The sequence below is a fragment of the Crotalus tigris genome, unplaced genomic scaffold (genome assembly GCF_016545835.1).
Source record: "Crotalus tigris isolate CLP2741 ecotype Arizona unplaced genomic scaffold, ASM1654583v1 scf7180000017628.32516253702:7417878, whole genome shotgun sequence".
Taxonomy (NCBI): Eukaryota; Metazoa; Chordata; class Lepidosauria; order Squamata; family Viperidae; genus Crotalus; species Crotalus tigris.
This window is the reverse complement of record NW_024096523.1, coordinates 663,751-807,929: the sequence shown is the minus strand read 5'-3', so window position 1 is coordinate 807,929 and position 144,179 is coordinate 663,751. Positions and strand designations below refer to the sequence as shown.

Genomic DNA, 144,179 nt, shown 5'->3' with positions numbered 1-144,179 from the left:
AAAAGAATGTTGTCTAAAAGCTCACAGAAAAGGAGAGCAGACAAGAATGATATTATCCAAACAGATTTGTTTGTTTATATGTTTGCTTGGATTTGGGGGCTGTCTGACTTCAAAATAATTCTGTATAATTTTCAGGGCTTAGCGCACATGCTGCAAAACTGGAAGCTAAACTTTAAATGGGTTAACAAAATGTCACTGGAGATTAAACTAGAGAAAACCACAGTCTTTCTGCACAAATTTTATCACTAAAGCTTTTTTGTCACTTTTCATTTCTGTCATCATATTTACTCTGTGAATTTCAGTGTAATTATTCAGCAATCTGAAATATGCATATTTCCTTTATCAACAAAATATTTGGACTAATTAATCTCTCGCTTTCTTTCTTTCCATGTGTGCATGTGTGTGTGTATATATATCTTTGTCACAAGATTTTGCAGTTCATGTTACATGGAGCTGACAAGACAAATACCATTAAAAATTGTGCAGAAGAAAACTATGCTAATGAGCAGAGAATGGCAACTCATTACAGGCAGCTCTGTCAGATGATGAATGGAATAAGCTGAGCCTAACTTTTATTAAAAAAATAACAGAACAATTACAATATGTAACATACTATGGAAAAATAATAATTTACTGGAAAAGTTGAATGAACAGCACAGGCTGGCAAATACAAAGTGAAACAACTTGCAGAAAATATAATTCCTTGTATTAAAACCTATTATGAATAGATGACACATTTAAATGTGCAAAAACAAAGCAGAATAAACAGAATCCATTAATTGCAAAGTAACATAATGGAGAATGGCTAGATAGATGCTAGATCAGGGGTGTTAAACTGCCAGCTGGTTGCATCATGCAGAAGCCACGCCTACCCCAGCTCCGGCAATGCAAAAAAAGTAGCGATACTTCGCAACACATCACATGACGGGGCGAGTTTAACACCCATGTGCTAGATGGTTGAAACATATACATTCCTGTCAACCTGTGACAACTTATTTCTGTGATAATTAATTTTGAGGCCAAGGCCATGTTCTGTTAGCAACTGCAACTTTTCAAGGACAGCATAAGCCATATGACGGAAATTTCAAGCCATTGAGTAAAGAATGATTGTGTAAAGTGGGAAAAACAAGAGTGTGGATTTTTAGAAAGATGGTGACTACTGACATTTACAATAAAGTTGAGCTGGCATTTTTGTGAAGCTACTGGCGGAAAGCCAATACAAGGTTTTGAAGGTGAATGGCTTCTATCAATGAAATTGGAAAGAGCTGCTACCTTTTATTTCCTTCCAATCTATTCAACATTTGTGTCAAATGGTGAGAGGATTCCAGAACAGATTCGGGTTGTGGAAGGCTGGATTGGGGGGGGGGGGGAAGTAAGTCATACCATAAGAATGTAACTCCCATTTGGGGATGATGGATTTTACCAATTTTATCAGGAAATCCCTCAGCTTTAGTTTCTACATTCTACATGACCTTAGCAGGAAGAAAAAGCAAAACACAATTTAAAATATATTGTAAATAGTTGGAATATGTCATAGAATTGTATATGATATCTGAAAATGGAAGTGACCTCTGCTCTTCAAGAATTCTATTTCATTACTATTCCCTTTTTTGTTCTTTTTTTGATAAGAAAACATCTGGCTTCTAAAAGTCTAAAATTCCATCATTATAAAAATAACCATTGTTTACCAAGCTATCTTAGAGTTGGCTAATTATCCAATTTTTTTTTAAGTCTTTCATTTTTGGGATTACTTTTCCAATTACTAGAAAAACAACCCATTTCCAATGCATTAACTATAAAATAGAGCTGATAAATAAGGCTTATTGCAAAACACTGATGTAAAGAAATATATTGTTAATAAACTTTTGATCAGGTGTTGTGAAGGACTCTTGGGAAAGACAGGAAACCAGAAAAATTTGTCACATTGAAAAGGCTCATAATCAAGGAGGATATTTTGCATGTATAAGACTGATTCTGATTCCATATATTTTGGATTATATTGAAGAATAATTGATATGTGCTACATAATTTATGGCCCTGCAAGATGTTGCTGAACACTGCTTCCAGCCACCAGGGGAAAAATACAGAAGAGTTTGTCCTTAAAGAAGAAGGATAATTGGATCCAGGGCTTTGTACATGTAACCTTTATAGTCCAAAAATAGAACAAATACAGACAGTAAATTTCCAAGAGTACATAAATAGTTTTATAAAACAACAGACATATTAACTTTTCACTGAAGAGCAACCAAATGCATCAGAAAATGTCATGTTAGCTAGAAATTATGTAAAAGCAGATAGCCAGGAATTGTAACATTTGTTGGGCAGGAGAGTGATTTCAGAAATAAATTTTATTCCCCTCTGCACACATTAGCCTGCATGTGATATATTACACACCATAGCATTTGTCAATTCCTTAGGATCATTTCCTAATGGAAAATAAATGATGGTGCCCACTCTTTTTTAGAAACTCATAAAATTGATAGTATTTTATTTCAGTACTTGTGACACAAAAGTATCCTCCTTTTCTAAGTGAAAGACCCAACTCTTTCTGTTTCTTCTTCTATCTCTGAATAACACTTTATGTATCTTTGGGTGATGTTAAAGTACAGTCCCATTTTTGCTAGTCATACTGAGTAATTGTCCCTCCCTGATTTGGCCAATTATAACTCTTTTAAATGTGCTATCAGACTTCTGGGTATTAACAAAATAACCAGATGTCCAAATAAGTTTACATTTACTATTAAACCATGCAAAAAAACTTTAACCAATAAGTTTTTTTATGAGTCTAATTATTTATTTTATGCTATAAAATCTGTACCCTGCTATATAGGTAAATGTCATCTCACCCCAAATTATAAATATTTTAAAATAATTGCAAAAATAATTAGAAATAAAATAAAAAACAATAAAATAATAATAGATATAGGCTACTTTAAAGTTTCTAATTAGAGATGATGCTAATTAAATAAAAAAAACAAGAGGACAGATAGACTTCTCTAAGGTAGGATGCATCATAATTTGGGCTTTGGAATTGAAAGACTCTTTCATCCTATACTAGTTGGGCTAGCTTCAGGGGAATTCTACAACAAAAGTAAGCAAAGTTCATCGTCTCATATGAAAACCAGTAATTCTTCAGAGAAACTGATACCAGGATAAAGTATATAGCTTTCAAAGTTGAAATCCAGCATTTTGAACTGAATCTATAAATGAACTCATAATCCATCAGTTTGACATAAAATTGGTAGACGATTATCATCCTGCTAGCCATCAATGGCATTCTGACCTCTTGATGCCTCCAGACTAGTTTCAAAGACCAGCCTTCCATTTTATTTATATAATCTACCCAGCAGCTTCCTAAAATGTGAAGAGCTGGGGTCTAGGCTGATTTAGCCATGAAAGAAACTAGAAACTTGCTGAAATGGAGAATATTTAATATTTACTAATCTGAACCAAAAATACATCCAGAAGTACCTCCTAGAATAGATGGTCTAAGGAAAGAATATGATTGAAGATTTATAGGATCAGGTACTGATGACTTAGCACAATTTCTTGATTTCCAATCTCATGTATTGTACACCAATCTAATGCATACATCTGACTTTCCCACACAAAGGTATTCATAGAAATGTTCATTGTTGTTTGGCTTGCACCATGAGTTGTTCTATTGAATAATTTACCCCTGGCTGCTATAGTGTGATGGAGGCATTCAAGAAATTCTCCATCCCCAACCCCGGTTTACAGATCAATAGTTCAATTTGTGTTATAACTGAAAATATTTGTTGCAGGGATATTTATAAGCAACAGGAAAAAATATTCTTCTATGCTCCGGATTGTGTAGTGCAATACTTTTCAATATGTTAAGAAATTGACATAGCTCCTGGATATACTGAGAAGATCTAATTCAAAGCTGCTTAGTTGCACACAAGTTAACCCTGCATTCCCTAGCTTCCCATTAACTTATGCACTAAGTTTCATAAATGAACAGATTTTCTGCAAAAAAAAAGGCTTTAAACCAGTTCCTGAACAATTCAGTCCTCTATAGTTATTGTAATATTTTTAATATTTGAAAATGATATTAGTATACATATAAAAATCCTGCAAATTTAAAGATCCCAAATTCTTGCCTAATAGCCATGTGAAATTTATGATCAATGGTAAAGAAATTAAGGCAAAATGTAGTCAGAATCTAGGCAGATACTTTTGATCTACTGCAGCTGCATTTTTTTTCTACCTCTTGAAAAAAGAAAGCTTTGTAGCTGTCAACTTTACAGGCCAATTTTTCTTACTGATGGAATATAAAGTAGTATATTTATTTATGGAGCTAAGAGGAATGGTTTTAATTAAAATAAAACATTTCATCTATCTTAGATCCAAATAGACTTTTTTGATGACAACATCACTTTGAATTTGATTTGGCTTGCTGGAGCAAAACCATAAGAATGAATTACTGTTATGTTCCTGGCTAGCATACCAAAATAATGATTTAAGATGCCTAACTTTCTTTGAGTAGCTTTTGCCCAATTTTAAAAAAAATGAGATTCCATATTAAAGACAAACAAAGTACTTTTCAAACCATGACACCTGTCTGCCCTCTTTATAATTTACCGTCTGACATTATGCATGTTTACTCATATATACCGTAGGTTCCACAACATTCAGAAAAACCTAATTCAAATGAAAGTGCACAGGATTGCACTAACACTGAGCAAGCTTGGGGATATTCTCAAACTCTTCATTAGGCTAGACATTATGCAGAAAATTGGCTGGATGACCAAATCTGTTCGGTCTTAGTTTTAACAATGAATGTTAAGGAAATAGCAAATTTAATTAATGAGACCATAAAACATAGGCCTCAGATTTCACAATCTACCTAAGACTCCAGACAAAGAAATGCAGAATGAGACAAATCAGGATTAGTGGCGGGTTTTCAAAAATGAGCTCATCGATAGTTTCCCCAGTTCTAGACACATCTAGGCAAGCTTTTCACATTCCATTTTAAGACTGTGCTTTGGCTGAATTATCAAGGTGTCATCCCAAGCCCACTTTAACAACCTCCATCTGGATTTCAGAGTTTAGAGCTGAGAAAATATCCTGTAGATCAAACGACATATGTTTACATTTACTGTCATTATACTCCAAATAAACATTTCAAAAGCACCCACAACTGAAACTATAATGCGCGAGTGGAATGTAGTTTTATAGTTTCAATAAAAGTTGCTAGCTTTGATTTTCTCACAAATGTGCTCTTCCATCAGCATCAACTGAAGCATCTTTCCTAGGGCAAATGGCAATATCAATTTTCATGAAAACTACAACAGGAAGAGAATGATCGTACCTGCAGTTGCAATCACAATTCCTATTACTTTTGCACTTTTAATTAGAAAATGTCAGACAAAGTAGATATTAATCACAGTACTACTTTATCCTAAGTTTCTTATATTCTGTATCTACATATAATGATTGGATTTTGGATTCAGCCTAAGTTCAATAGTTACAGTTTAGGTCATAGTTCCACTCTTGCATACAGTCACATGCACCTTACCTAGACAGTCTTAGAAACCTCAACAAGCTGCACTATTTTGATGACCCTACTCTATATCCAAAAATGCAAAAGATCTATAAGCTCTAGTAATAAAAGCTAAAGGATCATTTTTATTAAGTAAAAAAGGGATTCAGTTTTAATCCAAACTCGGCACAACATATACAACAACCAGCCTTAGAACTGACGATGAAGATATTAGAATACCTGAAGGACAAGGTTTGGGCCAGATTGTCATGAAGAAAAGAGTTGACACCAAGTTGATGACACATAATTAATCAAAGGCAACTTTATGGAAGATTAAATTACCACTGGCTTGATGGGTGTTTACCTACTGATTCACAGGAAGGTTACCTTAAATATCAACCAGTGGAACAGTCTGCCTCCAGAAATCATGGGCACTCCATCATTGGAAATTTTTAAGAAGAGACTAGACTATCATCTGTCTGAGATGGTATAAGTTCTCCTGCTTGAGCTGGACTTGAAGACCTCCAAGGTCCTTCCAGCTCTATTCTATTCTATTCTATTCTATTCTATTCTATTCTATTCTATTCTATTCTATTCTATTCTATTCTTTCTCATGTCTACAGAACTATATCTGGTTTGACCCAGCAAAACTTTTCTGATGTTCTTACTGAGGTTTCAGTGAATTAATAAATAAAATAAATATATAAAGATCATATATTGGTACAAAAATATATTACTGTTTAAATCAATTGTTCTTATTTTTGATCATTGTGGATTTATTTACAAGGAAAAAAATTATATCTCCCTAATATACTTTTTTCTCTCTTTTTTGTTCCTTTGAGTCAGTATTGACTTCTGGTAACTGCCTGGATTAGTCCATACATTGTTCTTGGCAAGGATTTTGAAGTGATTTGCTATTGTCTTCTTCACAGGGCTAAGAAAGAGGGACTAGAGTAAAATCACCGGGGTAGCTTTGTGCCTAAGGCGGAACTAGAATCCACAGTCTTCCAGTTTCTAACCTGATACATTAATTGTACACCAAGTGTGTGTATATAGTTCTAATATACTATGTACTTATAGAAAGAGATCTTTATAGATATATATCAAAACAGATATGGATGTAGATGTAGGTGTGTGGGGAGAGAGAGAGAGAGATTCAGTAAACTATATTATTTCTGTTCATAGCGCATTCAATGTGACAACTCTGTAACTATTTCTTCAGCTCATCTAAAAGAATAATTCCCCTGTTCACAGGAGGAAAAAAAAACCCAGAATATTTCACGTAAGATTACATTTCTCTTTCCATGTCAGCAGCGATAAGCAAAGCCAAATACACTGAACAGAGAAATGATCCCTCAAAGTGGAAAGAAAAGATTCTTGACATTTTAACAATAACAAGTTGTTAATACAATTCACTCTGCTTGAGCACAGTTACAGTGCACTCAATGGAAGTGCAGCATATATTTTGTGTTTTGCTTTGCATTAAATATATATCTGTCATATCAAATCCAAGGCTAGTGATAGCACACTCTGTAAATCTATATCTCTAGCAAGGAAGAATTAATTCAAAACATCCTTTTCAAAATGACAAGCTTCAGATAAAATAAATGAATGTTACATGCAAGAACATTAAAGTATGAATGTAACTATCTGGGAATATGTTATAAAATTACCAGAAAAAACCACTGCATCCAGGTTGGTCACAAAAGTCAAGATAGTGTCTATGCTCACACAACTGAAGTCCTGCCCCCTTTTACCTGTATTATAACAGTGACCTAAAAAGGGCAGGACTTTGTGGATCCTTCCCCTACAAACACCCCTGGCAACAATAAGGGCTTATAACGATTATTTAATTGCTCAAAAGAGTGTTTTCACCTGTGTTTGAAATATGAAATTTTACCAGGTTTCTTATAAAGGATAGCAACTTTACTAGAATCTCTCCGGATGCAAAGGATATCTCTGTTTTACTACCGAAGTCTTGCAGGGAAATCCATGAAAAAGAAAAAAGTATGTTGCCTTTAGGCATATGGCTGGCAATTGTAAGGTATGGCTGTTTGAAATGAGCAAATCTTGTGTGTGGGATCTTTCATTTTCCTAAACTTTATTAGCAACAGGTATTTTCCTATCATCCATGAAGTCTTATCAAATTGTCCTATTGCTAAGAGCTCCGCATTGCTTCAGTTTCATACTGAGGAAACAGATTTCAGGAACACAAGAACAAAATTATGGCACAGGAAAATAGAGAAGCTGCTTTAGTGCTTCATTATCACTTTATAAAACTTTTACCATTTTAAAGCAATCATCTGATTCAAAATTCCTAGTTGAGCAAACATCTCAAACTTCAAATTCTATAGCAAAAAAATGACCCATGTAGAAATGTTTTTCAGACTGAGTGGAGGGAAAAAATGTATCTTCACTGTAGCCTCTATGTGTGCCATTTTTTTCTACCTCCAAAGACAGAATTTAACAAATTAGAGTTTAGCAAATACAAATTCTTTGTGCTATTAAAATAATCTAAAGTTTTAAGATTCATTAGTAACTTGAATGTAAGGTCTATAGTAATTGTGAATGAAGACGAATATATGTGTTCCGGGATAATGTTGCAGGATCTAATCTGGGTCAGCCACTAGGTCAGTCACAGTCTGAAGGCTAGAGAGAAGTTCCCTGAAGTTGGGCTCCAGTCCTAATCTGAAAGCTCAGAAGACAAAACTTTTGTTCCCAGTGACCGACCCAGATTGGATCCTGCAATACATAATTGTCGCTATAGACCAGGGTGTCCAATCTTGGTAATGTTAAAACTTGTTGACTTCAACTCCCAGAATGCCCCAGCCAGCTGGTGGGGGTATTCTGGGAGTTGAAGTCCACAGGTCTTAGTGTTGCGAAGATTGGACGCCCCTGCTATCGACAATAGACATTATGCTACACTGTGCTGGGCTGGTGTGAACGGACTGCAGGGATCTCACTTATTCAGCTTTCCACAATTTCTTCATTCCATGGCATGATGTATCCCCATGAGAAGTTCAAACTCTAAATACGTTTGGTGTCTGTAAAAGCCTAGTTAGCAACTCTAGGCTGGCTCAGAAAGTCTGAGGAAAAAACACTTAGCTCCAGTAATACAAGACAGAGTGCACCATCTCAGGTATTAATTTTTATTGCATAAAGGAAATTAATACTAATTTCTCGCACACCATTTTGAAGCAACAAAGGGCAGCTTGCATTATGCCCTTTATTGCTTCACTTTTACTTATTCTTACTTCATTCATTCTTATTAATGAAACAGGCAGCTTTCTGGCAGAAGATTCCTTGCTTATCAACAAGTCTAGCTACATGTTCTGCTGTCAAAACCAAGAGAAAATGTGTCTCAATGTACTGAAAAAAGGTTTTTGGGTTTCTTTAAAAAAAAAAATCAATGCATTAGAAAGCTTTTCCTCCTTCTTGATTTTTAGGGGAAACATTCTCTCCACTTTTCTTGCTGAAGTAATAGAAAGGCTACTATTAAAAGCTGGAACGCAGAGAAATATTAACACAAAAAGTGTCTTTATTTTTCTCCTGTAGCAATATTGCTTGTGATTGGGAAATGCACTTGGAGGACATTTCAGCATCATGGGACTTGCAGAAAATGCATATAGGTAATCCTTGACTTATAGCAGTTCATTTAGTGACCATTCAAAATTACAATGGCATTGAAAAAAGTGACTTATGTCCATTTTTTACACTTACAACCATTGCAGCATCCCTGTGGTCATGTGATCAAAATTCATTTGCTTGGCAACTGGCATATATTTATGATGACTGCAGTGTCCCGGGATCACGTAATCACCTTTTGTGATCTTCTAATAAGCAAAGTCAATGGGAAAACCAGATTCAATTAACAACCATATTACTAACTTAACAACTGCAGTGATTCACTTAACAACTGTGGCAAAAAAGGTCATAAAATGGGGCAAAATTCACTTAACAAATGTCTCACTAAGCAACAAAAAATTTGGGCTCAATTGTGGTCATAAGTCAAGGACTACTTGTTCTATTTTGCTATCTTTTTTTTAGTTTATTATATAATCCAAACACTCTATTGGTACTGCTTAAGTGTGCATGAGTGAGTGTTTGTAATCTTAAGATAATACATTTTAAACCTCTCTATCCAAACCTTCTGTCTAGAAAAGCATTCTTTTAGAAGGAATTTAAAATTATTGTGATAATATAATTAAAAATAACAGATGCCAAGTGTGAGTAAAGTAATCCTTAATTAAATGATTTTCCAAAAGACTTTGCTGTGAGCGTGCCCTGTCTGGAATATGTAGGGAATGCCATTTATCACTTCACCTCAGGGAGCAAAATGTGTCGATTCAACAAGGTTTCAACAGCATTTGTAATTAAAATTCTCTGGTGTCTTTGTTCATTTGAATTAGTGCAATGTTACTGTAACTGGGCTAAGCCTTTGTCTTCCATTGGAAAAGATCCCATGCTATAATTCTCTGAAATCCAAGTTCTGTAAACAGGCTGCAAGCAGGGCACGTATGTATGTGCATTTGGGGACATCTGTGTTACATTTATTGCCAGGAAATCACTTTTTCTCTTAGAATAGCATCCAGTGACCCAGGAAATGGAAGAGAATGTGCTAGGAGACAGATGCATTTTGCAGCCTTCCAATCTACACATATATATATAAGGCTGTAATATAGCCGACATTTGTAAGGTCTTAAAAAGTCATAGTCTGCCCTTACTCAGAAAACATCTGCAAAGCCAGCTGCATGTGGACAATGCCAAAGAGAAAAACAAGGTCGTAAATTCTGTTTTTAAAACCAGGATGACAAGCACAAAAGCTGCTGAGTGGTTCTTTTCTGCCTGTGAGATAAACACAAAGCTCTCTTGGATGAATGGATAATAGACTTTTAATGAAAATATTGCTGGAAACAACAAAAGAGACATATTTCATTCTACTGTGCTTACAAATGAAGAGGTAACCCTGTCTCAAGATGAGCAAGTTTGTGTTAAGGCAGACAGATTATTGCTAGATATTTTCTAAGAATTCTCAAAGGCTTTGATGAAAACAGAAAGCACACATTGTCTATTAAATGTATATAATAAATGTTTGGGGTTTTTTTTTAATTTGACTTTTCTCCTGCCCTAAGCTTTTTTTTTCCATATGTCTGTTCAGAAGAGATCTATTAGTTCTTGAATAAATAAATGTATCTTTGCGAACTGCCTCAGTCTGCAACATACATCAAATGTTAACTCTTGCTATATATTAGAAACAAAGAGGACTTGGGACATTTAAACACTTCCACAACTGCTCCTAAGTAAGAATCTGAGTGCATAACTGCACAGAATGTTAGTAGGAACTGAGGGCTCATGAAGAAAAGTTAATTCCTCTCTTTTGTTCTAGAGTAGTGAGCTTGATCTTTGAAACAGGTGAATTGTTATGCATTGAGGTTGAAAGTCAATACAAGTAGTTCTTGACTTATGGGTTGCTGGAATTGGGTATGTCTAGTTTAATTAGCATTAGCACTTAAACTTATATACCACTTCACAGTGCTCTCTAAGTGGTTTACAGAGACAGCCTATTGCCTCCAACAATTTGGGTCCTCATTTTATCCACCTTGGAAGGATGAAAGGCTGAGTCAATCTTGAGCTGGTGAGACTCGAACTGCTGGCAGCTGGCAGTCAGCAGAAGTAGCCTACAGAACTGCATTCTAACCACTGTGCCACCACAGCTCTTAATGAAGAGAAGGACTAGGTATGACATGATAGAGAGAAGGACTAGGTATGACATGATAGCAGTGTTCCAATATCTCAAGGGTTGCCACAAAGAAGAGGAACTTAAATTATTCTCCAAAGCACCTGAGGGCAGCATAAGAAGCAATGGATGGAAAGTAATCAAGGAGAAAAGCAACCTAGAACTAAGGAAAAAATTTCTGACAGTTAGACAATTAATCAGTGGAACGACTTGCCTCCAGAAGTTGTGAATGCTCCAACACTGCTCCAAGTTTTAAAGAAGAGATTGGACAACCATTTGTCTGAAAAGGTATAGGGTTTCCTGCCTGAGTAAGGGATTGTACTAGAAGACTTCCAAAGTCCTTCCAACTGATTCTGTTCTGTTCTTATGACCACACTTGGAATCAGAATTTCCATTGCTAAGCAAGATGGTTGTTGAGTTGCACCAAATTTTACAAACTTGCCAGAATTGTTAAGTGAATTAAATGAATTGTATAGTTGTTAAGCAAATCTGGCTCCCCCCCCCCCACACACACTGATTTTACTTGTAGAAACAGCTGGAATGTTCACAAATGGTGATGACATGATACCAGGACATTGCAAATGTCATAAATGCATGCCAGGTGCCAAGTGTCTAAATTTTGTCATATGGCCATGGGGATGCTGAGATAGTCATAAGTGTGAGGACTGGTTGTAAGTCACTGTATTCAGTGCTGTTGTAACTTCAAACAGTTGCTAAGCAAATAGTTGTAAATTGAGGACTACCTGTATAGGAATTTGGAATTCTAAAGTCCAGCAAAAGTCACTAGGCCTGGGTGAAGCAGCTAGGATTCATCTTCCACAGTGCTTTGTATCACAGAGGCAATGTGATTCTCCCATTTTAGGGGTCAAATTGATACAAATTGCCTGTGTAAAATACTTTATATCCTAGTGGATCAGCTCATTTCAAACAAACCTGGCTTTTCCCTGTATGCTGGATTAGAATGCCAGATAATAGTAGTAGTAGTAGTAGTAACAACAACAATAACAACAACAACAATAATTTTATTGACACTTTGCATGTACACCAATCGGCATACATCAAAATGAAATTTCATTGCATACAGCTCTCAAAGGGTCACCACCTCCGATATACACTCCTCGTTTGTAGCCAGCTCAAGTTTCAGATTGTCCATTTTAGTCTCTAGGGAGCAAACAATGGCAAACAGGACAGATGGAAATGGAGCTCCATTTGGATTAGCCCTCAAATTAGCTTGTATTCCTGCACAGCCTCACCTCCTTTCCTTTTTCTGACCCTGACTCTTCCACCTTTTCCTTAAAGAGGGCTTGCTTCTTTTTGCCCCTGGAGCATGCTGCCACCAGCTCCAACTCCTCCAAAAGCCTCTCTATCTTCTTCTTGGCCTGCCGACAACTTCATCCAGTTCCTTTGCTCTATAAGCCCCATGACCTCTCCTCCTCTACCTTCTTTGGAAACAGCCCTGATTTGCAATAGAATCTGTCACTGGGCCAGCAGTCAGATCTTGCTGCTGACAGAACAATTTCAAACAGCCCCAATCACTTTTAACAGTCTCACCAACAGTTCCAAAACAGCTACAGTAGAAACTCGCCATGCCAGTAAAGATTTTCGGTCATATGTTGCCTTAATTCCACTACGTTGCTCAAACACATTTCCTGATCATATGGCCTATATCCCTTAATATCCCTCCCAAAACTTTTCACCTTCGAAAGCCAATGCAGCCGCAACCGATTGAGGCAGATGAGATCATCCTGTGATCAGATGGTATGTTTTTGTGCTATTTTCAAATATGGTGCATTATATGCTGTTTTTATTTATTTTGGTTTTATACAATATTTATTTTGTACATTGTGAAGCAATCTTATTCCAAAACAGTACATATTATGGAATGGGAACTTTACAAATGTCTTCAATAATCAAAAAATCCCCCTGCTGCCACACCCCATCTGATCCTCAATTGCTTTGGTGCAAATGTACAATATATGTCATCATATAGAAATGCCACCTTCCTTCCACCCCTGATCTTATGAGATTAGCCTTGCTTCCATGTCCAATTGCTGAGTATATCCACCACCCAGGGGAGAACAGTGTGCCGTAGCAACTGAAACATAGGCAAAGCTGCCAAAAGCCACCCTTCACTCCCCATTTTTAAGACATAAGTGGAAGGCTAAAGGTTTGAGATAGAGAAACAGTCTTGGTATAATGTAGATAACAATCTGGGTTTGTTCATTTATTTGATTTCTAAGCTACCCATCCCAGTTTTGCATGACTCTAGGCCACTTACAATAAAACAAATACATAAAATGCAAAACAAATAAAAAAAACATATAGCAGCCAGGCATAATCTAACCTATCATCCACACAACCAGAAGACAGATGCTAATACTAATGCCCCAAGCATGAGTACAAAACCAAATTTTCAAGGTCATTATGACAGATCAAGATGGATGGGGCTAATCTAATTTTGTTGGGACAATGTTCCAAAGATGGATGCCACAGCAGAAAAGGCTCTGTTTCTGGATCCTGCCAGCCAACACTTCCTATCCAATGGTACCCAAAATATGTCCTTCCTAGCAGATCAAATAGGATAAGTTAAAAACAATTGGAGAGACATGGTCCTATAAAAAAATCCAATTGTAGGCCATGCATGGCTTTAAAAGTGACAACCAGCACCTTAAATTTCATCCAGAAGCATGCAAGAAGCCAATATAATTTACAGAACAGTAGGATGGTGTGTGCTGTGTAACTGGCACCAGTAACTGCCCAACCCCACCACATTTTGCGACAAAGCTTCCAAATATTCTTCAAGGGCAGCCCGGTATGAAGTACATCACAGTAGACCAATCTGGGGACCACAGAGGCATGAATAACTATGAATGAGGCCTTAGTTGATAATCCAATTATTTGAAGAGGTTTCTGTACAAACAAAATGTTTTTTGCAACTGCTGGAGGATGTCCCAGAAACAGACAAAGCAAAACAATGTGGCTCATTCAATGTAAGATATATGGAGTATGGAGCCAAGCTGCTTTGAAAATCAGTTTTGTTGAAATCAAGTGCCCTGTGACTTTCTGTGCAGTCCTATAAACATGAATAGTAACCTGAAAGATAGGAACCCAAACTAACAATGAATAAACATGTCATCTTTCTAATATTATTAGGGAATTAAATCTTGGCAGCTTACCCAAAAACTGTTAGCAGGAAATTCCTAGCTGAAAACAGATCCAATCACACCATAATGTGATATTGTGCATTGATTTTGAAGAACTGAAAATGCATTAAGGGGCAAAGACATGGAATAATATTTACAACACATAGAATAAATCCATAAAATTACTGCCTTGCTAAGGGTGATCACCGGCTACAACTTTGCTCGCTAATGGAAAAAACGTCAGTTAACTGCAGTAATGGAAATGTTTGTACAATAGTCAAGCTTTTCAGTGTGAGTTCTTAATGCTAATAGCTTTGACTATGCTCTTTTACATGACCTTGAAATAAGATGTGTTTGAATAGTGATAACAGCCTATATGCAGAATCTGACTGCTGTTTGTGAGTCTGTGAAATGAATGTTGAAAGAGAGAGGTGTTATCAGTTCTTTCACAAATAGTGCAACATGCAAGCCCCTACACTGGCTTTAATTCTCTAAATTATACAAGAATTGTTGCCTTTTGCTTTTTCCTGCTTCTGAGCAATATGTAAAGGCCTTAATTAAAAACAAACTGATTAAAAATATCATAATTTTTTTAAAAAATGTCCTTTTTTGTCTGTGGAGATTCTTAGTCATCCAGGTCATAGTTGTCCCAAAAGTGCTCTTTCAAGAGGCAACTGGACTTTCTTGTTTTTCTTTGAAGACGTTTCACTTCTCATTCAAGAAGTTTCTTCAGTTCTAAGGATTTATATTCCTTGCAGACAGCTGGTCATTTGCATTCAAAAGTCCAGTTGCTTCTTGAAAAAGCACTTTTGGGACATTGTCTTTTTTATTTCCTGGTGCTCAAAAATACAATCTTTGGAATCCAATGTAAGTCTCTTATGTTAGGGCTTTTTTGTTCAGTCACTAAGTCATGTCTGACTTTTTGTGATCCCATGGATCATAGCACACCACGCCCCCCCCCGTCTTCCACTATCTCCAAGAGTGTGCCCAAATTCATGTTCATTGCCTCAATGATACTATCTAACCATCTCTGCCCTCCTTTTGCTTTCAATCTTTCCCAGCATCGGAGTCTTTTCCAATGATGTTAGGGCATTTAAAAGTAAATCAGTCCTTCAGTCCAAGTTTCTTAAAAGAAAAGCTGTGTTTTCTGCTAATGTCCTCAGGGCAGAACTGTTTTTCATAAACTCCTAAACAAGTCTGTGTTTTGTTACAAATTACTCATTCTATTTTCTTGCTGCCCTACCCAACAGCCCATTGGCTTTTGGCTCCTTCTGATGGAATCACAGACCTTGAGTGGTGGAAGATACATTAGGGATCACTTAGTGAAACCAGTGCAGAAATTCACTACAGTATTACAGCATCTCCAGATTCTAACCAATGGCCATCCAGCTTCTGTTTAAACACCTGGAGTGGAGAATACACCAATTCCCATGCTGTTACTGTTACAAATTTTGCCTTGTAATTCTACTGCCTTGTAATTTAAACCCATTGTTTCTTGTCCTGTCTTCTGGAGCATCACTGAATAATTTTGCCCCATCTTCTATATGACAGCATTTCAGATGCTTGAGGACAACTATTATACCTCCCTGCAGTCTTCTTTTCTCCAAGATAAACATCTCCTAAATCTCTAATTATTCCTGCTGTGTTTTTCCTTCAAGTCCTCATATCATTTTGATACTTGTTTATCTGTAAGTATTCTTATTTGTCAATCTTCTTCATAACATGTGATACCCAGAACTGGATGTTCTAGATGATGCTTCACCCAGCAGACTAGAAAGCAATGCTGACTTCTCTTATCTTCATACAATACTTTTGTTAATACAACCTAGAATTTCACTGACAGTGGAGGAATGCTTTTGCTTTTTGGTTGAATGCCCTCCTTTTTCACAACTGTCCCTTTTATTCCCCTGACACCTTGTACTCTGCCACCCCAGCTGACTCTTTACTATCTTCTCGCTCTACTGCTGACAAGCTTCTCCTACTGCCAGCATAACCTACATGGGCTTGGAGAGTCACTTAACCAGCAACTCTTCAGATTAGTTTCTTCCATGCAGAATAAGCAATTTACATGGAAAAATGCTGTGTTCAGAAAAATGCTGGGTTCTGGATATATACTGATTTCAAAAACTGCACTAGTACTGGTGCAGTTTTTGAAATCAGTATATAAGTATAATCAGTTTTAATATAAGCTCTACCCCAAAAATAAGCCCTAGTTTTGGGGCACAGCACACACCTAAAAAAGTGGGGGTGGGGGGTAGAGCTCCCTCACGCACCCTATACCCACTTACCTTGCAGCCAGGCCTCTCCTCGCCAGCCTACTTCTTCTGAAGCATCTTCTGCAGCCAGGCCTGCATTTCTCAGTCATAGGCCTTTCCAGAAGGCCTCTGCAGCCAAGAACCAAGCTATGGATTGAATCCATAGTTCAGTTCTCAGCTGCAATGGCTTTCTGGAAAGGCCTGACTGCGAAGTGCAGGCCAAAATGCAGCTCCTTTGGCCGCAGAAGAAGTGGACCAGCTGTCAGGGCTGTCAGTGCTGGAGGTAAGTATAAAAGACACCCCCCCAAAAAAAATACTGTAAGATCTGGTGCCTCTTTTGGAGGCAAAAAAAAAAAAAAATAAGACCCGGTTTTATTTTTGGGGAAACACGGTATATAAACTAACAACTATAGCAATCAGAAGGTTTTGTGCACACACAATGTGAACACTGTATATGCCTTAAAAATAATACTTCCTTTGATTCTGCAGGAAAAAACCCCCCACTCCAGGGCTAATATGAAGCCCTTACCTAATGAAGCAAGGCGGAGAAAAATAAATCTACAGTATCCATCTGGTTAAAGCTGCCAGCTTCCACTTCTACTAAACACTCTCCCTCATGCTTTAGCATTTTATTGAGAGATATGCATAGAGTAGCAAGGAATGCGCAGTGGCAATACATGTCCATGATCAGGTTAGACTCAAGGGACTCTTTATGTTTAATAGGACATTGAATTAAATGTAATCTGTTTCCTTTTTGTTATTGATTGATAGCAGTTACATATTGTAATTTCACTGAAACCTGATCGCCAAGAACCTGTCTCTCCACACATGACAGCAACATGAAAAACAGAAAAATCATTCAAATCTTCATTGATACTCATTAGATGAGGTATTTTTTACAAAGTCGTTAGCATTATGTCTCACATGGGTGCATTGATAATAAAATAGTATAGGAGAAAAACTACTGCAATATCATTGTTAAAAATATTTTTTTAAAAAAAACTGACCTGCATAAATAGTTACCTTTTCAGCCTATAAAATATGAGCTCAGTTAAATCGGACCAAGGCTTAGCTAGTAAACATGTTCAAAGCTTCAAAGGAATCATTCAGTTGGAACAAGATACAGTATATTTTTTTGTGTGTGAACTTAATCTTTGTAAACATTTGAGGCACTGAACTGAATCACTTCAGGTTACTTTGGAAAGAATCGAAGAGAATTTAGATATATGATCATTTGCAGACTTGCAGAGTCTCAAATGCGATTGCATGAGTGAATGAGAAAAGATGAAAGGATGAGCTGAGGGATGTAATGGAGTCTCTGATCATAGGACAAATATCTGGCTGATATGTTTTACCATTTATATAACCTATCCTATTAGATCAGCTGGTAAATATTAGTCTGTCTGGAAAAAAAATCCAATTACACAGGCTTGCCTGAGAGAGAGAGAGAGAGAGAGAGAGAGAGAGAGAGAGAGAGAGAGAGAGAGAGAGAGAGTACTATTCTTTTTAAATCTAATTGTTTTTTTGTGTATGAGCCTCCATTTTTTCCAATCTATATTTTATATCCTTCCTTAATTTTGAAAATTATTTGACCTACTCTATAGTCTTATTAGTGTCTGTATTCAGCTTGTTGGCAGTTCTTTCCCCATTTCATTCTTTCCACTCCTTCCAAAACATTTTTCAAAAAAACCAAATTACATCTCAGTTTTGTTTCAGCTACTTGTTTATCTCAGTTTTGTTTTGTACTGAGTCTTCTTCACTGTTTGATGAAGATAATATGTTTGCCCTTGTTTATTAAATATAATACAAACTAATGTAAGGTGTTTTTGTTGGCAGTGTTAGATCTGATTCTATTTTATTATGAAGGAAGGGAGCTTGGAAATCAATGTACAAATAAAAATACATTAAATATTTTAATATAATGTTAATACCATGGTAATAACATACCCACTTCTCAGAATTATTTTTAAAATTATGCTTCATGAGCAGCACATATTTTGTCATTCTTAGAAAAGGTTAACCTTGCTAATATGTCTGCTAATGAAAAGAGAGAAGTGAACTTAATTGTCTTTTGCAAGTTTTCTACAAGGAGTGGCTGGGAGAATGTTAGAGATGGTTGTAAGGTTGAAAAGCACTTGGGTTAGAAACGGGTCTGGATTATGTTTAGTATGCTTTTATTATGCTTGTTTGCCCTGTTTATGGCTGACCTTTAGTTGTTTTATCTGTTCAGTGTATTGCAGCTTTGTTTTTCATTTGTAATGTTACCCAGAGTCACTGCAGTTTGGGTGGCCTTCTAAATTGTAAATAAATACATTATGCATTATTATAACTTGTTCATGATGATGTCTTCTAAAAGACCAACTACCTTATTTTTATCCTATTGTGCTAAGAAAAAAATGGAAACAGCTATTTATGTTTTTAATGTTCTTTGTAGCTCAGGATTCAAATTTTTTTGGGAATGAAATTGTAGATTCGGGCAAATCTAATCTTGTTTACCTTCAAATCTCAAATCTGCAACTGAAATCCAATCATGCCACTTTCAAGTCTCAAACTGGATTTGGATTTTGACTGGCAGACCTCTATTAACTAAACAGGAAATGAGTTAAATAGCATTTCCCAGTTGTCTTCCTGGAAACTGCTGTTACAAAATCCACATCAATCAAACGTATTTGCACAGATCTTCAATGTTATTCAGGATAGGGAGCCTACTTTAATTTTGTTCATTTTGGCATTAGAAGAAAAGAGAGAGGACATGGAATAGACCAATCAAAGAACAATAACACATTGGTGATACAATAACATTTTTCTTCAGTGGAATCTTTTTTTTAAGACTGAGAGTTTTAGGGAGTCCTTTATAAAGCAATGGAAGAGAAGATATCTATGGTGCTTGTTGAATGTAGTATTCCTCACCATGTATGATGAATGGAAAAAATGTATGAGTGATGCAAAATATGTTGTTCTGTTTTTAAGATATGGAGATCCTAATCTGGATGATTGGTAAAGCATTTGTGGTACTCCAAAAGGGGATTTCATGGGACCTCCTATATTTTTTATTTGTGCAAGACTCTCAAAAGTCAACTAATGTGTATGTTATGAACTGGGCAGAAATCAAGTATTTACACTATCAGCAGATGGCATCAAGGTTTTGTCCTTCATATAAGAGAAAGATGGTCTATAGAGCAATCAATTTCTATCTCAGCCTTGCATATATTTGTTCAATAATCTGCCTGATCCTTTTTTTTAGTAATGTATAATGTTTTAAATAGAAGTAGAAGAAACATTTGTATTTCCATAGAATTGTATTTTACATATTTTCCCACAAGTACACTTGCTGGAAAATAATCCGGTGTTATAAAATACACATGCATTTCATCAGTATTTTGGAGTTATTAATTCCATCACTAAATTTGTTCTTCTTTTTAGCAGCCCAAATCCTCATGTAAACTGAGTAAAGAGATCTGCTTCTACTACTGCCCTAAACACTAGATACAGTGGGGCAAAAAAGTATTTAGTCAGCAACCAATTGTGCAAGTTCTCCCACTTAAAAAGATGAGAGAGGCCTGTAATTGTCATCATAGGTAGACCTCAACTATGAGAGACAAACTGAGAAAACAAATCCAGACAATCACATTGTCTGATTTGGAAAGAATTTATTTGCAAATTATGGTGGAAAATAAGTATGTGGTCACCTACAAACAAGCAAGATTTCTGGCTCTCACAGACCTGTAACTTCTTCTTTAAGAGGCTCCTCTGTCCTCCACTCATTACCTGTATTAATGGCACCTGTTTGAACTTGTTATCAGTATAAAAGACACCTGTCCACAACCTCAAACAGTCACACTCCAAACTCCACTATGGTGAAGACCAAAGAGCTGTCGAAGGACACCAGAAACAAAATTGTAGATCTGCACCAGGCTGGGAAGACTGAATCTGCAATAGGCAAGCAGCTTGGTGTGAAGAAATCAACTGTGGGAGCAATAATTAGAAAATGGAAGACATACAAGACTACTGATAATCTCCCTCGATCTGGGGCTCCACGCAAGATCTTACCCCGTGGGGTCAACATGATCACAAGAACGGTGAGCAAAAATCCCAGAACCACATGGGGGGAACCTAGTGAATGACCTGCAGAGAGCTGGGACCAACGTAACAAAGGCAACCATCAGTAACACACTACGCTGCCAGGGACTCAGATCCTGCAGTGCCAGACGTGTCCCCCTGCTTAAGCCAGTACATGTCCGGGCCCATCTGAAGTTTGCTAGAGAGCATTTGGATGATCCAGAAGAGGATTGGGAGAATGTCATATGGTCAGATGAAACCAAAGTAGAACTGTTTGGTAGAAACACAACTCATCATGTTTGGAGGACAGAGAATGCTGAGTTGCATCCAAAGAACACCATACCTAGTGCGAAGCATGGGGGTGGCAACATCATGCTTTGGGGATGTTTCTCTGCAAAGGGACCAGGACGACTGATCCATGTACAGGAAAGAATGAATGGGGCCATGTATCATGAGATTTTGAGTGCAAACCTCCTTCCATCAGCAAGGGCATTGAAGATGAAACATGGCTGGGTCTTTCAGCATGGCAATGATCCCAAACACACCACCCGGGCAACATAAGAAGCATTTCAAGGTCCTGGAGTGGCCTAGCCAGTCTCCAGATCTCAACCCCATAGAAAACCTTTGGAGGGAGTTGAAAGTCCGTGTTGCCCAGCAACAGCCCCAAAACATCACTGCTCTAGAGGAGATCTGCATGGAGGAATGGGCCAACATACCAGCAATAGTGTGTGCTAACCTTGTGAAGACTTACAGAAAACGTTTGACCTCTGTCATTGCCAACAAGTATTGAGATGAACTTTTGATATTGACCACATACTTATTTTCCACCATAATTTGCAAATAAATTCTTTCCAAATCAGACAATGTGATTGTCTGGATTTGTTTGCTCATTTTGTCTCTTATAGTTGAGGTCTACCTATGATGGCACCTGTTTGAACTTGTTAACAATATAAAATTGTATGATGACAATTACAGGCCTCTCTCATCTTTTTAAGTGGGAGAACTTGCACAATTGGCGGCTGACTAAATACTTTTTTGCCCCACTGTATAATCTGTGCTTCACAGATGTGATTGATAAGATAGGTGGACACTGAGCAATCAGCCCCATTGCACCCCAGGCATAACCAGTCTGGAGAATATCAGGGTGGGGCTCTAATATGAACTGAATCCCAGTGTGGCTTGGGACAAGAGTTGTTAGGAAGAGTGGGCTGGAAATAACAGCAGATATTTCCAAAAGTGCTAGCTACCAGATCCCAGAAAGAACAGTACTGTACAGTCTAGGATTTGGCTGGTGATTGCAAACACTGTAGGTAAGAAACATTGTGGGCTTTTCTCTAGAACACAGTATTTTCTTTTCAAAATCTCCTTAAGTGCTGAAGGCAATGGATGTTCTTATTCAGAACAGAGATTTATTTTCAAAAACTGCTTAAGCACCAAAGGCAAGGGCTTTTCTCACACAGAACAAAGTATTACTTTCAAGCCCTGCTTAAGTGCTGAGAGCAAGAATTGTTCTTATAAGGAACAGTTTTTATTTTCAAAATCTACTTATTGAGCCAGCCCAGGCTTTCCTTAGACAGAGTTGTGCTTTCAAAATCTGTGTCACAGAAAAAAGCAGTTTGAAGCAGGGATCCTAGTTTCATCCTAATGTTTTTGACCTCAGCTCCCATCACTCTCAGTGACCAAGGCCAGTGATAAGGAGATGGAGGAAATGAAGCCTAAAACTGTTGGAACAAATCATGTTGTTTATCCGTATTTTAGATATTGAGCCTTTAATACGTATTACATCCTGACCTGAATAGGAGTTCCAATAGAAAATAATATGAATTCTAGTTCAGTTTCTAACACTGGCTACTTATTCTTGCAGCTATCCTGAAACACAGTCTATAAATCTGTTCTTTGGGATAGAAAATGTTTTACATTAATCCAAAAATGAATTACAAAATGTATCCTTGACATTATCAAAGGTATGTCTTTTTTTATCTGCTCACAGGAATGCCTGTTATCCTATTTATTTTAACACACATAGTATAGTTAAATCTTGTCACTTTTGTTGACTGCTAGGCACCCAAAAAATAATCTTTGTTTTTTAATCTTTTTGTTTCAAGTAAGTCTAGAAAGAAAAATCACTTATTTTTATTGCTTAACATCCCAGGGGTCATTAGTTCTTATTATGCTCTTCCTAAGTCCTTCTTCATCCTTTATAAAATGACATTCTTGAGCTCAAAAATGTTATAAGCTCCAGATGGTTTGTTTTTAGCTTGAGCCTGGGAGAAGAAGATAATCGGACAAAAATATAATCTGAAATAACTGGTTTTATTGACTTGCCATTTTACCTTCTCTACCTGTGTGTATATATAATGTGTGTGTATATAATGTGTATGTGTGTGTGTATGTATGTATATATATATATGTTTTCTGAGGTTTTCGCGGGTGTTTGTATGTAGGTCTTTGGTTGTTCGGGTTTTCTCCCGCGTAAAATTGGAAGTGTCTTGGCGACGTTTCGACGAAGTCCCATTCGTCATCTTCAGGCTGGTGTTTTCAGCTTCGTGCTTCGAGCAGCAAATATATATATATATATATGTTTTCTGAGGTTTTCACGGGTGTTTGTATGTAGGTGTTTGGTTGTTCGGGTTTTCTCCCGCGTAAAATTGGAAGTGTCTTGGCGACGTTTCGACGAAGTCCCATTCGTCATCTTCAGGCTGGTGTTTTCAGCTTCGTGCTTTGAGCAGCAATGTGTTGTCTTAGCTGTTTCTTCCTTTTAACTGCCAGTGGGGGTATGAACTGATTGGGTGGGAGCTTGGCTATGTTCTGATTGGGTGGAGGTGTGTTCTGAATGGTTAGGGGCTTGGCTGTGCTCTGATTGGCTGGGGGAGTGTTCTGTTTGGTTGTGCTCAAGTTAGTCTGAGTTGCAGAGGGGTTTGAGATTTTGGGCTGCCTTGCCCAAAATCAGTAAGATCAGTAAGATCCTCCATAAACACAACATCAAAACAGCATTCTGCACAAACAGAAAAATATCCACCATCCTTAGAAACCCCAAAGATAAAATTGAATTAGAAAATCAAGGAGTATACGAAATCCCATGCACCACTTGTCCCACCACATACATCGGACAAACCAACAGAAGAATAAGTGCACGCATTGAAGAACATAAGAACTCAGTCAAAAAAGAGGAACCAACATCTTCCCTGGTCCAACACCTTAAAGCCACAGGACATGAAATTGACTTTAAAAATACCAGAACCATTGCCAAAAGTGAACATTTTAATAACAGAATAATCAGAGAAGCCATCGAGATAGAAAAACGCCCACACAGCATGAACAAGCGAGATGATACCTCCTGCCTACCAGCCATTTGGAAACCCGCCCTTATTGACAAACGACTCCCTAACACAAAAAATGATACCAGACCCACACTCACAAAAACCACACAGGAGGTCACCACCACACATCCACGCAAAAAACAAACCCAAAGCCACACCGATGACGAGGCACGACCACAAACAGAAGCCAGACCACAGCTGCATCATTAGCCACTTTAAACCCCTCCAATCCATACATGAAGCAAACTGACACCCTGCATGAAGAGGAAGCACGACCACGAACGTGAAGCCAAAAAATAGCAAGGCAGCCCAAAATCTCAAACCCCTCTGCAACTCAGACTAAACTGAGCACAACCAAACAGAACACTCCCCCAGCCAATCAGAGCACAGCCAAGCCCTTAACCATTCAGAACACACCTCCACCCAATCAGAACACAGCCAAGCTCCCACCCAATCAGTTCATACCCCCACTGGCAGTTAAAAGGAAGAAACAGCTAAGACCACACATTGCTGCTCGAAGCACGAAGCTGAAAACACCAGCCTGAAGATGACGAATGGGACTTCGTCGAAACGTCGCCAAGACACTTCCAATTTTACGCGGGAGAAAACCCGAACAACCAAAGACCTACATACAAATACCCGCGAAAACCTCAGAAAATATATATATATATATATATATATATATATATATATATATATATATATATATATATAATTAGTTGATGGGATTAACCCATTTGTATGTTTATCTGTGTGTGTGTGTGTACACACACACACACACACACACACACACACATATATATGCAGGTCTTTGGTTATTAATTGCTCCTAGAAACACGAAGCCGAAAGCACCAGCCTGAAGATGACGAATGAGACTTCGTCGAAACGTCGCCAAGACACTTCCAATTTGATGCGGGAGAAAACCCGAATAACCGAAGACCTGCATACAAACACCCGTGAAAACCTCAGAATATATACATACACACACATATATGTTTTAATGTGATTAAAGACACACACACACATACACACACACACACATATATATATATATACACATACGCACACACACACACATATATATATACACATATGCACACACACACACATATATATATACATACACATACATATATATGGGTTAATCCCAGTGCTTTTTTGTCATAGAACTCAGTGGAACAGAGTTCTGGCACCTTTTTTTGATGGATTTTCCAAGTTTTAAAAGTAACTTTTGAAAAATTGATGTTTGGTCCATGTGGACTTGATTTGGCCTGTCGAGTGTAGCAGGTCGGTGGCAAAATCATTAAAATGGTGCATGCGGGCTGCTTGTGTGTCGAGTTCAATGCATTCGTACTTCATCCGGCTGCTCGGCTTGTGGCACTGCTCGGCTTGTGATTGTCCATGTGGTCACGCACTGAGTGCTTACTGTGGGCGGCGACCGTTGTGTTTCATTACACAACTGATGTGTGTAGGTGTGTGTACAGTGAGTGACTACATGTGAAATGTAAATAAAAGATTAACAAAATGCGAGTTCCGGCACCTTTTTTCTTACAAAAAAGCACTGGTTAATCCCATCAACTAACAATCACAAAGGAATAAACAGTAAACATATTTTTCATATTCTAATGAAAAAAAATCTATAAATTCGAGAACATATTATTGTTAAAAACAGAATCTTTCTTCATGTACAATACTAGTTTATTTTAGCAACAAAGAACCTTTATGTCCATGTGTTTTATGGGTTCTTGTTTAAAAGTAAAAGTTTTAATGCTGCTTGAAGAGTTTGCATAAGACTTCAAAATTTCAGTAACAGGATCAAATACCTATACAAAATTAGAAGATTAAGATTAAATAAGAAAAGATCATGTCAGAACTTCAAAATAAAATAAAAATGACTTGTTTACAAAATCACAAAATCATATACAGCCTGAACTTTCTATATATGATAACAGGGTCCAGTTTTAATAAAATGTTTCCTAGTGTTCTTAGCTGTCTAGATCAGAGGTCTCCAACTTTTCCGGCAAGGAGAACAGCTTCAAAATTGGTGTGTTCATGATCGTGTATGGGCCACACACACTGGCATGGTACTAGAGGCCCCATTTGCACATACAGCATGTGGGTGAATGGCCACACACATCCAACAGTGGCTAATGGCCTTGTTCACACATGCGCAAACAGGCCACGGACACTCATCCCACGCTAGTGTCCCTGTTCACACCCACACACATGTACACAGGCGCTAGCATGCATAAGGGGAATGCGCACCCATGCGTGCACACACTGGATAGCCATTTCCATCCCAGGCCATGGCCCATAAGTTGGGGACCCCTAATCTAGATAATAGATGACAGTAGGCACACATTAACAAATATTTTAATTCTGAAATAGTAGTGACAAAATAAAAACTGGTTCTAAAAATGGCAGTACTATACAACATAAATAATGCAGACAATTCTCCCTAAGTCATAAACCTATATTTATTTGTTTGCTTGTTTGTTTGTATCCCGCTTTTATATAGACAATACCTGAGAAACATATATACTATTTTGATACAGTGAGAGGAAACAATCATAATTATGTTCAACTTTACGATACTAAAGAGAGAGTAGTGAGGTCTACTACATGTGGGGAAATATCCCATATTTGTTCTGGGATAAACCTCAGGACATCCCACAACAGTAGTAACCATCAAGGAGCAATACTCATATACAACTCTAATCTGATTGTTGAAGAGTACAGAGTACACAGATAATTTTGAACAAGAAATGGAACAGCATTCTATCTCAGCCCTGAGAAAGAGAAAGGAAAGGAAACTCAAGACTACCCTGTCTTGATTCTATTTGGTATAAAAGAGGGCAGAGGTGGAAACTGTCAATCTTTCAAGATTCTGTTAGGATACCCTATAACTAGAGAGTTTATAATATTCCATATTCATGGACTAGCCTTTAATTGTGGAGATGGTATTAAATCTTCCAGGTACCCAACTATCTGCAGAATAACTTGCTGAAGCATTACAATATCACAAGCAAGTGGATATGTAAACAATAAGCTTGCATAATGCCGTGGTACAGCTAACACAATAATTGGGAGATTCTAAGCTAAGAGCCTGTATTTCTTTGCTCTCATAGAAGTTTGCTGGATACATTTTTTTGAAGCTGTGATCATTTTTTTTTTACTTTTATGACTGTGAATTAGTCAGCAGAATTATCTATAGGTCACTCCAGGCAACAATTATTTTTTTACAACAGCTTACCATGTGTGCAAACACAGTATCTGGCAGGAGTGGCTTGTTCACCTAAACTCCCTAAGACCAGATAGAATCAGGTATGATATTCCACTAAACTTCCCCCATGTTGAATGAAGCTAAACTCACCTTTGGTCCTTCAGCATTTTTTTCTGGCAGAAGGAACATCGGATCTCCCATCAACAAGAATTGTGGCTTTTTGATAAGAGTTCTTAGAAGTCTCTTGATCATTTTCTGCCTATTCTTACTCTTTTCAGCATGTAAAAACCACGGTGAAAAGCTGGATTCCTGATAATCATCCAATATTTTTCTTTGTCTAAAAGAGTAGCTTAATAAGACTCTGAAGACTTTATAAATAGGAATTAGTTTACAATAATAGTGTTTAGCTCTCTCGCTCTCACTGTGTGTGTGTGTGTGTGTGTGTGTAAAGCACAGGCTACATTCTATAGCATTTGAAATCAAATATAGCTTATTTATGACCAGATTAATATTTTGCTATTATACAGCACACCCAACAAAGCACAGCTAGTTTTGTCCAATGTACATGTTATTTTATGTACCTTGCCCATTTTTGACAGTAAAATTACCCTTCGCTTTACATAACATTGATACAAATTGGTTAGGTGTGGGGGGAGGTTGTAGTTTTGGCAATGACTTTGGGGCAAATAATCTCTTAGGTTCAGATATGACCTGGTATATTGGTATTAGGCTTGGACATTATAATATTTTGGATTTTAATTGGTGAAAGGCTTTGAATATTGAATTTTGCAATAGAAATGGGTGAATAAGTAATGAATAAATGACATGCTTCAGTTAATATTAAAAGTGGAATGCCTCTTGGAATGTCAAAAGATGCAAAAAGTCATGGTAACTTAAATCACGTCTAATTAAAAGACATTTGTTAGGACACAGATTTTTTCATTAGTAGTAAATTCAGTAATTTCCTGACAATGAGAATGATTAAGAGAGTAAAAGAATTTATTCTTCATTCAAGCAAAGAAAATGTACTGGTCCAACGATTGCCACTTGAAAGAAAGATGGAATTAAACTGGCATCCATAAGACAGCTTTTTAATTAATGCAAAAACACATGTGAGAGATACACAAAATAATGTTCAGGTAATTTGGCCTAATAATAGGAGTTTGGGTCACTGTTTCTGAGCTATGTATAAAAACAACTAGTATTTTTTTTTAAAAAAACTACTTTTTCTCAATCTTTTAAAGAATTTTCCAAGGTATCTTAAAATCAGGTTCTATTTATAATAAAAAAATATTTGCCCATGGCATTTTTTAGCACACCTGGAATATGTGTCCAGTCATTTCTCTTTTTCTCTTTCCCAAAATCTAGGTTAGCTAAAAGGGTAACGTTATTACACCTTTAAAGGAAACTCTTCAAAAGCTCCACATTTGCTAGTGACTTCAATTATGTCATTTGCATTACTCATTTCACTACTTCATGTCAGAATGGGAGCAAAGTAGGGATTTAAAACACCTACTATAAATTATAATTCATAGATATTGCATATTGCAGTTCAGAAAAAAAAAACCTAAAGGATTCTGGAAAGCACTAGTAAATGAAGGAATTATTTACTGAGCCTAAGGAGAAAATAGCAAGATAAGAAATGAGTCAGGCTTTTTTTTTTTTTTTTACAATCCTGTGGGCTGTAAAGGGTTCACTTGCTTTTTTTTTTTTCATTCTAAGTATTCTGCAGATTTATCAGAAACTGCTATGTAAGATTTCCATAAGAAATGATATTGGAATAATAAAGTTTGAATTTACTTCTGCGTTTATTAAATATTTGACTCAAACGTATCCAGGTAATCAACCAAACTACAAAATACAACTAAAGGCCATTAGCTGCTTTTTTAACATTGATGTCCGCATAGTACAATTCTAGATAAAGTGTCATTTTATTATTTTGATATTCATTAAAATGATCTAATACACAGAATTTCTTATTTTTATTTATTTATGAATTTATGAACTACTGCAGTCAAACAATTTTAAGTAGTGTTTTGGAGAAAAGCCAGAGCCAAATACAACAATAAAATAATAGAACATATACATTAAGATAACACAATATATAATTACAGTTATAGTTCAATTAACTTTAATTGAAATCATTGCATTCCAATTGTCAAGTATTCCACAGTTCTTAAATCCTAAAGGCCTTCTGAAGTAGTCAAGTTTTAAGAATTTCTAAAACCCCTAAAAATGGTAAGCTCTTCCAGATGAAGAGAGCCTCCCAGGAGGATGCTAACTTTCACACATCCCTCGTATCAAATGCATCAAGAGAAGGGAACCTTCATCAGGAATACTCTCTGCTCTGGATTGAAGAAGCTGAGGACACCCTAGTCCAGTAGTGGCACACCTATGGCACGGGTGCCAGAGGCGGCACTCAGAGCCCTCTCTGTGGGCAGGCGCACCATCGCACGAGTCCTAGGCCTTCAGCTGGGTTTTATAAAACCTTTTCGCTTTAGGCCTCTGCTGCCTTGTACAAAAAAAAGGTTCAATCAATCAGTCAATTTCAACTTCTCGTGGGAAAAAAAAGATCTTGCAAAGTTGGAATTGATTGATTAAACTTTTTAATCCCACCCAGTCTGCTGTTACCACCACAGCCACGCCCACCCAATGGGCCACGCTCACTCAATGGGCCACACCCACCTGGCACCCAACGATGCGTAAGTGGGTTTTGGGTTGCAGTTTGGGCATTCGGTCTCTAAAAGGTTCGCCATCACTGCCCTAGTCTTTAGCCATATGGGCTATTTCAGTGGTAACTGGAATGTTGAGTTGCATTTAGGAAAATATTGGTAATCACTGCAGATCCTACAGTGATGATAATAACAGAATAACAGAGCTGGAAAGGAACTTGGAGCTTTTCTAGTCCAACCCCCACTTCAGGCAGGAAACCCTGTACATTTCAGACAAATGGTGGTCCAATGCCTTCTTAAAAACCTCCAGAGTTGGAGCACTCACAACTTCTGGGACAAATCATTCCACTGATTAATTATTCTCCTTAGGCCCTTAGGATTTAAGAACTGTGGAATATTTGACAATTGGAATGCAATGATTTCAGGAAATTTCTCCTTAGTTCTAGGTTGGATGTGTCCTGCCTTCAGATGCTTTGGAGAATAGGTTTACCTCCTCTTTGTGGCAGCCCCTCAGATATTGGAACAATGATATCATATCACCCCTAGTCCTTCTTTTCATTAAAATAAATTTCATTCTTTTCATGATGTAACATGGCAGTAGAAAGACTATTCAGTGAGTGTATGGCCTTTGTAATTTACATTGTAATTGTTGAGTCCGTGGCGGGAAGCAGACACGAGAAGCAGTTGAAGTTCTCAGTTTTCTTTATTCTGCGTTCAGCTTACAAGTAGATGGCTTCAGCAGCTCCCAAAACCTCCCAACTTCTTATATAGACATTTCCCGGGTAAATGCGATACTTTTCCCGCGCCAGCACCCGCGCATGCGCACGGCGCTGGCGACAGCCTGTCTGGTCCCGGGCAGCTTTGCACCTGCCCGGGACTGCCTGCAAACGCCCGAGCCGTTTGCAAGGCTCGGGACATAACACCCCTTTCCCCCGGGCTAAAACTACTACCAACATATAATCATTTATTTTATGCAGTGTTCTGCTTCTCAGTGCTCCTATCGTTACCTGGCTTTTGTTTAGCCAGCAATGTTATGTAATCCTCTAAGTATTTAGGAGACTTCTTTGCTCTCTGTGATCCTTCTCAGCTCTGGGTTACTAGCATGAGTTCCCTGACTGGAGGGAGATGTGAGCCTGTTCTCCTTATTTTGCCTTGGTGCCTTCCAAGGACTGTGCCCCGCTGCCTGGCCTGCTTGCTCGCCCACCGGGCTCGTCAGGCCAGGGCTTCTGTCACTTTGTGACCTGGTTGACCTGCCTAGCTGTAGACCCTCGGGCCCCTTGAAGTGATAGCCACTGCTGGGCGTCTCTGTTGAACCTCCTAGGTCCATCCAAGACCTGTCAGGAGGCTGTCCATTCCCTGAACCCCGTTCTGTGTCCGGGCTTGTGTGGGTTTCTGTACTTTCCCAAAACTCAGTTACTCCCTGATTTGGGCTAGAGGTGTTGTAGTCGGGACTTGGTTCCTCGACCACCTCCCTGTATGTTTGACCCCCTGTAGGATTTGGGGTAAGGTCAGGCCAACCTTGGGAATTGTGTGCCAGCTCTCTTGATTTGTTGGGATGCCCCCGGGTATCCTCCGTGACTGGAGTGCTGTGTGATGTGTGTGGGAAGTGAGTATGCCCCCGGGGTGACTCTCTGGCTGGAGTAGGCGTGGATGCCTGGTAATTAGGTAGACTCATAGAATTCTTGTTCGGAGCTCTCACGGAACCCTGGGATGGGCCATTTGTAGCTCCATCAGTGGAGATGGGCAGCAGCTCGTGCCCTTCTCTTTGCTCCAAAGGGTCCCCCTCCCCCCCTGGAAAAGACCCAGGAGTCTCATCTGAAAAGTCCCGCCGAGGGCGGAGTTGGTCGATGTGCCGACGCAGGACACGACCGTTGTCCAGGGCTACCTCGTAGGAGAGAGGACCTGTGACCCTGGAAATAGAAGCGGGGACCCATGTATGACCAGGCCCGTAATTGCGAGCCCAAACCGGGGCACCCACAAGTAGTTGTCTAGGTGCCCTAGGATGTGAGGTAGATGAAGGCAGTCTGTCCGGATGCAACCGGTCAAGTTTAGTAGTAAGTTGGCGCCCCCAACGAAGTTCAGCTGGGCTTCTCCCTGTAGAAGTGGACGGTGTGGTGCGATAAGAAAGGAGAAAGTCAGCCAACCTGTGATGCCAGTCCCCGTAGGTGAGTCTTTTCAATGCGTCCTTTGTGATGCGCACCATACGTTCAGCCATACCGTTGGTGGACGGGTGGAAGGGTGCAGACGTGGCATGACGAATCATGTTTGCCTGTAAGAAAGCTTGGAATTCGGAGGAAGTGAATTGAGGGCCGTTGTCGGACACAATGACATCTGGCAGCCCGTGTGCAGCAAAAATCCCCCTCAGTACCTGAATAGTCTTTGCAGTGGTGGTGGATGAGACAGGTACAACCTCAAGCCATTTCGAATGGCTGTCAACAAGGACCAAGAAGAACTGGCCCTGAAAGGGTCCAGCGTAGTCAATGTGCACCCTAGACCATGGGGACTGTGTTTCCTCCCATCTATGCACGGGAGCTTGGGGCATCTCTGGGCGAGATCGTTGGCACAGGTGGCATGCATGCACCTTAGCCTCAATATCTTTATCTAAACCAGGCCACCACAAGTGGCTGCGCGCAAGAGCCTTCATACGAACAATGCCAGGATGACCCTCGTGGAGGGATTCTAAGACCCTAGTCCTCATTGAGGTGGGAATGACAACTCTGTTTCCCCAAAGCAGACAACCCTGAGAAAGGGACAGCTCGTTCCTTTTGGACCAGAAACTCTGAAACTCAGGACTAGGGCAGTGCTCAGGCCAACCAGACAAAACCCAGGAACGGACACGTGAAAGTGTGTGATCTGTACCTGATTCAGCGACAACATCCCTGACACTAAGAGGGAGCTCGGGCAAGGCTTGGATTGATAGAATTTTGACAGCTGGCGCAGGGTCAGCTTCTACTATTGGCAGAGGCAATCTACTGAGGCCATCAGCATGGCCCATTTCTTTTCCAGGCTTGTGGAGTAAGGAAAAATCATATGCAGACAAAAAAATAGACCACCTAAGCATTCTAGGGGAAATGATTTGGGGAGTCTGCTTACGTGTGGTAAACAGTCCCAGCAGAGGCTTATGGTCAGTGAAGACCGTGAAGTGCCTGCCATATAGAAAGTCATGGAATTTTTTAATTCCAGCAACAACAGCCAGAGCCTCCCTGTCTATCTGAGCGTAGTTGCGCTCAGCAGAAGACAATGTTCTGGAGTAATATGCAACAGGAACCTGAGTTCCATCAGACCTGAGGTGGCTCAGGACAGCTCCAACCCCGTAAGGGGACGCATCACAAGCGATGCACACAGGAAGAGACTCGTTGAAATGTGCAAGTACACTGTTAGAAGTGAGCAAAGCCTTGACTTTGTTAAAACAACCCTCATGCGTTTGTGACCACTGCCACACTGCTTGCTTGTCTAGTAGCCTGTGAAGAGGCTCAGCTACACTAGCTTTTTGTGGAAGAAAAGAATTGTAGAAATTCAGGAGGCCCAGGAAGGCCTGAAGTTCGGCCTTGGACTTTGGCCTAGGTGCTTCTAAAATAGCAGTCAGTTTGGATTCAGCAGGGTGAATCCCAGCAGCATCAATTTTGAACCCCAGAAATTCAGTAGAAGGCACCCCAATCATGCATTTGTCTTTTTTGAGCTTGAGGCCTGATTTCCTGAATCTTAACAGAACAGCTCTTAGCCTTTCAGCTAGAATGTGTGTGGAGTCTCCTGCAATTAAGACATCATCAAAGTAGGGGCAAACCCCCGGTATGCCCCGCAGTGTGTTTTCCATTACGCTTTGGAAAATCCCAGGAGCGACATTCACTCCAAACTGCAGGCTTTTTACCTTAAAGGCTCCCCTGTGGGTCACAATAGTCTGAGCTATAGCAGCAGCATCATCAACAGGCAGCTGTTGATACGCTTGAGCTAGGTCAAGCTTTGCAAAAACGCGCCCCCCCTTGAGGGAGGCCAGAATATGACTGACCACAGGAACAGGATAGGCATGTTGCTGCAATGCCTTATTCAGAGTGCATTTGTAGTCAGCACAAATGCGAATGTCCCCATTTGCCTTTAGAGGCGTGACAATGGGGGTCTCCCAAGGACTGGAATCAACAGGTTCTAGGATTCCCTGTTGGATCAGTTTGTCTAACTCAGTGTCAATTTTACTTTTTAAAGCAAAAGGGACCCTTCTTGCTTTAATTCTAATGGGAGTGACAGTGGGGTCTAGCTTTAAGGACACAGGGGGTCCTTTGAATGTGCCCAGCTGGGGGCTGAAAACATCTGCAAATTCTTTGCAGACTTCCTGTAGGTCGAGTGTTTGTAAACTGTTGAGTCCTGTGACGTGTATCCCCAGGGCCTCAAACCAATCGAGTCCTATGAGACTCGTTCGTTCACCCCCTACTACTAATAAGTCTAGTGGACCTTCAAAACTCTTGTATTGCACGTTAAGGGTGGCCTCCCCCTTAACACACACTCTTGAATTTTGAAAATCTGTTAACACAATGTCAGAAGGCCTTAACTTGGCCTGAGTTCCACTACCGGAACAAATCTTCCTAAATGTATGCAAGGAGATAATTGAAAAGGCAGACCCTGTGTCTAGTTCCATAGATAATGGAACCCCTTGTAGCTTCACCTTGAGTGACAGCTTTTTCTTAATGGGCTTGTGTGTGCCTGTCCTAAGGATGCTTCTTCGCGAAGCACAAAACCCTACCCTATTCTGGCTGGGGAATCTGGTACCTTTCAGGCGCAGTTCTTCCTGAGGTTGTACCTTTCGTCGGCCCAGACACACAGCTGCAATGTGTCCTTGTTTGCCGCATGCCCGGCAGGTAGCGGAGCGGAACTTGCAGTCGGTTCTCCTGTGGCGACCTCCACAGCCGATGCACTTGAGCGGAGCTGAAGAGCTTCCCTTCTGTTTTTCTTCCTTCGTGGGGTGGAGATGGTCGACTTCCTCGTCCGGATCCTCCTCGGAGTTTCTTTGGACGTCTTCCTGGTGCACGGATGCAACCTCTGGACTGTTTCTGATCGGCCGCATGTTCTTGACAGCGCCGCCTGCTGCTTCTTCTGCGGTGACTTCCCTTAAGGCATCTTGGTAGGACAATTCTTCTTTAGCGAAAAGTCTCTGTTGTAGATCTCGATGCCTTAACCCGCACACGAATCGGTCCCTCAGTCGTTCTTCGAGGTCTTTGAACTCGCAGTGCTTGGCGGCCTTCCGTAATGCGGCGATGAATTCTTTGGCCGACTCACCGGGCCGTTGATCCCTCTGCTCGAAGGTGTGGCGCCATGCGATGACGGACATCTTGGGGTGGAAGTGCTCCTTCAGTAGCTTCTTCAGATCTGCGTAGCTGACAGACTCTACTGGAACAGGTGCTGCAAGGTTTTCTGCGATGTCGAAGGCGTCTTGACCGCAAACACAAAGCAGGGTGGCAGCCTTCAAGCTCTCTTCCCTCACTTGGTTTGCCTTGAAGTAGTTCTCCACCCTGGCTACGTATGACTCCCACCGCTCTGGATGTGAGACGTCGAATTCCGAAAGCCTTCCGATTTTTGCCATCTTCAGGAGACGGGTCTATCAGCCAGCCTACCCCCGAATGCACACTGGATTGGCGGGTAGCTGCCGAGTCGACGCCGTTCCGCCGCTCAGGACTCACTTGGGTAAGCTTACACTTCTTCCTTTCCAGGCGGTGTAAGGCAATCCCACCTTCGTCGCCAGTGTTGAGTCCGTGGCGGGAAGCAGACACGAGAAGCAGTTGAAGTTCTCAGTTTTCTTTATTCTGCGTTCAGCTTACAAGTAGATGGCTTCAGCAGCTCCCAAAACCTCCCAGCTTCTTATATAGACATTTCCCGGGTAAATGCGATACTTTTCCCGCGCCAGCACCCGCGCATGCGCACGGCGCTGGCGACAGCCTGTCTGGTCCCGGGCAGCTTTGCACCTGCCCGGGACTGCCTGCAAACGCCCGAGCCGTTTGCAAGGCTCGGGACATAACAGTAATGTTTCCAGGTGAAATGTTCAAGAGCATCTTAAATGTGAATTAGAGTAATTCATTCAGGATCACTCCATGTTCAATATCCCCTGGGCTATCAAGGCTGCAGTTGGCATACCATACCACCTGAGGCTGAGCAATGGCCTTCCTGGACATAGCTTTTACCTATTATTCAAGCAGAGTGGTGAGTTCAAGAAGACCCCAACTCTTTTTTACCCCCATCAAAGAGCACTATCCCAACAAAAACCAAATATAGTATGATGCTAGAATTTCATTTGAATCTATTCCTTCACATCCAGAATCTGACAACCTCCAAAACACTTACTTATATAAGCATTCTTCTCCAACATTATATGCATTACAAATTGGATCTGCAGTTTTAATTTAAAATGTCATGCCCTATTTTTTCTAGCTATTATCTGAAGACATTATTCTAGGTGTTGTCTGAGGACATTATTCTACTGCCAGAAGGCTTTAAAGATATTTCTGAGCTATGAACTGCTCAGCCAGTAACCATTATATTCTTCTCATCTTAGCAGATGCCTAGGTTTTTAACAGGCAGATTGATTTTCTTCTGCTTCTTCAATACGTTGTGTGTGAATAATAGGAATGGACAACCTGTGTCCTGCAGATGTTGTTCAACTCAGTTCCTTAGCTTTCATAACCGTGAAAGATCAGAATTACAATTCAAATAAACCGGAAGAACCTATTGCTGCAATATAACACTGCATGTATGAAAATCAAAAATACTAAAACTGTTTTAGAACCATCTTTTGAAAGCTGCAGTATGTTGAAGAGCAAAGTAGAATATGACACAAAACACTTTGAAAGAAAGTATGAAATAGTCCTCCAAGTAATTCATACAAAAATGTTTCCAGTTCCCATGTATCCATAGAGAATTCCACATCCAAAAAAGACAATTTTTCCCTATCCAAATTTTAAAGCCAGAATAGCCTTAGTAGAAAACTCTTGCCCTGCTTTAACCTCAAAAAGAATGTAATATATCTCCCTTAAGCCAACATCAAACACCTGTAGAAAAGCCTTCCTCAGAAACATCACCGCAAATCTAGAAGATCTGCAGAGTAATTTGCAATATTCTTTCCATTTCTCCCCCTTCTTACTGAATCACCAAATCCCAGTAACCTAGAAATAGGAATAAAGTAATATTGTAAGTTAAGGATCTTTTCCCCTTAGAATAAAGCATTACATGGTTCCAAGGAAAATACTGTACATATTTTTCTATAAGTAAAACACACTTTTGAAGAAGATTTAGGTGTGGGATAATTTTATTACATTGTGGTATTTTCAGCGATTGACTTTTTTTGTGAATCAATGGGCATATTTGTCATGAATATGCTAGTTAGTTAATTATTAGTTGATTGATTAGTTGACAACAAGGCACAATATAATGTCAGCTTATAAAAGTAAAATCGGTGCAGAGCTACCAAACAAAGGATAAAATATATTCAGATGACATATATATATTAGGGCTCTGAAAAAAGTAGGAGTTATTGGAGCCCCAATAATGTAAGTAATGGTTTTCAGTATCTCATTCTTATTGGAACATATAACTGGCAATCAAATAAAATGTCAGATGTGTTCTGTACTTGAAGCACCATATATAATATGGCACTTGGTAGAATCATAGAATCATCCATATTTTACCATGGAAACCAATCACTCAAATCTTGCTGTAGCAAAGCTCTCTGAGTTTGCTTGTTTTCTTCATTACCCAAACTAGGTAACATTATCAGTGCTACTGATGATGTTGCCTAGTTTGGGTAATGAAACGTCTTCAAGAAAACAAGCAAGCTTAGAGAGAACCAAGGACCCCTCATGTCAACCCTGAGCTACAAATATTCTCCTTTACTAGTAAGTTGAGGATTATATGTATATGAATAGAATGCTTGTAGTAGGAAGTAGGATTTCCTCTCTTATATGATTCCTAAATAGGAAAGCTTCCAGCCTATGATCTTCTCATTTGCTCCTTCATATTTTCCTTCTCAGTTGCTAATTACTACTCTTTCTCTTACAAATTTATCTTACAAATTAAGCTTGGTGCAATCCAGGCCCAGTTCTATTTAGAGTCAATTATGAAATTATTGAGGTCTAAGCAACATTCATAAAAGTACTGCTGTAAATGGGAAGGTCTGAGATCAATAGGGAGGCTTGAAGATTGCTTTAACAATCTTCCCAAGCTCATGTTTTGTTAAAATAATTTCAGATGAATAAAATGTAGCAGTTTGAAAGTAAGAGCCATCTAGTAAATGATGTAAATTTCTTTTCCAACATGATCAAACATTACTTCAATTCTAAATGGCATAATTTAAGTTTATATGTGTTATGAAAAAATACAAAATGAAAAAGGAAGGAAGGAAGGAAATAAAATAGGATGGTGGTTATAATGACTTTTAATAAGATAGAAAAGGATTGTGATAGTACCGTACCACAAATAATGTTTCCTTGTGATTGCAAGGGTAGTATTTGAAAACATTTTGGCCAGCATGTCACAAATGGAACTGAAGGATCTCTACCATGTCACAGATGGAACTGAAGGATCTCTATCCAAACTATCTTGTATATTGTTACTTACATTACTATTTACTGCAATCTACCACCTTTGAGATATATGTGGTGCACTGGCTCAGACAAAAAGCATCATATGAAATGATGTATAGACACAATGGATGAATTCCAAAGATGGAAAGCTGTCGGGTGTTCTAGCTTTTCTATAAAATTTGTTGAAGCTATGTTTTCTTTCTTAGGCATTTCATTTTAACCAGCAAAATAGTTCTTTACAGCAAATTCATGATGTGAGATGGCAACATGCGTCTAAAGAGTAAAGGTGAAAAAGTGCATCACATGGTTTTACTGTCTGGCAGGGATTCTTTGCTGATTAATGGGCAACATCCTTGTCAGGGCCCATGGGCTTTGCCTCTTCTTTGTGGAGGATCCTCTTTATGTCAAAATATCTCCTGCTTGAGCAGGGATTGAATTAAAAGATCTCCAAGGTCCCTTCTGTTAGTCTGTTATTCTGGTATTATCATTGCTGTAGGACAGGGGTGTCAAATTGCTGGCCCATGGGCCGGTTGCATCATACGGATGCCACACCCATCCCAGCTCCGGCAATGCAAAAAAAGGCATGATACGTCACAACACGTCATGTGATATGGCAAATTTGACACCTGTGCTGTAGGATCTGTAATGAAGTGTCTCAGTAAGGCATATCCCAAGTGATCTATATAGTTCTAGTTCCATTCTATAATAATAATAATAATAATAGTAGTAGTAGTAGTAGTAGTAGTAGTAGTAGTAATAGTAATAATAATAATAAAAAAGTTGGAAGGGACCTTGGAGGTCATCAAGTCCAACCCCCTGCTCAGGCAGGAAACCCTACACCATTTCAGACAGATGGCTGTCCAGTTTCTTCTTAAAAACTTCCAGTATTGGAGGCAGGCTGTTCCATTGGTTAATTGTTCTAACTGTCAGGAAGTTTCTCCTTAGTTCTAGGTTGCTTCTCTCCTTGACTAGTTTCCACCCATTGCTTCTTGTCCTGCCCTCAGGTGCTTTGGAGAATAGCTTGACTCCCTCTTCTTTGTGGCAGCCCCTGAGATATTGGAACACTGCTATCATGTCCCCCTCGTCCTTCTCTTCGTTAAATTAAACATACCCAATTCCAGCAACTGTTCATCATATGTTTTAGCCTCCAGTCCCCTAATCATCTTTGTTGCTCTTCTCTGTACTCTTTCTAGAGTCTCAGCATCTTTTTTACATCGTGGTGACCAAAACTGGATGCAGTATTCTAAGTGTGGCCTTACCAAGGCATTCTAAAGTGGTATTAATACTTCATGTGATCTGCAAGCTCTTATGGTAATATATCAAAAACAAACGGCACAACTTATCGTTAATGGAGGTTTGTCAGAGGTTGTTACAATAGAGAAAGGTACTAGACAGGGCTGCCCATTATCACCGTTGCTGTTTGTCTTAACACTGGAAATACTGTTGATCAAAATTCGAGAGTCGCAGGAAATTAAAGGAATAGAAGTTAATAAAAAAGAGTATAAGTTAAGAGCTTTTGCGGATGACTTGGTCATCACTTTGTCGCAACCTACTTATTCTGTAGTAAAATTATTACAGCTGATTCATAATTATGGTTTGGTTTCGGGTTTTAAGATTAATGTTAATAAGACAAAAATTTTACCTAAAAATATGACTAGTCGGGAGAAGCAGACTTTGGTTAACTTGACGGGTTTTGAAATTGTTAATAAGGTAAAATATTTGGGGGTGATGCTATCTGTTTCTAATGCAAAATTATTTAAAAATAATTATGAAAGGTTGTGGGTTAGGGTACAGAGAGACTTGAAGAATTGGGAAAAGTTGCAATTATCCCTCATGGGAAGAATTGCAGTGATAAAAATGAATATTCTACCCAAGTTTCTCTTTTTGTTCCAAATGATACCGATTTTGAAGAATGAGATCAATTTAACTGAGTGGCAGAAAGGCCTTAATAAATTTATTTGGGCAGGGAAAAAGCCAAGGGTTAAATTTAAAATTATGCAAGATTTCCGTGAGAGGGGAGGACTCAAGGTGCCGAATTTGAAATTATATTATGATGCGGTGGTTTTAACATTAGTTAATGACTGGGTAAATTTGACAAATTCTGATATACTTCACTTAGAGGGATGGAATTTACTTTTTGGGTGGCATGCCTATTTAATATTTAATAAAAAAATGGATTGGGCTTTTAAATCTCATATCTTAAGAATTTCTTTACTTAGGGTTTGGAGAAAATATTACAAAAGTGATTTTAAAGTACCATTATGGGCCGTACCTTGGCATGCAATAGAAGGAATAAAAAGAGGGGTTAAAATGGATATGGTGTCCTATAGACAGTTACTTAAATGGGATGGACAAAACTGGCAGTTAAAATTACGGGAAGAGTTAGCACAAGAAAATATTATTTATTCTTGGTTCCAATATAGGCAATTATTAGATAGATGGAAGATGGACTGTAAGGTGGGTTTTTACAGAGAAGATGAAAATCTTATTAAGCAAGTGAAGGATCAAAGACAAACCCACATTAAGAGGATCTATGGGGTTTTAGTTGAATTGGATTCAGAAACGGAACTAATTAAAGATTGTATGATTAGATGGGCGCAGAATTTTGGTGAGCCAGTTCCATTGGACACCTGGGAAATTATTTGGGTGAGAAATGTCAAATTTACACAAGCACAGAACTTAAGGGAGAATTTTTATAAAATGTTTTATAGATGGCACCTTGATCCACAAAAAATGTCTTTTATGTACCCTGACTTACAACCTAAATGTTGGAGATGTGGTTGTATGGACGCTACTTATTATCATATTTGGTGGTCGTGCAGAGAGATAAAAGCATTCTGGATTAAGATATGGTGGAATATCCAGAGAATTTTTAAAAGGAGGGTAAAATTTACTCCACAATTATTTTTGTTAGGTATAGTTACTGATTGTGACACAAAGGAGGTTATATTGATGTTAAACTTGATAACAGCTGCGAGGCTGTTAGTAGGACAATATTGGAAGAAGGAATCTTTGCCTACATTGCAGGAATGGTTTCTTAAAGTGTCTCATTTGGCGGAAATGGCAAAGATTTCGGCTTTCTTAAAGGGACAAACGCAAGAGAAATTTCTTGCTGTTTGGGATAAATGGATAAAATTCATACAATTTAAATTTGATATAAAAAATATTATATAGTTTTTTCATAATTTTTAACTTTATATATATATATATATTCTATTTTATATTCTTTTTTTATAATTTTTTTTAACTTTTTCTTTAATTAAGCCTATATTCTGCTCTGGGAGGTCCTGGGGGGGGGAAGGGGGGGTTTGGGTAGGGGTGGGGGAAGGGGGGTTTTGTTGGGTAATGTTTGTTTTTTATTTGTTTATGTTGTTTTTTGTTTTTGTATTGTTTCTTATTTTTTGTAAAATTTATAAAACTCTTTAATAAAAAAAAAAAATACTTCATGTGATCTTGATTCTATCCCTCTGTTAATGCAGCCCAGCACTGAGTTGGCTTTTTTGCCAGCTGCAGCACACTGCTGGCTCATATTTAAATGATTGTCCACTAGGACTCCGAGATCCCTCTCACAGTTACTACTATTGAGCAAGGTACCCCCTATACTATACCTGCACATTTGGTTTTTCTTGCCTAAATGTAGAATCTTACTTTTTTCACCATTGAATTTCATTTTGTTAGATAGCGCCCAGTGTTCAAGTCTGTCCAGGTCCTCCTGTATCTTAAGCCTGTCTTCTGGAGTGTTGGCTATTCCTGCCAGCTTAGTGTCATCCGCAAATTTGATGAGTTTCCCATCTATCCCCTCATCCAAATCGTTGATGAAGATGTTGAAAAGCACTCATTATGCTAAGGCATAATAAGCAGGTTTGTGGCTGAGTATAATGTATGAACCCATTCATGATAAAAGTAAAACATTGTTTATATTATAAGAGTAAGGCTAGCTTTCTTTTTACCTACTGATCCCTACAGCCTTTTACTCCATGGAGGCTACTAAAAATCAAGTAGTTTCCAAACTGTTTTTGACTTCCTGCAGTTTATCGTATAATCTGAACCCAGAGAAACTCTAATTCAGTTTACCTACCATCAGTGAGAGTCAAATCAATCTCCATCAACCATTTATGCAACTGCTTCTTTTCAGCTACTTCTATTACAATATAAGACACAAGTGCTGTGTTAAAATAAGGCTTCATTTAAAATTCAAAATATCCAGGAAAAGCAGGAAGGGAAAAGGAAGGAAGATACAAGACAGGAATTGGGCTAATTCTAATTATTTCGGCCATTGAATTAAGAAGTCTTTGTGGCCATTTTGAGTATGCCCTGCCCAAAAAACCCAAGCCTTTTGTTATATAAATATTTTTCTGTCAAAGGACAGCTTTTGTAAATAATATTACAACAGATCCAATCATTTGACACCTTAAAATTAAAAATGCCTTCTCTTTTAGAATTTAAGACTATAGTTTAAGATGTTTCCAATCACAGAAATAGCAAATGTTCTTGTAAAAATGTTTTATGGAAACTGCAATTAAGATGTTGAAAACATATGTGGGAGTCAATTTTCCTGCAGAACTTTCTTAAGGCACAAGTCCAGGGCCATTAAAAAAAAAAAAGCACCTAAACTTTGTTTTTGTGCTGAATATCTCATGGATTTTTTTTTCTAATTGCACAAGAAAAAGTTCTTTACCTTGATTTATATTGCCACAGCTTAAAATAGCAAAACAGGTTTTTAATGTGGCTTCTTCCTGGCAGGAAAGAAGCCAATGTTATTGATGTATCACCCTTTTGCCAATATATTTATTACATCTAATTGTCATGATGGCCCATGAATTGAAAGGGAATTGTTGAGCCCCAGATTGTTGCTTTTTTTCAGTCTCTCTGCTGAAAACAATGAGTCACAAGAGTCTTAATTTCAACTAATTGTGCTCAACATGAGTATCTATTACAAAGTAATCACTCATTCTATAGATCTGATCATTTAGTTTCTGACTGCTGCTATTAAGAATGGAAGGGAAGGGAGATTCATTTAAATGACAAGTTATACAAACTTATTTCAAGTTAATTATTCTTTGAAATCCACACTTCCATGAATTCTGCAATGCAGTTCACTAATCAATATTATTAAAAAGTTACAAAAAACTGGCACATTAGAAAAAATCCTTCACAGCTTCTCCTCCCACTCCTGCCTTCCATTTATTAGTGGTTTCTTGGGTACTCTGCTGTAAGCTCCTTGTACTAAGATTAGATGTATATGTATTTCTTCAGAAACCCAGAAGCAATTATTTGTTGTAATTGTAATGCCCCTGCATACTGATCCTTTTTGTTGAGCTAAATAGGTGGAAATGCAGAAACTTATTCACACCACATATTCACTAAGCCTTCGTTGTGTCTAAAAGCACTGGCCATCCCAGAATCATAGCACAATAGGTTTATAGCCTGCATTGTAGCTGTTTTTGAAACAGGGTGAAGATAGCAGAGTAGGAAGAAGACAAAAAGCCAAACAAAGAGCTGAAATTGCCTGCCAACACTGGTAGAATCAAAGCTATTCACACTGAAATAACAATATTTGCTTGGTGAGTGGATCAAAGTTTCAAAGATGTACATTTTACACAGGCAGATAGAACAGTAATGCTGAAAGGAATTCAAGCTGCAAGAAACTTTATGAATAGGTTAAGGAAAACCACTAGTGTGTCTCTGATAAGGTAAATGTTGGCTCTGTCTGTAATAGGATTGGAGACTCTGTTTTGACTATGCTTCGCTGTAGTGGAGCCAATAGATTAGTGCAAAGTGTGGCACATCCCCTATGACTTTATTGTTGATGAAAAACAATGAGGTTCCTGACAATGTGCCCTATAGGGTACTGGTTTCAACAACTAACAGGGGGGGGAGTTCAAGCATTTGGCTGAATCCACAGCAGTATATGTCTTCTGAACTCTATCTTCTGCAAAACCTATCTTACGTTGATCTATACATATTGCTGAAGCAATCCATAATGAAATTATAAGTGCTCTTGTCCTATATTCAGTGTACAAAATATCCTTATGTTATGGAGAAATGTTATTCAGTAGGCTATACACCAAACACAATATAACATATTCCTCTGCAACATGGTCCAACTTTAGAAAAGATTTAGTGTTTAGTGCTAGCTAGTTGGCTAGCTGGATCAAATAGTCTTTTGAAAGGTGATGCCTTTCAAAGCAAACAAAATAAAGAACTACTAATGTCCACAAGGAAGGCTTCCTTGCTACACTGCCTCCCCACCCCACTCGTGTTTACCCTCTAGTTCGCCCCAAACCAGCTTCTGTGTTTTTCTAAATGTGACATTTGAGTATTCAGAGTTGAACAAAACCTTTTTGCTTTTGAATGATGAATTTAGTCCCAGTTGTGGTTGCCTTTTAAAATGTAAATACCCTGACAAAGGTGACTACTAAAATATTCTTATGATAAAATGATTAGCATTATCTGTCTTCCAGAAGATGAAATAAATGCTCTTCCCCTGCAGTCTGTGACAGAGGCAAAGCGTATTCCTCTGAGGAAGCAGCTAGTTAGAGGAAGGTGATATGGAATGACTCCTGGCAGATGACACTCTGCCTGCTTTCACTCTTTTCCCCTCATTTGAAATTCATGAAGATGAAGAGTGACTTTTGTTTCCATCTCCCAGACGAGCCCCACTACTCTTGCCAAAAGCAAGCTAACACAAAGTAATTGTTTTTCATCTAAATTGCATGTCCAACCTGCTTAGTCTTCAAAGAACATTGATGATACAGCTTTGATACCCAACAGCGGACCGATAGTGTACAGGGCACACACGCAGATGGTCATGATCAGCATTTTTAATCATCACTTTATCTTTCTGGATATCTGCAAAACAATGGAAGAAGAAGAGAGGGAAACCAAGTGGAAGAGGAGAAGGAGGAGGGGAGTAGGAAATATAGTGGAAAGAAAGAATACTTTGTGTTCTCACCAAAAAAAGCTTTTCAAAATAAACAAGAAAACCAGCAGGTTGCAATAAAGGTTCCTGGAGATATTTTTGTAATCCATTATATTCCTGCAAAATATAAAAAAGTATTAAGAATGAACAAAAATATAAGCAGAAAAGACAAAAAAAATACTACCCTTTCACCTCGGAGAATCATTGTTTCTTTAAGTGAAAACAATAAATTTAGGATAGCTTTGCATAATAATGCATTTCCATATTATATGGTGTGATTCCCAACCCTAAAATCCAGTCAGCTGTTCAGATGACCCCAGTTGGACTTTTCCATTAGTTAACTGTGCAAAGGATGAATGAGTTTTAAAATTTACAATTTGAGCCAACATTTACATCTACATAAAAATTGTTTTATTCCTCTACTATTGGCCTCCATGTGTCTATTAGTAGAAGCAATCCAATTTCATATCATGTACCCAGCATGTCATATAAGCCCTAAAGAAGGTTGCATGAAGTGAATAAAATAAGTAAAAGCTTGTTATCTGAATTCAGTCTCAGAAGGGGAAAAACACCTCAGGAAAAACATGTGGCTTTCATTATTGATCAATGTACTGCATCGTGTAATCTGGAGCTAAAACAAAAAACAGGTTCCAGTTTACTATTTTTGTTCCAGTTAATTTAATTCTTTTTACCCAGTTTAAGTTATTGTTTTCTGATCCCATTTAAAAAAAGCTATGTAAAGGACGGAAGGAAAAGATGAGAGTGGACTGGATGTTTTTGCCTGGCAGAGACATCAAATACAAAGATGGAATGCTTGTGTTATCCCTGCTGTTTACTGTAATCGCTTAACAGCATTAGTGAAGCACTGCAGGATCTAATTCAATACAGAGCAGATATCCTTCAGCCTTTCCATAAATGCAAAAAGAGAACAGGTCTCCTAGCTGTGGATCTTGGCCCTTTCTAAAAATAAAGCAGTTATGCGCTATTCTCTGAACTGTGACATAATTAAAATATTCATTACACAAATATGCACACATGCTTGGACACATACAAGCATAATCGTTCCTTATGGGTAAGTTCTTCTTCCATATCCATGAGTACAAATGCAGATGTTCAATCACAGAAGGAAAATTGTCCCATTTCTCCCAAATTTTGCTCAGGAGAGGCACAGAGAAATTGTAGGTAATATATACATACGTTGAGCAATACTCAGAAATAACTTTAATGAGAACTCTTGAAATTGATGACAAGGATAAGCAACTGTTTTTCTTTCTCAGATAGAAAAGGCCATAGAGTTACCCTTTTTAATATAATCAGGAGATAATCTGGCCAATGCAAAGAAAAGCATATAATGTCTCATCTAGGAAAAGATTAATGCATCCTCTCCAAGTTAATGTCCATTTCATTTCCATTCAGTCACACATCCATTCATCTCGTTTTCATGTTGGCTGGCCAGTAGAAAAGGGGGAAGCAGGATGGAGACTTAAATGAATTTTATACATTAAAGCAACAATTTTATACATTGAGCAACAAGAAACCTCTCCCTTCAGGATATGACAAAGTAAGCATCCCTCTGTACAGAACAGATATTTGTAGGTAGGCCTTTTTACATCAGTTTGGCTTGTACATGAGCTTCAGTGAAATTTTCTCCTAGTTCTCTTTACTTGAAAAAGAAAGTCTGAATATCAGAATATTCTACCAGTATATTTTTTTTGCTTTTTGTTATCACCAAGAGCTTTCTTTGGAAAGATTAGAATCACAGTTAACTGAAGAGAATTCTGAATATAAGAGCACAGAGCAGCATGCACCGCAGTGCCCCAGGGATATTTTAAATTTTCAAGAAAACGCAGCAATACTCAACATCTGTCAGACACTGTGCTAACTACTAGCTTAGTACTGCTATGTTTCAAAAATTTAAACTATCCCATGGCACCCCTGTGAGTTCACCATATCTGTTTTGTGATTCCCAAACTGTATGCCATAGAATGCTGTGAAACATTACTGAGACGCTAAGGTTGCTGGGAACTGAGAAAGTTTGGGAACCTCTGACATAAAGTATTACTCATGGTTCATTTCAAACACTACAGAGATAAACTCAAAAAGTGTGCATCAGACTCTGAGAACTAGATCTATTGGAAGTTTCAAAAATGTCTCATCTAGTATGCATGGTACTTTGATGATGGCACATGATTATACTACACATATAAAAATATTGGGTTCTACTCTGTTCTGAGAGTAGAAAGTCCTAAGCCTCAACAGAAAGAGCAGGGTAGCTTCAATAAAATGTAATCTTAGCACATTTTGAAATAAAACACACACTGCATCTAAAAAAAAATCACCTGTCTACCCAGCCATTAAGTTATAAATTACTTGCCATTGCTTGAGAAAGTTTGATTCAACTTTTCTGACTTAAGCTTGTTAAGTTAAATATGCATGTTACCTAATTAAATCACCCAAATCCTGCAGAATCTGAATGGTTGAAATTTCACCTTCTCTTAGAGAAGTTGCTCTTTTGCTCTAACCATAAACATCATTGGGAGCCGAGATCATTTTCTGATCCCAAACAAGATGAATATTTTCAGTGCAATTAATCCATAAAAAGATTATAAACATGTTTGTCTTTTATATATCTCTTTGTAAGGCTTCTATTGAAAGGACCAGTTGATTTTGAAGATACGGGAGAAATCTAGCCTAATTTCTTGTTTTCCAAAGTGTTTCTGGGTTCAGTTTGCTCTCCGCTCCTATTTACATCGGACCATTGGGTGAGATCATCCATTAGTTTGGGTTTAAATGTCTACAATATGCTGATGATGCTCAGTTGTACATCTAATCCTCTCCCCTTCAAGTTGTACCTTCAAGGTTCTGTCTCTGTGTCTGTAGATACCTGGATGAAGGAGAAGAGGCTCAGACTATACCCTCATAAGATCAAGTGGTTGTAGAAGTGGGCTCCATCTGGATCCAGAGATTTTCCATCTTTAGTTCTAGATAGGTTTGCACTGCCCAAGTGTGTTATTTGGGGATCCTCCTAGACTAAAGTTCATGATCAAAGAGCAGGTGGCAGCTATAGCTCCAAGGCCCTTTGTACAGCTATAACGTGTGCATTACTTGCGACTGCTTTGGTATCAAGATTCATGGTCACTCATGCCATAGTCAGCTCACAATTGGATTGCTGCAATGTAGTCTACATTGGGCTGCTCTTGATGTCTACTCAAAAGCTGCAGTTAGGAGAAAAAACAATCTCATAGGTAAATATAGGTATATATTTTAATGCCCATAGAGTACTCCTATTCCATGAGCAATATTGCTTACCACTGAACTTCTGGTTGTAATTCAAGATGCTGATTCTGGTCTATAAAGCTGTTCATAGTTTAGGGTCAAGTTACAAGTTGCAAGATTGTTTCTCTATTATTGTTTCTGCTAGTCTGAGGGGATTAGCATGCTTCAGGTCCCATCACTTAGGCAATGTTATATGGTGGACACCAGGAGATGCCTTCTATCTCTTTGCTATTGTCCTTTGTAACAGTAAGCTCTCAAGGCCTGGTTCTTTTCCCAATGTCAGATCTCTTTGATTTGATGTATGCTACCCTGAGTCATGTATCGAGTGGGCAGCTGTATAAATTAAATAAATAAACAAATGTAAAATCTAGGCAGCACACAGATAGATTTATTGTGTAACATTTATACATAAATTCTGGAACACATTTGATTCAGATGTTCAAATTTACCCAGTGATCATATCTTCATAGAGTCTGAGCCTTATTCCTTCATGTACAAAAATGTACAAAAATATCTACTACTTAGCACATTTTCTATAAGCCCCAACACTAATGTTCCTGAAAACCTTTTCTTGAGGTCTGCCAGATGTCCTGATTGCAGTTGACCTTATTTTTTGTTTTTTTATTTTATGTCATTTTAAAACATGTTTCTGTATCCTACAACAAGATACAATATTTCATCATTTTGAGAGGAAATATATACTTGTATTCTCTGAATATAGTATTTCTATTCTTTATAAATACTAAAGGAAACACCTATCCATTCTGATTGCATGACTGGTAAGCAAAGGCTTATTTCTTTGAGAAAGGAACTGATCAATCGAAACAAGTCAGAAAGGTACAAAGTCAAAATAAAGTGTGAAAGCTTTTGAGAATCAGCACTGATACAATTATTCATAAAAGATGGAAATGTAGCATTAGAAAAGCTGAGATTATCCCATAAAGGCTCTTTCAAATCTCCCATTCTCCCCTTATAGACTTTGTGTATAAGAAATAAAATGGTTTTGACTTACAGTTTTCATAATTAGAAAGAAGAGAATTGTGTTTAAATCATAGAGAAGTTTGATTAGAATTATAACTGCTGAGACAAAGATCATAAGCCATACATAACACACACAACCAAATGCACACATTCATACATATTTATGTTTCTATTATTTTTTTTCTATCTTATTTTCTGTTCCTTGTTTTTTTCTTTTTTCACATTTAGTTTACAACACTTTTCTTTCTCTGAATATATTTGTTACATATATAAAATCTTTTAATAAAAATTATTTTTTAAAAAAAGAAATTTCCCATTTTCTTTAGTCCATCTGACCAGAGGAAAAGGATGTTCTCTTTTTATCTCTTTATATTTACTATACATTCTTTTATAGTGAATGAATATGTGTCTGTGCTTATAGAATATGTTCTGCTAAAGTACCTAGAAGTCAACTAATCGTGTTCTTGATTTGTTTTGTGGAACCTTTGCTGTCTGTGTTCTGACACTGCATATAAGACTTCATACATTTTCTAATAATATTGGAAGGTTACTCAGATGTCTATTCACCAGAGGAGAGAAAAGAAAGGAAAGGGTAAGCTGAAATATTAAAGAGCATGAAAGTGACATAGCAATAGCAATAGCACTTAGACTTATATACCGCTTCACAGTGCTTTACAGCCCTCTCCAAGCGGTTTACAGAGTCAGCCTATTGCCCCCAACAATCTGGGTCCTCATAGATGAGTATTACTAGATTGACTTCTGGAACATAGGAGTTTCGTGCCTTGTGCAGTATATTTTGCAAAAATGATTTAATAGCACATGGGAATGATCTTGGGCAATCGGAGGAAGAGCTACAAACTAGGCAACCAGTGTGTAAAAGATAGCTTGCAGAAGGTGGGAGGGTGTGTGAAATGTTTCAGAAGGGACCCATCCTTAGTTTTCCAGAGCATAAATGGAAAGGTGGGGAGAAATAATTTCAGACTTGCAGGATTCTAGTAATGAAACTTTACAATAAAGACAGAGTTAGTACCCCTGGTTGTGGTTCTTGTTGGATTACTTTGCAGCACTAACAATACTTGCTGTCAACATTCTGTTTCCAAAGACATTCTTAAGGCATAAATTGTTGTTCTGTGCATCTTGTATAAGGAAAGAAGGATTAGACCTAAACAAAGACCTAATTGTAATCAACGTTACACAGGCAATTTATCCTGCCTTTACTCTGAGAAATCAAGCAGCACTTTGCTAATTTTATCTCAACAACAGCAGCCTGTGGGATATTGTAAGTGCAGCTGAACAACAATGACTTGCCTAAAGTCACACAGTGAGTTCACTGGTACACTTAATATTTGAACCTGCGCCTCCCCAGGTCTGAACCATCAGACTACACTGCCATGGCTCCCAGCTTGTTCTGTCCAACGACTGTTATGAGACCCGATAAAAATAATCCGTTGAGAATTTTCTATAGCTAACCACGCTAAAATAAGCTGATTTAGTACTTAGGCTGACAAGCAAGAAAAAAAATCAGAACCTATTTATGCCTTTAATGATTCAGAAAGTCAACTATGGATGAATTGCACCAGAATCAACAAGTTTGCTTGAGCACATTATACCAGGATCATTGAGTTATATATTTTTAGAAATCACATGATTGAAAATAGATCATAGGCTTTTAATCAGCAAGGGGAAAATATGAAACAATCTTCACAGATCTAGGATTTTGAGATTTTAATGAAGGTAGAGTTTCACTCCTAAATACATGGCTCTGGCATGTTAGTTAATGATAGAGGGAATGTACTCATATATTTGCATGACTCTTAAATCTTTGAAAGCATCCACTGTGGCCTAATTATTTTTATTTAAAATGCTTGTATCAACCCTTTTTTTTTCATGATTCTTATCAGTCTGTTTCAGAAAGATTTTACAGCTCCTTTGAAGATTTGTTAGGAATCATGCAAATAAAGGAAGTGTCATGTTTTCATAACGTTTGGGTCCTGGAGGCTCTTGAAAGACACAATAATTGTGAATCAATGAATAATATGCTTCTGTGAAATGAGTTTTTAATTACTGCAGTGCACTGAAATGGTTCACTGGGGCCATAAATGTCATAGCAGAATATATTGTCTAACAATCCTAACATTTTCTCTTTAATGCAGACTGAATTCCCCTCCTCAGTGGAGTTTGTGAAGTAGCAAAAATATGTTGATTTCACAGGGCTTATTTCACATTTATAATGAGATATATAGAACTCTAGTTATATGTTCTATTTTTTGTTATTATATTGTTACAAGTTCTCTGGCACTTTCCTTACAGGATGCTGAAGATGCAGGCCTCTATGAAGCTTCCAAAGGTGCTTTATTTTGATGAACAGGTTGATGAAGCAATGCAACTCTGCTTCTAAAAAGTAGAAAGAAGCTGCCCCGTTGTGTTCTACTTCTTTTAAAAACCAGACTAGAGCTCTGTCCATGGGCTATACTTCTACACAGAAGAGTTTTCAAGTGTTTCCAGTGCAAGGGCTAGAGGAATATTTCCAACAAAGCAACATAAAAATCATCATACCACCTTCTAAATAGCAGTCGTCTCTATGGTACAAGGCATCTTGTCCAGGAGAGCACAGCCATCTCACACAAATCTACAAAGAGAATGCATTATGGACATTAAGTATAATGGTAAAAAGTTAAATACACTTCCTAATTATTATGTATAATAAGATCTAATAATAATAATAATAGAGTTGGAACCTTGGAGATCTTCTAGTCCAACCCCCTGCTCAGGCAGGAAACCCTATACCATTTCAGACAAGTGGTCTGTCGAGTCAAGCAAAAGGAATACAATGTCAATAGCCCCATGAAATAATGACACTGCATCTGAGGCTAGATATACACTGTGGTTTTTAAAAACCTGGAAAATTAGCTGATAGGTATTGTTTCCAAGATGTACATTCTCATTTTCTTGATCCTTCAGTCACTTTGTTCAAAGAGATTTTTGAAGCGCTATAAAAACCACTGCAGCCACAACCTTTGAACACTTTTATATTTCTTTTGTACTTCAGATATCCAAATGCTGCAACATAACCAGACAGAATTGTATTAGCAAGTTTAGAAATGTAGCAAAGGATATCAATCAATATTTTCCTCTGAAAACATTGGAGTCTCCTTCCAACTATTTGTTATGAACAAAAATAAAACTACTTGCTATGGCATCCCTTCCACATGGATCTAAACATTGTAAAAAAGTACAGGAAAATGTTTTGGACACACTACTTCCATTGTCATAGTGATATAGCAGCAGAATTGGAGAGGGAGACTCTGACATCTTTATTCGTGATATTTAGTGGCAGTAAAGCAAGATCAGATCTAAATAATCCTTGTCCAAATACCAATATATCAGAAGCAATGGTCTTTTTGTCCTGATTAAATATGAATTGGTTAAGCTAAATACAGAAGCCAGGTTTTGGGAGGGGGAAATTATCAGTATTACATCCAAAGGCTGTCCCCACACACTGCAAAAAATCTGCATGTAAATAGGAATGCTAGCAACAAAATATTAACTTTTTTTTTAAAGGCTTTTTCTCTTGAGAGGAATGGGGAGGACATATACATTGCATTACAGATAAAACAGAATAATAGAGATGGAAGGGACCTTGGAGGTCTTCTAGTCCAACCTCCTTCTCCAGTAGAAAACACTATATAATTTCAGACAAATGGTTGTCCAATCTCTTCTTAAAAACCTCCAGTGTTGGAGCATCCACAACCTCTGGAGGCAAGTCATACCATTGATTAATTATACTGTCAGGAAATTTGTCCTTTGTTCTAGGTTGCTTTTCTCCTTGGTTAGTTTCCATTCTTTGCTTCTTATTCTGCCTTCAAGTGGTTTGAAGAATAAGTTGACTCACTACTCTAGAAAGACTACTGGTAGACAGGGCATTTTAATTGGCAATTGGTTGTCTGGAACTGACCACAGCAAAATTATCTAATCTGCATTCTTGGTGCCTTGGAAATAAATTCTTGAACTTTTCTAGAGAAATACAGACCACCAAGCAGTCTACTTGAACTTAGATTTTGGCTTCAATCATAGATCATGATTGAATTTATTACTAAATGGCATTTATACTTATTAAATGTTTGTGGAAATGTTGGTCCAATAGCACAGATTGGAAGCATGGCTTTAATTAACTCTTTAGGTATGACCGTGGATGTATCTAGGTTAGCATACATTATATTATTATGCATTAGCAATGTAGTTGTTCAGCATTCTCAAATAAATTTATTTATTATTGCCTTATTTTGTAAGTTGGAGGTTTCTTCCCTAATGAATTACCAAAAAATCCATAGAACGTTTCTATAATGAGCTGAAGTTTCCTACTCTATCCTCTTTTCATGACAACATAGTTTAAGCATTAAAACAAACCATTACGTTATCTTGTGTTTTAATTAATTGTAGGGCAAAAACCAAGTGATGTCTTAGTAAGCAACATGACTCATGAGTCAGTGATTCTCACTAAAAGCTTTTCTTTTGCCTAGTGCAAATGCCAGGGTTATTTGACAAGAGTATTGCTGGTTATTTTTGGTTGCCTTTAAAATGATTCACCAGAGATTTGATTTACATAAAACTCGATTAATCATCTATCTCTGTTAGATTAGAGTCACTTCATCAACACCTAAATTTCACTTTGTACAGACAGTTTTTGCATGTTTGAGTACATTTTCATGTATGCAGAACTTTATTTTATTTAATATGTTTCCAGTCCTCATGATCACATAAAAATAGAAGATTTAAAAAAAAGAAAGGTGAGTTATTTAAAATAGTCTTATGGAGTTCAGCAGTCTCCTAAATTACATAAATAAACATCTGAATGTAAGATATTTTTAGTCCTGCTAAAAGTAGTAGTAATAGTAGTAGTAATAGTATAGTATTTTATTATTTAATTTAATTTGGGGTGTATGTGGTGTTCAGGGAGGGGTAGTACCTCTGCACACAGGTGGCTCAGGTCTAATGGTCACTTCTTGCTGATGAAGCAACAGCTGGATTCAGCATCTATCTGAGCGACTGAGCAGCCCTCTTTAGGATCACACTGCTCACCTCCATAGTATGAGGAAGGGGCTAGAAAATGTGCCCTAAACATTGTTGCTTCATTCAAACCCTGTCCAGCCTACCTCAGTTGGAGGGGATCCCATCTCATGTGGTCAAAATACAAAATTTAAGATGAAACACAAGGTGTTACCACTTATTATTGGTACATGGAATGTACGTACGCTTCAAGACAATCCATTAGCAGATCGCCCAGAAAGAAGAACAGCTCTGGTAGCCAGAGAGCTTGCAAGATTTAACATTGACATTGCAGCCCTGTGTGAAACTTGTCTAGCCAATGAAGGTCAGCTCACAGAAACAGGAGGCGGCTACACATTCTTTTGGTGTGGAGGTAGTAGTAACCAACGTTGTGAGTCTGGAGTTGGCTTAGCGGTTAAGAACCATCTTGTTTGCCAACTTGCCAATCTTCCTAAGGGTGTGAATGATCGACTCATGACACTGCATCTCCCATTACTAAGTGGAAAACAAGCCACACTGATAAGTGCCTACGCACCCACAATGACAAATCCAGATGAAGTAAAGGACAAGTTTTATGAAGATCTTGATGCCCTACTTTCATCTGTGAAGCGCACCAATCAGCTGATTTTACTCAGCGATTTCAATGTGAGAGTGGGGTCCGATCACTCTACCTGGGATGGCGTTATTGGTAAAAATGGAATTGGCACGTGTAATAGCAATGGCCTGTTGCTATTGAAGACATGTGCTGCTCATGATCTGGTCATTACTAATACCATCTTTCGCTTACCTACTCATAAAAAGATGTCCTGGATGCATCCACGCTCCAGGCACTGGCATCTCATTGATTATGTCATTGTGCTGAGGAAAGACATGCAAGATGTAAGAGTAACTAAGGCTATGCAGAGTGCTGACTGCTGGACTGACCATAGACTCATCATTTCCAAGTTAAATATTCACATCAAGCCAAAGAATCGTCCACAGGGAAACAGAGTTGTGATGAAAAAGATCAACATCAGTACACTGGAAAACCCCGACGTAGTAGCTTCATTAGTAAAAGATCTTGACAATCAATTCCTAGAGCTGCAAATACAGGAAAATGCTGAGAAGGACTGGGAATGTTTCTGGGACATCTTGCACTCTTCTGCACTTAAGGTTCTTGGACCCTCATATAGGAAGCAGCAGGACTGGTTTGATGAAAACGATGAAGAGATTAAGGCCTTGCTTGCCGAAAAACACCATCTCTATCGCGCTCATCAGAACGACCCATCGTCAACTGCAAAGAAAAATGCTTTTATAAACACTTGCAGGATTATACAAAGCATGCTCTGCAGGACTCCTGGCTGAGTGCCAAAGCAGATGAAATCCAGAAATTTGCTGATGGAAATGATGCCAAACAATTCTATGAAGCCCTTAGATCCCTGTATGGACCTCAGCCCTTAGGAAGCTCTCCTTTACTGGATTCAAGTGGTGCAACTCTTATCACTGAGAAGACCCTGATTTTACAGTGTTGGACCGAGCATTTCCACTCTGTCAATTGCCCATCCACCATCAATAATGAGGCAATTGACAGGATACCCCAGGTAGATATCAACTATAACCTGGATGCCCTACCATCAGAGGCTGAAACCTCACAGGCCATCAATCAATGTTCCAGTGGTAAGGCGCCAGGATCTGATGCAATTCCAGCGGAAGTCTATAAGGCTGGTGGTGCTGTGCTTGTTGAAAAACTTACCCAGTTGTTTCGATCTTTCTGGAAACAAGGTTCCATTCCTCAGGAACTGAAAGACGCATCCATCGTGCACCTCTACAAGAGGAAAGGAAATCGACAAGTCTGCGATAATTATAGAGGAATATCACTTCTCTTCATTGCAGGCAAGATCTTTGCACGAGTGTTGCTAAATTGCCTGATTGACCATCTGGAACAGGGTATACTACCTGAGACACAGTGTGGTTTCCACAAAGAGTGTGGCACAGTGGACATGATATTTGCAGCTTGACAGCTCCAGGAGAAATGTCAGGAGCAAAATCGTGAACTATACACCACCTTCGTGGATCTCACCAAGGCTTTTGACACAGTTAGTCGTGAAGGATTATGGTGCATTATGTTGAAGTTTGAGTGCCCTGTTTATTCTGATGGTACGTTCCATGATGGCATGGCGGCTCATGTTCTGAGCAATGGTGGAGCCTCAGAGACCTTCCCTGTTACTAATGGCATTAAACAAGGCTGCGTGCTGGCACCAACCCTATTCAGCATGATGTTCTCAGCCATGCCGTCAGACGCCTTTCAGAACAGCTCAGTGGGAGTTAATCTGAGGTACAGAACCGATGGGAAACTGTTCAACCTGCGAAGACTTCAGGCTGTCACCAAGGTAAAGGAGACTGTGCTACGAGATCTCCTCTTTGCTGATGACTGTGCCCTTAACGCAGGATCGGAGCAGGAAATGCAAGCCAGCAGGGACAAATTTGCAGCTGCTTGTGACAACTTTGGCCTCTCCATCAACATGAAAAAAACTGAAGTGATATACTAGCCAGTTCCAAAAGCCCAATATCAAGAGCCTACCATCACAGTAAAGAGACAAAAGCTGCAAGCAGTGGATCAATTTACGTATCTTGGTACGTACCCTCTTCCGTGCAGTAACAATTGACATCGAGGTCAACTGTAGAATTGCCAAGGCAAGTTCTGCATTTGTGTGGGACCCCTGTGGAATAAGTTTTGCTACCAAGCTTAAAGTTTACCAGGCAGCAGTGCTAACTACCCTGTTGTGTGCTAGTGAGACCTGGACAGTGTACAGGAGGCATGTTAGGCAACTGAACTACTTCCACATGACTTGCCTTCATAGAATTCTGAGGATCCAGTGGCAGGATAAGATACCAGACACAGATGTCCTCTCCAGAGCAGGCCTATCATCAGTTTACGCTCTGTTGATGAAAGCCCAGATGCGATGGGCAGGCCACGTTGTAAGGATGCCGGATCATCGCATCCCTAAACAGCTCTTCTATGGTGAGCTGTCTCAAGGAAAGTGATCGCATGGGGGACAAAAGAAGCTATACAAAGATACGTTGAAAGCCTCTCTTAAGTCCCTGGATATTAACACCATCTCTTGGGAACTTCTGGTGCATGATCTACCGACATGGCGCACCTTGGTGTACCAGGGTTGCCAGACATATGAACAAGAAGGACAATCTTGGCACAAGAGAAGCGAGCACTCCGCAAAGCAAGAGCTGTAAATGCTGAAGTAACAGTGTCTACATTTCTTTGTTCAGTATGTGGTGGAACATTCCGTGCTAACATCGGTCTTATTAGCCACCTACAGACACATCGTTGATGGCCCATAATCCACAAGATGTCAAGGTCTTCATTGAAATCGATGGACGAACAACATTATTTAATTTATTATATCCCACACACACACCAAAATACTCCTTGAGTCTTACAATATCTAAATATGTTATTAAAATAATTAAATATAAATCACAGTTTAAAAATAAATATCTAATTAAGTTTCTCTCTGTCAAAAATTCATCAAGTGAGCTTGGTTTAGTCATCAGATTCTCTGGTTAGTGAAGAGAATAAAATGGGGAAGCAAACCAAATCCAAATAATAATAATAACAATCCAATATTAAGCAAAAAGATATGATCAATAGAAAACTTTTTTAAAAATAATGGTTAGACCATCTAGATTTCAGAACCATTGTCTAGTTATCTATTTAGCCAGAAATATCACTATTAGATTTTTATTTAAGCAAAAATTATTGATAAATGAAAGGGCATTCTTAGACATATTTCTTTAGAAAAAGAGTATCATAAGAAAGAATGGCTTCCTTATAAATTATATATTATGCAACAAGATGAATATAAACAGAGTATGGATTCTAAAGTCTATGATATAGTTACTGCAGATCGATTGCACTATAAAGAAGAAAAAAGTCATACATTAAGTTACTCAGTAAATAAGATGGTCGGTCTTTAACTTTGACATATAAATAGAAATCAATATTTACTTGCATTACTTATTGGGGTTATCTTTTATAATTTATAAATAATAATCATACAGTAGGTTTTTTGGCATTAATCTCAAAAACTTATACTTTTTAAAAAACATGAAAACAACTCAATATGCTCTAGTCTCTTTTATTGATATTATGTTGAGCATTAATGGTATAACTTCAGTAATGATCTATTAAAGAGATGTCAAACACAAGGCCCGGGGGCCGGATGCAGCCCGCGAAGTGGTTTCATGTGGCCCGTGAAGCCATCCTGGAAACAGTGAGGGAACGGCCCCTGCTGCCTTGGCCCTGGCTCAGGCTGGCCGGGAGCCAATGTACAATTTTGTGGTGGTTGGATCCAGGAGGAAGAAAACAGCAACTTCAGAGAGCATTAACACAATAAAGGACATGGGCCCTTTAAGAAACCAGATGGAGAGAATGGATGGACCGGTAACCAGGTCAAGGAGCCAAGCGCAAAGCCGCCCGGCAGCATAAGAAGGACTCCCAGCAATCTTGCATCATGCTCTGATGATGTCGGTAGTGTTGACCGATGAAAGGCTCAGCTTTTAATTAAAGAGTTTTGTTTTTAGTATTATCCTGGTGTTTGGATTATTTTATAAGATAGATAGATAGATAGATAGATAGATAGATAGATAGATAGATAGATAGATAGATAGATAGATAGATAGATAGATAGATAGATATAGATATATTCATAAAATTTCTGTAAGAGTATGAGTTTGTTTGTTTAAGACTCAAAATTAGCAAAATTAATGAACAATCCAAGAATTTGTAGATATGTTATATCTTAAGAGGATAAAAAAATAGGCAAGCAATATAATTCTCAAGTTATAATATTGCTAGTATATTGGTCTAATTGCAAAGGTAATTTGCAGCAAAGTGGAGTCAATCAAGAGTATGTTGCAAAGGAGGCCTTTCCACAGAAAAAGCATATAAACTGAATGACCCTAGGATGAACAATCTTGCCCCATGCTCTTCATTCTCTATTAATCAAGGATTTTACTAACACTGTTAGGCATCCAAGAGAAAAACTTTAACTGAGGATGATACTTTCAATTAACTGGAAGTGTGATCATGCATAACTGATCAGCTGCAAGATAGAGCCACATTATACCAAGGAAGACCTCCTGCTGCCAAAATCAGCACCTGGTGCTTAGACTGCAAATGAATCGCATAGCCTTGGTCTGAATGTGCAGGAGAAATGAGTTCGTTAACCAACAATGAGCCATAGATCCAGAAAAGTTCACCTGGCTTCTCAATGGATTTTATCTGGTTTTGATATAATTTGACAGCGATTAATGTAGACTTGTAAAAGGGTATGAAAGATGTTCACACCAACTTATTTAGCTCAGGGCATGTCAATTCGATAGCACACAAACACACACACACACACACACACACACACACACACTTGGAACAATCCAACAATGGAATCTCCAAAGTTTCTAAAGCCATTTCTTTCTCCTGATAGAGTGAAACAAAGAAAAGATAGGAGAGAATGTATTTACACCAACTCTTCATCTTGCAGAGCAAAATAATGTTTTGGATGAAGTGAAAACATGCCCCCTAAAACATTATTATACTTAATGGCCAGCATGCACTTCTGAGACTCTCTTAATATTGGACTTTTCATGCCAGAAAGAATCAATTTCAGACATTGAGCAAACAGAAAGCTTCTTCCAATATATTTCCCCCTCCAAGACTGGAACATAGTTTCTGATCTTGGAGTGATTAAAAAAAAATTCAAAATGTTATGGAATAAACTATCAGAGATCATAACATGACAGCTTTAGTTGTGATTCTACTGAAACGTCTCCTTATAACTTTAAATCATTCTAAATATTTATTTACTTATTTTTAATCCCAGGTTAAATACTGCAAAGCAAAAATACATTTTATAGATCCCATTCCCTATTAAGACGACCCATTGGAATGACATTATCTTGTTGAGCAAGTGGCTCAAACATTTAATTGTCTGTAAACATTAGCCAATTAAAAGAAAGAAAGAAAGAAAGAAAGAAAGAAAGAAAGAAAGAAAGAAAGAAAGAAAGAAAGAAAGAAAGAAAGAAAAGGACCTAATTTCAAGGCCCTGAACATAAACTGAGTGGCACAGATTGTGTTTACACTTTAACTCCCAGGATGCTTGTTTCTAAGTGTAGCAGAGCGTAGTGGAAAATGTGTACCATACTATCAATACATGCAAACAATCTGTCAAGAGTTGATGATGTGCCTGTTCAAATTTATTTTTTTGTACATGCAGCATTCAACACAAAATGTATTTATAGGTAATGCAAAGGAGTTCAGAGTAATGTTTCATTATTAGCATAATTCACCCCAGAAAGGACTATTATATGTAGAAAGTGATATTTCCAGAAGTACATAATAATACCAGACCACTTTCTTCTTTGATCCCAGTGCGCACATTAGCCCTCCAGACAAATTCTCAAAAGTAGTAATCATTCATAAAAGAGAAAAACAAACTCAAACTGGTAACAGAATGTTAATGGGAAAGCAAATCTACAAGTCCAAAAAAATAAAGATTTGATTTACACTCCAAATTTAGTGCTAGACAAATCATTATTAGGAGAAGGACCAAAGTTGAGGTGCAATCACCAAGAAGACCCTACCATTGGTCAGTACCTTTGTTGCTTCAAAATCCTCTGAAGGATTTATTAATATCTGAGGAGAAAGTATCTGAGATTTAATCCAGTTCATTGGCTGCTGCTTGCTGGGCCATAGGGATTTTAGCCAAAAAAACTCATCACATCTTTTATTTCATTATATGGAAAAAGCAACAGACGTGTTTCTTCACCTTTAGTGCCATCTTTGTCTTACACTGTCTTATGTTTGCTGACTATATTTCTAAAATACTGTTCTGATCTCAAACATAGCTTCGCATTTGATATATAACACTTTGAACCATAAATTCTCATTAAAAACAATGACAAACAGTCAACCTACTCATTTGCTTGCCCACAACAGTACATTAGTTGATCCTATTTATTGATCTCTGAAGCAATATTGTGAAAAAGTAAAGAAGCATTTACAGTATTTTGCCAAGTTCATGTATCTGGCTGTTGAACAGTTAAATGAATGAGACTCTGCTCAAAGGCAGGGACTTTCTTTCCTCAATGTGACATTCCCCTTAGTCTCAGGCAAAACTAACTCAGAACACATCCAGTATAAAATTAAACCTCATTTTAATTATCTAGCTGCCTGTTTCCTCAGCTTAATTAACTTTTCTGAGTGCTTTTCTCCATCACATAGCAGACTGGATCTATTTTACCTTATTCAGCATTTCATCCTTTTCTCCTTTCTCTTGGTTCCTAGGACAACGAAATCTTTTTAAAGCCCTAATTATTATGCCAAAGAAAGAGATATGAGATTTGAAAGACAAGCTAGAACAAAAATTGGGGAAATGCAGCCATGCATGCTGATGAAAGAACTCTCCTGTTCTGAACAATAATCCCTTCCAGATTGTAAATGAACTAGCTTGAAATGTTTAATTATCTTGTTAAATAAATTCAGATTACAGAATCCCAATAATTACAGGTCATCAGACAGTTTTTGATAGTCTACAAATTGACAGCTAATAATAGTAGTGATCAAATAAATGTAGACTAAAATTGCACCAGGTTTACACACTCATGCTTTTTATTCCTATTATCCCTACAGATTTACATGTGATTTTGAAAGTCATGAATTACATCTTGGAATATCAAGTAGGTTAAAAATGCATATAAGTCGTATATACTGTACGTAAGAAAAAGGATGCGCAATTAACCCTGAATTTCAATGAATTTTAGATATCTGATGGCTTGTCAGCAAGTCTTTAAAAATAGAGCTGAATAAATGTTATGTCAAATCATCATTATGACAACAAGATGTTTTACCATAAAAACAGAGTGATATGTATTTAATACATTTTCTAAACTGTCTTTTAAGTGATAAGTGATCCTGAAGTTCAGTTTAGATATCACACTGAATTAAGGGTTTTATTTACCAAATTTTTTCTGGTATCTCTATTTGCATTACTAATGTGACAAAAGTCTATGGATCTAAGTGATGGGGGTCTCAGTATCTAGAAAATGAAGCAACAGTAACAAAATGTGTCTCAGTAGTGAGTAGTAATACATATGGAAAAGATTCTGTATATGTGTGAGAGAATATATATTTGAAAGTGTGTGTCTGGTCTTGATTGCATGTTTGTATGTTTTAATTTAATAATCAACCTAAATAATTAAATAGTACAAATAAATAAGATTCTATTTTATGGCAAACATTGATTAAAGTTTTCATTATAGTAAAAGACTAATATTGCATTTACTCTATCACCCAAAAGGCTAGGTTTTTCCAAAATAATTTACTTTTAAAATGTGTCAGCTTAGCTGAGACTAAAATAAGAAAGGCAGATAGGTAAGTTGATGATGTGGTTGGTCACACTCAGTCAAAAATTTAGATTGGATTTGGCATTTTTATCCACCACTGTTTTGGTTGGATGGACACAACTCTATTTGAAAGAAGAAAAGGGCTGTTTTTTTTTTCCAAACAGTTGTCACATTTCTCTTCTAAGCAATCACCTTTTTTGCTTCTTAAACCTTGCAAATATCTTGAAAACGCCCCACATTTTATTCCACCTTGTATTAGTGCTATACAGTACTCCATTTCCAAGTCAATTATTGGTACTTTCCTGCCTACCCATTCCCCCACCCCCAGCCCCATTGAAGATTGCAAGTCAACGCCCTTGCAGAAAAGCAATCCATTTCTCTCACACAAAGTGGCAATAGTTGCCTGGCCTGCTGCTTTGTTTGATTACTAGACAATATTAAATTAGCGTCTTGGTATTGTGCATCAATTAGAACGAGGTATTGACATCACCCGGCAAGAAGTGCCGCTACAGAGTGAAAAGGCAAGCACTTTTGTGTTTTCCTACAGTGACCTCTGTCTGAAATTCCACTAACATCTGGTTATTTACAATTCAATCTGCTCAGAATCATTCTGTTGGCTGCCGAAGCGTTCTCTCAGCATCCCAGAATCAATTAAGGATCCCATAAATAAGAACATCACAGAACAGAGGGGAGGAACATTGAATTATTTGTGAGACTTGTCCAGCAGCATTCGATTTGTCCAAAGTAAACATTAACAGCACCAGTACCTAATTGTCTCCAGCTGCCTGAAACAATTCTCTACCCCTGCCAAAAATCACTATTTGAAAGTAGGCTTTGGAATAAAAATCAAATGGGAGGGTTGTATTAAAATGCAAAAGAAGGGACTTTTGATCTTTTTCTCCTTCCCTTTGGTGCTTCTGTAACACCAAGTGGACCATCGCTGCTATGTCCTTAATCGGCAGAGGAGCAAACATTATTGACTGGAGTAAATCAGCAAGGATGAACTCCAGCAAAAGCAGCTGTCATGGTGTGTGCTTCAGTGCACAGGGCTGCAGACTCACTGGGAAAAGCTCTGATTATCAGTTAACTGAAAGTTATAAGTAATAACTCTCATCAAACTAAGAGATAGTAGAGGGAGGTGGTGGGGGGAAGCACACTTTTTTTTAAGCCAAGTTGATTATAATTATTTTGAGAGGGGGGTCCATTTTGTTCTGATTAATGCAATTAAATATCTTAAGGTTTAAGAACTTCCCAAGTAAATTATGATTTTTTGTGTGTGTTTCAGCTGATGTTCAGTGACTGATTTTCGGGGGGGGGGGCTGTTTTCCACATTGACCAGAGCCACCTAATAGAAAAATCCATTGAGTTTCCTTCGTCTAAACTCAACAGAATCATCTGCTGATGCTATTAAGAGCTTATTGAATAGGTTCAGTCGAGTCTGCTTTACATCCATTCTGTCCATAATAGCAGTGAAAATACAATAAAACCTCAGAGTTTGAGAAAATAAGAAAAAAGCAAAAGAGGCTGAGAAAAATAAATCAGTCCTCAAAAACACCTAAATTTGTTTTTTTTTTTTACTGCTATTATACAGCTGTGTTCTATTTAGTGAACAATTTTATAGCCAATTCATTTACATTTATATGGTGACATCATGTTCAGTGGGGCATCTGAACTTCTTTAATGTGGAAGCCTTGGTGCTGAATGAATTGAGTTGTTTTCCTGCAGACATTTTTTTTACCGACTATAAAAAAAGTGCTAGAAGGAAGTGGGTTTTGCCCTCTGTTTCTATACAGTAGCTTATCCAGTCAGTATTGGTTTTCTTTAATGTGGTTTTGTGTGTGTGTGTGTGTGTGTGTGTGTGTGTTTGTAACACATTGTTACACTTGGGGTCTGTACGCAAAAGCAAAGATAGGCAGATAGAACTGAATGTTAGAGTGTCCAGTCAATTATAAATCTCTAGTGATCTTCTAAAATTAAATGATAAAGTTATATATACATTCCTCAATGTCAGTAATAAGACCTGCAGTTTTTTTTTCAGAATAAGTATAATTTCTTTTTTCTTTTCTTTTCTTTTCTTTCTTTTTCTTTTTTTTTTGTGCTGGCAAGTACATGTCAATGTTGTTGTTTTTTTAAGGGCAACATGTTTCTTCAAAAAAACAACCACCACAGGATGCATAAATACCAAATGGCTGTCATTGTAGGTGCAGCCAACCACAGGTCAGTCATTTCATAGAAATCAAAGTGACAAGACAAATGATTTGCCCCAGAACCCAACTACAAGGCAGAGATGTATAGAAGTCATAGCAAAACATGATCACTTTTTGATAATAACTCACATTTTTCCTAACACTCTTTTCTCTGTCTTTCAGGATCATCTGCCCCCACAATTCACATCTGAAGCCCTTATCCAAGTTTCATTCTCCCAATTTTCTATTCTGTTGGATTACCTTTAGATACTTCCTACTACATTTCTTTCTTTTTTTACAAGGCAGGCAAACGGGAATGTTTAAAAGTGAAACATTGGTCTCTAGTTGCTAACTTTCTGGCATCAGAAGTACTTGTTTTTAATGCTGGTGTTTTTCCCAACAAACTGAGATGCAATACTTTTTGCCAAAGGACTATGCAATTTAGAGATCTCAGACAGTTTTATAAAGATTAATATGCAGGTGAATTACATGTCTATATCAAGAAGCTTGATATGGACAGCAGAGAGGTTATCCAAGAGGCTGAATCACTAACTAAGCCATTTTACCTGCCTACTTTTATTGTTAATATTATTATTAGTTTTTTGGCTATTCTCTGCAGACACGGAAACTTCTATTCAGTCAATAATTCACTTGGCCCGGACCCTCTGGGTCTTCAGCAAGGCTCTGAAAACTTGCCTTTTCCCTTTGGCACATAGCCAGGATGACAAATGGGTTGGTGTGCTGAAACTGTCATTTTGATTTTGTTCCTGCCAATGTTGTTGGTTTTAATTGTAATGTTGTTTTTCTTAGATTTTATTGATGTATGCTGCACAGGGTCCTGATCATTTGAACTGAGCAATCCTATATTAAAAGAAGAAATCTTCTAAATAAATAGGATTGTTCATCCTTTCTAAGATGAATAAAAAGAGAGGAGAATCTCATCTCCATTCCTTCATTTATTTATGTAGGTATGAATTTGGCTATAATATTCTTGACCTTCAGTGGATCGTATATTTAGAATGATATATGAAGAAAGGAAGAAGCAAATTAAAAAGGGAATTGATGTTCATTTGCACTTGTAAGAAGTGTACAGTCAGACTCACTAATACATATTACAGATTCATTTTTTCTTAGTAAGGATAGTCCATGAGTCCTTATCTTGTATAGGCTCAGAGATGCCTATAAACCAGCTTCAGCACCATTTTTAATGACCCTTTGCCTATCAGATTATTACTCAAATCATACCAACTATGATTGCACAAAATGCCATATAAATTATTTGTTAGTTTATATATAGTAAACTAATATGCATGTTGCACAACGATTATTCCAAAACTTTTAAGATTTGTGGTTAAAACTTTTCAGCAATTAGATTAACAAATTAAAGCTTCAAAAATTAGGCTAACTCTTGTCTATATTTGTAGACATTTTTAGGCCTTAAATGTGACCAATTATAATTCATACATCTTAGGAGCAAAAGTGTATATAATATGGATAAGCAAATTTGGGGATTGTTGGGCACATCTGGATTACTTGGAGCATCTTGTGGTAGAGCTATCATAAAATGTGTTATTAGGCCATTTGCCTGTTCAGAAACTTCCAGTTGTCATAACCAATCTCTGTCTCACACATAAACACACATCCATGAACAGGGACACATACATAAATAACCATAAGATAAATACAGGTAGTCCTTGACTCACAACTGGTTGCTTAGCAACTATTCAAACTTACAATGGACCTTCCCAGAGTTACTTATTGTTTGGGATTCATCATTCCAATGGCTGCCCACCTCCCCCCCCCCGCCATAGTCACATGATCACATTTTGGGCACTTGTCAACCAGCCTGTATTTAGGACCATTTGTAGCATCCTGTGATCATGTGACCATGATTTGTGATATTTTTATGTCCATTGCAAACAATAAATTCACTTAACTATGGTGTTTCACTTGATGACTTCTGCAAAAAAGGTCGTAAAATCAGGCACCATCTTCAGATGGTGACCCATTTGGTGACTGCCACAACTTACAACCATAATTCCATAGTAAATTACAGTCATAAATCAAGGATTATCTCTCAGCCTGCCTCAACCATAATCCTTGCCACTGATCTTTGTAGGATCCTGCTTTTGGGATAGAAAAAAGCATTGTACTTCTGTTATTCATTTGTTTTATTGTCTATGGATGTCTACTCCTGGATCTACCTATGGCTCAGAAGCATTCTTGTAAACAAAGATGAGTCTAGGGACTGATGTTGTAGATGGCCTCTTTTCTTTTATTTAAAAAATATGGTATCGAGGAGAAAGCCTGAGAGATGCCAAGGAAAATGTCCATGGACCCCACAACACTTGTTCCTGAAATAAAACAATTTGAAGTATGTAGAGGTCATCTAGTCCAACCCCCCACCCAAGCAGGAGACCCTATTCCAGTTTTGACAGATGGCAGTCCAGTCTCTTCTTGAAAGCTTCCAGTGATGAAGCTCCCACAACTCCTGAGGGCAAGATGTTCCATTGTTTGATTGTTCTCAATGTCAGAAAATTTCTCCTTATATCTAGGTCAGTGGTTCTCAACCTTTTTAATGCCATGACCCCCAACCGGTTGTAAGTCAAGGACTACTCAACCGGTCGTAAGTCGAGGACTATTCAACTGGTGCAGCACCGTTTGCAGAATGGGACTTTTGGCAGGCTCAGCAGGGCAGAGACAGCTGGACAATTCCTATTGGCTTTTGAAAGCCAATAGAATTAGACTCTATTCAAGAGAGTCTATTCTATTGGCTTTCAAAAGCCAATAGAATAAAAGGGAGTAGCACAGCTAAGGAAAAGGGGGAAAAATGGCGGACTGCATTGTTTGGCGACCCCCGTGAAATGGTCGTTCAACCCCAAATGGAGTCCCGACCCACAGGTTGAGAACTACTGATCTAGGTAGAATCTCTCTTTGATCAGTTTACATCCATTATTCCTTGTCTGGCCTTCAGGTGTTTTGGAAAATAGATTTGAGTCCCTCCTCTCTGTGACAGCCTCTCAAATATTGGAACACTGCTATCATGTCTCCCCTAGTCCTCCTCATCACTAGACTAGCTATCCCCAATTCCTGTAACCATTCTTCATATGTTTTAGCCTCTAGTCCCCTAATCATCTTCATTGCTCTTCTCTGTACTCTTTCTAGTCTCAACATCTTTTTATAGTGTGGAGACCAAAAGTATCCATCAGTATAAACACAACTACTGTAATTAATCTAAAGGCTTTCAAAAATGGCTGGAATTAAATAATCTATCAGATTAAATGACCCCAAGATTCCTTGTAATTCTATAATGTGCTTCTCTCCCTCACTTAATGACTTGCCATGCAGATCAATGCTATACTTCATACCTTACACGTAACCAGTTATATTTCACTGAATTAGCTTTCCTTGTATACTTACATGATTCCATTTCTCTCCACATGAAACTTTTTTATAGTTTGAGGTTTAAAGACTGTTCTTAAATTGATGCTAAGTAAAATTATGGGATTACTTAGTAAATATAGCAATCCAAATGAAATGTGATTCTTAAAGTAGAACAGTAGATGGCATAATTGCCCTGTGGTGCTACAGAAGTTTCAGAGGGCTCCCTGCTTTCAGCTAGAATCAAAAAAAATTATATTGTCCAACCAAAGCTAAGCAATTTAGAGTTCCCATTATTCTAATGGAGAAAAGATCAGCAGAGCCTTAGCTCTCTTGCCAAAATCAATAAGAGTTAAATAATTTCTGGAGGATATGCAATATAGTATTATTTTCCTCCTAGCTTAATCCTTTAAACCAGGGACCAGAATACTCTGCAGAATATTGGAACTTGTCATGGTGATGGTATGATAAATTCACTACCAGTAAACTACAGGGGCTCAAAGTAGAGTTTAGCATTTGAAGCGATCAGCTGAATCCATATTGTTCACCAATGGCAGCCACACTAAAGCATTAACACAGCAAGGAGGGCTACACAAGGAACTCCAGTATATTCAAAGGGGAAAAGATAATTCAGCTTGCATAGGGAGGGATATACACTCCACCTCTTGCACTCCTTAAGTCAACTGTATCAGTTCCTAGGTTTGCACAATTGCAGCTGCATGAGCCCAGGGTAAAAAACAAAATCAGCTTTTTTAAGTGCAACATGCAAGTTTCCTTCCACATGCCATTTTTGAGGCTACTACATCAGTAGATGAAAAATATTGCAAAAGAGGGGGGAAACATCAGGAAAAAATAGTGAGGGGATGTTCAAATGAACAGTTTGATTCTGGGCCTCTTGGAATCTTATAAAAGTCTCAGAGTGAATCCTGGTTGAAGGCTGACAAGGAGACTGGGTAAAATCATGAAATATATAGACAATAAATTTGTAGGAGGTTTTAAAAAATATTTGGATGTTCAGTTTGAACCAAAAGGGTTTACATCCCTTCATAAATTCATTTGGGGTCTATCTTGATCCCAATCTTAGATCAGAATTTTCAGATTTCAGGAAGAAAGCCCTTGAATAATTAAAAGAGAAATGCCAGCCAGGTTCCAGCCTTCTGGAACCTTGTTGAGAGATGAACTTCTCTCATACTTAAGAACAGCAGTATTTTTCAAAGAATCTTGTGGCTTCTTGCTTTTATGGGCTGATTCATTTTTGTAATTGAGTAAAACAAATACACTGTTACTTCAATTTGTGTATAAGGTTTCATTCTTCATAAGCAATTTACGTATCAGGAAACATTAGAAGCATGTTTGCATTTCCAAAGGGAAGCGGAGCTGTTTTCATCTCAGTTTTTAGTGCTAAGCTTTAAAAGGTTCTTCTTAATGTAAGGGATGAGTCTAGAAATTATAGTTTGCAAACCATGGTTAAAGATTTATGTATGACCCAGCCACTGTGGTTTAGTAAACAAACCATACTTAAATCAAGCTATCATAATGTACTATATGAACCTTTAGCTACCAGGTTTAAGATACAAAAATCTGGATTATTGCAGTTTAGATCTGATAGACTTGTGTTGGACAGCTATGGTTTCAGAATATATAGCACCCCTAAGTCATATTAGTAATGGTGCCACCTCATGCTGATGTGAAGATTTGCATTTTTGGAATTATTTGGAAAGAGGGGAAACATTCATGCTCCCTAAGTTTACAGTCCTAGATCAGTGCCTGCTTGGTCTTAACCTAGAGTTGGGTCACAGATGCCAAAAGTAAATAATTCTTCTTTCTTAAAGAAGGAAGTGAAGGAGGATCTGACTTACTTACGGTATTTATTAGCTTCCATGGAGTGTACTAATGCCATGTCTTACCTTAAGGATATGATGTAGGCATTTGACAGCAATCAGCTACAGATCTGAACTGCTTTATTACACACAAGTGACATACAGAACAAATGAAATCCACAATGAGTTTTTCTTCTTCTTTCCTCTACACTGTTACCCCTCATAACCCCCAGAACTTCTGTAGCACATTCATCAACTTTGGAACATATCTGGAGAGATGAAAGTCAGTAAAGTGTAGTCATTAATATGCTAGGCTAGGAGTTGAAGCAGTCCATCCTAAACCATGGAAGCTCATTGAGGGACTTTGCGTAAATCACTCTCTCAACCCAACATGTCTTATGACTGTATTGGGGGGGCGGGGGGAATAAGAGGCAAAAGTGCAAGTTAAATCAACTACTACTACAAATGTAGTAAGAGAATATGTTCATATATCTAATTCCAAAGGTATAATTCTTTCATAGGAATAAAATCCCATTGTATTACAGGCATTACTTTCAAGGAAATAATTAAAAGGTATACAGCATTAGCTATAATGCTACAAAGACAATGCATGCATATTCTGCTAAGCCATAATGCAGTTGGTCTGATTTTGACTGTAGAGTGTGAACTTAGTCTTTGCGGCTCTTAAATCAATATTTACAGCTTAGCAAATTGCATGAGATAAATCCATTGAAGTTTATATAATAATCAATGATTAAGAAAATCATGACTTTAGTTCATTATGTAAATGCAGTCTAAAACTAGCTTACCTGTCCAGCCAGATGGCACTGATTTAAGGCAGCACGTACATTCAGCAGTCTGGATTCAATTTTTCTACAATGCAAATTGAAACTTCATTTATAAAAATCTTTCATCCTCCATACAAATAGTAAAATGGCTGTATTAAAGTGTAATGAATATAAGCTATCTAATATTTGTCAAGATCCATTGCAAAATTTCTTCATTAATTTTCTGGGACACATCCTTCTCCAAATAGTGCTTGATAACTCTCAGCATGATATAAGCATTAGATTTGATGGATAAATATTGTGCTATGTCAGCTTCTCTTCAACAGTATTCAGTTACCAAGCTGATAGATTGATGCAGGCAGACTGTTCACTTCACACATTCCTTTGCAGTTCAATGGAGACCTTGCCCTCTTATGCAGCATTCTTTGATCCTGGAGACCTTGAAACTGTGCTGATACATTTTCTGTGTCACTATCTCACTTCCAATAGAGACATAAATTTCACAGGTTTTAAGTACTATGAATTCTTCTTAGGAAAAAAAGAGAAGATATTGTATTTTGAACTTAATTTAGAATAGTTATTTCCAAGCCATGCCTACATATTGGAAGATTTTGACTTTCTCTATAGGCCATTGAAACCATAACCTGACAGTGTTTTTTAAAACGTAAGACGTTTTCTTTATAATTTTTATTAGAGAGTTTCACATAAGTAAAAGATAACCATGAAATGACATAAAATCAAGAGAAAGGAGAAAAAAATAAAAGAAAAAGTACAAAAAGTAGTATGGATAGAAAGGAAAGAAGTAAATTGCAATCCTAGTTACAAATAAACTTATTCTCTCCCCTTCCCTTTTAAAATTATATTACATGATTCCCTTCTTCCCTTATTGAAGCCTTTTTAATCAGCAAATACAGAAATCATCAGTTCATTTTTTCCATCTACAGCAAAAAAAGTGATAGGTAGATAGATAGATAGATAGATAGATAGATAGATAGATAGATAGATAGATAGATAGATAGATAGACAGAGATTTGTAAACACATCATTAAAATCCTTGACTACATGATACAGCATTGAATAATGCTTTTATCATTACATTTATATGAAGCGATCTCACAAATAGAATGCAAATACATATTGATGTTCCAAGACAGAAAACCTAAAACACATGATATTTATTGCTGAAGAAATCACAATTCTTCAAATAATGATAAATTCCCCCTGCCCTTTTTTGGCATTTGGTGGCAATAAGTTGATTTAAAGTATTAACATCCCTGTTTGCCTATGACTTCAAAGAAATATATTTATGTACTTTTTTCAGACTGGAATTATGCCAGAATATATGTCATTATGTGAATAAGGACCAAATTATGTTTTGTCTGAACAATTTCCTTGACACCCTTTAATCCAGGAAATACAATGGCTTGATGTCAGAAGGCTCACATGGATCTAATGACGCCCATAAATGTTTTTTAACACGATCACACATGTTATGATGACATGTCATACAGAAATTGAAATAAAAATATATGCCCATTGAAAAAACTGAGGGTTAGGGAAGTTAAAAATCCCACCATTTTACAGTAAAACAGCTATAATTTAGTTTAAGAAAATCTAGGTATTAATCCTTCTGTAGTATCATAGTAATCTGCTTAAAATAATGTGTTGGCATGACATATCTCTAAACAAATATACTAATATTGGAGTTATATTCATAGTTTACAACACTCTTTCTGTTTCAAAAATTTAATGAGACTTGTAAACCATCCATTTATGCCAATTTTAAGAGTTTTTTTTAAAAGCCTGTATTTCTGCATACAAACTAAGAATGTTCCCTTAATATAACTATTCCATATATTTAAAATATTCATAAAATAATAATTATAAATTCACCTAGAAGCCTTAGAAGGCATAAAAAGTATATTATATTATTTCTACATAGTTAAATTACATTATTACTTTCAAAATCTACTGCATTCTGCGTTTGCCTGGAAATCCTTTGATATGATGTTGTCTGAAAAAGATGAAAAGAAAATTCTACAGGAATAACTTCAGGAGAAAGCAAAAGATGTGGGAATTACCTGTTCTACGGAAATATACCTCTTCTTCCCAGTGTACTGAGTTGGTCTCAGTACACATGGCCCAACCATCATAGTAAAAAAGTTGACTAATAAAAGAAGTTGCCTTTGAAGATATATCCAAGAGCTTACATTATTTTCCACTGTTAGGCTTGATGCAATTTATTGAAAATTCTTTTTGCTTAATATCTGTATTGATCATTTAGAACTCAACAATTTATATGGGACTCTCTGCCCAAAAGAGAAGAAGACAACACAGAAACCAATTTGGTCTTCCTAGCAGTGAGAAATTAGAGCATTTGCCTATAATCTCCAGATCCCTTCCTCTGGCAGTAAGAGCCTAAGCTTATTATTCAGACATGAACAATAATCAGCAGCAATTGGGGTTATGCTATTTCTTTAATTGGTGCAATTAAATATTTATCTTGTTTTTTTTCTTGGAGTATCTGCTAATTTGCCCTGGAGTGGAACTTCACTTCACCTTTATCATACTACCTCTATCTTACCTCTATCAGGCCATTTTGTTTTCCTACTGATAAGAGCAGTTCTGCTAGTTCAAGTGGGAGGACACTTTTTCTGCTGGTTGTGATTTGGGGAAGGCGGGCGAATTAGCTGATACTCTTTGCAGATCCTCTGAAATCTCTGAGAAAATATCACTTCTTCTTAATGACATTACTCAAATTGTACTGAGGTAGTTAGCCCATTGCTCTTTTCCCAGTTTATATTATTCTAAAGCCAGAGAGTAAACTCCTTACTGGAGAAAAAAGTAAGTATATGTAAATTGCAGTTTTGGAGGGAGTGGTTGAACTTGGAGCAATGATAAGCTATTGGAATATACAGAGCCCTACAGTGGTGGGATTCAAATACGTGAACAACCAGTTCTCTGTGTAGATGCTGCTTCCGGAAGTCCATTCTGGGCCTGGGCAACAAAAAATTAGCTACCAGATCTGCTGAAGTGGTGCAAACCGGTTGAATCCCACCACTGGAGCCCTACCATTGTAGATGCATAGGGGATACAAGCTACTATACCTGAGGTGTGAAAATACAGGTGGTGGTGAACATCTTCAGAAAACTCAAACTGTTTGATATCACCTAGTGCAGACATGTCAAACTTGCGACGTCACATGACATCACACAAGGTATCGGGACGGTTTTGCCATTGCCAGCAATGGGGTGCGCGCAGCTTCCAGATGATGCATCTAGCCCGCGGGCCATCACTTTGAAACCCCTGACCTAGTGCCTCTCCAGATACTTGTAGCCCAGATAAGATCACCCTACCAATGTTTGGAAAATCTGATCACCCTCTCCTGCTGCCAATTACAATGCATTGGTTGGGAGGCAGTCAGTGTTACTAGTTGGAAACGAAAGGGCATCCTCCTCTTTCAGTAGAAGTATAGAGGAGGGAAGGAAATCTCTTTCCTGGTGCTTTCAGAGCAACCTGTGTGGTGCTACCACTATAGGCTGTCGGAGGTCTCAGGATATAACCTGGAGCAGAAATGTAATTTTCCCCAGGTGTACTAGCCTCATGTCTTGCCCTACTCAAACTAAGCATGATCATGAGTTTCATCATTATAATTAAGAAAATACTGAAAAAATAGGTAACCCATTCTCCAATCTCTTTATCTTATCAATTCTGTGCCTTAGTTCTAGAAATTTTCTGAAGCCAAAAAGATTTTTTTTCTCCATTCCTGGGCTAACACAATAAATAAGAAATATCTGCCTTGCTACATAGCTTTGATCCCACTGATATCAATGGGTTTAGCAGTGTCCAGTCTGAAACAAAACTGACCATTGCTTAAAACAAACTAAGACATCATTTAGTGGCTAAGGGCAACATTTTACATCTTTTGGAGAGCTGATGATTACAGCGTGGATGAGAAATTTTGTTCTAAAGTCAGTAACATCTTAATGCTAAATTCAATCTTAGTATTAAAGTTAATAAAACTATTTACTCTGCGCCTATTAAGACAGATGAATAAAGCATTACCAGTGAGAAAGTAAAATGCAGGTGATGTCATTTATATAAGTAACTTATTAACTTAAAAGCTCTGGCTTGAACTAGATTGAGAATATAAAAAAAAAACTAACCCAGATAGCAGCAGCTGCTTGTTCTGTACAAGTACTTGTTAAAGGAAAGGCAAGCCATACCAATTTATTTTTTTCAACACCAATCTCACGTTGTTAAAATGATGAGGAGAAAGCATTCTTCTAGTGACTCAGATTTTCACCACAAAAGTCAAGTCAGCTTCTGCAAATCAAGTGATCAAGTATGTTGCCTTAGCCCTATTGACAACGCTGAATCAGTGTTCATAAGGTATGTTTAGAAAAATTGCTTTTATTCCCTTTTCTGAATATGTTGACTTGATGGACTTATCACATTGTAGCTTTTAAGCAGTGCTCCTAACTTGCCCACTTTACAGAAGATATTGTGATATGATGATGCTGCATTGGAAAGCAGACTAAATGTTAAATGTATTTGTTTGCTATTTTTAAATCGATGGCAATTAATAGTTGCATTCAAAACTCTTAATTTCATTTAAAATGCCTCAGACTATGTAAATATATTAGAAGAACTAAAGAAAATGAATCAAGAGAAAAGGCAGAAAAAAAACTACTTTTCTATAATTTCAAAATAAAGTAGTTTAGTATATTATTTAATTTTAAATCAATGAGTTAAAGCTAGACTGCATGAAATCATTTTATCTAATCTTGCATCTCTGCTGATTTTAAGTTACTTCAAAGGCTAATAGTTGCCACAGTTTATTAAACAAGTATAATAACAAGTATACTTGTCTATGATCTACCATTACGCTAAATTTTCAAACTAAGCTCAATTTAGCTACTCTGTGCACCAGATAAAGTGAGCTATAGTTCATAAAAACATATACCTTTTAATAAAATGTGGTAGTTTGAAAAGTTACTATCAGACTCCTGTTTTGGATCTAAATTTGTAAAATTTAATACAGATTTTCTACAGAAGTTATTCCATTTCCTATAATAAGCATATCAATAAAGTTGTATAAGAAAGTAATTTTTCTAAATTACTGCTTATTTTAGCATCACACTGAAGAAGTCAATGGGAAATCATTTCCATATTGAATATTGCACCATTAAAATATATGGATAGGTCAGTAAAGTCATAAGGAATTGACTCAAAAATGTTTTACATTGTATATCCACATTAAGTGTTATGTATCTGTTTCTGTATGTACATATAATGAAGTTCTATGGACAGATAGAACTCCCTAGGGCAGGGGTAGGCAACCTTGGCTCTTTTATGACTCGTGGATTTCAACTCCCAGAATTCCTGAACCAGCCATGCTGGCTCAGGAATTCTGGGAGTTGAAGTCCACGAATCATAAAAGAGCCAAGGTTGCCTACCCCTGCCCTAGGCCTACTGTAACAGCCCCCAAAGCCCCATTGAGAGTTGCCACTAATGGGGCAAATTGGTAAGATTGTTGTTATTCTCTATGTATCAATGTTAGCCATATTGTATGAGTTTAATTAATTTAATCTGTTTTGCAGTCTTCCTCTCTTTCTTTCTCTTCCACTCTTCTACTCTTTATGTTTTAGCCCATTCACATTATATACAATTCTTAGCTTGAAACACAGCTTCAGACATCATAGTGAATTGGATCCATACTGGCTGCAAAGTATATTTAAACCTCATCGCAATGTCAAGATAAGGTGAATTAAATGGTGTCACCTTTAGTATTTGTCTGTTAGGAGGGGAGGAGGTTGAAGTTTGGTCAGGTCAGGAATGGGAATTTAATAAATAACATCTGAGATAGGAAAGAGCAAATTACAACCTTCAAGTCTCTTTCAGCCCACATCCCTATTATTGTGATTCTGTGAACTCCCCAAAAGCCAGTTTGGTGAGGAGATTAAGGCACCAGGCTAGAAACCTGGAGATTGTGGGTTCTAATCTGGCCTTAAGCACGAAACCAACTGGGTGACCTAGAGCCAGTCAAACACTCTCTGCCTGGGGAAGAAGGCAAGGGCAAAATGCTTCTGAAATCTTGCCAGGACAATTGTAGGGACTTATCCTGGCAGTCACCAGGATTCAACATTGACCCAAAGGCACAAAAAAAAAAAAAAAAAACAAAGAACTTCTCAGAATTGCTCCACCACCAAAATTTATCAGAAACAAAAGGATGACCCTTACTTACTTACTTACTTCCCTGTCATTCCCTCTTATTCCCTTTAAAAAAATAAAATTAATAGCATTCATTCTTCCCTCCAATGGCTCCTGTTCTAACCCAGTTTGTTAACACTGTTTGGCGGAAACTTTTCAGACCGAAATTTCTAAACCCCTATTTACAGATGCCAGAAATTAAACTTAATTTTTTCTGCGTCTGTTCCACCTTCAACTGAAACAAGGAAAATGTGAATCAGGAATTTCTCCTATCCTGCCTATGTTCTTTGGTTTCATATGTAAAGTAAGAATATCAATGCAATGGAAATGATGACCTTTTGCCAACCTAAGGATGACAGAAATTACATGAACTAACAATTTACTGGAATCGGCTCCTGATACCTGAAAGAAACAGAGATCAAATTTCAGAAAATGTTTTATTCATGCTTAACTTTCCAGATAGTGTTAGAAACCTGTCTTTACACAGCCATCTGAAATATACCTTTGGGGATCATATTGAATCTGACATCAGAAAAATGGCTGTCAGGCTGTCAGCTTTTGTTCACAAACTATATTTTCCTTCAAAATGCAGTAGATTTTACACTGCTGCTTTGACCTCACCAAAGGAAATTTCTAGCAATGGTATACTCATTTATACAAGTACACACCTTGACATGTCTCTGTAATGATGAAGTACTTGTAACTTGGGGAACTAAACTGAATCAATCTAAAATTATAGTGATGTAACAAGCAGAATTGGTCTGGATCATGTCCATCTGACCTACATGTGGTATTAAAATGGATATTAGCATGGTATGATTTAATGAACATGCTACAATGTCATTGGACTTATCCTGTTGGAAAGACTTCGAAAGAGATGTTTTCTACCAGGAAAACACTCTTATTATGGTTTTAAAATACATAAATGTCCCCAAAATTTATAGTTTGATTCAAAGAGATATTATTTCCCAAAATTTGTTTGACATTTTGTCCCTACAGCAAGAAAAAGTTCCATTTGTTAAATTTCTTCACATGCAACTAAGTGTTTCTTACCAAAAATATAGCTGAAAGTCCGACATAGTAGAAGAGAAAGACACATGGACTGTCACACTGCAAAAAGTCATTGATCCTTTTTAGAAGTTTCTTATCTCAGTAAATATTTGATGAGAATGATATATTTTATTCTCCTTAAATTCACTTAAAAGCATCTTTAAATAAAAAGATGTATGGGGCAGTTGTGGAAGGGTGTTTTTCTCACCAAATGCACATGGTACTTAGGAAGGGTCCTATGTGCCTGCAAATGTCACTCCAGTCATTTGCCACTAGATGGCAGCAGGACGATTTTTTTTTTTTCCTGCTGTCATGTAGTTGTTACAAGAATTTTGGGCAGCTCATGCAGAAATGCAGACTGTCACAGAACAGTCCAATATCTGACTACTGTCAGGTAGTATTTTTATTTTGGAAGCTTTCAGTAACAACCAAAACATGGCCAGTGATATTTCTGAGTACAGAAACACGAGGATAATAGTCCAGTTTTGAGAGGACCATTGTTCCTAAGGTGCCATTGACATTTTCTTCACCGCTATACTTTTTGGCTTTTGACAAGATCAAAGTGTTGTGGTTATGAGGTACAGTAGGCAATCCGACACACAGAACGAAGCTTGCAAATAAGGGGGGGCGCATATGGTACTTCATATTTGTTACTAGAACTCAGTTCCTTAGAACCAGGTTTATATGGTACTTTATTCTGCTCTTCCTGTTCCCTCCTCCTCATGATATCAGAGGAAAATTATATTTGCCCCAAAATTCTTTTTTTCCAAGGAGTTCTCTATGCTGTATATGCATATGTAATGACATTTCCTTTCACATAGGAGCTAAACATGTTCCTATTAGTATAAAATTACATATTATGACAATGATTGGGATCCCAATTCATATTTGTATTAAATTAATTTGGATCCAGGATTCACAATTGCATTATTTTGACTGGGATTCAGATTGACTAGTCCAGGGATAGGCAACCTTGGCTCTTTTATGACTTGTGGACTTCAACTCACAGAATTCTGTGAGTTGAAGTCCACAAGTCATAAAAGAGCCAAGGTTGCCTACCCTGGACTAGTCAATAAACAAAATGATTCCTTCCATTTCTTCAAGGCACAGAATCCAGCAGATGTTTATCATAAAAGCAATCTTTCTCCTCTAGTTCCCCTTTCCCTCCTCCACCCCTCAACATTAGAGGTTCATGCCTTGTCACAAGATTAACTGAGCCCTCCAGAGCAGATTTTTAGAAATTCAGGGCTTAAGGAAGATGGAGAAATCATGAATATGAATTCCACATTCCTTCTTTTAGAACAAGCTAATCCACTTACTGTGTCTACTTAACATGTTTTAGCATGCCTGGACCCATTATCTATATATGTTATTAAGATTATGAGCAGACATATCCTAAATTAGCAGGGTGCCTCCATTAAAGATGCAAAATATTTCTGGCACAGTTCCTCTGGAAGTGATCTATTTTCCTGATACTTCATGTGATACCAACTCAAGTATCGGATGGTCCATATCATTCCATGATCAAAAATTGCATTAGAAAAAAGTGGTATACAAACAAAATTATTTTTTAAAAAAGTAATTAAAAATGTAATATTTTTTTAAAAAAATAAGAGTGTTTTTGCATTTAAAAATACTGTACAAGGGAAATTTATCTGACAAAGAAGTATGATCTGCTGATCTGATTTTAAAAAATAATTCCTGGCAATTTAAGAAAAGATGCATACAAATCCTGCATACATTAAGAATGTAAGTGATTATGATATTTTTCATGAATTCTTTGAAAGTATCCATTAAAAATTGATTGTAATATATTGCACTTATAATGTGGGCAGTAAAACTGATGTTATTTTCAGTTTTTTGTCCCTTAATATCCCATGAAACAATTATGTATCACATATGTCCAGGTACATAAAATTGTATACGTAAGTGTAGGTTCAGCTATTCATACGCTATTATTTTTTTATTATTTTTAAAATTATTGTCAGGCAATTTCTTTCATTATTTAAAAAGTATGTGAAAATCTTATTTCTCATTCTTGATCTAAAGCACTGCTAAAGATAGTAGATCAAAATGCTATCATTTCTGGTGTCCATATAGAGAAACTATTAATCTTTTTTCTCACACACAAACAGAGACAGACAGAGAGAGAGAGAGAGAAAGAAAGAAAAAGAAAGAAAGAAAGAAAGAAAGAAAGAAAGAAAGAAAGAAAGAAAGAAAGAAAGAAAGAATTAGGAACACTCAGAGGATACAGTTGTAGCAATGATGGGGGATAGTGTTATAAATCTTCCCCTTTTGCAAATATACATAAATGCTTGAAAAGAAAGAATGGTGCATTTATGCACTTCCTAAAATTTCTGTCAAGATATTTTGAGTACATGCAGGAATATGGAACAGTATTGAAGCATTTTCTAGCCCCAAAGCTTAACATCCTTATTTCTAATCTGTTAAGAGATAGCATGGTGCCCACCTAATTCCTTCATAATTATCATAAGAATATATAATATAAGCCCCCCAAAAAGAATCTTTATGGCTCGGAAAAGTAGGATAAAGTAGGGTAGGGTAGGGTAAAGCTACAGATGACTGTACAAAGAAATGCTGACTTCAAGTGAGCATACATAGTTGTTATATCTGAAGAAGGGACAAATTAGTAAGGATGGCATTACCTTATGACCACATCTAAGATGGATAAAAATAGATTTGACTATTTTTGGCTATTTTTCAGAAAGAATAAGTAGTCAGTAAAAAGAAACATAACTATTCTTTGAAGAAATCAAATTCATTATAGTGTGTATTATTTGCAAAAAAAAAAAAAATGATTTGTCTAATCAGATGGCCAAAAGCCTAGGGACTGAAGAACCTACTTAATATTAATCAGAGCAACAAATAAATTGGAATAAACATTTTATATGAAAATTATAGGAAAAACAACTCCATTCTAGCTACAAAAACACTTTGTATTGATGCAAGTAGATGAAGGGATATGGTGAGCTAAGAAGAGATCTCAGTGGCTTGCATAATTGATAACTGAAGGAATTCTATCTCGAAAGAAAGTAGGTGTAAATTCTAAATGTTTCTATAAGCAACTGGCTAAGCACTGATGATAAACTACAATGAAGTGTTGGAGTGGACCTCATATTGCTATCACCCTGAAGAAGCATTTAACTAATAAGTGAATACCCACTAAATATCTGTATGCAGGGAAGCAGGCTTCTAAAAAAAATGATGCAGACTCAAGGGTGAGCCTTTTCTTATATTTATTTGTAAAGTGCTCATAAAGATCCCCTTCACAAGATTGCACCCATGAGACTGGTTGAAGTAGAGAAAGTTAATAACAGAGTTGGAAGGGACCTTGGAGATTTTCTAGTCCAACCTCTTGCTCAAACAAGAGACCCTATACCACCCCAGACAAGTGGCTGTCCAGTATCTCCTTAAAAGACTCCAGTGATGGAGTCCCCACAACTTCTGAAAGCAAGGTATTTCACTGGTTAATTGTTCTCACCATCAGGAAATTTCTTCTTAATTCTAGGTTGATTCTCTCCTTGATTAGTTTCCATTCATTGTTTCTTGTCTTGCCTTCCGTGCTTTGTAAAATAGGTTGACCTCTCTTCTTTGCGGCAGTCCCTCAAATATTTAATGCCGTTATCATGTCTCCCCTAGTCCTTCTTTTCACTGCACTAGACATAGCCAATTCCTACAACTGTTCTTCATATGTTTTAGTCTCCAGCCCTCTAATCATCTTTGTTGCTCTTTTCTGCACTCTTTCCAGAGTCTCAACAACTTTTTTATAATATAGTTACCAAAACAGGAGACAGTATTCTTATTCTTAGTAAGTTGTCTTACCAAAGCTTTATAAAATGGTTCTAATACTTCACATCATCCAAAGTCTCGTCCTATGAGTACCATGATTCTAGATTTAAATCTGGGCTTCCCCGTTTGCAATTCAATATCCTTATCACTACATCCAAAGGGGGGAAAAACCTGGATCAAATCAAAAGACATATTCCTAGGAATCTAGAGGATGATCACAGATCATCAGCTTTTTTTAAAAAAAGGCAAGGGGACATTGATGTTTGGTCCTACTAACAATTTCAAAATATTAGGGATGGAGAAATAAACCTGTTCTTAGTACATTTCAATGTTGGGCATATTCATTCATAAGTCTCTTTCATTCAATTTCTTCATTACTCTACCTTTTAAAAAATTCTTTGATATCATGTTTCTTGAGCAATGATGGATTTGAACTACTGGGGTGACTTTCATTCATCTCTATAGATAGCACTTCTGGTAGTAGATCAGGATTAGAATGTCACACTAAAGGCAAAATGCAATTTTGTTAATCGTCTAGATGGGCCTTTGGAATATAGATAGCTGGAATGAATAGCTGTGTTACATTTGCTTTTCAGGGATATGTTTTACTGCATCCATAATACATAGGGTATTAAGACTACAAAATAATACAGCTACTATTGATTCTCATACTTGCGTAACAGGATCTTTTTACAGAATAAAAGCTCACAGTTTGAGATTTTCCATTCACATTCACTGCTCAATTTCCTATTTATCTTTTATAAGATTCTGTAAGCTTGAAACATAAGGTCACATCAAACCATTAATGTTTTAATGGAAATTAAATGGGAATGGTGCAGTTCACCACTCCAAATTTTCTTTAGAAATGTTTCATAGCTCCATTAATTCTTCTGTGACATTACTTGTTCGCTTTTTTTCCCCTTTAAGATTTGCATATCAGGAAGTTAATGCTGGTTTAATATATTTAAGAAAGAAGTACAATTTATGCATCAGCTTGAACTGGAAAAATTAGTTTGGCAGAAGAAAGCTACTCCTGTGCTGAGCAGGAGAGAAGGGAAAAATTATTATAGGCATGAGAAATCTATATAGTACTAATCTGCTGCATGTGCATAAAAATCTAGTTTCCATTACTCCTGTGGAATTTAAATTTTCATGGCATTCAGACCAGTTTTATTCACAAAGTTGTGGCCATAGCGGTATTCCTGGGGTCACATGATCACAATTTCCGATGCTCAGTGCCAGCTTCCCACAAGCAAAATCAATGGGGAAGTTGGCAGGAAGATGGTAATCACTTCAGCCCCCATTGTTTTGTTGCACAGCCATGGTCATATTTATCTGTTTAGGTAAGTAAAGATTGACTTATTAATGAAGTTTGTTTGCCACTACAATTAGTTTTCTGTTTATGACATATAGTCTTAGACTTGATCAAAGGACCATCCAGCATTGGGGTGAAAAAAATATATAGTTGGCCTAAAAATTAATGTTCATTCTGGTCACATCAGACTTCTAATTGTCTCAAAGGATGACAAGATCACAGGTTGTCTAGATGAGTGGATTCCATTTTATTATAGGGCCAAGTTAACAGCATCTTCCAAGCTAAAATTGCAAACTTCCCACCACCACTATTAATTGCTTGATACATTAGGACACATCCTTCCTAAGTTTCCATCTCAGACAGTTAAGCCACTAGGAACTACTACCTCTCTTGTCTGATTATTTCCCAGGCAACATTTCTTCCTCTGTTCCCCATGGTCATCCACACATTCCATTACACAGGGATTTCTAGTAATCATATATTATGATTTCCCCATCAGTCCCCAAAAAATCAATACATCTACTCCAGAAAGATGTTCTATTTCAATGGGCTTGGCAATTTTAATATGTAGTAAATGCTGTAGTTATCACAGAACACCAATAAATATGTAAATGCAATCCTTACCTTCATATGGTTACAGGATGTGGAACAGGCTATGGGACTGCATGCACATCTTCTGAAATCTTTTTTAAAATCTTGGTTAAATGAAAACTTGCTTAGCCTTAACTCATGATTACTTCGGTGAGATACTGCACAGTAGAACAGTTAATTCATTCAAAAAATAGAAGTGGCATGCTAGCAGAAGGCAAGCAGCCTGATCCCATGGGCTTGTCTTCCCAGAAAGATAGTGATCATATATGTTGGATAACATCTACCTCTATTATACTGATCCATAATTAATATAATGATCATTATTTCAAGCTAGAATATGAAGGCAGACTTTTCCACTCCAAAACTTGAAATCATTTTTGTCTTTTTTAGGAATTTAATATTTGCACATTCTAGATAACTGTAAGCTAAATAAATTACTGGTTTTTACACATTATATACTTCTGCCAGCTCCCAGTTATATTATACGAAACGCTGTCTGACCGCACCTTCTACTCCATGGAGAGCATCTTAAGGATTGTTGTAAATCTGCTGTTTATAACATTCAACTTCCTAAGGGAAGATACATATTTAGATGGAATTCATGTGAACACAGTAAATCATTCATAACAGAGATAAAGATAACTGCGCTCAGACTGTTTTATTGAACTGACAGTAGGGAACTGAGCACTTTTTCCAGTGTCCCAGTTCTTTACTAAGCAGAAAATAAAGCAGACCCATAAAGAATGAAATGATAGCATGATAGTTACCAAGTCTTACCAAAGGATGATTAAAATGTGGAATGATTAATCTTCAGATTCAATAAATTTAGACTGGGCAATGTAGGAGAAAATGAGTTTCCTACAGCAGTCTTTATGCCAAAAGTTCTTGTAGATTTAAAGGGAAAAAAATACAACAGAAAAACAAGCTACAAAAAATGCAAGTTAAAATTTATAACTTATACTGCTTTTTCTTTAGTAAAATTATGTTAGTGGATTAAATAACCCAGGTTGTCTTTCACAACCAACTGTTTTATCTGGCAATCATATTTTTTAAAATTAGTTCCTTTAATGATTTTATAAAGTATCCATTGTTTACACTTGTTGATTATATTTTTTTCTATTAATTTGATGAAACTAGCATGAAAATTATTGGTATTAGTCAGCAGGATAGCACATTTTCCATAAATAATTAATGTGACAAACTGGCAATCTATTCCTGCTAGGCTCCCTGCTCCCTTTGCCTTATATATATATATTAATTAAAAGAAATTAAATGTGAAAGTGACATGTCACACACAACACATCATCTTTATTTCCAAGAATAACTCCGGGCCTCACACAGATCATATAAGAATTCTGGAAAAACAAACATGGTGAATAGCTGGAGCCTGATGCTTGATCTGAATATGTACTCTTCTATTGAGGGGAAAAAAGATAAATTTAAGATGAAGTGGTCCTTAGAATCCTCAATAGTTTGTCCTTTAGATGTTCTGACTGTCTACAGAAACTAAGGAGCCTTTCATGAATAGGCCCAACAATTGTCATGGTAGCCATTTTTCGTGACTACTAAAATAGCTTTATTTCTTCTTTTCTTTAATTGGTTTATATTCTGGCCAAAGCAGAGTGCATTGAATTTTCATTCATTTTTTTCCACCAAGTTCTAGTGTGACTTTGGACCAATCGTTGTCTTTCAATCCAACCTAACTCCCAGAGTGGCAACTGAGAAGAAAAAAAATTTATTGCACCACATTGACTATTCACAAAATTGCCCATATTATTCACTGGCTGGAAAACAAACATTGCTTTGGGAACTTAAACTTGGAGAATATGCATCAATGGCAAAATGAATAGAGTATACACATAATAGAAGAATAATTCCATTTAAGCAAAAATAGCTTCCATTACTATATACTATATATATCACGCAGCAAGACAAATATACATTTTTAGAGTATGGTATTTAAAGTTTATGTTTATAAACACTGTAAATCAGAGTGCAAAGAATAGCTGGAGCCTGATGCTTGATCTAAGAGAAACCAAATACTTACATACACTATGTTTAGTAGATTATTTTTTCTACTTAATGATCTTTGTCTGATATATTCAATCTTTATTAACCTTATACTAAGCACTAGTTGTACAACCTCAGAAATTTTCTTTGCCTACTTATTGAAATATTTTTTTTAAAATGATATCTTTATTTTAAATAAATATTGCTTACTCTTGCTTTTGAATGAAAATAATTTGTTTTTAAAAATACTATTTGATCTAGTCCAATTTAGCTAATGCTATGTGACTATAACTGTTTTGGGGTAAATTAATTTGATAACAATATAATGCAAATAGTGCCAGTGATTTTGGTTCAATCCCAAGTATTGGTATCTTTGCTAAAACAAGATGATTTAAATGGTTATATCCAATTTGTATCACAATTGTAATATTGTGTTCTTTCTTGCATATTTTCATAGGGAATTACGATTCCTCCTAAAAATTGGTGAATCGGTATTTTTAGATAACATAGTTTCACAAGTATGTATAATTCTTTCCACCCTCTTTCTGCATTAAGCTACATCTTTTTAACTTGCATGAAAATCTACACTTAAATGTGTAAATATATGTCAAGTGTACTTTCACCCATTTTTAAATTTATTTTGATGTGTTTTAAGCCAGGAAATGTCAGGCCAATCAGAACTGACAGAGCTGCAAGATTTCTAAGCTGTATGTTAATCTGGGAAACTCAGATCAGATCAGTCCATGTATGAATTTAGTGTGATTGGATTCCTCATCTGTTTCCATTTAAAACCCATGTCATAGCTACCAAAAGCTAGGAGAGGACCCCAGTGGGTCTATACTGCCCTCACAATCTCAAAACTGCAGGGATTTCGTAGTATGATGAGTGAGAATCATGAGCACAATGCAAAATGGTGTGGCGACCTACTCAACTCCAAGAGATTCAGATCATGTCAGAATGCTAACTTGAATTCCAGTAGCATTTCACAATTTTTAAACTCTATTTCACGGCTATACCTTCATAAAGTGGCCTAGAAGTAAGAAAAGGGGGCAGCTACTCTAAATGACATAATCCTAACAGGAAGCATACAAAAGATTTGAAAACTTTACGGTTCACTTAACAGTTACACAGAAAGAAGTGAGGCCCAGATCAACAACGTCAGTGTGGTCACTGTATTAGGAAATCTGGCTGAATGTTTTGAAAGTCATTGCAGATTAAGTGATCCCTGGAAAAAGAGCATGTAAATCCACTAAAAGGGAAAACATAAAGAGTAATTGTGTTGATTCCTCAGAAAGTTTTCATTGCTAGAAGGACTTGTCATTTTTAACAGATTCTGGGACATAGAGCAGGACAAATGATGCACTCTCTGGTTAAAAATGCAAACAAAATTCTGTCCTGCCTTTTTTTTTTTTTTTTTAATGCTTCCCGGCAGCTAGAAAAAGATGGCATAGACTAGGTGAATCTTACCTTTGGTGACTTTAAGATGTATGGACTTCAGTTCCCAGAATTCCCCACCTAGTTGACTAGGGGATTCTGGGAATTGAAGTCCACACATCTTAAAATTGTTAATACTGAGAAACACTGACATAGACTAATAACAAGCTATGTGTTGTCTTACTACTCTAAAGACAATAGTAGCTCAAAACCAGATTTTTATTTTTTTTTTAGCCTGGTGACCCTCTCTCCAAATGTTTGGACTAAAACTCTCAGAATGCCCAATTTACTTGGCCAATCATTCTGGAACATTAGGCCAACCTAATGTTACTATCAGTAGTGTTTGACTTATAATCATTCATTTAGTGACCATTTGAAATTACCATGGCACAGAAAAAAGTGACTTATGACCATTTTTCACACACAACAGTTGCAGCATCCCCGTGGACACATGATCAAAATTCAGGCACTTAACAACTGGCATGTATTTATGACAGTTGCACTATCCTGGGGTCATGTGATCTCCATTTGTAGCCTACCCAGCCAGCTTCTGTCAAGCAAAGTCAATGGGGGAAGCTGGAATCACTTAACTACCCTGTGATTCACAACAACTGCAGTGATTCATTTAACGGTGAAAAAAAGATCGTAAAATGGGGCAAAACTCACTTAACTCACTTGCTTAGCAACAGAAATTTTGGGCTTAATTGTGGTCATAAGTCAAGAACTACCTGTAGAGTTTACAAAGCTTAGGGTTGAACTTTTAGGTTCTTTATATTCTCTGAACCTGGTCCTCTGAATACCAGGGGTTCAGGGACACCAGAAACCCAACTGTTTGAAGGTTTCCAATCAGAGAAAGCCACCTGAAACAATACCATCATTATCTGCCAAGCAAGGTTGGATTCCTAGCTTGCCAGTATGGGGCAGCGAGTGGATTCTCCTTGCTTGGAACCTGTAGGTTACCTGCCTCAAGCCCTTCCATACAGGAGAACTGAATCACTCCCCACCTATTCTTCAGATCAGCAGAAAATCTGCCCAATCTGAAATTTCCTGTCCCCAACTCTCTGCCACTGTTTCAAGCCAAGCCGTCAGGTGAGTCCTCAGGTAAAATCAACCAACAGGAACCAAAGGCCTTTTCCCTTCTCCTCTTATTGCTATTCCCACATGAAACATTCAGGAGTCCTTTTGTTTTCATAAGCCACCAAGTGACAATAGCTGAACAGGAAGCTTCCAGCTGTGAATCATTTCAGCTCCATAACAAGTCTTAGAGCCACCCAAGGTGCCTGAAGAGAGTCCTATCAAGAGCTAGGATCATGTCAGATGACCTTCCAACTTTTTTTCTCCACTCCCACATTTCACGTCCGGCAGATTTTTATTTATTTTTTTAATACGAATTTCATTGCTTCCGTCGGCTCAGTCCCACCGTAATCGTTATCTTCTCTCGATTTCTTTTTTCTTTTTTTTAAATCTCATCCGACTTTTTCAAAGCTGCTGAGCTGTAAAAAAAGAGCTGTCATTTCCGTGCTTGAGCAATGAGTTGAATCTCTGACGAGCTGGTGGGACTGGTTTTTCTGTTTCCTTCCAGAGTCTGTGGTTCGAGAAGAGGGCTGGGTCTCTCCGGACTTTCCCTGCTTCCTCCCTCTGTGCATCAGCCTATAGGGCTGGGCGGGCAACCATTACCAGTTCAAACTCGCTCAGGTTAGTTAGGGACTAAGGGGAGGAAGAAAAAAAAAAAAGCCCGTGCTTGGGTCTCATTTTGTGCTTTGAGCTTACGAAGTGGTGTAAGGTGATACGAAGGTGATACGAAGCTAGAAATGCTCGGAGGGAGTCCCATTTGAGTACTATCAACAGAGAGAAGGGGGAGCAGAGCCAGAGGCGACGACAGAGCAGAGGCGAACTTTTTCTTCCCGATGGTGTTCATGACTGATCTTCAGCCTGACGGGGACGAACTAAAGCCCCTCAGAGTGGCCAGTAAAAAGGAAAAAGCGGCTTTAATCCAGTAAGTATTGCTGCCTAGCCATGTACTGCAAGGAATAGTTCTAGGGGCTCCTGGCGTCTCATCCACCAACAAAGCCGCTGCTTTATGCCAAAAGACGGCGGGAAGTTTTCTGCCCGCTCTGCTGGTTCCTTGCCTCCAATCTTGGGCGCCTTCTTTGCCTAAACTTTAAAAAGAAAACCCCACCTCTCAAGAGCGACTGAGGAGAGTTGTTGGGTCGGGAGTAGCTGAAGATTCTTGGATAAGTGGTCAATTCTTGGCGCATCAAACCTTATCCGGACTGGGGAGGGGGGGTGTCAAATGGCTATAGGCGAGGGGCGTGTTTATTATCCGTCAGTACAATAAAGCAGTACAACATGACAGGTTACAATATAGGAGAAGATCACAATAGCTTTGATGGTTTGCGTTAAACGTAATAAACACGCTACAGACTTTCCCCGGATTTTGTCGTGGCAAGATGAATTAAGCTCTGATTGGGGTTCATTGTGATTTGGCCCCCTGTGTAGAGGTAAATCAGAAACGTTTCCCCTGATGCTTTTTTGATTGTCTACATTGAGTGCATCTGAAGTATTGTGTCTCAGGTGATGTGAGAACTGTTTGATTTTGGATGCCTTTTCTATGGGCAGATCTTAACTGTGGTGATGATGAGTTTGTTATAGGGTCAGCCTTGTTGCCCACCCATAACTTGAGCAGAAGCTTGGATTCAACTTCATCACATTTATAGAGATTTATCTCAGACGCCATGGTAATGCATGATAAAGCTACAGTTGGCAAGGCTGTCCGGGTCTTCTGATGGAAGGTTTTGTTTTATTTTGGTGCCTTTAAGTCAGTGATGATTTCTGGCCATTGCTTGGACAAATCCCTGCACCGTTATTGGGGTTTTTTTCCATTTTTTTAAATCAAAAATGGTTTTCCATTGCCTTCTTTCTACAGGTGAGAGAGAGTGATTGGCCCAACTTGCCTTGTCCTTAAAGCAGGATCAGAATTCACACTCTCCAGGATTCTAGCCCAGTGCCTTAACCACTACACCAAACTGTAGTGGTTCATTCTGATGGATTTACTCCAATATTATTAATTGGATTTATGAAACTGGTTACCTCACAATACTTCTTCCACACACTCCTGAGAGTTCATATAATCTGATAGGAAAAGAAAGTCCTATATGAATCTGCCAGATATTATTACAGTGTCCTAATTCACAAGAATTAATATGCCAGCTGTGTTATCTGCATTTCTATCTAATTATGCAGGACAGGGAGGTGGCTTAATTTGAAGGATGACAGAATGTAGGAATCCATCTGGAAAATGTATCTTCAATTTGTTAGCTTCCTCTTCTATCAGCTCATTTGAACTCTTTTCAGCAATGAAAGAAAAGGCATTCAGAGCATGGAAGCATCTGATAACTTCACTTTTCTTGGCATGGTGCCAATGATGAAAATAGTACCCAGTTTGGGGCTCTGGTTTTAAGAAGGCTAGTATTATGCCTACTGTTTCTCTTGTCCCAAAGGTGCTTTTTCAAGAGGCAATTGGACTTTCTTGTTTTTCTTTGAAGACGTTTCGCTCAGAGCTGAAGAAGCTTCTTGGATGAGAAGCGAAACATCTTCAAAGAAAAACAAGAAAGCCCAGTTGCCTCTTGAAAAAGTACTTATGGGACAATCATGACCTGGATGACCGAGAATCTCCATAGTCATTTAATATTTTTCTTGAGAAGAAAAACATAGTGGGCCTTTACACTTCCATTCTAGGAACTGCCAAGGATGGGTTCCTTAGCTCAGACTTGTAGTTGATACACAGCTTTAGAAAAACATAAAAGAAACCTGTGGAATGCAAGAGTTAAAGGTCTGCTTTGAGAAAAGCTTTTGGATTTTGTTGTGCTTGAGGAGGGGGCTAGAAGAAGGGTGCTTGATGGGTTCTTTTGTTTTTTGATGGAACTCACATATTTCATTTTGTAATTGATATACAGTATTATTTTTTCAGTATTATTTCTTTGCATTGGTCATGAATAGACAAAATAAATAACAGAAAAACAGAGTTGGAAGGGACCTTGCAGGTCTTCTAGTCCAATCTCCTGCTCAAGCAGAAGACCCTATAACATTCTGGACAAATGGCTGTCAAATCTCTTCTTAAAAACCTCCAGTGATGCAGCACCCATAGCTTCAGAAGACAAGCCATTACACTGATTAATTGTTCTCACTGTCAGGAAGTAAAGATCGTTATAATTGGCACAACCAAGCTCCATTTATGTTAGGTAGTTTTATGAAGTAGAACCTGGTCCAGAGCTTGTTAGTTCTCACTGACATCATCAGCATCTATTCCAAATTGCCAAATTCAATCCACTTCCGTTTATGGGAGGACATGGGTCCGATCCAACATTGATTAAATCCCAATGAATTGCAAAAGGTTGATTTCAAAAGCAGTGCTATATCTCCTTTATACCTCAATAACTGAAATGGTAATGCATTTCATTGAATAACTGACAAAGCAATAAATAAAAAGGCACAGCAGTAAAAAGGACTTTATTATTACGTTATTGTTGCTTTTAACCTTGTACACCGGCCAGAGTCACTCTGGGTGTTGTGTGGCTTTATCAATTGTTTAAAAATACTATTTGTTATTTTCTAATAAATGGCTCTCCAGACAGCTACGTTGGCCAAAGAGAGGTAGGGGCAAGTCAATTATTTTCTAAAAATGAAGAGGGCTATCAGAAAAATTAGGTGGTATAGGTGCTAAAGAGGCAGGAAAAGAAATACTTAATATGATGTTGCAACAAACATCTCCTCTTATATACTTGCAATGTTGCATGCAAGTACAAAAGGAGGAAACCCACATTTCATCATTTTGATATCTATGTGTTCAAGAACGTATGCCTATGGTAAGAAAGCTGATCTATCCATTTGAATATCCTTTTGAAGTCAATAGCTTCTGTATATTTTGACTTCAGAAATTTAAAAGGGGAAAAGGTCACAAATGCCAATTTCTATCCTGGATTTCACAGTTTTCTCTCTTACTTTACCCTTTTTAATAATCCGCCCAGGTAACAGGGGTGATCTTCAGCAACAGGAAGTCAGGATTTTCATAGCATTTCTCCAATTTGTTCTTGCCATTTTAGCCTTGTTAAGGTAAAATCCATTACGCAGAAAGCCATCACTTGTTTGAGAAAGAGAATAAATGCCTAACAGAGTCAGCTTGCATTAATTTATTGGGTAAAATCCTATAAAAGAAGGTCAAATTATCTATGCAAACCTAAAAAAACTGCATCAGTTCTTGTGCATTTAGTTACTCTGTTGTTTAAATTAAATTATTTGCCCACTGCTGTGAAAATTTTAATCAATCATGTTCGATTGCTGGTTTTGCACCTAGTTCAGTTGAAATTACTATCTCAAGTAAGCAATGCAACATTTCGTACTCTAGACCAAATCATACCTTTTTGTTCCAAAGATTGCCAGTTTAATTTCAGATGTCATCTGAAGTGGCAGGTGCTTTCTCACTTTCGTTTTTCCTCTTATATTTTTCCTGACAGGTTGCATGAAGAACTAAACAGACAGTTAAGCTTTCATGTCGCCTTGGAAAAATGCATACACTTGCACACTTTGAAGCTCTTTTAGAGTGCTATATATTTTGATCAACAGGTTTCTACTGAGATTCAGTTCAGACCTGTCGTTTAAAACACATTTGATACACAACTCAGGATGAAACTACATTGTTTAAGGAAAATGTCAACAGGCCAGTGATTTCTAACAATAACAGTTAAGAGTCACTATATTGTGGGACATGGGTAAAATGAATAAATAAATGAGCAATAGAATCCTCTATACTTAGGCTGCATGTTATACTTACATAAAAATAAACTGTATAAAATTCAGTAGGACTTGCCTGTTTTTTTATAGGAACCTGTAACTGCCAGATTCAATATTGCAATTCCCAAAATGTGTACACAGTAGAAAGCCAATTTTCAGTTACAGTAAGAGATTAGCAACATGGTATCTTTGCCCTATGTGAGGTTGATGGCCCATTTTAAGTATTATTTTGGTTAAATGTGCAAACAATGGCTTCCTTCATAGGTATTTTCAAAAAATAAAATAAAAATGATCAAATTAGAAGTGGTTGTAGTGGAGTCGGTATTAGGTTTTCGAATATGTCCATTTGCCTTTAAAAAGGCAGAATTGAGTTGATATTATGGAAAACCTTCTGGAAGGCAAAAAAAGTAATGGGGAAAGAGTAGCTTCTTCAGTTCATTGCTGGTAAATGAGTCAAAGTGATTACAAAAAACCTAAGGTCATTTTGTTACTTCCCTTAAATACTTTGCAATAGTTTTTAAAAACCTATTCACACTAAACATTTACATGGTGTTTTTTTTTTTTCATTTAATCATATCTGATCCTAAGAGACTGCCTGGACAAGGCCCTGCAGTTTTCTTGGCAAGGTTTTTCAGAAGTGGTTTGCCATTGCCTCCTTTTTAGAGCTAAGAGAAAGTAACTGTCCCAAGCTGGCTTTGTGCCTTTGGTGGAATTGGAACTCAGACTCCCAGTTTCTAGTCAGATGCCTTAACCACTACACCAAACTGGCTCAGGTGGCCATATAAGTGTTCTAAATAAATCAATCAATGTGTCAAACCACAATGGAGAAAGCCCATTTGAAAAGTCAACATAACAAGTCAACTCTGATCATTTTTCATAGCTGAGTTGTCTTAAAATGATGATCTTCCAGGGAAGGTATAATGAACTGAAGACAGCTCTACAAAAGCAGAGCCAATGACCATAGCAAAGACCAAGGAACCAAGAAGTAGACCATTTTCTTGGAACTTCCTTAGATAAGGAGAAGACAGGAGATCACCCACATATATTCTGGACAGCTATTCCTCATGACCAGAATGCAGGGCACAGTTTTCTGTCAGTTTGAGCACTAGGAAATTATAGGATTAGCTATCTTGCTCACAACCACAGTAGAGACTTTCAAAGGCACTAAGTTCATAAACCTCTGCTTCTAAGCTACCGGTATTAAAGCCCTTTGGAATGGCAAGTTTGAAAATGTTGAATAAAATAAAGAATTTAAATCAGAAATAAATAGCAAAACACTAAATAAGAGTTGTATCTTAGAAAGTTATAAACAGACTAAGGGCCCAGATAAAATTGGAATATTAAAACCCTCAATAAGATTTTGGACTTAATTAGCAGGGGAAATACAAAATAAGCACTGTTACAGTATATTATTGACAAGAAATTTATATAGTTACCAGAAAAGAAACACAACTAAAGGAAAACTTTGACCTTTTCTTATGTAAAAAATGCTTCCTTTCGGTTTTGTTTGCTATTCTTGCTGGAATAACAACAATGGTCAGGCCTCAGAGGTGAGGTGTACAATGAAGTAAATACTCTAACGCTTTTAATTTAATTTTACTTTTGGTAACTCACTAGAAGAATGTTAATCTTTGACATCAACTTTAAAAATGGGGATTCCAAGCTTTCTATCTACAGTATATCCTAATAAGTACAGTTGGGGCTTCCAGTCTTCAAGATCCCATAAATCAAATCTGACAACATCATTAGTGTAAATGAAAAATATATTTGGTTTAAATGAAGACCCTTGCAGTACAAGTTTACAAACATATAAAGACTTTAATTTTTATTTAATCTAAAGCCAATGTATCTAGATTTCAGCATTGGAAATTGTACCATACACATCTTTTTTGCAGTCAACAGTAATCCTGATGCAAAAGCTACAGCAGACTTTTCCATTTGCTTCATATCAATATAGATTCTCATCCCTCAAAAGTGTTAATGTTATCTCAGAATCTGTGAAGCTGTTTCATTGCTGAATAAGGGAAAGCCAAAGTTCTTCCTTTGAAGAGCAGTTATAGACAGATTAATAAATAATACACAATGCTTTCACTTAGCCAATATTTCCATAGATGTATTCAGGGATAGCAAAAGGAAAGTGGGGATCTTGTAGGACAGTGGTTCTCAATCTTTTCTTCACCATGGATCCTGTTTAAATACCTTTTGTGGCCACAGACCCCCCCCCCAAGACTTAACTCAAGATTTAAATCATAACATTTCTTCAAGCCTTTGTGGACCCACTGTGATGACAATTATTGTTAGTCTTTATTTACCCAAATAGAAAAAAACAAGAGGAATACGTCTATCTGTGAATATTAAAGTCTGTGTTAAAGTCAAATTAATCTGTGTAATGACTTATTCCCAAAAATTATTTTAGATCATCACAAAAACATAATATTTACATGAAACATTATTTTCATTGCATCTGCAACACCCTGGTGTTGTAATCATTCTTTTTCTAACAAATACAGTGGAATATATTAGTCTGTTAAAAGATCTAGAGGCATTAAAGCGATTCCCCATTTTTAAATAAAATGAATTTCTTATTCCAGTCAGTTTTTAAAGTTTGCACATTGAGTTGATTTATGGACTACAAGCATTTATAAATACTGTGGGATTTTTAGTCTCATAAGATTTGATAACCACTTCTAAAAAAACTAAGTGCTTCCAGAACTAGGAGTATGCCTAGTCCAAACTGAGCTCTTAATAAATGCAAATAGTGTAAATATTATCAGTGGACAGCCAAAGCCAACAACATTTGTCCTTCAAAGATGAAATGATAAATATTAACCATTACCATTTAATAACTGGTCTAAAGTTCACTAAAGGTGCTATGTAGGAATATAGGACCCAGTAAAAACTGCTCAGGGCAAATATACAAAACAGAGATCTGCTCACAATTGTCAAATCTGCACTCAACCTTCTTATCTCAGTTGTCCTTGATAGCATAAAATAGATGGGTTTTAAAAAGTTAGATTCCTAGTTTGTCCTAAGCCTGGTATCTGTAATTTAATAGTTCATGGTAAAATAGTATATTGAAGTTAACTTGAAGTTTCCCAGATTACTAAAACATGATTGTGACAAGCCACAACCACAATCCTCATTAAAATTCAGCTGAACCAATATTAATCAGATTAATGGGTACCTAGATACTAAGGCATCCATATTTTGTATCAGGTAAGATTTCAGTCTACAAAACTAATAAGGATAGCTTAACAAAAAAAATATATTTCTGTCCATAATAGAAGAAGCTATGAAACAGGGAAAAGTGTTCTATTCAACTGGCCTCTATGTTCATGTATTTATAAGAAAATTGTTCAGATTTCATCTTATTTTACACTATATCTTCACATTTAAGGATCTAGCCTGCATTTCTGTCAGTTTTTCTACTGCAATAGGATGATTATAGGCAAACTGAATTTCTTCTGAATATATACTTTTAAGCCCAGGTATTTATGTAATTTTCATTTTTAAAACAGTCTTGTATACCATAGTTCAGAACAAGAAAAACCAAAGAAGAGGGTTACTTAAGCTATTATTTCTGCTGGCCAAAATAAATATAATGTATTTGTACTGTATGAGAACAGGGGAAAATAATGGACAGTCTTCCTGATAGTAAAGTTCAGGAGTCTTTAGTAGGGGGTACTCTAAATCCAAAAATAAAATAAATGTCATGCCTTAGGATTAATAAAAAGCACAACAGGTAACACAAACCTAAACATATTTATTCAATAGTAAATCTCACTGATGGGAATTTTTCCCAGGTATGTATCAGTATGATACATACTTAAGGGCGCTTACTTCTGAACAGACATGTGTCAAATTGAGCAGTATGTTTTTCACCTGTTAAGCAATAAATTAAGCACAATTTACTCAACCAAACAACTGTAACTTTTCTGTTGAAGACATTTCTTCGAATGTTGCTTCACTCAACACTGCATCTTTCTGCTTTAGAAGTATGACTGTTTCATGTCATCTTGTTTTGAGGAGGCTTGAGTAAAATTGTGGTTTAACATTGTCCAGCCTAGTGCTTCTGCATGTGTTGGGTCTTCCCAGTATTACAGATTTCAACGAAAACAGGGAGCACATTAAGACATCAAATTTATCATCATTAAAATGATATGCTTTTCTTGGCATCTGTGATTATCATTTTGTTAAGAATTATTCTCAACTACTCTCTTAATTGGGAGATAATGAATTAAAGCTTGGCTTTAATATGATGTGAGGAAACATCAGCCTTCAAGAAAAAAAACATGGACTTTTAGTTTATCTATTTAAGGTGCCCCGTTAAGCAGAATTTTATTTATCCACTTATCTGCTTCTCTACCTATTGTCTTGAGATTCTTAAACATTCACTTCCATTTGTACACATAGATGAGAGTAGTGTATTAGCAAAAAAAATAATAAAATAACCAACAAAGGTTACTACATTTACTGAACCTATCTTTCATTATAAAGCTTTTCAATGTCTTTTGATAATTTTTTCAACTAAAGCAATTTCTAAAGGTTTTAAACTTCACCAGATTTAGTGAATTATGTGTCTTATAGCTCACAATAAGAGCTAAATAATTTTCTTTCCTAGATCATTCTATATATATTAGGCAGTTTAGACAACATAGCGAATTCAGAATTCATTAGAAATCTTCAGCTCTTTTTATTTCTTTTGTCTGAAAATACTGATTAAGCAGGTTTTGACTAAAAACACTAATTAACTGAATATTGCTGTTAATTAACTGAATATTGCTGTTAAATGAATATACACAGAGATACCTACCTACATACATATGTATAGTAATTCTATTTTTACCCTAACTAGCTCTATCTACAGAAGCTGCAATTTATATTTTGCCAACAGATTCTGCATTTTGGAAGAAATCACATAGAAAGTTGTGGAAGGACTTATTTCCCAATGATCTATGATGGCCAATTATGGAATTAAACTGCTAAAATACAGAAAGTTTGGAGTACCCCTGCAGCCAGATTCTATTTAAGCTAGTCATTTCTGAAATCAACTAATTAGCTCAATATATTCCCAAAAGCATCCTGTCTTTATATTGCAATTTAAATATCTTTTGCATGTGCAGTAGTCCTGATTTGGGATTTTGAACTCTGCCTATGCTATTGCAAACTGAAAAAAATCATTCTGCAAAATATTGCTAGGACAGCAGCTCTGTATAAGCTCTGTGAGGTATGAATAAAAGGGGATCATGTTCCAAAATAGAGGCTATAGGTATCTGGTAAGATCCACAATTATATCATACATACTCTGATATCATCATGCAAGTGATAAAGATTATGTACTTTACTTCTGTCACATCAGAACACATTAGATCATTTGCTCTCTCGCAGAGACATCTGTGCTTGTAGGTTTTGTCATCGCTTATTTATATGGCTGGTTCTTCCAAACAAGTCAAATCATTAAAAAATAACTGGTCTTTCCACCTAGAAAATATTTTAACAGAAACAATGATGATAATATTTTCAGATAGCAGTAGTAATAGGCAGATTTCACACTTGGCTATTTTCTTTTCCCCTGCCATGCATAACTTAGATTATGAATCCCTTGGCTAAAAGACAGTTTATCTATGTCAGTATTAAAGACCTACTCTCTGATCCTCTATCAGAAAGAAAAACCATAGAAGGAGAAGCTTTTTCAATGAGACATCTTATTCCAAACTGTTGGGCTTTGTTTCCAGGCAATATAAAAAACAACAGGTAAACAGACTGTCAAAACTCTAAGTGGCATGTTGCATTATTCTGACATTTTTATAGTGTGGAATATAAGAAGAACGAATTTTCCATTTTCAACAACTTCTGTGAAAGGTAAATTAATTCCAATTAACTAGTGAAAGCCCTGGGAACAGCAGGGAAGTACAAGCAAGCAAAACTTATTTTAAACCATGATTTAAGTTTCATCTTACAGTGCCAATGAAAAGGGCCACTGTAAACATGCTTATTTCAAAACAGTAAAGGTTAATTTCCATGTGAATGCTTTGAAGTGTGGGCACAGTGTCTTTCACATTTGAACATGCATTTAAAATACAGGCAGTTCTCAACTTACAAGAGTTCATTTAGTGACGGTTCAAAGCTAGAACGGCACTGAAAAAAGTGACTTATGATCATTTGTCACAGTTACAACCTTTGTAGCACCCCAATGATCATGTAATCAAAATTCAGATGCTTGGCAACTATTTCATATTTATGACCGTTGCTGTATCCCAAGGTCATCTTTTGCAACCTTTTGACAAGCAAAGTCAATGGGGAAGCCAGATTCACTTAACAACTAACTTACTAACTTATCAACTACAGTGATTTATTTAGCAACTGTGGCAAGCAAGGTCATAAAATGGGGCAAAATTCACTTAACAAATGTCTCACTTAACAACATAAATTTTGGGCTCAATTGTCATAATTTGAGGACTACCTGTACTGTACTGAAAATCTTGATTCCTTATCATCCCTGTTGTTGTTGTTGTTTCTTCTTACCCTGTTATACATGTCCACATTATAGAAAGTACCTACCGTAGATGAAAAAGTTTGACTACATTTGAGATAGTTTTAATTTAGTAGTGAAAGAAATTCATTTTACCACATTTCAGCATTTGCTGGGGGAAAAAAAACCTTTTCATTTCTACTTCATTGTGCAAACATTTGTCCTCCTATGCACCACCTGGCAGAAATGGATTTCTTTGTATCATGATTTTTGCAGTTGGGAGATCACCAACCCTTGTACGCATCTTAGAAAACCTACCATCACCATGTGCTTTCTAAAATTGGGAGCCAGTCTCACAATCAAGCTAATTGAATGACCAGTGTATTTACTGAGATTACCTTTTATTTTCTTAGATATGTTATTAATATAGCTCAGATAGCAGTGTTCCAATATCTCAGGGGCTGTCCCAAAGAAGAGAGAGTCAAGCTATTTTCCAAAGCACCTGAAGGCAGGACAAGAAGCAATGGGTGGAAACTAATCAAGGAGAGAAGCAACCTAGAACTAAGGAGAAACTTCCTGACACTTAGAACAATTAACCAGTGGAACAACCTGCCTCCAGAAGCGGTGAATGCTCCAACACTGGAAGTTTTTAAGAAGAGACTGGACAGCTATTTGTCTGAAATGGCATAGGGTTACCTGCCTGAGCAGGGGGTTGGACTAGATGACCTCCAGGGTCCCTTCCAACTATTATTATTATTAATATTATTATTGTTATTACTACTACTATTCCAAAACATCAAAGGATTAGGACCTTTAGCATGCATGGGATGTATGTTAGGTCCATTTCACTAATAATCCAGGATGTTGAAGCTATGACTTAACCATGAGAACTACACAGTTAGGAATACAATTGGATTCCCCATCTCTTTGAGTAATGAAAGAAAAAAAAATATTAATGGCACCAACGAGACTAGAAAAAATTGGCTTCATATAATAAGTAATGCAGTCAGCATGGAAGTACAACTGACGCCATGTTGCTTTATAGTAATATTCTCTGCATTTGCTCTTAGCTTCTACCTCACTTCATGGTAGTATGGTTAATTTGGTCCTATCTCAAGAGCTTGTGCATTCCCCAGGAAAAAACGAAACTAGCTCCATTTTGGATGTTTTAGTTACATGTAAGGAAAGTCAGATCTTCCGGTTCTCCATTCATAACATAATCAATTGAAGTATCTAAAAAAATCTTTAGTTCTTCAAATGCCATCATTCAAATATAAGCTACGGTATATAGGTATGTGATTGGAACTGGAAACTGTAATTTAAGTTTTGAGACTATTGCTTTATATTTTTCAGCCCTGACAAATAATATTACTTTCTTACAGTTCAGAAAATGAAAATGGAACAGAAGAAAAGAAGAAATCTGGAAAACCAGGCTTTGGGGTGCCACAAATATCATTTAATGAGGCCGACTATTTTGAAGACCAGAAAAAAGTTGCAATTGCACGGTAATGAACTAGATTCATCTGGAATCAACTAGATGGAACGTTAATGGTTAAATCTCTATTAAAGAAAAATGACAACATATTTTGTGAATGTTGGACACATTTGAATTCATCCACATAAGTTTATATTGGATAAACTTTGAACCAATTTCTCCCTCTTCTGTAAGTCCTGGTTTTCTCTTTTGTATCAGTCTCTCCCAGTGGCTGGCTTCCCAACCCAATAGGTAGGGAGCAAGAACATCTGTGCAAGTCCAACCACCACATCTCTGTGTGTGCCTGACTAATTTGCAGATGCCAAGCACTGCCTTTGAAAGTGCAGAAGGGCTGGAAGTACTGTAAGCTAATCTGGGTGCAATTACACATTTCTCCTAATTGTTCACAGGTTCTTGCTCTTCTTGTTTCTAGAACATCTGGTTTTAATTCTTTGAATGGCATATATTTGGAATGGTGAATAGTCCTGTATAGAAGTGCATGGATTCCTCTTCTCTTTCTTAGAGCAGCAAAACTAACATTACTGTTGGAAAATGAAATGATGCCATCTGAAACTTGAAAGAAATGTTGGGATTTTGCTGGTTTCCCAAATAATAATTCTGCAGAAAAATTACATGAAGAGAGCAATTCCCAGGTCTCAGAGGCTAAGTAGCACATTTTGAGAGCTTGACATGGGCTCGCTCACAAAATGGCTGCGTGGAGCCCTACTGTAATAGCCCCTTATCCTTTTTATTTACTAAAAATGCCTCTGGATCTACAATCAACTTCAAGAGCATTTTTGGAAATAAGGATGATGCAACATTTTTCAACCTTAAAGTAACTGTAAAATTTAAGTCAGATGAGACATGGAGCTTGGTGAGAGCCAAGAGGGGAATCTGTAGCCGCTCTTGTATTCATAATTTAGGTCTCAGTAGATAATGTGCAATTTCTTCACTTTGTTCTATCATAAACTGATTCAAGATTCCATGCTGGTCCAATCCAATAACAAACATTTGCCCATACTGCATTTTTCTTATTGCATATATGAACACATTATGCATTCCACTAAGTATTTGTCTTGTATTTTGTTTGCCCATATATTACAATGCAATTTATATTTCCTTCCTTTTTCCTATCTTTTGGTATATCCCTATAATTATCCCTTGGAGACTGATGAGTAATTTTTTTCTTCTCTGTTTGACATAAGTACCCAGCTGTGCTTTGGGGCAAAATTGAAGTTTTTGCCATTGTAAAAACTTGAAAAGATGGGACTATTCTCCACTAATTAGAGGTTAGGAAAGGATTTAGTCAAATGAAATGAGAAGAATGTTGCCTGTGAGAAGAGTGGATTTTTCAGTTACATTCTTGGCTGTGTCAAAATGTTCAGTCTCCTAAAGATACTGCACAGTATTAGACTTGTGCAAAACTTCAAAGAGGTGCTTTGCTGTGTTGAAGATTCATACGAAGCACACCCCTTCAAAGTAGTGAGCTCTCCTCACTTGTGAAAGTAAAGAGATAGAGTTGCTTCACTTCTGCTGCTCCAAAGTCTCTTTGACAACCTTTTGTGACTTTTCCAGTAGCCAGAAAATCTTTGTGACTGAACAGTACACTGAAGGCTGTAAGATGATGCAGAACATTTCAAAAGAAAAGGAAAATGTGTCATTACTACACATTAACAAGTTAAATTGTATTGGTCTGTAATGCACATTACTTTGTTGAGGCAAATTTGAATACTCACATTTTCTTAATCTCCAAAAATGTGACATTTATCTCCCAGAATTTTCAGTAATGGCCAAGTTGGATTGGGAACTCAAGGAATTGAAGTCCAGGTAGGAAATAGCAATAGCACTTAGGTTTATATACCACTTCATAGTATATGAAGTACACTATGTATCAGTGGTGGGATTCAAATATGTGAACAACTGATTCTCTGTGTGGATGCTGCTTCCAAAAGTCCATTCTGGGCCTGGGCAACAAAAAAATATAGCTACAGGTTCTGCCAAACTGGTGCAAACTGGCTGAATCCCACCACTGTTATGTATACATAATATAAACCGCTCTCTAAGCAGTTTATAGAGTCAGCATATTGCCCCCAACAATCTGGGTCCTCATTTTACTGACTTCAGAAGGATGGAAGGCTGAGTCAACCTTGAGCTGGTCAAGATTCCTGGACTGAGCAGTGAGTTAACTTGCAATACTGCATTCTAATCACTGAACCACCATGGCTCTATGCTGATATAGGCATCATTATACTATCATATGGACCTTTTACAATGTGCAAGATACATGACTAAATAGTCAGATCTGTGTGATAATAAGCATTCAGCTTAAGGTCCAGGTAGTCCTCGATTTGCAACCTAATTTGGGACCAGAATTTCCATCGTAAGCCATTATGGTTGTAAGTTGAGTGGTCCAATTTTATGACAATTTTTTCAGTGGTTGTTAAGCCTCTGATCCTATAAAACCAGAGAAGGCTGTAGAGCACGGGTGTCAAACTCAATTGTGCCATGTGACATATCGTGATGTATCGCAACATTTTTGCCTGTGCAGAGCTGGGGTGGGCATGGCCTGCACACGAAGCATCTGACCCATGGGTCACCAGTTTGACACCTCTGCTGTAGAGCATTGAAGTAGCAAAGCCATGAAAGTCTGTCTCTTCACAATCAGAAGCAAGAAATCCACATTGTTTCATAAGTATCTTTAAGGGCATGCTTTACTCGGAAATTCATTCAACTTGGCTGAATCTTTTAATGTGAAAAAAATCCATTTTTTATGAAATGAGAATAATGTAATGGGATTTCCTTTAGGTCAAAGACAATTGTGGATAATGGTTTCTTGGATGGCAAGAATGACTCAAAAGCTGAAAGGAAGAAGCATACCTCAAACCAGGTACTGAGAAATACTGATCTGTTTGATATATGAAATGTTGAAAACCCTGGCTATGACAGAACAACAAAAGTACTGTACAACATCAGGCTGGAATAGTACATTGGTGTTGAAATACCACTGTTTCCCATAACTCTGATTTACTAAATAAGGGACCATATTTGGAATATTTAAGAGCTGATCCTTAGAGGCATTAGATGCATAATCCTCTGAATTAGTTCACATATTAAGCTAAAGTATGTTTTGTTTAACAATTTAATCAATAGTGCGATACAAGGGTGCTAAGTATAACCTGCTTGGTCTGGTTCACATGGACCAGTTTTTAAATGCAAATCTGCCCATTCTTCCTCCTTTGCTCTCATTCTCCCTTGTGTCCCACATTCTCCACCTTGTTTTGATTCCAGGCAATAGTACATAGTGTGATGATAAATCAAGACAGCTGTCCCCATGGTGAAAGAAAGACAGCAGCAGCTGCTGCCGCTCACTTGGCTTTTGATGGGGTGTCATTGAGCAGGCAGACTGGATTAGGAAAAGATTGTGCTATGTAAGGGAGGAGAGGAACAACTGGGCTCCTCAGCCTCCTCCTGTGCATTCCACAAGAGCTATTTCAAGGATTTGCGCTGTTTTAATAGAGACCAACATGGATCTGGTTCAGATTTTCCATGCCACCTGATAATGGCAATTATACAGTATATCCCAAGATATTTGGCTCTATGTGTTGGTGCTGTTGGAAGAAGGGTGATGAAAGATGCAGGCTGTTTTGTACTCTTACTCTTTATTAAAGTTAGGATAAAACAGGGCTCTGTTTTTCATTAACAGCTGCATTAGTATCAATGTTTATGCTTTGGTATCCATTAGTGCTACATGGCTTCGCATAATTAAAGTATGTCTAGATTACGTGTGACATAGATATTGAGCACAATACAGACAGGGATTTGTAATGCAGTATGGATAGGCTTAGCCAACAATGTTGATTCACTTAAGAGACAACTATAGGCAGATTGTATGTGCTTACAACCAAGAACAGGTCAAGATCTGCTGCTGTCCCATTGTTAAACTAAAATATGTTTTTGAATTAGCACGTTGTATGAAGCCAACCAGCCATTACAGTTCATACAATGTCATATTTTTTGTTGTTTGTTTAAATATGTGATCCTAAGCAAGGGTAGTTTGTTAAGCAAACTATGGCTTGCAACAGTCAGACTGTTTTGATAGGAATTCAAGGAAGGGAGACCGTTGAGCACAGATGCGTTCAGCATTTACCTTTCCCCAAGTAGTACCTGCTATGTAAAGAGTTGCTTATGGTATGAAACTATGGGGCCTGAGGTTTGGAGCAACCTATAGTTCTTGAAGAAAAGAATGCATTTCTACAAACATATATCAAACAAGCCTACACTACTCCTAACATGTCAGTATGCATACGATAAAGGCTCTGTTCACAATTTCTCAAAACAAAATTCTGCCTAATTTTGATATACCTGGATTGATCTTCACTGAATAAGCCTCAGTTGACCAGGTTTACTCAATATGGCAAGCAATTAATCATGGCTAATAAAACACAATGACTGGTTTACCAATATGCTAACCAAAAGCAAAATAAATTCATCTGATGTTGACTGTATCCACATATAACTAAGCCCAGAATCTTCAAATAATTAAAGTACTTAATAACTTTATTGATTCTGATCCTCTTGGAATAATGAACCACTTGGGGAACTATGACAGTATGTCCTGCAATGCTCTTAGCAGAGAAGAAAGACTAAGATGTCTTATGCCCTTAGGCATAGTTTGCTGGGTGTGTAAGTTTTATGCGCAAACACTGTGCCAACCTCAGAAAATAATTGTGATCAAAATAATTCTACCTAATACACACAGAGATGAATTTCTTTTGAATATATAATCTATTTTTCTGGCCCGGTTCCCATTGACTGGAACAAACTTACAGTATATTTCCAGACTATCAGATTCTGATCCTAATTGGTCGAGGGAGGAAGTCAAAAAAGTCAAGGTGGCAACTGCAAATAAACATCTAAGCCCTGCCCTTTTTTATCTGAAGAATGATTTTTTCATTCTGTTTTTAATGAAAAACAGGTGCACTCGGTATGGTACAGTTCCAGTCCTTTCCATCTGCTGATGAAAAAGTATTCCCAGGATTTAATAATAAACTAGGCAACAAGGGTGAGGACAGTTGAAATAACATAGCAGTAACCAAATTCTGGTTTGTTTGTTTCTTTGTTTTACTTTAGTTTAAGGCAAATGCTCATTTTCACAAGCTGTTTCTGGATGTCCCAATTGATGAACCCTTGAGACAAAGTAAGCAGAATGCCATTTTTTACGTTATGTTTTACTTTTGTAAGTCATGTTTTCTACAGGTAATCCTTGTTTGGTAATTGCTTTGGATAGCCACCATTCACAAATATAATAGTAATAAACAGTAATAAAAATTCATTTTCCAATCAATGCAGCTTTTAGGACAGCAAAAAGCCTTCAGAGTAAAACTGTTTACAGTCTGGTCAGTTTCAGGCAGAAGCTGCCAGTCTGCAGGCAGTTTCTAATTCACTAATTAAGTTCATAGATCTGAGTTTATTAACTTATCTTAGCATTTTTTAGGATCATGCTCTTCTGCAGAGAAAAGCAACTCAATAAAGGATAGCTTGTTTAAACAACCTCTTCCAGATAGCAAAAAGGGAAGAAAAAAATGGGTCATCCACAGGACACAGTATAAGACAGGGGTAGGCAACCCAAAACACTCAAAGAGCCACTTGGACCCGTTTTCCATTGAAAACAAAACACTGGGAGCCACAAAACCCTTTTGATATCTAAAATGAAGATAACACTGCATATATCCTTTTTTTACTATATATATATATATATATATATATATATATATATATATATATATATATATATATATATATATATATATCATAAAGGTAAAAAAGGATATATATGCAATGTTATCTTCATTTTAGATGTCAAAAGGGTCTCTCTCTGTGTGTGTGTGTCTCTCTCTCTCTGTCTCTCTCTCTCTCTCCCTCCCTCTCTCCCTCTCTCTCTTTCTGCCCTTAGTCTGCCAGTCCTCTTCCCCACTCTCTTTCTTTCTCTCTCTATTTCTCTTTCTCTCTCTTTCTCTCTCTCTCTCTCTCTCTCTCTCTCTCCCCTCCCCCCCCTCTTTCCCTCTCTCCGATCTTCTGCTCACCAGGCAAGCTGACTTCAGGCTGTTCTCCAACAAGCTCAGGGATAGGCAACCTCATCTCTTTTTTTTTTAACAATATTTTATTGAGTTTATATACATAAGGAAAAAATAGGAACAATACGGGTACTGTAAGGAAAGGGGATGGGGGGAAGGGAATAGGGGATTTAGGATAAAATAAGGATAGATACAATCACATATTTTAATAAACAAGCTACTGTCCAGATCATAATAATGAATAAATAACATACTCAACCATTTTTAAAATAAGCTTAACCATAGCCATATTACTAACAATTAATAAACAAATAAATTCATCTGTTTAAATAAACATGAATAATAAAATCTCAAAAAGTCCTGACTATCAAGATTTACAGATAAAAATCACTAAATCACTAAAAATAAAAATGTCATCAATCTATTAATTAAAACTCAGTTAAAAATCAATCATCTATTCTATTAAGTCTTTTTCAGATTCTAACGTGTCTCTAACCATTGATAAAAATTTTCCCAAGTTATAAAATAAACTGAGTCATCTTTTTCTTTCATCTCCAATGTTAATCTATCCATTTCTGCCCACTCTAAAATTTTAGTAATTATAGCCTGGTCAGTTGGTAGATTCTCATTTTTCCAAAATTGGGCAAATACTATCCTTGTGGCTGTTAAAACATGCAGTATCAAATAATCATTCTCTTTACCATAATTAGATCTTAATATTCCTAACAAAAACAATTCCGGTTTAAATTCTATCTGTATTTTCATCATCTTTTCCAACCATCTATGAATCTTAGACCAGTATTTCTTAGCATTAGGGCATATCCACCAGGCATGGTAATAAGTACCTGGCTGTTGTTTATATTTCCAGCAAGTATCCGAAACATTTTTAAACATTTTCGCTAAGCGAACTGGTGTCACATGCCATCTGTAAAATATCTTGTATAAGTTTTCTTTAAATGCTACCGCTTTTGTAAGCTTAATATTTTTATTCCAAAGTTTTTGCCAGTCTTCCAAATCTATAGAATATCCAAAGTTCTTTGCCCATACTATCATTGTTTCTTTCACTTGTTCTTCTTCCATCTTCCAGTTTAAAAGAAATTTATAGAGTTTCTTAATCAAATTCTCATCTGTTTTTAACAAAATTTTATCTAATGGAGTCTGACCACCATGTCAAGTCAACACCTTGTTGTTGAAGAGTTTGCCTGTCCTTAGGTTTTCCCTCTTTATCCAAAATATCTTTATAACTAACCAGTTTATCATAGTTAATCAGGTTTGGATAAGCAAATGCTTCCATTGTTGAAAACCACTCAGGTATTTTCACATATATTTTATGTTTGATTTTCTCCCATTCTCCAGCACTGGAGATGGAGAATCCACCAATGGGTTTAGACTGTATTCCTGCCCAATCAGATCAAGTCAGCCAAAGTTGCCACGCCCGTCCTGGACCATAGAGATCCCAGTCTTGACTTGATCTCGCCCAGGGCAGACGTGCAAAGTTGGCTCTTAGGCAGGTACAGTCTCCATTGGTGGATTTTCCATTTTCCATTTCCCTAGTTTGCTGAGCTGTGCTGTTTTCAGCACAGAATTTGGCTTTCTATTAGCAATTAGTCTCCATTCAGGAACATCCTAAATTCCCCAATTCAATTCCTGACTGGGGGGGGGGGAGAAAGAAACTGAGTTTTCCAAGGAAGGAGATCCTTCCTTACCCTTCCTCTCCCCACTCTGACAAATTGATCTCCCTCGGTCCTTAATTTTTGTTGCTTTCACCTGTGGACTAACAGCTGTTAGTCCCCAGCTGGTTCTGGCTCGGCCTCATTTCTACCGGAGTTTGAGGTTGCAGCTCCGGTGACTGGATACGAGCGTCGGTGGTGGAGGTGTTGTTGCGACGTGCCAGGATCTTCCTAGAGAATCCCACGCAGCTAGCTTTCTTTGGAGCTGCAGCTGCAGCTCTGGTGTTCGTTTAACCTTGTCGTCTCTTTTGCTTTAGCTAGTTTCAGGGACTACAATTGTCCTTTTTACAGCCGGAAGCGCACCGCGTGCCAAATGGCCACCGCCAATCAGCCGTTAGGTGGCTGATCGGAGGGACGCAACAATCTGTTTCTTGCTTCTTCGTTGTCTCTTCACCTAATTTGCCAGTTTGGGGAGTGGACTTTTCCCCCAAACAAGGGAGCACTCGTCTGGTTCCAGCATCTTCCCCCGGAGCCTCCCGGACATGGCAAGCCTAGCCTCCTTCTCCACGCGCGGCTGCCATCTTGGACCATGTGGTCCCGGAACCCGGTTCCACTCCATTGTATAGGGAAAATACTGGAGGAAGGGGCTCATTCCTCCTCAGTCTCGGACATTCTTACTCGTTGCCTGAGGGGGGGATTTTTTCCATTGGGGGAGGTGGACTGAGTCAGACAGTCTGGGGAGAGTAAATTCTAGGGCTCACCATCAGCAAGCAGGCCACCATTTTATGTTTCTTATCGCATGATTTTGAAAGTATTTATGTGCTTTAGTTTTCTCATACCATATAAAAGCATGCCAACCTAGTTGAAGATCATGTCCCTCTAAATAAAGCAATCTTTTATTTCTCAATACAATCCATTCTTTAAGCCAAAGCAGAATAGCTGCTTGATAATAAAGTCTCCAATCTGGAAGTCCAAAGCCCCCTCTATCCTTAGATTCTTGTAACAATTTACATTTGATTCTAGCTTTCTTTCTTTGCCATATAAATCTTAGAATCATTGCATTTAGATCATCAGAAAAATTCTTAGTAAGTTTAACAGGAACTGTTTGGAATAGAAAAATTAGCTTTGGTAAAATGTTCATCTTAATTGTCGCTATTCTGCCTAGGAGTGATAATTGAAGATTTTCCCACCTTTCCAGGTCTATTTTTATTTGTTTCATTAATCTCTCATAGTTATCTGCTTTTAATGTGGTATATTTTGCAGTTAAATAGATGCCCAAGTATTTGACTTTTTTAACTATTTGAAGGTTTGTCATTTTAGTAAGTTGAATTTTCTGTTTATCTGTTAGGTTTTTTGTTAATATTTTAGTCTTTTCCCTATTTATTTTCAGTCCAGCCACTTCTCCAAATTTCTCAATTTTCTGCAAGAGTTTATCGGCTGTTTCCAATGGCTCCTCTAAAATAAAAACCAAGTCATCACAAAGGCCTGTAATTTATATTTCTCTCTCTCTCTCTCTCTCTCTCTCTCTCTCTCTCTCTCTCTCTCTCTCTCTCTCTCATTCTCTCTCTCTCTCTCTCTCATTCTCTCTCTCTCCTTCTGTCATTGATTCTCTTAGCAACCATTTTACCAGAATCAATTATTGTCCCTAAACAAGGGATACTTGGACTATTTTTTCCACAGCTTCTGATATTAAGGTTATCAAGAGTTTTGCTTATGCCCGTATAATGGCTTCCTTCTTTGGCACACATATACACACAATACAGTTCTGGGTCATAGCCCATTCTATTTGTGAGTTTGCTTTCTCATATAAAATCCCAGTACATGAAGTCCCAGGTACACCTCATTTAGTGACTAACTCATTTAGCAACTATTCAGTTACAACAGTGGTGAAAAGAGTAGTTTTGTGACAAATCCTCAGACTTTTACAGGTCTGTAAAGCAAAAGAAAATTATAATAAAAGCATAAACAGAGTCCTGGTTTCACAGTGACTGCTTCACTTAACATCCAAATTGCTGGTCCCAATTGTAGTCACTAAATGAGACTACTGGTATTTATTATTGAATAACTCTTTCTACTCGATATTTATATATCAAAATATAGATTCTGAGACAACTAGAATATTTTCAGACTTTTTAATCTTTGGAAACGGTTTTCCCCTCTCACAAATACCTTTGAATTTGCAATATTTGTTTTAAGAAAATTATTTTAGACATATAGTGTGTGTTAGATACATTGCCTGGCCAGGCTGTACATATTCCCAGTTAGATAACATTACTCATGTGATCTTTGTAGATTTCACCTGTGCCTTACAGAAAGAAATTGTGTACCAAGGGAAGCTATATGTATCGGAGAACTGGATTTGCTTCAATTCCAAGGTCTTTGGCAAAGATACCAAGGTAAATAAATATAATAAATATAACATATTTAAATAAATAAAAAATGAATATAGTATATTGGCCATGCAGGCAAGGATAGCCAGGAAAATGATTGAAGCCTGGGAATCAGGCCTCTTGTCAGTTAACAGGAATTCTGAATTAACATCAGCTTATCAAATACTTAGGCAAAAAGGGCTTGGCAGCAGAAGAAAATGATAGCCAATCGCCATCAACACACCAATCAGCCAATAGGAAGGCGCCACATAAACACGACTCACAGAACAGCCCAAAGCATGTATTCCAGTAGAGAGAAATTCCCTGAAGATGGGCTCCAGCATGAGTCTGAAAACTAGGAAGATTAAATCTCTGGTCCTGGTGACCGACCCAAAATCGATCTTGCATCATTATCCTGGGACATGTATATTTGCTTTCATTCGTAAATAAATATAGTTTATGGTGTGTTCAAGTCCATTATACATGCCTAATTTTTAATCTCATATGTACACAGTTGATAATTGCAAATGTTAATGCTATATTGCAAGGGTCCCCAACCCAGGACTGTGGCCCAGTGCCAAGCCACAGCCCATTAGGAACCAGGCCTGCAGAAGTGGTGGGTGAGCACGCATACATGCATCCGCAAAGCTGCATTAATGAAAGCAGTATGCACACGCATGCAAAACCTCTCCTCCCCAACCGCCACCTCCGCCAATGTGCCGAGCCGAAAAGGTTGTGGGCCACTGCTATCTGGCATATGCACTATATAAGTAGAAAATCAGACAACTTTGTAGCATGTGAGTATTCAAAGGATTACAGTGAAATTGTTTCTATCGGCTATTTGACCAATATTTTCAATAGTAAATTCCCATTTTGTAGAGGCAAAACCCTAAGAAAGCAACAGGCTTTACTTCATTCATAAATTGAATTTCACTAGCACTGGAATAGGATGCAGCTTAAGATGTTCAGCCTGAGGCCATACCTGGAATACTGCATCCAGTTTTGGTCACCACAATGTAAAAAAGATGTTGAGACTCTAGAAAGAGTACAGAAAAGAGCAACAAAGATGATTAGGGGACTGGAGGCTAAAACATATAAAGAACGGTTGCTGGAATTGGGTATGTCTAGTTTAACGAAGAGAAGGATGAGGAGAGACATGGTAGTAGTGTTCCAATATCTCAGGGGCTGCCCCAAAGAAGAGGGAAGCAAGTTATTTTCCAAGGTGCCTGAAGGCAGGACAAGAAGCAACGGATGGAAACTAATCAAGGAGAGAAGCAACCTAGAACTAAGGAGAAACTTCCTGACACTTAGAACAATTAACCAATGGAACAACCTGCCTTCAGAAGCGGTGAATGCTCCAACACTGGAAGTTTTTAAGAAGAGACTGGACAGCCACTTGCCCGAAATGGTATAGGGTTTCCTGCCTGAGCAGGGGGTTGGATTCGGTGACTTCCAAGGTCCCTTCCAACTTTTTTATTACTATTATTATTATTATTATTATTATTATTATTATTATTATTATTATCTCCCAACTATAATGTGTGTTTCTTGCTTTGTAACAAACTACAGTTAAATTCTGCCTTAGCATTATATGAAGATGCAGTTTGTATCTTTAGTTATAAGCATATCACTGTTTCTCCCCTGTGATTTTATTCTCAGAGAAGTGCTCAGCTTAATTGCATTTTTAAAAGTCCTTTCCTTCATGGCAAGTTTTTGAACTATTTATTTGGTTATAACAGTGTCAAGAAGAAAACAAATACATGGAGTGCTTCCCAGCTGGATATAACCAAAATGAGATTTAGCTGAATATTTTGCAGCATTAGAAAACTGCTTAATTATATAGAATTTTCCCAGTCGTTCCTTTTTATGACATTTTTAATCAATGTGCCTCCATTTCCTAATGATTAGCATTGTTGTAACTGTATTTTTGGGTGAAATAGAGGTCAGAACACAATGTAGAGGAACCGCATGTGTTAAAACCATATTTTGTGTATTTTTAAATGATAAATACAAAGCAGGCAATGCATAACCAAAGTAGTTTGCAGGCCTCTTGCATTCATCACAGATGGAAACACAATAATTTTAAGCCCCCTGAAAATAACATCCATCTATTTTACATGTTTTATTATTTTTGTCTTAATATAATATAGGCATCAAATTGGCACTCAGATTAGCTTAAATCTGAAAAGATAGCTATCTGGCTTTATCTGAAAGTATCTAGGCACAGCAGAAATTACATTATAAACACCAGTATTCACTTCTTTGCTTGGGCTCTGCTGCATAACCATCAATATTGTTGGTTAAATTGACATCTTCATCTTCTAATAATCATTATACTTTCATTTTAGATTAGTATACCTGTGTTATCCGTAACACTAATAAAGAAGACTAAAACTGCCCTTTTAGTGCCAAATGCTCTTATTATAACTACAGTCTCAGATAGGGTAAGTTCACATTTACTACATTATTTTGTTATGGTGGTTGTTTGTGTTTCTGTACTCCTGTTCTGGGAGTATAATTTGGAAATAAAAATTGGGGACTATGTGAACTAGAAATCCTATATTTCTGTTTTACAGTTGTGTTCTACGCTCCTTCAAAACATCATTCCCAAATATGGGACGTGGTACTGAATATGATTACATAATAAATAAAGATAAAGAATTCTTAATATAACATGTTGAAGCAGATCTTGCTCAGGCAAAATGTGCTAACTTGATGAAAGTCTTGGCATAAAGTAACAGTCCAGAGAGCCTCTCATTATGAAAGGCAGATTATTAAAAGTCAACTGAGTATGTGGGATTGCATGTGATATGTAGATTCCTCAGATCCTTAAGTAATAATTAATGAGATATACTTTAGTAAGAATAATAAAGGCAAGTTCTACCAGTCTTTGCTGCTTTTAAATAACATTTGTTGGTGGTTTTCTTTACAGTACATGTTCATCTCTTTTCTGTCCAGAGACACTGTTTACAAATTGTTAAAATCTGTTTGCAGTCATCTAGAGGTAAGTAAAACTTTCTTCAGATCCATAAGTCATACTGTAAGTGCAAGGAAAAGTCAACTGAATGAAATGGAATGGAATAGAATGGAACAGAACAGAACAGAATAGAATAGAATAGAATAGAATAGAATAGAATAGAATAGAATAGAATAGAATAGAATAGTTCTTTATTGGACAAGTGGGATTAGACACACAAGGAATTTGTCCCTAGTGCATAAACTCTCAGTATATAGGCAAGCAACAAAGTTAGATAGTCATAAGATACTAATAGGAAAGATGGTTACTTTTTCAGCACCATGTCATAATCCTGAACAGTGGCTAAGCAAATTCTACCTGTATATGTGTGACTATTCTTAGTATTACTTAGTTAATCCTAGTCCAACTGTGTAATTTTTAAAATTGCACATTTCAGGATGGCAACAGTCCTAATCCTTCTTCCCTAGAAAATAGTTTCAGAGCTGATCGGCCTACAACATTACCCCTGGTAAGTTTATTTTTGAACAGAAAAGCATTTATAGTGCAGAACTACATTAGAATTAGCTTTTTTATAAAGTAAAAAAATATTTTATTAATTTTATTTATGTACTGGAATTTTTATAGTTTCTGAAGGCTCTGAGTGGGTTATGTCCTGCCATAGAAATTTAATTATTATCATAAAATGTCAGCAGACATCTACTGGGTATCTTATTCAGGATAGGTAGATTAATTTTCATTGTCCCCCCAAAAATTTTGAATATCCATATCTTCAAAACTCTTTGGAAGTACAACAAAGAGGAAGTGGTGTGGACAACCATAGGCAAACTGTCCCACAGAAAGAGACCATGAATGGGACCTCCCAGTTACTGGATCCCTGTAGATGGCATTCCCTTGACGGAAGTACCCTTAATAAAATTTGTCTGCCAGCTTTTATTGCATGGGCAAATTCAACCTGAGAAGGTGGTGGTTTCAAAGATAGCCAAGTGCTGAGCCATGTAGTGCATGTTACAATATTCAGCCATGAGATGACAAAAGCATGAATTATTTTTATTTTTTATGTGTTAGATTTCTATGCCATACACCAAGGTGACTCTACACCATATACAATACCTCAGAAAAGGGCACAACTGATGTACATGATGTAATTCTCCTCCTAACATGTACTAGAACTAAAGTCTACTTTACCAGGGGCATGAAATTTATCCTATATCATCTGTATGCATATACATATTCACACACATAAATATATAGTTAGGCCCCCAAGTCAAAACTGATACATGATGATTCTTCCAAGCTGAGTTCTTCATTGTTTGCGTATCATAGACAGAAACTTGTCAAGCACTCAACTATCAGCATCTACCATACATTCAGAGAACTATTAGGGAGAGGCTATTTTTACCCTGCTTTCTCTCAACACAATCTCTAGACTGAGTTGTCTCTTATTCCTCTGGAATGCACCCTTTGCCACCTGAGAATCCAGCTATTACATTCCATCACAGAAACAATAAGATTAAGTAACATCTGCACAATTCTTCAAGCTCTAATATTCTTTCCTATCAATTTGCAAAGATGCAAAAGAAATTATATTATGTGCAAACTAAATTATTTGAAATAGCATGGCTTGATGAAAATCAATTTCTGACTTTTATGCACCTGGAAGCTTAGTCTCCAATCCACCGTCTTATTGTTCTACCCATTAGGCTAAGATACACTTTGGCTGCAATTGTAGGAACAAGATTGCACAATATTTCAGGCTGAAAGCCGCCTTCAGTTTTGAATGATATGCTGGAGGACACACAAGAGTAGATAGGATTGGGGGGGAGGGGGAAAGCAAATATAATTAAAATTCAAATAATGAAATGTATTACATTTAATGTATTTTAATTAAAAGAATGTACATTTTTATTTATAACATTAAACATAAGTTGGTCCTGAAGCCTCAAGCTGTTGTATCCCTATTGTATATATGTAACTAGCAACAAGCCTCACTGTGTTCTATAGAACATGTCTGAGTAGACATATATAGGTTTGTACTGAGGACATTCTTATTGTCATTGTTTTCAACTTTGAGGGTTGTTGTTGTTGTTGTTAATTGCGAAGTCGTGTCCAACCCATCGCGACCCCATGGACAACGTTCCTCCAGGTCTTCCTGTCCTCTACCATCTTCTGGAGTCCATTTAAGTTCATACCTACTGCTTCAGTGATTCCATCCAGCCATCTCATTCTCTGTCGTCCCCTTCTTCTATTGCCCTCAATCTTTCCCAGCATTAGGCCCTTCTCCAGTGAGTCCTTCCTTCTCATTAGGTGGCCAAAGTATTTGAGTTTCAACTTCAGGATCTGGCCTTCTAAAGAGCAGTCGGGATTGATCTCTTCTAGGACTGACCTGTTTGAATGCCTTGCAGTCCAATGGACTCGCAGGAGTCTTCTCCAGCACCATAGTTCAAAGGCCTCAATTCTTTGGCGCTCAGCCTTTCTTATGGTCCAACTTTCACAGCCATACATTGCAACTGGGAAAACCATGGCCTGGACTATACGCACTTTTGTTGGCAGGGTGATGTCTCTGCTTTTTAGTATGCTGTCTAGATTTGCCATAGCTTTCCTCCCCAGGAGCAAGCGTCTTTTAATTTCTTGGCTGCAGTCCCCATCTGAGGTGATCTTGGAGCCCAGAAAAATAAAATCTGTCACTACCTCCATTTCTTCCCCATCTATTTGCCAGGAATTGAGAGGGCCGGATGCCATGATTTTGGTTTTCTTAATGTTGAGTTTCAAGCCAACTTTTGTACTCTCCTTCTTCACCCGCATCAAGAGGCTCTTTAGTTCCTCTTCACTTTCTGCCATTAGAGTGGTATCATCTGCATATCTAGGTTGTTGATATTTCTCCCGGCAATCTTAATTCCAACTTTTGATTCATCTAGCCCTGCCTTTCTCATGATGTGCTCTGCATATAAGTTAAATAGGCAGGGCGACAGTATACAGCCTTGCCGGACTCCTTTTCCAATTTTGAACCAATCAGTGGTTCTGTGTCCAGTTCTCACTGTTGCTTCTTGACCCGCATATAGGTTTCTCAAGAGACAAATGAGATTGTCTGGTACTCCCATCTCTTTAAGAACTTGCCACAATTTGTCGTGATCCACACAATCAAAAGCTTTTGCATAGTCAATGAAGCAGAAGTAGATGTTTTTCTGGAACTCCCTAGCTTTCTCCATGATCCAGGAGAAATGTTGGCAATTTGATCTCTAGTTCCTCTGCCTCTTCGAAATCCTGCCTGTACTTCTGGTAGTTCTCGATCCACATACTGCTGGAGTCTAGCTTGTAGGATTTTAAGCATAACTTTACTAGCATGTGAAATGAGTGCAATGGTGCGATAGTTTGAACATTCTTTGGCATTGCCTTTCTTTGGAATTGGAATGTAAACTGACCTTTTCCAATCCTGTGGCCACTGTTGAGTTTTCCAAATTTGCTGGCAAATTGAGTGTAGCACTTTTACTGCATCGTCTTTTAAGATTTTGAATAGCTCAGCTGGAATACTGTCACCTCCACTAGCTTTGTTGTTGCTCAGATTTTCTAAGGCCCATTTCACTTCACATTCTAGGATGTCTGGTTCAAGGTCAGTGACCATCTCATTGTGGTTATCTGGGACGTTAAGCTCATTCTTGTATAGTTCTTCTGTGTAGTTTTGCCATCTCTTCTTAATCTCTTCTGCCTCTGTTAGGTCTCTGCCATTTTGGTCCTTTATCATGCCCATCTTTGCATGAAACGTTCCCTTCATATCTCCAATTTTCTTGAAGAGATCTCTGGTCCTCCCTATTCTGTTGTTTTCTTCTATTTCTTTGCACTGTTCATTTAAGAAGGCATTCTTATCTCTTCTAGCTACTCTCTGGAATTCTGCATTCAATTGGGTGTATCTTTCTCTTTCTCCTTTGCCTTTCGCTTCCCTTCTTTCCTCAGCTATTTGCAAAGCTTCCTCAGACAGCCATTTTGCTTTCTTGCATTTCTTTTTCTTTGGGATGGTTTTAGTTGCTACCTCTTGTACAATGTTGCGAACTTCCATCCATAGTTCTTCAGGCACTCTGTGTATCAGATCTAATTCCTTAAATCTATTTGTCACCTCTACTGTATATTCATCAGGGATACGATTTAGTTCATACCTGAGTGGCCTAGTGCTTTTCCCTACTTTTTTCAATTTAAGCCTAAATTTTGCAACGAGAAGCTCATGATTTGAGCCACAGTCAGCTCCTGGTCTTGTTTTTACTGACTGTATAGAGCTTCTCCATCTTTGGCTGCAGAGCACATAGTCAATCTGATTTCTATGTTGACCGTCTGGTGATGTCCATGTGTAGAGCCGTCTCTTGGGTTGTTGGAAAAGAGTGTTTGTTATGACCATCGTATTCTCTTGACAAAATTCTATCAGCCTGTGCCCTGCTTCATTTTGTACTCCAAGGCCAAACTTGCCTGTTATTCCGGTTATCTTTTGGCTTCCTACCTTAGCATTCCAATCCCCCATGATGATAAGGACATCATTTTTTGGTGTTAATTCTATAAGGTGCTGTAGGGCTTCATAGAACCGGTCAATTTCATCCTCTTCAGCACCAGTGGTTGGGGCATAGATTTGGACTATTGTGATATTGAATGGTTTGCCTTGGATTCGAATTGAGATCATTCTGTCATTTTGGGGATTGTATCCCAGTATTGCTTTTCCTATTCTTTTATTGACCATTTCTTCTGAGGGATTCTTGCCCACAGTAGTATACCTGATGGTCATCTGAGTTAAATTCACCCATTCCTGTCCATTTCAGTTCGCTAATTCCTAAGATGTCGATGTTCAGTCTTGTCATCTCTTTTTTGACTACGCCTAGCTTGCCTTGGAGAAACCTATATGCGGGTCAAGAAGCAACAGTGAGAACCGAACACGGAACCACTGATTGGTTCAAAATTGGAAAAGGAGTCCGGCAAGGCTGTATACTGTCGCCCTGCCTATTTAACTTATATGCAGAGCACATCATGAGAAAGGCAGGGCTAGATGAATCAAAAGTTGGAATTAAGATTGCCGGGAGAAATATCAACAACCTAAGATATGCAGATGATACCACTCTAATGGCAGAAAGTGAAGAGGAAATAAAGAGCCTCTTGATGCGGGTGAAGAAGGAGAGTGCAAAAGTTGGCTTGAAACTCAACATTAAGAAAACCAAAATCATGGCATCCGCCCCTCTCAATTCCTGGCAAATAGATGGGGAAGAAATGGAGGTAGTGACAGATTTTATTTTTCTGGGCTCCAAGATCACCTCAGATGGGGACTGCAGCCAAGAAATTAAAAGACGCTTGCTCCTGGGGAGGAAAGCTATGGCAAATCTAGACAGCATACTAAAAAGCAGAGACATCACCCTGCCAACAAAAGTGCGTATAGTCCAGGCCATGGTTTTCCCAGTTGCAATGTATGGCTGTGAAAGTTGGACCATAAGAAAGGCTGAACGCAAAAGAATTGAGGCCTTTGAACTATGGTGCTGGAGAAGACTCCTGCGAGTCCCTTGGACTGCAAGGCGTTCAAACCGGTCAGTCCTAGAAGAGATCAACCCCGACTGCTCTTTAGAAGGCCAGATCCTGAAGTTGAAAATCAAGTACTTTGGCCACCTAATGAGAAGGAAGGATTCACTGGAGAAGAGCCTAATGCTGGGAAAGATTGAGGGCAATAGAAGAAGGGGACGACAGAGAATGAGATGGCTGGATGGAGTCACTGAAGCAGTAGGTGTGAATTTAAATGGACTCCAGAAGATGGTAGAGGACAGGAAGACCTGGAGGAATGTTGTCCATGGGGTCGCGATGGGTCGGACACGACTTCCCAATTAACAACAATTAACAACAGCTTGCCTTGATTCATGGATCTTACATTCCAGGTTCCTATGGAGAAAAAATCTTTACAGCATCGGACTTTCCTTTCACCACCAGATATATCCACAGCTGAGCATCCTTTCGGCTTTGGCCCAGTCGCTTCATTCTTTCTGGCGCTACTAGTACTAGCCCTCTGCTCTTCCCCAGTAGCATATTGGACACCATCCGACCTGAGGGGCTCATCTTCCAGCGTCATATCTTTTTGCCTTTTAGTACTTTCCATGGGGTTTTCATGGCAAAGATACTGGAGTGGTTTGCCATTTCCTTCTCCAGTGGATCACATTTTGTCAGAACTCTCTGCTATGTCCTGTCCATCTTGGGTGGCCCTGCACAACATAGCTTATAGCTTCATTGAGTTACGCAAGCCCCTTTGCCACGACAAGGCAGTAATCCATAAAGGGGAACTTTGAGGGTACAAAGGAAAATAACAAATTGATATTTAATATTTAATTGGCATTTCTGATATATTCTGATACTTTCCAGGATTTCAATCACGATTTCTCTGAACTGGATGGCATCATACAGAGACGTAGACAGGAGATGGAAGAATCCAGCAGCACTGGTTCTCAAACCCCAGAATTGGAACACTTTCAAGGTTTGCGTTTAAAAAATTGTTTTTTGACTATCCTACAACCTTTTAGTCCAGACATTTGAAACACTTCAGTAAAGATGGAGAAAGCAAACATGGTTTAGATGTAGCAAAGTACTTCACTGGCTTTTTATTGGTCTCAAAACTGTTCAAGTGATCTACACTTGCTTTTAGTATGTTTCTTCTTCTCCAACAGATCACCATGAGTCTGATAACCAGTCTCATTTCAAATGTTCCAAGACAGAAATGAAAGATGTCCATAAAAATGTACAGTCTAAATGTAGACGTGATGATCAAATCAGGAATCTTTCAGGAAACAGTAAGTAAATCTTGTTGTATTTCTTTGGTTTATCCCATAACCGTGCCTGGAATAGTACAGTTTCTTTTTTGTCAAATATTGATTGGTTCACTGCAATATCTCCATTGATGGATTGGTAGAAACATTTCTGATTTGACTGAAACTGGAAATTCTGCCTACAGGATGCAATTCAAATTTTGTATCTGCTGACCTTCTTGGCCATAGCTGGGTTTTTTTGTTGTTGTTGTTGCTCTATTATTTTTGTTGTTGTTGCTCTATTATCTTTTGTTGTTGCTCTATTATTTCCAGTGCTTCCCTTGATCTTCCTTGTTTCTAGGTGATGTTTCTTAATTGCGTATACTTTGGCAATCTTGTTTTTCATTTTCTTTCTTTTTCGTCTGTTCTAGCTTGCTTGCATCTGATCTTAGCATGCTGATCTTATTTTCCAATCTAATGTTTATTTATTATTAGTGAGGGGGGTTAAGTATTTTGATATGTCAAGTCATTATTTAATTCGGCTTTTGAAATACAGTTCTGTAGATTGAAAAGAAATGATAAGGTATGTGTATCTAAATGGAACATGTAGGAGAAAGGCAAGAATAAGGCATTGGGGAAAGGATGCCTAATTTATAGCTGTGGGAATAACAAAAGGACTGTGACTTCCTATGTAGTCTTCCAATTTCCTTTAGTTTATAGCAGGGAGTCTACATATGCCTGCAGATCAATTTCTTAATCACAGATTGTAGCCTTGAGTATTTTTGGAATTCATTTCTTTGCCTCATTATTCTGAACATATTTCCATTCAGATCAGTTTACATTTTAGAATGCATCTCCCATATGGTGAGATAACCTAATCTGGCTGATATATTAATCATATATTTAAGCTATAAATTTTAATCAAGACTTTCTGAGCTTTAAAAGTGTCCAGTTTTACCATTTCATGCTGTACAATAGACAAAGCTAGTTAATCTTCATTAATTAACATTAAATTACAACGCACATTAACAGACTTATTTATTATATTTCATAGGTGGGAAGAAAAAGAACAGTCAATTTGAATCTCCTTGTTATTTTGCATTTCTAGTCTCCCACTATTGTATGTGTATAGCTGTAGTCTTTTCAAAGGCTAGGTTGATTTATCTTTTTATCTCATAGTTTCTTCAGGAATCCTCGGATCTTTTGACAGAATGAATTTTCAATTATTTATGTCGGTGACTCACATACTCATTGTTTATGCAATTCTGTAAGTAGTTGAATCATTCCCTCAAATTACAAAGCTAAGCATAGAACTGAGAGCATCTTTCCTGGGATATATTTTCTGAAAGTTGGATATGCGGCAGCTAAATAAATGGTTTCTGAATTTCTTTTTCTTACTTGCCGCACACAAATAAAGATCTGAATATGTTCCACTGTAAATGTTTCCACTGGGGAAAATGGAAGGAGAAAAATGCAATCTCTCTAAATTACTCTGAGTTGTGTTATATGGATAACAAGCTTATGTAGTTTCCAAAAGCACTTTGTCAGACTCCGGAAAGTAACTGAAAAGAAGATTGATGGATATTTTCAAGGTTTATGGGCAAAGCAGACCAGGCAGCAACATTGAAAATCAAGTAGCAGATAAGGGGACTTGTAAAGCAGGGCAAATTTCTGAAGAAACCCTGTTGAATCGGGCAAGAATATGGGTCAGGTTATTTACTGCTGGAACAGACAAGACTCAGCTCACTAACATTTGCTTTTCTTGTTGGTCCCACGAGGGCTTTCTCTTTCCCTATTGAGGCTCTCTTAAGAAGCAATATCTCCAAACTCCTTCTGAATGTCTGATTACACAGATGAGCTGAGCTAAATTGGCACAGGATTTGACAAAGCACGGTTAACATTACCTAATTTAGTGTAACGGGAGCTTTGATATTGTACTAGGTTTTCTATATTGCAGATGAGTTTATCTTATGTGGGCATCATCTGTTTATGTTCTTTTTTCTTCTACATCTCTCTTGCAGTGTTTTTATCCTCATATGTTCCACATTCTATTTGCGATATAAAGTTCATCATTTAGAAGAGCAACTTGTATCCATGGCTTCTACTGTGGATCCACATATGAATGAGTAAGTTTACTTTTTGTTGAAATGCAGCATCTTTTGTATTCTTTTCTATTTCTTTTTTTTTTTCAAATAAACTTGAAAACAAAAAAGATGATGTGGACTAGCTGAGAATCTGAGAATCTCACAGTGGCCAAATACAAGCAGGGCATGAGAATTTGAGAAATATATTGCATTGATTCTAGAGATAAGTCATTTGAATAATAAGTTTTCCAAGAAATCCTTGGGGAGAGGATTTTATCAAAAATCTGAAAGTCCAAGCATGTAATATCTCACTGATCAACCATATTGACATTCTTGCTGTCATTCTGATCTTTTTCTGGTGCCCATATTTATTCTTTTTTAAGCAAGCTTGCTTTTTTTAAGTTATTTATTTATATTTATTTGACTTACATAGCCACTCATCTCTCATACATGACTCTAGGCAGCTTATGGTAAATTAGATTTTAAAAATACATAGTATAAAAACACACAGCAGCCAAGCATAAAAAATGTAACTCAATAAATTCAAGATACAGTGAGCTGTATCTCATAGGGCCCATATCCCACCTAGCTAGCTTTTGCTATTTCAACACATTTATTATTGTTGTTGTTAATTGGAAAGCTATTAAAATAGACTGCTCAGTCTGGTTTTGCACCTTACACTGTATTTTTACATTACCTTTATAGGAAACTGGCTTTTTCTTTATCATTTTTTGAAATAAGCCTTTTTCCATATAACAAGCAGTCTGAAACTTATGATCTTTCTAACAGATCCCCCATCACACACACCAGATTCAGTGTTCCACCAACACAGGCTCACATGATCACATTTTGAGCACTCACAATCATCCTGCATTTATGACCATTTGCCACATGTGATGTCGCATGTTTGACATGTCTGAACTAGAGGATCCATGCCTATTGGAATAATACTAATCTGCATCTTGAATGTGAAAAAGGATGTGACCACCCTCATTTCTAGGGTAACATATTTCAGGGAGTAAGGTCCACCACCATTGAAAAGCCCCAGCCCTCATCCCACAGACCTTGCAGAATGAGGAGACCCTTAATAGGCCCTCTGTAAATGATTATCCTAGCATGGCAGATTATATCTTGCCTGGTCTAATATAGCACAGCACTGCATATGACTTCTTTCACCTTTACATTAACTATTTTAATCCATCCAATAATGGTTTTAATAGTCATACCATCATTGACTCTCGCTTTCACATTCAAAACTTTGAGGAATCGGGGTGTCCTTTTGTACAAACAGTAGATGGTAGCTATGGCCCATAAGGCATTTGCACATGTGCATCTAATGTGTCAGTTGTTCCCTTTTCTAGATTGGGAGCCCCTTCAGACAGTCACTCATGCCTGAATCATGTTGCAATTGGATTACTGTAATGTAAAAATTTAGCAGGTGAATACTTTTCTAGCATGAAGACAGTAAAGATATTCTTTACTGAATTTCTGCAAAAATGTCTGCTACTGAAGTTATAAGATCAGAGTTAGATTTTATATGTGTAAAGAATCTAATTGTACCCCGACTGTGTAAATATATTGGGTAATGTTTTATACAGTGTTTCAGTGCTCTAGTGTAATGCTAACAAACCCTATGCAAAAAGAAATAAAAACCACAGCTCATAATAACTAAAGTAAATGTATGTTAAATTTCCATTTGCAGGCTGATATTTCCATGCAACAGCTTCAATGTGCTTATAAATGAATATTCACATTCTTATAAATGACACCTTCAAGCAATTATTTTCAAGCTTCACTCTTAACAGCCCTGGTGTATTCCTAAAAAGATAAACTTAAAACTTTATTGTAGTCACAGACCAAAATAAAATGGAACAGCTGTATAGGACCCATAATTTACTACAAAAACCACTATTAATAGGAGCTTTAATATCCACCCAAATACTCTATTCTTTAAATTGGTGCCTCGAGTAATAAGTGGAGTAGAAAAACTTGGCAATAGACTTTGATGTTTAGGTCTTGCTTATCCAAAAAATAACAAATATAAAATTATCTAGGAATAATGGGTTCTTACAATTACCTTTCTAAAAGTTACAATAAAACAGGGCATATGCTAGAGTTTCAGTGGCATCGCAGCCAGAAGACCAGGTTCTGTTGTCATAGAAGATGTTTGTGAATTTGCCTTCCACTGCTTATGAAAACAGAGTATTAAGATGGTAAATGTAAACATTCTGTGATATTTAGGGTTTGCTGCTCAAAGTATTTGCTGGCTTAGGGTCAAGATTGCCAGCCACAATTTTTGTCCAGTTTTTAACATCATCTGTTGTTTGGTGGTACAGTCTTCGGTTACTCATAGCCAGTTCTTTGAACATCTTTACATTTCCAAGGTGATGTAAAAATATCAGTGAGTATTAAGGCAGTGAGATCCTGTGAATAGAAAATCAAATTTAGATGTAAAACTAAGATCTTAACCTATGACCTATATCTGCTTCATTAAAGCAGCTTCTATGAAAGACCACACTGAAGATACAGCTGGGCACTTAAAACAGTTTTCTCAAAAATTTGGATCAGATAATCTCCTAGGTAGTCAATTACATCTGCATTACCTAACACCTGAGCTATGAGTTTAACAATAAACATATTAATTCAATAAGGGTGTAACTGATCCTTTTGGCTTCAAAAAATGACGTGTTAGCTGAAATCCACTTTTGGCCATTTCGAATAGCATAAGCAATATGCTTATTTTTACACTAATTTGTTGAATGAAAAAAAATCACACCCAGTTGTTTAAAGCACTTGCTCTACAAATGCTGCTTATTAACTGTGCACCTGAGCTGTATTTTATTTTTTTTAGAGAAAAATCATAATCTTTGTTTTACCAAATGTATTTCCATCTGTCAGTCTCTACAGTAAAGAATTTGGGTTTGTAATGGCCTCTCCTTCCCTCTATCGAACAAGAATTTCTGCATGTAACACTGACACTATGCTGTGAAGGCAGCAGTAGAAATACTATTTTAGTTAAAAATGCAACCATATATTATTTGAACTTGATTAATTATGTGCCATTAAGTCAGTGTTGAGTTTTAGCAACCTCGTAGATAGAGTTTCTCTGGGATGGTTTTGCTCTTATTGGGTCTTTCAGGTCTTTCAATAGTATTTTAATTTATGAAAGGCAAATATAAGCAGAACAAAGATACATCCTTGTTTAATTCATTTCTTAGTGAACTATTCCCGAGATAGTTGTATGAATTGTCCCTATCCCTTTTCTCCTCTTTAAGTGACCTTATATTGTTCAAGAATATGTCAAGATCAGAACAAATATTATGACATGAACATACATTACTGATAGGTATCTTATACCATGAAGTTGCTATATTCAGTGTGCTTCACCATACAGGAATAAACTTGTCTTTTCTGCTGTGTTTCAGTTTTATTATGTAATTAGATTTTTAATTTATTCCATCTGTAATTATACACTGTCTCACTTTCTCAACCCATATTCTCTATTTCAGACATCCAATACAAGATGGTTTGGGATATCACCAAAAATTTAATGTTGACGGTCTGTATGCAGAGCTAACAGCTAATCTTATCAAACTGGAAAAGGTAATTGGAAAGAATTGCTAAACTACAGAAAGCAAAAATAGTTGGGAGACTTCATGCATATAAAGATGGAGCTGGGATTTATTGGGCTGACAAGATAGTTGGTTAAATATCTTTTAACTGGATTAGAACAAAAGAGGTCAGAGGGTTGAAATCTTTCATAGTTGTGTAGAAGATATTTTGGTAGGGGTAGCTGGCCTAAAAAGCCACATAATGAAATAATGCTAATAAAACTTTCTAAGATAAATTCCATAAAATTTAAGAAAATTTCCTAGAAGATTTTCCTCCCCCCATTGTCTCAATTAGGCAAAAAATCTACCCACAAAAATAAAATCCTTTGAAATTTTGTCTGTCCCCATACTGTATACCAGTGATGGTGAATTAATGCCATGTGTGTCAAAGGTGACACTCTACTCCAGCATTCCCCAACACCGAACAACTCTTCTTGCTAGCAGCCCTGTTCTCATTCAATTTTCAGAGGCTATGGAGTCTGCGTAAAAATGGAATAATAATGATGATGATGAAGATGATGATGATGATAAAGTTGGAAGGGATCTTGGAGATCATATAGTCCAACCCCCTACTCAAGCAGGAAACCCTATACCATTTCAGACAAGTGACTATCCAGTCTCTTCTGACATTCCAACAGAGTCAAATTATTTTTTTTTTAATTTTTTTATATGCCATTCCCAAAGGTTGTGCCATCACTGCTGAATACCAATAACATTCTGATCCCAGAAACAGTAATTCTTCTTCACAGACTTGAAAACATCCAGTTAAAGCATTTTAGGCCTCTTCAGTTAATCTGTTTTTCAGGTCAGCTTATATATAGTCCTACTTGCATGATGTCTCTTCCTATGCTATAACTTATATGAACATCTGCTGGGCAACCAAGAAGCCATACAATTCATTACATTTTTTGTAATGATGAAGTCACTGTTCTCCAAATGTTGCAATAAGGCACCTTGTCCATACTAAGACAATCCAGAGACGAGAAAGGACTGTTGGTCTAAATCAGGGGTAGGCAACCTTGGCTCTTTTATGACTTGTGGATTTCAGCTCCCAGAATTCCTGAATCAGCATGGCTGATTAGGAATTCTGGGTAATGAAGACCACAAGTCATAAAAGAGCCAAGGTTGCCTACCCCTGGTCTAAATCACTGCTGTAGAATTAATAAGCTAGATATAATAGTTTTAAAAATGTAATCCTCAGTGAGCCACAGTGAAAGAAAGTATTCCATTTTAGGTATGATGCCTATTCAACAGCTCATTTCTTGTCCTTGTAGCAGCTAGTTTTATCTATATAATGTGTTCTGTATTTTTTTCCTCCAAGATACAAAGCAATTTACAGAGGCTGCTTGAAGACAGTAAGTGAACTGCTGTTGCCTTTGGATTACTTCATTCGCACTTCATTTTTTCTCTAGATAAGCAGCTCTGAAGATAATATCAGGCTTAGCCAATCAAGTTATGTGTACTTGAGCTCAGTACAAATTCACAGCTCTTGTGCAATAGCATCTGTTTTATCAGAAGACAATCCATTTCCTTGTTTACACTGATGAATAACAGAGGATCCATCTGAGGCATTATTATTGTGATCCTGACTAATTCTGCCGACTGCCAGCAGTTCAATTCTGAATGGCTCAAAGTTGACTCGCCCTACCATTCTTCCGTGGTCATTAAAATGAGGACCCAGACTATTGGGGGCAATATGCTGACTCTGTAAACCACTTAGAGAAGGCTGTGAAGCATTTTGAAGCAGTATATAAGTCTAACTGTTATAGCTATTGCTGTTATATTGCTTAAACTTCGCATAATTTCATTCTGAACTACTGTATTTTAGACAATATGAATATACACAATTTGCTGTGCAACTATGTCTGGAAAACTTTATAGCTTGTATATGCTTGTATTTGAAACATTTTAGTTTCCTTCTTCTTTTTTTTCCTACCCAGACAGGAAGGAAAGTTTTGAACATATCCAGAATGGCATTAGCTGGACACTATAAATTTAATTTTGTGAATTGGGTAGCCTTTTGATTTGATCAAGTTCTTTCTGGTTGGATCTGGCATGTGTCCACAGAGTTGCCAAGTTGAATCTGTGCTGCATGCTCATCTGCAATTAAGTATATATTCCTGTTTTACACAGGATCATGAATGCACACATGTATGTATACCTATACCAACCAAAGCCTTCATTGGTAAAGTTTTCTATCATATCCAGGTACAATTAAAGCACATCAGAGGATTTTTACAATCAAATCCTAATTCTATAAAGTTGCCTCAGACCAAGTTAGTAACATGGTGAGTCATGTGAAATTAATCAGAATGTGTGTGTGTGTGTGTGTTTCAATGATTGTTGACTCCTGTCTACTGCCTGGACTCTCCTGGCAGTTTTCTGAGGTGGTTTGGCTTTGCAGCCTTCCTAGACTGAGAGAGAGAGAGAGAGAGAGAGATTGTTCCATGGTCATCCAGCTGGCTTTGTGCCTAAGGTGGGACTAGAACTCATGGTCTCATGGCTTCTAACCCATAGCCTTAACCACTATGCAAAACTGCCTATATTTACATCTTAGTTAATCATTATTTTAGAATTATGTTGGTTTTAATGGATCACTGATATAATCATTTGGATAAGTTATAGCCCTATTTTCTACTGGAGTTTAAATATAGCCCAATAAATGGATGGCCTGAAATCTGTTCATTCCTATTCCAATTATGCAATTGATGTAATGTTTTTAGATAAAACAGCATAGTCATCTGCAAAACTAAAATGGAAGATCAGATTCTAATATAGACTTCATTATAGGAATCTGGATTATACCAACCAAACCAACTGATAAACTTGTAAATTTGACACACTTTAAGTTAATTATAAGCCAAGGGTTTTTACTTTGTCAAACTCCTTATTTTTCCTTTTATTTTCAATATACTGTATATCTTACCGTATTTAGGTATTGCAATCTGTCATATTTGTATTAGAATTTTCATTTCATTCATTCTTATGGAAAGATTGCTAATTCATGAATTCAGCATCTCAAAACAAGTGCAATATTAGTCCGTAGCATTTTAATATAAAGCCATGACTTTTTCCATTAGAATATCCTTAACTTCTGCTATACAGATAGTCCTCGATTTACGACCACAATTGAGCCCAAAATTTATATTGCTAAGTGAGACATTTATTAAATGAGTTTGGCCCCATTTTATGATCTTTCTTGCCAGTTAAATGAGTCATTGCAATTAAGTTAGTAACACAGTTGTGAAGCGAATCTGGCTTTCTCATTGACTTTGCTTGTCAGAAGGTGACCAAATGTGATCACATGACCTCAGGGTGCTGTAACTGTCACAAATATGAATCAGTTGCCAAGCATCCAAATTTTGATTTACATGACCATGGGGATCCTGCAGCAGTTGTGTGGGGAAATGGTCATAAGACACTTTTTTCAGTACCATTGTAACTTTATGAATGGTCATTAAATGAACTGTTGCAAATTGAGGGCTACCTGTATAAGAGAAATATCTTACTGTTGATTTGACTCTTCACCTCTCAAATGAGTTAGATCATATTAATGCTATTTAAAATATACCATATCTGTAAATAACCAGCGTTCTGTTTATATAGCAGAGATGTTACTTGTGTCATTTCTATGAAATGTAATTTATATATTTAAAATAAACTATTTCTGAATGTACAGTGAATTCATTTTTTTTTTACAATGTACCTTGATCAGAGGTCAGTTTTTAATAGGGATTCAAGGGGAACAGTTTTAATACAGCAGTGGGAAGAACTATGAAACAAGTTATAAAATACATCCCAGTCTATGGTTTGAAAGAGAACTGCTGTAAAATGTTTTACAGATAGTATGCAACTCCAATACTTGCCAAAGTACATAAATCATAAATAATAAATGTGGGAAATGCCACAAAAAAGGAACATATCAGGAGGGCATGCCCAAAAAAAGTACTGGAAAAAATATACCTAATTACCCAGAGAATTTTGGGGATGAAATTTAAAGTGGAATCACTATTTTTTTATTAGGTATAATTCCAGGACCTATCAAAGGTATACCATAATTTATTAAGATACTTGTTCATAATTGTGAGGCTTAACTTTGCACAAGGAAGGGGGAAGTCAGAAATTAAATACTTTTATTATTTTAGGGGTATTTTATTGTTAGTTTAAACATTTATAAACAATAATATAGCAAAGCTTTTGACATTAAACTCAAAAATTCATATTTTTTGATATCATAAAAACAATATATCCTGCTCGGGACCCTTATTAATGTCATATTGATAACATTTGCACAACCTGAATAATTATGTGCTTATTAACAGATAGTATCTTTTTGAAATTATATCTTTGTTTTAAGTACTTCCAGACTTTTTAGAAGAGGAAACTGTAATTTTTCATGGGTCTATATAATAATAATAATAATAATAATAATAATAATAATAATAATAATAAAGTTGGAAGGGACCTTATAGGTCATCGAGTCCAACCCCCTGCTCAGGCAGGAAACCCTATACCATTTCGGACAAATGGCTGTCCAGTCTCTTCTTAAAAACTTCCAGTGTTGGAGCATTCACTGCTTCTGGAGGCAGGTTGTTCCATTGGTTAATTGTTCTAACTGTCAAGAAGTTTCTCCTTAGTTCTAGGTTGCTTCTCTCTTTGGTCAGTTTCCATCATTTGCTTCTTGTCCTGCCTTCAGGCATTTTGGAAAATAGCTTGACTCCCTCTTCTTTGTGGCAGCCCCTGAGATATTGGAACACTGCTATCATGTCCCCCCTTGTCCTTCTCTTTGTTAAACTAGACATACCCAATTCCTGCAACTGTTCCTCATATGTTTTAGCCTCCAGTCCCCTAATCATCTTTGTCGCTCTTCTCTGTACTCTTTCTAGAGTCTTTTTTACATCATGGTGACCAAAACTGGATGCGGTATTCCAAGTTGGCCTTTGTAACTTCATTATTTGTAATTTCATTGTTAAATATAGGTTTTTTAATGGGGGAAAAAAGAGAAAAGGAAAAAAATGTGTAATGGAGCTAGATAACTTTGCCCAATGTACTTCAGAAAAAAACAGCTGGGAAGATACAGCTTCTTTAAGCAAATTCTGTCCCCTGAAAGGGGATAAAAAGGAGGGAAACTGGTCAGGCGCAGGACACTGTATGAGAGAACTTTATCTGAATGAGGCAGCAACAACCAGTGGTTTTTGAAGCCCTATCTCTTAATCACGTGGTTCGCTTAGCAACCAAAACCAAATGAGGTCACTAAACAAGGACTATCTTTATTTCTTTGCACTTCAACCTATAGGTCAATTCCGTCATCTTCAAAGTCAATGGCCCAATAGCTAGCCATCTATGCACAACCTAGAGTGAAAAATATCCTTTCATTCAATAACAGTATAAAATATATCAAACTCTGAATGGGTTTTTTCCATGTGAGGAACCATGGACAATCGCTCTGGGTGTCATAATTATCACTATAAAAATATGCTTAGAGCATTAAGATTCTTGCCTTACTTAGAAAAATGTCTAACTGTCAGACTGGCTTTGATTCTTGTCATGCTTGATAAAATCTCAAAAGCTTGAAGCGTGACTGCTAAACAATTTCTAGTAGCTTCAGACGTTTATTTTGTTCCTATTACCAGCCAAAGCAGAATAAAGGTGGACAGAACAGAGCTGAGTTTATTTAATCTGAGTACTTGTGTCAGAATTTAACTTTTCATGGCATATTAAGATTTTTAAAAACAAGTTGAATCATAGAAACCTAGTATAAGTAAAGAATGGTGAACAGCTTTTCCTACCTTAGCAATACAATATAGCTTTCACTTGATCAAATTTTATCAAGCTGATACAAGTTGACCGGACAGCCCTTGAATTATTTGTAGATTTCCAATATACCCATTATTCTTTCATAAGGAAATCAAGGCTCTGGGAATAAATCATTCCCTTTCTCCTAAATGGCAGGATTCCAATAAAGCTAAACTAAAATGGAAGCAAACAGATTAGGTAAGCCTGTATTTGCAAAATGTGTATGCTGTTACAATCATTATACACTTAACATATAGGCGTTGCATATTGAAGAATTTCAGAGCTTTAGCAGAAGCAGACACACCCTCCTATAAGCCTTCTCTATCCTAAGATCTACCAGGTCAGTTATACTATAAGAACTCTTGAGGTTCCCAGCCAACATTAGCTATTAATTATTCTTCTTGAAATATCCTTTGGTGAAGATACTGCTTTACCACACGTGCTTATCACCATCATATTCCTTCTTGATTACTTACCAACCACTGCTTCATGTCCTATTCAGTGTTCTCATTGTTCATGACTTGTTAGATCAATCTTAATTATCATAATGATTTCATATGATTCTGAAAGCCAGATTCCAATACTAGGTTTGTCTGCTGAGGTTAATATACAGGAATTTTTTGTTATGTCCATGCAAACTATGTCAATATCTGACCTCAAGTATATTTTTAGTTCAAGCACTTACAGTTGCTCATAGTCATTGTGTTAATTATTAATTTATAACCTATTTTCTGACTACTGTATATTCAAGGAAGCAACCAAATTTACTGGTTACTATTGGTTACAAACACCTTTTTTGGTTGCAACACTACTTGGGTTGCAAGTAGCAGTTTGTTAATGCAAAAAAAAAAAATGATTAGACCTCATAATATGAAATTGTTCTGTAGAGCATTTATGTGAAATTCATATAAATGCAAATATAGAAGAATACTGCAAAGATGCAGTATTCAATTCAATATTTGATTGCAGTATTCAAATTCACTGTAAAGCTGCAGCCAAAGCATCAAAGGAATACTGATCCTTTGGTTACTTTATGGTGTCTGGACTCTCTCACCCTCTGCATGGCAAATTGTTATCGCTTTGCTATTTCGGGAGTCTTATCAGGAAAATTAGATACAGATATGTTTACTTTGGCCTTTGCCCAGAGAAAAGAAATATAATCTCCAAACAGCCTTGTTAGTTTGTGATAGCCAAGATTTTTAGGATTACTGAGGACCAAAGTACTTGTGACTATTTTTTTTTTAATAATTATAGAAGCATTGACAGTGGCCAATATGAGGATTGATCAGGATTATATACATGAGTTTCCCTGCACTCTAGAGAAAGAAAAATACCACTTTTATGGATTTCAAATACAGGTAGTCCTTGACTTACGACCACAATTGAGCCAAAATTTATGTTACTAAGTGAGAAATTTGTTAAGTGACTTTTGCCCCATTTTACAACTTTTCTTGCCACATCTGTTAAGTGAATCACTGCAGTTGTTAAGTTAGTAACCTGGTTGTTAAGTGAATCTGGCTTCCCCATTGACTTTGCTTGTCTGAAGGTCGCACAAGAGGATCACATGGCCAAAGGACACTGCAACTGTCATAAATATGAACCAGTTGTCAAGCATCCAAATGTAAATCACATGACCATGGGGAGGCTGCAATGGTCATAAGGGTGAAAAACGGCTGTAAGTCACTTTTTCAGTGCTGTTGTAACCTTGAATGGTCACTAAATGAACTGTTGTAACTTGAGGATTGACTGTATTGGGCCCTGGCCCACAACACTACATTATGCAATATTCAGTCCCCCCAAATTATTGTACAATATATTCACCTAGAAGACTGTAACCAAACAAGGAAGGCTCAGTGTAACTTTCAGGGAGGCACCCCCTCTAATCTTTGCACAGAAAAAAAAAATCAAGAATTATTCATTCACTTTACAGAAAGTTTTGATAATGGAGCCAGGTGGCCAGGGAGTAATTCTTCACTACTAAAAGCAAACATCTCTTTTGGGGCTAGCAATATTATCCAAAATGTGCATAAAGAGAATAAGAAATAAGATAACAAAATTTATTAGCCTGAGGTTTAAAAGAAAAAGAAACATATCTATATCTCATTTACATCAGCACCCGTTGCTTTATCTCTCCGTAACTTTCTATCCTTGAGAAACATTTCTACTACAGCCCTGTAGTGCTTCCTACATTGTATTTTGTTCTTTAGTTCATATCATACTAGTTATACGTGTTTTATCCCTGTCCATGTCAGTTAACATTAGTTCTAGAGAGAAGACCACCAACTTTATTCATACCTTGTTCCATGCAGCATTACTGGCTAATATGACTGCATTAATCCAATTTGACACATTTTGGGCAAGATACCACGAGCAAAACCAAAGCCCAGTTTTATTCCAAGCATGCTTACAGTATTTTAAAGAAAGAAGTGTCCTATTTATCAGTGGTTATTTTTTTGATCTCAGCAACTTTAAAATGGGTGATTTCATGTATCCTGGCTGAGGAATTCCAGAAATTGAAGTCCACAAGTCTTAAAGTTGCCAAGTTTGGAGAGCCTACTATAACCACAATTGCCAATACAGTATAACCTACATCCTACCAACTTGAACATAAGGTGGTATCACACATAACTTTGCTCTTTAAAGAAATATAAAGCAAGAGTGGGAAACTTGTGGCTCTCCCACTGTTATTGAAATAAAATTTTCTGCATTCCTTTTCTGGAAAAGATCGTTTGGCTATAGATATCCCATTTTTGTATTAAATCTACAAACTGTAGCTGGTACCATACAGGTAGTTTTCTTTCAATTATAGGTATCTCCAATTTTCCATGGGGATAAAATTTAGCTATTCCTTTCCCTGGTATAATTTTGTTGAAACTAGCCTTCATCCATTTGCCAGACAGGAAGATCCAATTCACACATGTTTGATTTTCACATTGCAAGTAAAAGCAATGGGGGGGGGGAGTTATTTTCATCAGGATCACAACTAGATTAAAATCGCCTCCCCATGAGGTGTAAATCTGAATAAAAATATTACATGGTTGTTAACATTTTCAAAAAAAATAAAAATAAATCTAATGACATTATTTAAACAGAAAAGTATACTATTTATAGGGGTAAGAAGGAAGAAAACAAGAAGTTTAATTAAAAAAACTGGAAACTCTTTACAAACTTTTTGTTGAAATTGGATAAAAATGACTCCGTGTTTTCTGGATTTGCTGAATAAAAAAGGTTGAATATAGGAAGAAGGGAATTATATATGTAAAGCGGCTTCCCGGTCCACAAAGCCAACTACATTAGCCTCCATCCCCACAGAGAGGAACAGGCCCAGCTGCCACTCCAGACATGGCAGCCCACAGTGCCATCGCCCCTCCAGAAGCCCAGAGTGCCGATGGAGAGGCAAGAGCCCGAACCACCACCGGGACAGCCGAAGCCCAGACTGATGTACCTACCAGCCACCCAGCCCAAGGCCTCTACAGCACTGGGGGATGCCACAGCAGGGAGGCCAACAGCTAATGGCAAGGAAAATATTGGAATGTGCAGAGATGGACAGATTAACTCTGAGGTTGAAAGATAAAGAAGATACAGACTACTATCAAATTTGGAACTTATTTTATTCTTGGTTGGAGAAAAGAATGAAGGATTAGGAATTGAACATGTATTAGCATAGCAAATTCCAGACAACTTGTTGATTGGAAAAACTAACATATGTTGATGAAAAAAAAAACCAATAAATTTTTTATAAAAAAAATAAAAAATAAAAATAACAAATATAACCTTTAGCATGAGGATCCCCAGTGACAGCCAAGACTCTCATCTGATATTTTACATTTAATAAAAAGTATTTTAATTCAAAAACAGAGAAGCTAGCAAGGCGCAAAACAAAGTTCCAGCTGCTAGCGTTATCATACCTGGATTTTGTTTGTCTGCTGTAAAGGATTTAAATAGTGGACAAGTGCCACATATTATACAACATTTGTTGGAAGAACAGAAGAGAAATATGGATGATATGAAATACATTCATAGGAAAGAGGCTATAGAAAAGAATGGTTACATTTAATAAATTTAATAAGTTTGTACTTTGTAATTATGTTTTCTGAATGGGATACTTACACGCGCGCGCGCGCGCGCACACACACACACACACACACACACACACCATTTTGCAAGAGAGTTCAAAATTGTTCCTAAATATTTTCAAATACTCAATGTATCTTTTAAGTACAGATAGTCCTCAACTTACCATCATTCATTTACTGACTGTTGAACTTGCAATGGCACAGAAAAAAATGGCTTATAACCAGTTTTCACACTTATGATTGTTGCGGCATCCCCATGGACATATGATCAAAATTTGGGTATTGGCAACTGGCATTATTTATGACAGTTGCACTGTCCCAGGATCATGTGTTCACCATTTGTAAACTTTCCAGCTGGCGTCCAACAAGCAAAGTCAATCAGAGAAGCCAGATTCACTTATCAGTTATATTACTAGCTCAGTGGTTCTCAACCTTCCTAATGCCACGACCCCAACCATGTGGTCATAAGTTGAGGACTACCTGTATTTCCCTGCAGGCGGGGCAGGAGGAGGTGTGCACGCTCCGCCTCCTCTCCTGCGGCTGCACGCGGGCCATCGCCCAGCAACCGCCTCGGCCTGGGAGCGCCGCGCATGCGTGGTGCCGCTCCCTGCGCCGGCCGAGGCATAGCTGGCAAGCGGCAGTGACAGCGCAGGCCGACCACCGGCTGGACCACCAGCTGGCCCAGCTCAAGGGAGGTAAGGCACCCGCCGGGCTCCACGCACGCCAGCAACCCTCCCTGCGCCCGCCAGCCTCCCACCTCCCACCCCTGGCCCTCTTTTATTTACATTTAGTAGTTGCTCAGCAGGGAGGGGTGGAAACATCCAGAAAGCTTGCCTTAGCTGCAGACAACTTGCAACACCGTTTGCAGACTGGGACTTTTGGCGGGCTCAGCAGGGCAGAGCAGCCTGGACAATTCCTATTGGCTTTTGAAAGCCAATAGAATTAGACTCTATTCAAGAGAGTCTATTCTATTGGCTTTCAAAAGCCAATAGAATAAGAGGGAGTAGCAAGCTAAGGAAAAGGGGGAAAAATGGCAGACTGCATTGTTTGGCAACTCCCATGAAATGGTCGTTTGACCCCAGATGGGGTCGCGACCCACAGGTTGAGAACCGCTGTACTAGCTTAACAACTGCAGTGATTCACTTAACAACTGTGGCAAGAAAGGACATAAAATGGAGCCAAATTCATTTAACAGAAATAGAAAATATAGGAAACATCTATAGCATTAGATCTGGTCCATGATATATCAGGGTCTAAATCAATATAATTCCTATATTAGGAATAGACAGACAGACAGACAGACACAAACACACACACACACACAGAGAGAGAGAGAGAGAGAGAGAGAGAGAGAGAGAGAGAAAAGAGAGAGAGAGAGAGAGAGATTTTACAGTCATCTTTTTAAATAGACATGCCGATTTCAGTGGTATCTCCTTCCTGAAACAGAACAGTTCCTGATCTACTCCTTAGGCCAGGGCTTTTCAACCAGTGGTACAGATACCACCTGTGATCCATTGGCATCTGGCAGGTGGTACACGACCATCCTAGAAAAGTGGTAGCGGGGGACAGGAATGAGCTGAACCAGTGGCAGCACCGCACAAGCCTGAGCGAGAGATGGCTGGAGCTGCAGGGTTGTCAGGGCTCAGCTGAAGCGCCAGGATCAGTGGTGCTTTCCAGATGATCAGCACTTCTTCGGGGCTGTCAGGGCTCAGTGGAAGTGCCAGGATCAGCACCACCTCTCCAGCGGGAATGTTGCAGTATCTCCAGGGTCTTGTGATTTACATTCAGATGCTTGGCAACTGATTCATATTTATGACAGTGATAGTGTCCCAGGATCATGTGAAGTGACCAAAACCTGCTGCAACCACCCAGCAGATGGGGGGAATAAAGACCAAACACCCCCCACCCCACCCCTTCTGCCAATCCTCAACAGAAATGCTCACAACAATGAAAACCTCGGATAGGAGGAAGCACCGCCAGGTGGGCAGGCAGGTCTCTTGCTCGGCTGTGGCTTGGGGGCACTTTTTTCAGTGCCATTGTAACTTCAAACAGTCACTAAGCGAACTGTTGTAAGTCAAGGACTATCTGTACTTTATCACTTTTTTCCTTTTTTTTTTTTTTTTTTGGTCATCAAGTTTTTGACACCTTGCTAGGCGACTGGTGGTACTCGGACGTTGCCATATCCTAAAAGTGGTACAATGGGTGAAAAGTTGAAAAGCCCTGCCTTAGGCTTTCCAGGAGATGTGCAGATGATTGCAAGGGGGCTGGGGAGAACAAATCTAAGGAGAAAGAAGATATCTTCCAGCCTAAAGGTCTATACAAACTCAGCACATCTGAAAACGTATGTGTGTAAGAACAAACTTCAACATGGAAATCCACACTTTTCTGAATACTGTCATCAATCTGGAGATTAAAATATATATTTCTACACAATTATATGTATTAGAACAGCACAAATGTATATTTAGAAGACAAACATAACAAACATTAAGAGAAATGTATAATTAGGGAAATCATTAAAAACTCATTTAAAAAATAATAAAAACAATCTTTGGGGAGGTTCCCTTCTAAATTGTAAAAAACCCGTAAAAATAATTTCAATCAAATTTAGGATTGGAACAATAAGCCACCAAAATCAGATATAGTCACCCTGTCTTCCTTTCAGTTTCCTTCTCTTTATCTATTTTACAGTCTAAGCCCTTACCCTTTTCTACCATTAATATTTTCTATGAACATTTAAGTTCTCATATATAATCAGCAGTGACGTGTGGCAATCAACTAGCAATAGTGTTGTCATGTATATAATTTGCATAAGGTGAGCAAAGAAAAAGTCAATATGTAGATCAAATAAATAATATGACATGGAGATCACAGTAGAATATAGTTGATCAATTGCTATTAAACTGAAATGCTATTTCCAATAAACTTGCAGTGGGAATTAATATTAATATTAATTCTAAGGTCTATATCTATATTTATATATACATGTATATGAAAACAAACACACACACGCACACACACACATATATATACATTTATATTTAGATAGATAGATAGATAGATAGATAGATAGATAGATAGATAGATAGATAGATAGATAGACAGACAGACAGACATAAAAAAGCAGAGACCTCAGCTGTGTGACAACATTAAAAAGCTGATAAGAGTGGAAGTTTGCATTTCACACATCTGCCTCAATGAATGCAAAAGGCTGATCTACTCTGACCTGAGGAGATGAAGAGAGAACTGGGAAGGCAACACTCTTTGTAGGATGTTTTCATCATGCTCTCCCTGACCAACAGTGACACCTAAAGGCAACAAAATACAAATAGGGAAAAAAGAAGCTTAACTTGGTACATTTGTTTCCCTTTGTTTCCTTTCCTTATTTCCAGTAAAGTGAAAGAATGGTCCCTCAGGGTGTTGTTCATAACTAAAGGAAACCAGTTTGAATGAGTCTGATTTATACAATGGAAATTGTAACAGTTTCTGCCTATCATTTCAAAAATTAAAACCATATTAGCCTGTTGCAAAGAATGTCAAAGATTCTTATGGCATTTCAAAGTCCAACAGAATTATATGAAAGGAATTTATTTATTTTATTTCTATAGCCTCCCATTTCAAACAAATTATTCTGGACAGTAAGCAATCATAAAGCAATTAAAAACAATTACAATATGGTACAAAGAACAATATACTGGCAGTCAAGAGCAATTGTTATCATAGATACCAGGAAAGAGGACCGTTTAGAGCCAGGGGTCTTCAGACTTGGCAACTTTAAGACTTTTGGACTTCAACTCCCAGAATTCCTCAGCCAGCCTCAGGGCTGGCTGAATTCTGGGAGTTGAAGTCCACAAGTCTTAAAATTGCCAAGTTTGAAGACCCCTGCTTCAGACACTCAGGGCCAGGGCCAAGCAAGTCTTCAAGTCCTTACAAAAGGCCAACACAGTCTAGGTCATCCTCAGCTCTGAAGGAGAATGTTCCAAAAGGCAGGGAAGGCATGTCTCTTAGTCCCTTCCACTTGACATTCCTTGGGGATGGGACTCATACCATTATGCCCAACCTGTCTGACTGGATTGGATGGTTAGAAAACCTGGGAAAATAGAAGTTTTATGCTTCCCAGAGCTGCTGAGAATCAGGTAGCATACAAATTTAATAAATTACTATTGCAGTAGGTAGCATATTTATAGTGTATTCCTTTTGTCATCTTCCGATATACATAAAGCAGGGTGGGGTGGGGAACTGTATTTCCTTAATATTTCCTGAAATAAAATTCTGCAAACATTGTGCAGTCCTACCACAAATAAAATAAGTAAAATAAAAGACCATCCATAAAACAATAAAATCCTTTTCACAAAGATGAAGGCCACTTTATTTCCTCTACTATAATATAAACCATTGATACAAGAATTAAAGCAGGGGCTGGGGACAAGTCAGAGCTGTGTTTAGCTCCTTCAGTGAGTTGAATGATGATAAGTAATGGCCAATTGACATCATCGGTTTCTCTCCACACTACACCTCATGTAGTAGAGATAACTGCTGTACTGAATAGAGAAGGAAGGAAGGAAGGAAGGAAGGAAGGAAGGAAGGAAGGAAGGAAGGAAGGAAGGAAGGAAGGAAGGAAGGAAGGAAGGAAGGAAGGAAGGAAGGAAGGAAGGTCTATCTAATACATTAATTCTTTATTGGGAAAAATGCTTGCCATGTTGGGTGGTAAGTAGGTGGTTTCACACCTCTCCCAGTTGGAAAATCCATAAGGCAGTTCCAAGAACTGCCCATTTAATATGTGTTTTTCTTTACTTCAAAGCTGAAGATGGATGTTCCAGCAAGATTGACTTTGTTTATCATTCATCTTTTCCACTCAAATGGAAAAGAGATGGTACAGGCAAAACAGATAAGAGCAGCCATTAATGGAAGAAGAGAGTGACTAAATCAAAAGGACAGATCTTAACAATGAAAAGTATAGATAAGTACATATGGGATGAAATTTGATCAAATTCAAAGTTCTCTGATAGAAGAAACAGGTAAGAGTTTCCAAAAGACCATGAAATATACAAGACAGCAGGAGACTACAATATTAGTCCCAGCTGTTTGCAAAAGCAGATATACGGAATGGCAGCTGAAGTAGTGAATAACAATAACAACAACAACAACAATAACAATAATAATAATAGAAGAATTGGAAGGGACCTTTGAGGTCTTCTAGTCCTACCCCCTCCTCAGGCAGGAAATCCTATACCATTTCAGACAAATGGCTTCCAGTCTCTTCTTAAAAACTTCCGGCATTGGAGCATTCACAACTTCTGGAGACAGGTTGTTCCACTGATTAATTGTTCTAACTCAGAAGTCCCCGATCTATGGGCTGTGGACCGGGACCAGACCATGGGCTCTTGACCAGTGGGCCATGGAAATGGCTGGCTGGTGCACATATGAGTGGGTGCGTATTCTCCCCCACTTGTGCTAGTGTCTGCAGCCCCATTGGCACATGTGCACAGGTGCAAACGGGGCCACTAGTCCCCAGCGTGTGTGCGTGGCCAGTTTGCGAATGCGTGAACGGGCTGCTAGCGCCGGGCAAGTTGCGTGGCTATTTGTGCATGTGCGAATGCGGCTGCTAGCTGCCGTGAGAGGTGCATGGCCGTTCGCAGGCTGCATGCACGAACAGGGCTGCTAGTGCCATGCCAGTGTGTGTGGCCACATTTGTGCACCAATTTGGAAGCTGCTCTTCTTCCCTCTGGTCCACAAGCCCGGAAAAGTTGGAAACCTCTGTTATAACTGTCAGGAAATTTCTCCTTAGTTCTAGGTTACTTCTCTCTTTGATTATTTTCCATCCATTGCTTCTTGTCCTGCCTTCAGGTGCTTTGGAGAATAGCTTGACTCCCTCTTCTTTGTGGTAGACCCTGAGATATTGGAACACTGCTATCACCTTCTCTTCATTAAACTAGACATAGCCAATTCCAGTAACTGTTCTTTATATGTTTTAGCCTCCAGTCCCCTAATCATCTTTGTTGCTCTTCTCTGTATTCTTTCTAGAATCTCAACATCTTTTTTACATTGTGGTGACCAAAACTGGATGGAGTAACGCTTTGATCAAACTTTTTTTTTTTAGTAGAGATGTTTGAAAGCATTTAATAGTGATTCAGATTCAAGGTCTTCCAGGTGAGCTTAATGAATTCTATGTACAATATCTTTTATCTGATCCAAACTGAAGAATAAGTGCAAATGTAGTCAAATTCCCTACAACTGCCTATTCAAGCAGTTACCAGACATCTTAACTTCCTTATACTCCTGCTTGTGAACTGATTGCTATAAGACTTTATTCAACTTCTTTGCTATCTGCTCTTGCCTTCAATTTTACTAAGTCATCATCTTCCTCTTGTTCAAGTAGCATTAAATGATGTGTAACTTATTTTCATTCTATTTTAATGCAACTATTGAGAGCCAGCTTTGTCTAGTGGTTAAGGCACCAGACTAGAAACCAGGGAACTATGAATTCTAGTCCTGCCTTAGGTATGAAAGCCAACTGGGTGACCATGGGCCACTCACTCTCAGCCCATGACAAGCCAGTTGGTCAATTAATTGCAACCAAAGGATCAACACTCCAAAAAAAAAATGGAGCCTGCATGCACAGGAAAATGCTAGGAAGAAAAAAAAAGTTTAATACAACTATGATGTTATTTGGTTTCTGACTGTAATAATAAAGACTGCCTAACAATATTATAAATTATCTCTATATAAGCTTAGTAATATAGTTTCTTTCTAGCAATAAAGTACTAAATTAAGATACATCGAATAAAAATACCAATGTTATGATAATAGCGTAGTTAGCATACTAAAACAAATCTTGGCTGATTTCAAAACATACCTGAATATACTAAAGGGGTTATGTTAACAGCAGTGATTCATTTCAGATAATAAACATATGGCTGATGAAAGAAAAATTATTGTTAGAATAAATTCCAGTTCTATATCATGGGACACAACACAAAGTCATAAGCTCAAATATAAGTGCAATCCTATAAAAATTATTTTAGGGCTTCAATCTCTGGAAACTCTGAGCAAAGTATTTTTTAAAAAACAAAGATTTTAATATAAGTGTATCCATCTAAAAATATTTCCCTCCATATAATAGTGATTGCAACAATAAGCAAGAGTCCTTGAGTTCCTATCATACACTTTTGTGGCTCCACACAGTATGTCCACAAGATGACAGATACACAAACAAACTTTCCCTTTGCAGGCATTCTGAAGCATGAGAACAAGAATTGCTGGCAAGGTCAGACACTCATATACACCCCTGAAATATGTCAATGTGAAGGAATAAACCTACAAAGTTTCTAATGGAGATGAAGG

General features: G+C 37.4%; 1 protein-coding gene across 2 annotated transcripts; it reads left to right on the top strand.

Moving 5' to 3' along the window:
- The first annotated feature begins 75,470 nt into the window (after positions 1-75,470).
- GRAMD2B (GRAM domain containing 2B) lies at positions 75,471-128,499 on the top strand. Of its 2 annotated transcripts, none has more exons than XM_039334167.1 (14): positions 75,471-75,662; positions 101,338-101,460; positions 104,235-104,316; positions 106,560-106,626; positions 111,466-111,569; positions 113,891-113,986; positions 114,475-114,546; positions 114,956-115,027; positions 120,889-121,000; positions 121,191-121,313; positions 122,448-122,535; positions 123,290-123,394; positions 126,862-126,955; positions 128,285-128,499. In XM_039334167.1, the coding sequence occupies exons 1-14, from the start codon at positions 75,535-75,537 to the stop codon at positions 128,324-128,326; spliced, it is 1,308 nt and encodes a 435-aa protein (XP_039190101.1). In that variant the 5' UTR covers positions 75,471-75,534; the 3' UTR covers positions 128,327-128,499. The 2 variants fall into 2 exon arrangements, with proteins under 2 accessions (XP_039190101.1, XP_039190102.1); XM_039334168.1 differs by lacking the exon at positions 75,471-75,662 and adding an exon at positions 88,363-89,689.
- Positions 128,500-144,179: the final 15,680 nt, after the last annotated feature.

Coding starts and splice junctions, on each gene's coding strand:
- GRAMD2B (XM_039334167.1), top strand. CDS start 75,535: ATGATGAGGAGAAAGCATTCTTCTAGTGACTCAGATTTTCACCACAAA. Junction 115,028..120,888: donor GGCCTACAACATTACCCCTG/GTAAGTTTATTT, acceptor GATACTTTCCAG/GATTTCAATCACGATTTCTC. Junction 126,956..128,284: donor ATCTTATCAAACTGGAAAAG/GTAATTGGAAAG, acceptor TTTTCCTCCAAG/ATACAAAGCAATTTACAGAG.